At 36.1% G+C, this 142573-nt stretch overlaps 9 protein-coding genes across 12 annotated transcripts; 6 read left to right on the top strand and 3 right to left on the bottom strand.

Moving 5' to 3' along the window:
- Positions 1-41677: 41677 nt before the first annotated feature.
- LOC111518983 lies at positions 41678-76421 on the top strand. The gene is made up of 5 exons (XM_023177480.1): positions 41678-41730; positions 41788-41881; positions 48898-49215; positions 49304-49456; positions 76290-76421. The coding sequence occupies exons 1-5, from the start codon at positions 41678-41680 to the stop codon at positions 76419-76421; spliced, it is 750 nt and encodes a 249-aa protein (XP_023033248.1).
- On the top strand, positions 76199-84098 carry LOC6645487 (uncharacterized protein DDB_G0271670). Of its 3 annotated transcripts, none has more exons than XM_047011981.1 (4): positions 76199-76617; positions 82096-82172; positions 82242-82788; positions 82867-84098. In XM_047011981.1, the coding sequence occupies exons 2-4, from the start codon at positions 82096-82098 to the stop codon at positions 83719-83721; spliced, it is 1479 nt and encodes a 492-aa protein (XP_046867937.1). In that variant the 5' UTR covers positions 76199-76617; the 3' UTR covers positions 83722-84098. The 3 variants fall into 3 exon arrangements, with proteins under 3 accessions (XP_046867937.1, XP_023033145.1, XP_046867936.1); XM_023177377.2 differs by lacking the exon at positions 76199-76617 and adding an exon at positions 80656-80715; XM_047011980.1 differs by lacking the exon at positions 76199-76617 and adding an exon at positions 82000-82017.
- Positions 80722-81966, top strand: LOC6645635 (protein arginine N-methyltransferase 1). Its single transcript, XM_023177378.2, has one exon. It carries the CDS (start codon positions 80736-80738, stop codon positions 81954-81956), a length of 1221 nt encoding a protein of 406 aa, XP_023033146.1. The 5' UTR covers positions 80722-80735; the 3' UTR covers positions 81957-81966.
- A 2972-nt stretch (positions 84099-87070) lies between the features above and the next one.
- On the top strand, positions 87071-87879 carry LOC6645488 (cytochrome b5). The gene has a single exon (XM_002067875.4). The coding sequence runs from the start codon at positions 87233-87235 to the stop codon at positions 87605-87607; it is 375 nt and encodes a 124-aa protein (XP_002067911.1). The 5' UTR covers positions 87071-87232; the 3' UTR covers positions 87608-87879.
- A 39-nt stretch (positions 87880-87918) lies between these two features.
- Positions 87919-92591, bottom strand: LOC6645498 (ATPase family AAA domain-containing protein 5). 2 transcript variants are annotated; one of them, XM_047011888.1, is made up of 4 exons: positions 92439-92591; positions 91316-92049; positions 88612-91260; positions 87919-88548 (listed from the first exon to the last, which is right to left on the bottom strand). In XM_047011888.1, the coding sequence occupies exons 1-4, from the start codon at positions 92439-92441 to the stop codon at positions 88257-88259; spliced, it is 3678 nt and encodes a 1225-aa protein (XP_046867844.1). In that variant the 5' UTR covers positions 92442-92591; the 3' UTR covers positions 87919-88256. The 2 variants fall into 2 exon arrangements, with proteins under 2 accessions (XP_046867844.1, XP_002067912.1); XM_002067876.4 differs by having other exon boundaries at positions 91316-92591.
- Positions 92592-92965: 374 nt separating this feature from the next.
- Positions 92966-97058, top strand: LOC6645401 (DIS3-like exonuclease 2). The gene is made up of 4 exons (XM_023177481.2): positions 92966-94516; positions 94586-96029; positions 96103-96222; positions 96308-97058. Exons 1-4 carry the CDS (start codon positions 93019-93021, stop codon positions 97056-97058), a joined length of 3813 nt encoding a protein of 1270 aa, XP_023033249.1. The 5' UTR covers positions 92966-93018.
- Positions 97059-97601: 543 nt separating this feature from the next.
- Positions 97602-98107, bottom strand: LOC26529632. The gene is made up of 2 exons (XM_015177842.3): positions 98034-98107; positions 97602-97967 (listed from the first exon to the last, which is right to left on the bottom strand). Exons 1-2 carry the CDS (start codon positions 98065-98067, stop codon positions 97660-97662), a joined length of 342 nt encoding a protein of 113 aa, XP_015033328.1. The 5' UTR covers positions 98068-98107; the 3' UTR covers positions 97602-97659.
- Positions 98108-98206: 99 nt separating this feature from the next.
- Positions 98207-98887, bottom strand: LOC26529285. Its single transcript, XM_015177838.3, has 3 exons — positions 98817-98887; positions 98499-98759; positions 98207-98431 (listed from the first exon to the last, which is right to left on the bottom strand). The coding sequence occupies exons 1-3, from the start codon at positions 98839-98841 to the stop codon at positions 98388-98390; spliced, it is 330 nt and encodes a 109-aa protein (XP_015033324.1). The 5' UTR covers positions 98842-98887; the 3' UTR covers positions 98207-98387.
- A 2017-nt stretch (positions 98888-100904) lies between these two features.
- Positions 100905-102010, top strand: LOC6645288 (acyl-CoA Delta(11) desaturase). Its single transcript, XM_002067878.3, has one exon. The coding sequence runs from the start codon at positions 100908-100910 to the stop codon at positions 101979-101981; it is 1074 nt and encodes a 357-aa protein (XP_002067914.1). The 5' UTR covers positions 100905-100907; the 3' UTR covers positions 101982-102010.
- The last annotated feature ends 40563 nt before the right edge of the window (positions 102011-142573 follow it).

Here is a 142573-nt window from a genome sequence, read left to right on the forward strand (position 1 = left end):
CTAGAAGGCGACAATTGTTTTTAAAAATACTTATTGTAATGAACCATATTTTCGAAAATTGAAAATTGTTTATGCTTAATGCTCTGCCGTTGAAACACTTATCTTGTTTTCCCTATTTCAAAAAATACCCTGAAAATATGTTGAAAATTCAACTCAATAACCAATGACAGGCGAGAAGGAAAGACAACAAATTTCCTTCTTCGAATTCAAAATAGTCAGTTCCTATTCCTATTTATTTTCCAATGTGTTGTGTATAAATGTAAAATTCTAAAATCTAGAAGGCGACAATTGTTTTTCAAAATACTTATTGTAATGAACCATATTTTCGAAAATTTAAAATTGTTTATACTGTATGCTCAGCCGTTGAAACACTTCTTATCTTATTTTCCCTATTTCGAAAAATTCCATAATAATATGTTGAAAATTCAACTCAATAACCAATGACAGGCGAGAAGGAAAGACAACAAATTTCCCTCTTCGAATTCAAAATAAAATTCTAAAATCTAGAAGGCGACAATTGTTTTTAAAAATACTTATTGTAATGAACCATATTTTCGAAAATTGAAAATTGTTTATACTTTATGCTCAGCCGTTGAAACACTTCTTATCTTATTTTTCCTATTTCGAAAAATTCCATAATAATATGTTGAAAATTCAACTCAATAACCAATGACAGGCGAGAAGGAAAGACAACAAATTTCCCTCTTCGAATTCAAAATAGTCAGTTCCTATTCCTATTTATTTTCCAATGTGTTGTGTATAAATGTAAAATTCTAAAATCTAGAAGGCGACAATTGTTTTTAAAAATACTTATTGTAATGAACCATATTTTCGAAAATTGAAAATTGTTTATACTTTATGCTCAGCCGTTGAAACACTTATCTTATTTTCCCTATTTAAAAAAAATCCCTGAAAATATGTTGAAAATTCAACTCAATAACCAATGACAGGCGAGAAGGAAAGACAACAAATTTCCCTCTTCGAATTCAAAATAGTCAGTTCCTATTCCTATTTATTTTCCAATGTGTTGTGTATAAATGTAAAATTCTAAAATCTAGAAGGCGACAATTGTTTTTAAAAATACTTATTGTAATGAACAATATTTTCGAAATTGAAAATTGTTTCTACTTTATGCTCAGCCGTTGAAACACTTATCTTATTTTCCCTATTTCAAAAAATCCCTGAAAATATGTTGAAAATTCAACTCAGAAGGAGAGACAACAAATTTCCCTCTTCGAATTCAAAATAGTCAGTTCCTATTCCAATTTTTTTAATGTGTTGTGTATAAATGTAAAATTCTAAAATCTAGAAGGCGACAATTGTTTTTCAAAATACTTATTGTAATGAACCATATTTTCGAAAATTGATAATTGTTCATACTTTATGCTCAGCCGTTGAAACACTTATCTTATTTTCCCTATTTAAAAAAAATCCCTGAAAATATGTTGAAAATTCAACTCAATAACCAATGACAGGCGAGAAGGAAAGACAACAAATTTCCCTCTTCGAATTCAAAATAGTCAGTTCCTATTCCTATTTATTTTCCAATGTGTTGTGTATAAATGTAAAATTCTAAAATCTAGAAGGCGACAATTGTTTTTCAAAATACTTATTGTAATGAACCATATTTTCGAAAATTGAAAATTGTTTATACTTTATGCTCAGCCGTTGAAACACTTATCTTATTTGCCCTATTTCAAAAAATGCCATAGTAATATGTTGAAAATTCAACTCAATAATCATTGACAGGCGAGAAGGAAAGACAACAAATTTCTCTATTCGAATTCAAAATAGTCAGTTCCTATTCCTATTTATTTTCCAATGTGTTGTGTATAAATGTAAAATTCCAAAATCTAGAAGGCGACAATTGTTTTTAAAAATACTTATTGTAATGAACAATATTTTCGAAATTGAAAATTGTTTCTACTTTATGCTCAGCCGTTGAAACACTTATCTTATTTTCCCTATTTCAAAAAATCCCTGAAAATATGTTGAAAATTCAACTCAGAAGGAGAGACAACAAATTTCCCTCTTCGAATTCAAAATAGTCAGTTCCTATTCCAATTTTTTTTAATGTGTTGTGTATAAATGTAAAATTCTAAAATCTAGAAGGCGACAATTGTTTTTCAAAATACTTATTGTAATGAACCATATTTTCGAAAATTGATAATTGTTCATACTTTATGCTCAGCCGTTGAAACACTTATCTTATTTTCCCTATTTAAAAAAAATCCCTGAAAATATGTTGAAAATTCAACTCAATAACCAATGACAGGCGAGAAGGAAAGACAACAAATTTCCATCTTCGAATTCAAAATAGTCAGTTCCTATTCCTATTTATTTTCCAATGTGTTGTGTATAAATGTAAAATTCCAAAATCTAGAAGGCGACAATTGTTTTTAAAAATACTTATTGTAATGAACAATATTTTCGAAATTGAAAATTGTTTATACTTTATGCTCAGCCGTTGAAACACTTATCTTATTTTCCCTATTTCAAAAAATCCCTGAAAATATGTTGAAAATTCAACTCAATAACCAATGACAGGCGAGAAGGAAAGACAACAAATTTCCCTCTTCGAATTCAAAATAGTCAGTTCCTATTCCTATTTATTTTCCAATGTGTTGTGTATAAATGTAAAATTCTAAAATCTAGAAGGCGACAATTGTTTTTAAAAATACTTATTGTAATGAACCATATTTTCGAAAATTGAAAATTGTTTATACTTTATGCTCAGCCGTTGAAACACTTATCTTATTTGCCCTATTTCAAAAAATGCCATAGTAATATGTTGAAAATTCAACTCAATAATCATTGACAGGCGAGAAGGAAAGACAACAAATTTCCTTCTTCGAATTCAAAATAGTCAGTTCCTATTCCTATTTATTTTCCAATGTGTTGTGTATAAATGTAAAATTCTAAAATCTAGAAGGCGACAATTGTTTTTAAAAATACTTATTGTAATGAACCATATTTTCGAAAATTGAAAATTGTTTATGCTTAATGCTCAGCCGTTGAAACACTTATCTTGTTTTCCCTATTTCAAAAAATTCCCTGAAAATATGTTGAAAATTCAACTCAATAACCAATGACAGGCGAGAAGGAAAGACAACAAATTTCCTTCTTCGAATTCAAAATAGTCAGTTCCTATTCCTATTTATTTTCCAATGTGTTGTGTATAAATGTAAAATTCTAAAATCTAGAAGGCGACAATTGTTTTTCAAAATACTTATTGTAATGAACCATATTTTCGAAAATTTAAAATTGTTTATACTGTATGCTCAGCCGTTGAAACACTTATTTTATTTTTCCTATTTCAAAAAAATCCCTGAAAATATGTTGAAAATTCAACTCAATAACCAATGACAGGCGAGAAGGAAAGACAACAAATTTCCCTCTTCGAATTCAAAATAGTCAGTTCCTATTCCTATTTATTTTCCAATGTGTTGTGTATAAATGTAAAATTCTAAAATCTAGAAGGCGACAATTGTTTTTAAAAATACTTATTGTATTTCATTGACTCTCCATCTGTAGATTTTTTAATTGTCATTGTCATGGTATTTAAATCCCTCTACTATCCCAATCAACGCTTAACAGTTTTTTCTGTTTATTTTGTTTTTGTTATCGTGACTTAGATTAAAACCTAATTGCAGGGTTCCAAGAATGATATTGATTTTGTCGAAATATTTACAATCCAGTAGTTAATTATACTAAAATTGTGTATTATAGTCGTCAAAGTGTATGTAACAGGCAGAAAAAAGCTTTTCCGACCCCATAAAGTATATCGATCTAGCTATGACCCTACACTTAAACAAAATTTCGGAGATCAAGTATTTTCACGCATATATCACGAAATTAGAGGAAAAACAAAATTTCCCTCCCAATATTAAAACTTTGTTGTGTGAGATTTGCGTACTACCTATCGATAGCAATGTCAGTGTTGCATAATACTTAAAGATTTTTTGGTAAATATTTAATTACGTTACTCGGGCCCAAAACAGCGTTAAACTACATGAATTTAGTAGTAGAAATTTAGTAGAATTTCGCAATACAATATTTGGCTGCCAGAGCAGCCGAGTATTTCTCAATTTTATAATTTAGATTAAAACATTTGGTTGCCAGGGCGGACAAACAACGCGCCAGATAAAAAATAGCGTTTGCAAACACTCAAATCTACCTTTATCTTATTTTTTCACTTTTCAACACTGAAATCTGGAGTATCTTAAGTAAATATTTACCCTCTTTTTCAACACTGAACGTGTTGAACAGTAAGTTTTACTTATCGATAGCATTGTCAGTGTTGCATAATACTTAAAGGGTTTATTTTCATCAAGTAGCCATGGCGAAATTCGCTCAAAAATCAAATAAATACTGGGACAACTCATGGGTTTGCTCATTCAATTACTTCCCTCTGCTGGGGTAACAACTGAATCATTTTGTTTCCTTAATATAAGCTGATTTCAATTTTTAACTTCAACAAAAGAACTTCACCCACAAAATTAGTACCGTTATATTATATTTCGTCGTATTTTCCTTATTATTTAAAATCATTCCATTAAAAGCATTTAAACATTTCCCACCTAAGTCGGAAATATCCACCGGATTTTGGTTTTAAAAACTGGATTAGTTTTGAATATTCCCTATTTAAAAACATTAACGTATTTATATCCTCAACAACCCAAGAACTTACCCACAAAGTTATTGCCGTAAGAAACGTTTCTTATCATATTTTCCCTATTTCAAAAAAATCCCTGAAAATATGTTGAAAATTCAACTCAATAACCAATGACAGGCGAGAACAAATTTCCCTCTTCGAAATCAAAATAGTCAGTTCCTATTCCTATTTATTTTCCAATGTGTTGTGTATAAATGTAAAATTCTAAAATCTAGAAGGCGACAATTGTTTTTAAAAATACTTATTGTAATGAACCATATTTTCGAAAATTGAAAATTGTTCATACTGTATGCTCAGCCGTTGAAACACTTATCTTATTTTCCCTATTTCAAAAAAATCCCTGAAAATATGTTGAAAATTCAACTCAATAACCAATGACAGGCGAGAAGGAAAGACAACAAATTTCCCTCTTCGAATTCAAAATAGTCAGTTCCTATTCCTATTTATTTTCCAATGTGTTGTGTATAAATGTAAAATTCTAAAATCTAGAAGGCGACAATTGTTTTTAAAAATACTTATTGTAATGAACCATATTTTCGAAAATTGAAAATTGTTTATGCTTAATGCTCAGCCGTTGAAACACTTATCTTATTTTCCCTATTTCAAAAAAATCCCTGAAAATATGTTGAAAATTCAACTCAATAACCAATGACAGGCGAGAAGGAAAGACAACAAATTTCCTTCTTCGAATTCAAAATAGTCAGTTCCTATTCCTATTTATTTTCCAATGTGTTGTGTATAAATGTAAAATTCTTAAATCTAGAAGGCGACAATTGTTTTTAAAAATACTTATTGTAATGAACCATATTTTCGAAAATTGAAAATTGTTTATGCTTAATGCTCAGCCGTTGAAACACTTATCTTATTTTCCCTATTTCAAAAAAATCCCTGAAAATATGTTGAAAATTCAACTCAATAACCAATGACAGGCGAGAAGGAAAGACAACAAATTTCCTTCGAATTCAAAATAGTCAGTTCCTATTCCTATTTATTTTCCAATGTGTTGTGTATAAATGTAAAATTCTAAAATCTAGAAGGCGACAATTGTTTTTAAAAATACTTATTGTAATGAACCATATTTTCGAAAATTGAAAATTGTTTATGCTTAATGCTCAGCCGTTGAAACACTTATCTTATTTTCCCTATTTCAAAAAAATCCCTGAAAATATGTTGAAAATTCAACTCAATAACCAATGACAGGCGAGAAGGAAAGACAACAAATTTCCCTCTTCGAATTCAAAATAGTCAGTTCCTATTCCTATTTATTTTCCAATGTGTTGTGTATAAATGTAAAATTCTAAAATCTAGAAGGCGACAATTGTTTTTAAAAATACTTATTGTAATGAACCATATTTTCGAAAATTGAAAATTGTTTATGCTTAATGCTCAGCCGTTGAAACACTTATCTTATTTTCCCTATTTCAAAAAAATCCCTGAAAATATGTTGAAAATTCAACTCAATAACCAATGACAGGCGAGAAGGAAAGACAACAAATTTCCTTCTTCGAATTCAAAATAGTCAGTTCCTATTCCTATTTATTTTCCAATGTGTTGTGTATAAATGTAAAATTCTTAAATCTAGAAGGCGACAATTGTTTTTAAAAATACTTATTGTAATGAACCATATTTTCGAAAATTGAAAATTGTTTATACTGTATGCTCAGCCGTTGAAACACTTCTTATCTTATTTTCCCTATTTCGAAAAATTCCATAATAATATGTTGAAAATTCAACTCAATAACCAATGACAGGCGAGAAGGAAAGACAACAAATTTCCCTCTTCGAATTCAAAATAGTCAGTTCCTATTCCTATTTATTTTCCAATGTGTTGTGTATAAATGTAAAATTCTAAAATCTAGAAGGCGACAATTGTTTTTAAAAATACTTATTGTAATGAACCATATTTTCGAAAATTGAAAATTGTTTATACTGTATGCTCAGCCGTTGAAACACTTCTTATCTTATTTTCCCTATTTCGAAAAATTCCATAATAATATGTTGAAAATTCAACTCAATAACCAATGACAGGCGAGAAGGAAAGACAACAAATTTCCCTCTTCGAATTCAAAATAAAATTCTAAAATCTAAAAGGCGACAATTGTTTTTCAAAATACTTATTGTAATGAACCATATTTTCGAAAATTGAAAATTGTTTATACTTTATGCTCAGTTATTGAAGCACTTATCTTATTTTCCCTATTTCATAAAATCCCTGAAAATATGTTGAAAATTCAACTCAATAACCAATGACAGGCGAGAAGGAAAGACAACAAATTTCCTTCTTCGAATTCAAAATAGTCAGTTCCTATTCCTATTTATTTTCCAATGTGTTGTGTATAAATGTAAAATTCTAAAATCTAGAAGGCGACAATTGTTTTTCAAAATACTTATTGTAATGAACCATATTTTCGAAAATTGAAAATTGTTTATACCTTATGCTCAGCCGTTGAAACACTTCTTATCTTATTTTCCCTATTTCGAAAAATTCCATAATAATATGTTGAAAATTCAACTCAATAACCAATGACAGGCGAGAAGGAAAGACAACAAATTTCCCTCTTCGAATTCAAAATAGTCAGTTCCTATTCCTATTTATTTTCCAATGTGTTGTGTATAAATGTAAAATTCTAAAATCTAGAAGGCGACAATTGTTTTTAAAAATACTTATTGTAATGAACCATATTTTCGAAAATTGAAAATTGTTTATACTTTATGCTCAGCCGTTGAAACACTTATCTTATTTTCCCTATTTCAAAAAAATCCCTGAAAATATGTTGAAAATTCAACTCAATAACCAATGACAGGCGAGAAGGAAAGACAACAAATTTCCCTCTTCGAATTCAAAATAGTCAGTTCCTATTCCTATTTATTTTCCAATGTGTTGTGTATAAATGTAAAATTCTAAAATCTAGAAGGCGACAATTGTTTTTAAAAATACTTATTGTAATGAACCATATTTTCGAAAATTGAAAATTGTTTATACTTTATGCTCAGCCGTTGAAACACTTATCTTATTTTCCCTATTTCAAAAAAATCCCTGAAAATATGTTGAAAATTCAACTCAATAACCAATGACAGGCGAGAAGGAAAGACAACAAATTTCCTTCGAATTCAAAATAGTCAGTTCCTATTCCTATTTATTTTCCAATGTGTTGTGTATAAATGTAAAATTCTAAAATCTAGAAGGCGACAATTGTTTTCAAAATACTTATTGTAATGAACCATATTTTCGAAAATTGAAAATTGTTTATACTTTATGCTCAGCCGTTGAAACACTTCTTATCTTATTTTCCCTATTTCAAAAAAATCCCTGAAAATATGTTGAAAATTCAACTCAATAACCAATGACAGGCGAGAAGGAAAGACAACAAATTTCCCTCTTCGAATTCAAAATAGTCAGTTCCTATTCCTATTTATTTTCCAATGTGTTGTGTATAAATGTAAAATTCTAAAATCTAGAAGGCGACAATTGTTTTTCAAAATACTTATTGTAATGAACCATATTTTCGAAAATTGAAAATTGCTTATACTTTATGCTCAGCCGTTGAAACACTTATCTTATTTTCCCTATTTCAAAAAAATCCCTGAAAATATGTTGAAAATTCAACTCAATAACCAATGACAGGCGAGAAGGAAAGACAACAAATTTCCCTCTTCGAATTCAAAATAGTCAGTTCCTATTCCTATTTATTTTCCAATGTGTTGTGTATAAATGTAAAATTCTAAAATCTAGAAGGCGACAATTGTTTTTCAAAATACATATTGTAATGAACCATATTTTCGAAAATTGAAAATTGTTTATACTGTATGCTCAGCCGTTGAAACACTTCTTATCTTATTTTCCCTATTTCAAAAAAATCCCTGAAAATATGTTGAAAATTCAACTCAATAACCAATGACAGGCGAGAAAGAAAGACAACAAATTTCCCTCTTCGAATTCAAAATAGTCAGTTCCTATTCCTATTTATTTTCCAATGTATTGTGTATAAATGTAAAATTCAAAAATCTAGAAGGCGACAATTGTTTTTAAAAATACATATTGTAATGAACCATATTTTCGAAAATTGAAAATTGTTTATACTGTATGCTCAGCCGTTGAAACACTTCTTATCTTATTTTCCCTATTTCGAAAAATTCCATAATAATATGTTGAAAATTCAAGTCAATAACCAATGACAGGCGAGAAGGAAAGACAACAAATTTCCTTCTTCGAATTCAAAATAGTCAGTTCCTATTCCTATTTATTTTCCAATGTGTTGTGTATAAATGTAAAAAAAATTATGTATACACAATGCTAAAATGTTAATTCTTTATACAATTTGTAAACAATATGCTCGGCTTTGGCCACTTGACATCCTTCCGTTGTTACATATTTTCTTAAATGTTTTCCACAGCGTGTGGATCCATGTTTTGTTTGGTTTTAAGTAATACTTGATACATGACTCAACTTTGTTTTATTTTTGTTTCGTTTTGAATAATTCGTTTGTGCATCTGATTTTTTTTGGAAATTTCAAATGAACACGATATTTAATCTTAAACACATTGCTTGGATGATATCCGACTGAATGGATAAAATATATCCTTTAAATTCTGAAGGCGCCAATTTATCACTCATTTTTGCTTATGCAATATCCTAATTTGATGTAAAGTCGTTTGTCGTTCTGGAAGTTTAACCCATTTTTGACCACTGTTCAACTTTTCGAACAGCAAGTTTTGTATGTTTTCAAAGATTCTGTATTTTATTTGACTATATTTCAATCAAAGGGAAGTATATAGTTAGTTCCATAAAAATTACAATAAATGAACCTTCAAATCCATTTTTTGAACCAGTTTCATCCCAAACTAAAACAGGCAAAATGTTTTATTTTTTAAAAAAGTCATTTTGCAACTTAAAATTAGCCCGGCCCAAAATGGGTTAAATTGGATTGATTCAAATCCATTCTTCTTGAATACCTGCATGCCAATTTTTATCGTTAAAATATTTCTCTTAGAGGAGACCTTTTGGAATTAACTTCTAGCATCAGTTCAAAAAGTAACCAATTGTTAATAAATAAATTAAGGACGTACAAGTTTTTTTTTTTTTTTTTATACCCTTGCAAAAAGGGTATATTAATTTTGGTCAGAAGTGTGCAACGCATAGAAGGAAGCATTTCCGACCATATAAAGTATACATATTCTTGATCAGCATGACGAGACGAGTTCATATAGCCATGTCCGTCCGTCCGTCCGCCTGTCCGTCTGACCGTCTGGATCAACGCAAACTCCTCCTAGACCGTTGGAGCTACAGAGCTGAAATTTTGCATGTAGGCTTGTATATACTGCAGGCGTTGTATATCTCGGATTCAGCCGGATCGGACCACTATATCATATAGCTCCCATACAAATGCCAAAGTCACGAACAGTGACTTTTCTCAATAACTTCGTTATTTTTAGCTATTGTCGTGAATTTTAATATTAGAGAGTTTATTACGCTTGTTAACGACTTTGTCAAGTTTGATTAAGATCGGGTGACTCTATCATATAGCTCCCATAGGCACAATCGGTGGTGAACAGTGACTTTGATCAATATCTTCGTTATTTCCTAAGCCGTTCTTTCGCAAATATTAGACCTTTTACACAAAAAACTTGCAAGGGTACACACACTTTGACGCGGTCGAAGTTAGCCCCGGCCCTCTGGTTTTTTATTAACATTGATCAAAATCTAACAGACATCTGATGAATTATATCGAAATTGTTTAAAACATTGATGACAATACATCTAATATTAAGTCCTGGCGAGAATAACACTGTAGCGCCATTTATTATACCCTTGCAAAAAGGGTATATTAATTTTGGTCAGAAGTGTGCAACGCATAGAAGGAAGCATCTCCGACCATATAAAGTATATATATTCTTGATCAGCATGACGAGACGAGTTCATATAGCCATGTCCGTCCGTCCGTCCGTCCGTCCGTCCGTCCGTCTGTCCGTCTGACCGTCTGGATCAACGCAAACTCCTCCTAGACCGTTGGAGCTACAGAGCTGAAATTTTGCATGTAGGCTTGTATATAGTGCAGGCGTTGTATATCTCGGATTCAGCCGGATCGGTCCACTATATCATATAGCTCCCATACAAACCGCAAAGTCACGAACAGTGACTTTTCTCAATAACTTCGTTATTTTCTGAGCTATTGTCGTGAAATTCAATATTGGTGAGTTTGTTATACATATAAACGACTGTGCCAAATTTGATCGAGATCGGGTGACTATATCATATAGCTCCCATAGGAACTATCTTTCGAAAACAGTGACTTTTGTCAAAAACTTCGTTACTTTTAACGCGATTGCTTTCAATTAAACATTAGTTTAATATATCTGTTAATGAATGTGCGAATTTGATAAAGATCGGGTAACTATATCATATAGCTCCCATAGGAACGATCGGAGGAAAACAGTGACTTTGATCAATATCTTCGTTATTTCCTATGCTAAGATTGTAGGCCGTTCTTTCGCAAACATTAGCCTTTTTGGCTTATACGTTTTTCCACTTTGATGGCTATAGGTAAGGAAAGAGTTACCAAAAAAGTTGCAAGGGTATACAAACTTTGACGCGGTCGAAGTTAGCCCCGGCCCTCTGGTTTTTCTGTTAAACTACTTAAAGTGGGAAAATAATTCATATTTTCGAATATGGTTTGCTTGGCATATGAGTTGAACTGTATTTTATTCGTTTACCTAACAAATATCAGAAGCTATATTATGAGATTTTCTTGTATTCATATTATAAGCATTCAATATTGAGTTTGCATAGTTATATGCATTGGGTATTCACTCTCGATCTCTGCCTCTAAGCCCCCAAAGACAACTCACCATCATCAGAGCATTAAAATTAATGTGCCTTAGGCTCTCTATCTCTCTCCCTCTCCTTCTGTCTATCTGTAGATGTTGCAAAGTGGAAATACAACTGGCCAGCAGCAACAGTTGAAACAGCCACTAAAGTAAAAAAAAAAAAAAACAAAAAACAAGTCCAGACAAAAAGAATTTTATTGGCCTTCACTTAACGCTCATAAATTTGTCTGCCTTTCGCGAAATCTGCCGAGACGAGACGCAACAAAAAAAAAAAACGAGAAATAAAAAAAAACAGAGCCATAAGAAAGCAACTAAAAGAATATTGTTTATACGCCACGCTTCCGCAGTTGTTGACGAGGGGATTTGGAACTGGTTCGCATATATTATGCGCCTGTGTGTGTGTGTGTGTGTATGTGTGTGTGGGTGGGAGTTGTCTTTAAACGACCATGTAAAAGGCTTCTTCACCTGTAATACACAAAGTCCACCTTTTTCTTGTTTGTGTCCTCAGGACCTAAAAACCAAACTTCATGCATAAATCTGATTACAAAAACCCAAACGAAACGAAAACGAACCCCAGAGAGAACCAAACGCAAAGTTGGGTTCAGTTAATGAACCGAATCTCGAAAGTGGAAAACTGGATATTGCAACAGGATGGGACACACCGGCAAAACATCGACGTCCGCCACCGCCACCACAGACAGTCTAAAAATAGATATAAACTATATACACTACTAGCCACATATTGGTCAAAAAAAACAAAAAAAGAAGGAAAACAAAAAAAACAAAATAAATGTTTGTTGTTCTTGTTGTTGTTGTTGTTGTTGTATTACCCACATCTGTCTGCGGGGCACTGCACTACACTGCACTGTAATAGGCCCAGTTCCACTGACTGTCCACACAGTCGTCCCCCAAAAGTCGAAGGCCCAGTCCCCAGTTTGATAGCTCGCCCCCCTTCCGCCCTCCCTTCCAACGTCCAACCGCCAACCCCTACCCCTGGTTGGTCTCTCAACCATCTTTTAATAAATGCAAACGTGATCGCGTTTCGTGCGTCATTGCATGCCCAGACATCTCACAAATACACACACACACATTTGTCGAGGCGTTGCACCTTTGGCAAAAGGTGCATTGATCGGGATTGGGATCGTCGTCGTTGCCGTTGTCGTTGTCGTTGTCTGAGCAAGTTTCTCTGCCTCTTTTGGGGCCATTGGCTGCGCTAAAATGAAATTATTATTGTATTATGCACGCGTATCTGGAGACAGGGAGTACGTATGTACATATATACATACGCGCGTGCGTCTCTGGCCAAAAAAAAATACAAAAAACAACCAGCCGAAAATTTCACAAAAAACACAAAATCTTAAAGAAAAAAAAAAAAAAGAAAGAGGCAAACAAATGAAACGTTCAAAATGAAAAGTGCGTTCAATGAACGCAACAAACGAGGAGCAACGATCGCCAGCAATCCAAGAGACAGAGCGACACGATAACAGGCCCAAGACAGAAACAGAAAGAGAAAGAAGGAAGGGAAGGAAGGTAGAAAGACAGATGGGAAGTTGGGAGAGGTGAAAGATGCATTCTGCTACTGTCTACAATCTAAAGATATAGCATACATACATACGTATATGGAGACCTACTCAACTGTTCTTCTGGAGTTCGAGTTGCGATGTAGGTGGCTTTTCTCCTCTTCCGTTGAAGAAATACTGCAAACATAGATAATGAAAAGGATTATGGATTAACGAATAATTTTAATAAATACTTTCAGCTTCTTTGCTTTATTATTTTGGGCTAGATATTAAAAACACATAAATATAAAAATTTCCAAACCTATGAACGATATATTAAGGCTGAAACTGGTCTTCATTTCTATATCTATAACCGATTCCACCCTTAACCCCTTTATCGATTAAATCTACCTAAAATCAACACCGATCTGAAATTTCTCATTTGTACACTGTACGCATTATCTGACGTGGACAAACAATCCGTGGAGAATAGATTTAAAGATGAATATTTTCGTTGTATTTCATAAAATTAAGTTTAGTCTACGTTTCAAAAGTAGGTGCCAAATTTCATTAAGATCAGACTTCTACAACGTATTATTAATAGCATAGAGGATTTTAAATAAATTATTTTTTATATATTTCACGATATACTAATAATATCAAACATTTCTTAATTGAATACGCTACCAAATTTCATCCAGATCGATCTATCTAAAAATGCAGTTGCTTATTGCTCGGTCACAATGACTACAAGACTAAAAAAACAAAAACAAAGCGTAAGAAGAAAAAAAGAAGAAACGAGTTGGAAGGATCACGCAACAAAGTATTACTTACAATAACTTTGGTACAACTTTAAATTTCAGAACACGGTTCAAAACTAATTTTTCCTTTCTTCAAATAAAGGAAACTAGATATAACTATATAATGGATTAACAATTTAAAATTTTAGCATTTAAGCTTTTTTTTTAATCTGTGTAAGCAAAACCAGAGAAAGAGTTGTATTATCTTTATAAAAAACAGTATTAGGATAGTCTTCAATGTAAAACATCATATCTTCAAACTTCAATAAAATCGGATAATTATTATATTTACAAGTGTCTTGGATGTTGTGTATGTAAATACATCTATGCAAAATAAAAATAAATAAAAGAATAAGAGTTCGAAACATTTAGAAATATGCTAATCAATGGACTGATATTTTAGATATAATTTAAGAGAAAATAAAATAAAAATGTAAAGACAAGAATAAATAAAAATTTGACGGCAACACGTGCGTTTGAGCATAAAATCTTGAAGCTTGACAATTGCCATAAGAGGATGCAGTTCATCGGCCATTGAGGCTACTGATTATGCTATATGTATATGTATGTATATACATACATACTTGCGTTGTATATTGAGTTGTAGAGTGGGGGAAAGGAGGCGGCTTGGATGGAAATCTGTTGGGCATTCGCCTCTCTCTTATATAGTAATCAATGAATGAGGGCTTGATGGCGATTTGAATCATAGCTGGGTAATAATATCAACATTGTTGGAACGGCAAAACGAGAATGAGAACGTTGATAATAATAAACCAATAAAATTTATACAAATTGCAATTGTTGTGTTATACTGTGCGGGCGTGTGTGTGTGTGTGTAAGTGTGAGTGTGAGTGTGTGGCGACACACTCCAATTGGTTTGCTCATGCTCTTAGTACGTACATTTTTTCCGTTCTTTTTTTTTGCTGTGCCATTTTATTTGCCTTTTATTACGCACATATTTATTTAATGCAGGTCTGCGGCTGTGCCTATGTCTGAGACTGAAATGTTGCGTGTTTATTTGTTTTATTTGTTTGTTTGTTCTTTTTATTTATCATTCTTTTTGTCTGACTGACACTCTGTCTGAATGTCTGTCTGCCTGTCTGGCTGTCTGTCTGTCTGTCTGTCTGTTTTTGTAACAATGAGGAGTGTGTCATTATATATACATAAGTATAAACATACTCAACCTACCTATAGATGAGATGGTATAGTCCATTGTACATATGTATGTCTCTATGTCTGCCCCTATTTCTAGCTATATGTACAAACATACTTACATATATCATTTGTTAATTATTAAAAATCATTAACACGCCCCTTTTCGCCCCCGTAATTTGAAAAAACTCGATTATCTTCCGTATTTTTCTACCTTATGAAATTTGGCACACTTAAATTTAATACTAATATCCAGCAAACTACCAAATTTGATCAAAATCAGACAAAAAATAGTCGAGTTATGCATATAAACGCTTTTCCATAAGACCGGAGTTGTCCGTTGCCGGGTGAGGGCGCTAGGGTGCTCGAGTAAATATTTACTTAAGCTACTCGAGATTTCAGTGTTGAAAAGTGAAAAAACCGGCTAACACTAGATTTCAGTGTTGGCAAACGCTATTTTTTATTTGACGCGTTGTTTGACCGCCCTGGCAGACAAATATTTTACTCTGAATTATAAAATTGAGGATTGATTGACTGCTCTGGCAGCCGAATTTTGTATTCTGAACTATATTTGTTCTCTAAAATCAAGAAATAATGTAAATAACACTATTTTCGTTTGTTGAGAATAGTGCTAACTAAAGTTTCAAAAAGCCCGCGTATTCGAGTATCCGAAATTTGGCATCTGCCAACACTATCTCAAAATTTGACAACTTCATTTAGCCGGATATAGCTACTTTTAGCTATAATCCCGCTAAAAACATAATTTTTATTTTGTTAATTACACAAAAACTACGCGCGTTTTGGGCTTGAGCAGCTTAAGTAAATATTTACGAATAAAAGTAATAAACTCGACAATATTTAATTTCATGACAAGAAAATTCATACACACCTTGCAGTATATAGAAGCCCACATGCAGTCCATGAGGAGATCGCTATACCGCTAAAACTGATAGATTATTTTAGAGGACTTTTATTGAGGTGTCGAGAAAGTGTCATCACTAATGACACAGAAAAAAAAACATTTGGGAATCGCAATTTCTAAAGTATGTACATACATAGTTTAAGAAATTGTTACAAACTATGTCAAGGTGGGGATTACGTAAATGATTTTTAAATGTTTATATGTTATCTAAAGCACACGTTAAATATATTTAAAATTTAAAGAAACATTTTATTGCCTTCATATTTTCTTTTATGATATTGCCGATTTGGCCCAGTTGTTCAAAACAAGGAAACGTTGCCAAAATTCAAATTAGTGGAGATCAACAATTTTATGACTCAATTTTTTTATTTTGAACACATTTTGACTTTAACTCCTGAACGAAAAGGCAAATTGATCTCTATTTTTAAATGCATTAAAACAAAAGTGTTACATTGAATGAATTTCCAAGAAAAAGGATTAAATTCAAAGCTCTAGGGCTGGAAGGCAGCTGCCACTCCTTGCTCATATGTGGCTTCGCCCTTGGGTCAATATTCATAAATTTGCTTCTAACATTTGTGGAATTTTTGTGCAAGTCCTTTCTAGTTTAGCCCATAATACCTACATATATATAAATATAGATATTTATGGACTTATTGATCAGCCCTCGTACTTATATCTAGATATATGATTGTTTTTTTGTCGTTTTCAAATTTCCCAACATTTCAATTTCAATTCAATCAAGCAACCAAACAGGCAACATCATCATCCTCATCATTGCCAACATCATAATTTTTCCCTTTTGCAAAGGGGAGAACGCACAAAAAAAAATTGAAATCAAACAATTTTAGCATAAATGCGTATAAATGTCTAAGCTGTCGTCAAACACATTTCTTTTGTCATATTCTCTTTTTCTTTTTTGGTTATTTAGTAAATAGCTCACACACCCACATACATAGACACACGCACACTAGATAAATCTAGACCCAATCTCAAGTGGTTCAAATGTTATTTGCCTTAGATGGAGGCGTTTCCATAAAAATAAAGAAAGGAAAGAATCCTAGGCGAAACGCATTTAATGTGAATAACTTTCGACGCTGCTTGCTTCCGTTAGCTAAGTCCTACATCAACGTCATCAACGAGCACGTTGCGTATACTTTATTTATTTGCTTATTTTTGCCGGCGTATTACGTATACGCCTCATTCAGACGCACACACACATACACAATACATGGGTGTATGTTGGGGGTGGTGGTGCGGCGTGTGAAGAGAACCCAACAAGCTTTAATGTACATAACAAAATATGCGTGGGCTTTGTCCTTGAGCCGGCATTGCGTTGCTGCTTATTTAGTATACAGGATACACAGCAGCCTACTTGTGCCTTCTTCATGTTTATCAGCTGAAAGTACTCGGTCTCGAGGCTCAGGATTCGCCTTCATCTTCAGCTTCACGTAACCAAAAAGGCTACAACACGCCTACATTCATGCTTCCATACTCCTCGCATTCCTTGTAGTCCTGCCCCGCTGCCAGATCCTATGCCGCTTATGCGTAGTTAGTTGTCTGCTGTTGTCTGCTTTTGTGGCCTAAGCTTTTATTTCATTTTATTGTACTGCTTTCTGTTTTTCTTATGTTTGTTGCTGTTGTTGCTGCAGTTGTTGTTAATCCTCTCACACCCATTAAGTCTGGCAGGACCTGCCTAAATGCCGACACCACAACTTACACACACACACACACACACACACACGCACAGTCAAAGAGAGAGAGAGAGTCACAGACAGTGAGTGAGGAAAAATGACTCTCATATAATGTAATTTTGTGGAAATTCCATGGAAAATAAGTTCCATTTTGGTCACGCTACCTGTTTAAATATACCTATAGCAAAAAGTTTAACGATTTTTATAGACAAATTGTTTCCATAGTTTATATAAAAATCTTATTGTAATAAACTTATTTTAAACTCATTTTGTATCACAAATAAATAAGACGACAAATCTCGAAACTATTATACATACATACATATAGTACCTATGTAATGTATGTACATATATATAAAATTCCACAAATATTTTACCAATTCAGAAAATGATAGCATCTTTTCCTGAAACTTAATTGACAATCAAAATCAAAATCTTAGATTTTTCACTATTTTTATATTTGTTTCAGTCGAGATAATTCGATAGGTTTAAAGAATATTGCCTTACATTAGAGAACAGTAATCAATATGAAAGTGTTAAGACATCTTTTATATCCGAAAAATATATCTCAACATTTTCCAAAGATCAACTTAGAACAGAATGAATTACTGAATATTTTCGGAACCTTGGTTTTCTCATAATCTTTCGAAATTTTGTGATGAAACGCAATGCCTTGGCTTAATCCATTTCAATAGAATTAAGCTGTCTTTACTTGGTAAATTTTTGATGAGTCTTTAGCTGCCAGTCTGTCTGCTTTCATTCCACCTGTTTGTTTTAGTAAGGGTATTAACCAAATCGCGATGCTTAATCCTGTTTTGCGGTGAAAAATGTTTTGGTTGTTGGCATATTTAGTCTGCGTTTCTTGAAGGTTAAATATATGTAAGCACACCTTTATGTTACCTGGTATATATAGTGTACATATATACATATTTCCCAATGGGCATTATGATGCAGTCAACCTCTCTCTTTCTCTATCTCTTTGCTCGGCTCACCTTGGCTCATCCTATTCCCCGTTTCCCGCTCCCGTGCTGGTGCTCTGTCTACATTTAACGTTGCCTGTCTCGCCTGCCAGTTTGTCTGGCAGTTTTCTGACTTGTTTGCCAAATGGCGTACAAGATATTTATGCATATTAAAACAATTTGCTTATTATGCCTGAATAATTGAGTGAGCAACAATGTCGTCGACAAGAAAATGGTTTGCTCATTCCCATATTCATTTAATTTTTTCTTCTTTTTTTTTAATACGTTCCCCTAAACTAAAAGCCATACTTTCAAATGTCTCATCAGTTGTATACGAAACTGAATCAGAATTTGAGGCCGTTACACACGGCGGCTACGCGATATAAATGTCTATGTCAGAGCTGGCCAGACGAGACCAGAACAGAGCAGAGCAGAGCGGCTATATCGAAGCGTAGCAAACTTCAACAAAGCGTTAATTAATACTCGCAAATGTTTGCGCATCGTCTGGCAATGGAAAAAGTTAAGCGAGACGTCAACGGGGCCAAAGGCAAACACAGGGCCGTAAAAAAAAACTCTACTACAACAACAACAGCAGTAGTAACTGAAAGAAAGCAAAAAAAAAAGTAACAAAAAAGTAAAGTAAAAAACAAAAAATGAAGGGGGGAGAAGGAAAGTCTCGTCATAAGTCAAATAAAAAGCGCAGCCAGTGACTATGTCGATAAGAGAGGAGTCAATGCAATGAATAGGCGGCTCATACAATTTTTCCCTTGTGCACTAGATATACATATACATACATATGTATGTGCATACACGTACATACCTATATAGGTAGTTAGACAGGTAGGTAGGCAGGCGGGCAGGCAGGCTGGCAGTCAGTCAGATAGCTATGTATACAGGTAAATGCAGGTAGACATAGTTAATGTCAGACAGACAAGCCGTTTCAATGTTTAACGGGAAGCGGAAGCACAGTTATGACTCGTATAAATGTCTGCCAAACAAGGATAGGGAGGCATCTCTACAAGCGGGGATTCGTAGTGATAAGCATTAACCTGGGATCAGTGTTGGATATTTCTTAATAAATCTACCAATATATTCACTTCTGATTAAACCAGCCTTGTCTTCTGTAACTCAATTTATCAGTTAACAGGCAAAACCTACAAAATATGTGCAACGCATAGAAGGATGCATCACAAACCATATAAAGAATATATATTCTTGATCAGCACGACGAGACGAGTTCAAATAGCCATGTCCGTCCGTCGGTCCGTCTGGATCAGCGCAAACTCCTCCTAGAGCGTAAAAGCTACAGAGCTGAAATTTCGCATGTTGGCTTGTATATACTGTACAGTTTGTATATCTCGGATTCAACCGGATCGGATTACTATATCATATAGCTCCCATACAAACGGCAAAGTCACGAACAGTGACTTTTCTCAATAACTTCGTTTTTTTCTTAGCTATTGTCGTGAAATTTAATATTGGTGAGTTTATTGCGCCTATAAACGACCGTTCCAAATTTGATCGGGTGACTATATCATATAGCTGTCGTACTTTGCCGACTTTTGTCAATAACTTCGTTACTTTTAACGCGATTGCTTTCAATTAAACATTAGTTTAATATATCTGTTAATGAATGTGCCGAATTTGATAAAGATCGGGTAACAATATCATATAGCTCCCATAGGAACGATCGGTGGAAAACAGTGACTTTGATCAATATCTTCGTTATTTCCTATGCTAAGATTGTAGACCGTTCTTTCTCCAACATTAGCCTTTTGGGGAATTTGGGGAATTTATGTTTCACATTAAAAACTATAGCATTAGCAAATTTGATAGGGTTACTTCAAGAATATATATACCTTATGGGGTAGAAAACGTCCCCTTTTCTGCATAACAAACACCTGACCAACACCTACATATAACACCCTCTGCAAGGAAATAAAAAGCCGCAGGGCCGGGACTAGCTTTCACTGTGCTATTGTTATTCTTTTACTCTTTCTATTTAATCGTATGTTTGAAAGCTAGATAATATAGTTAATCGGTTTCAATCAAAACGGCTGGAATCATAAATTATTATGGTAAATATTTACTTAAGCTACTCCAGATTTCAGTGTTGAAAAGTGAAAAAACCGGATAAAGCTAGATTTCAGTGTTGGCAAACGCTATTTTTTATCTGGCGCGTTGTCATCTGGCACCACTATCTCAACTTCTTTTAGCCGGAAACAGCTACTTTTGGCTATAATCCCGCTAAAAACAAAATTTTGCTTTGTCAATTACATAAAATCTACATAATAAATCGCCAAGGCGCACCTGGAATTTTTCTCTTTCATTTGATACCAAATTTATGTAGTTTAAGCGCGTATTGGGCCCGAGTTGCTTAGGTAAATATTTACCTTTTACTTATCGATAGCAATGTCAGTGTTGCATAATACCTAACGTTTTTTTTTATCAAGTAGCCATGGCATAATATTGCTCTTTTGATCTGTTTCTTATTTTTATTGCCATTATTTTTGCATAAATATTTCAATCTTTTTTGAGGGCGCTTTTTGTTGCGGTCTTTGCTTTAGACGACTTTTTATATTCATTTGTATTCATAACTCTTTTTCAACACTAAACGTGTTGAACAGTAAGTTTTACTTATCGATAGCATTGTCAGTGTTGCATAATACTTAAAGGGTTTATTTTCATCTAGTAGCCATGGCGAAATTCGCTCAAAAATCAAATAAATACTGGGACAACTCATGCGTTTGCTCATTCAATTACTTCCCTCTGTTGGGGTAACAACTGAATCATTTTGTTTCCTTATTATAAGCTGATTTCAATTTTTAACTTCAACAAATGAACTTCACCCACAAAATTAGTACCGTTATATTATATTTCGTCGTATTTTCCTTATTATTTAAAATCATTCCATTAAAAGCATTTAAACATTTCCCACCTAAGTCGGAAATATCCACCGGATTTTGGTTTTAAAAACTGGATTAGTTTTGAATATTCCCTATTTAAAAACATTAACGTATTTTTATCCTCAACAACCCAAGAACTTACGCACAAAGTTATTCCCGTTGAAACGCTTCTTATCATATTTTCCCTATTTCAAAAAATTCCATGATAATATGTTGAACATTCAATTAAATAACCAATGACAGGCGAGAAGGAAAGACAACAAATTTCTCTCTTCGAATTCAAAATAGTCAGTTCCTATTCCTATTTATTTTTCAATGTGTTGTTTATAAATGTAAAATTCTAAAATCTAGAAGGCGACAATTGTTTTTAAAAATACTTATTGTAATGAACCACATTTTCGAAAATTGAAAATTGTTTATACTTTTTGCTCAGCCGTTGAAACACTTCTTATCTTATTTTCCCTATTTCAAAAAATTTCATGATAATATGTTGAAAATTCAACTCAATAACCAATGACAGGCGAGAAGGAAAGACAACAAATTTCCTTCTTCGAATTCAAAAAAGGTCAGTTCCTATTCCTATTTATTTTCCAATGTGTTGTTTACAAGTGTAAAATTCTTAAATCTAGAAGGCGACAATTGTTTTTCAAAATACTTATTGTAATGAACCATATTTTCGAAAATTGAAAATTGTTTTTACTTTATGCTCAGCCGTTGAAACACTTATCTTATTTTCCCTATTTCAAAAAATTCCATGATAATATGTTGAAAATTCAACTCAATAACCAATGACAGGCGAGAAGGAAAGACAACAAATTTCTCTCTTCGAATTCAAAATAGTTCCTATTCCTATTTATTTTTCAATGTGTTGTTTATAAATGTAAAATTCTAAAATCTAGAAGGCGACAATTGTTTTTAAAAATACTTATTGTAATGAACCACATTTTCGAAAATTGAAAATTGTTTATACTTTTTGCTCAGCCGTTGAAACACTTCTTATCTTATTTTCCCTATTTCAAAAAATTTCATGATAATATGTTGAAAATTCAACTCAATAACCAATGACAGGCGAGAAGGAAAGACAACAAATTTCCTTCTTCGAATTCAAAAAAGGTCAGTTCCTATTCCTATTTATTTTCCAATGTGTTGTTTACAAGTGTAAAATTCTTAAATCTAGAAGGCGACAATTGTTTTTAAAAATACTTATTGTAATGAACCATATTTTCGAAAATTGAAAATTGTTTATACTTTATGCTCAGCCGTTGAAACACTTCTTATCTTATTTTCCCTATTTCAAAAAAATCCCTGAAAATATGTTGAAAATTCAACTCAATAACCAATGACAGGCGAGAAGGAAAGACAACAAATTTCCCTCTTCGAATTCAAAATAGTCAGTTCCTATTCCTATTTATTTTCCAATGTGTTGTGTATAAATGTAAAATTCAAAAATCTAGAAGGCGACAATTGTTTTTAAAAATACTTATTGTAATGAACCATATTTTCGAAAATTGAAAATTGTTTATACTGTATGCTCAGCCGTTGAAACACTTATCTTATTTTCCCTATTTCAAAAAATTCCATGATAATATGTTGAAAATTCAACTCAATAACCAATGACAGGCGAGAAGGAAAGACAACAAATTTCTCTCTTCGAATTCAAAATAGTCAGTTCCTATTCCTATTTATTTTTCAATGTGTTGTTTATAAATGTAAAATTCTAAAATCTAGAAGGCGACAATTGTTTTTCAAAATACTTATTGTAATGAACCATATTTTCGAAAATTGAAAATTGTTTATACTTTTTGCTCAGCCGTTGAAACACTTCTTATCTTATTTTCCCTATTTCAAAAAATGCCATAATAATATGTTGAAAATTCAACTAAATAACCAATGACAGGCGAGAAGGAAAGACAACAAATTTCTCTCTTCGAATTCAAAATAGTCAGTTCCTATTCCTATTTATTTTTCAATGTGTTGTTTATAAATGTAAAATTCCAAAATCTAGAAGGCGACAATTGTTTTTAAAAATACTTATTGTAATGAACCATATTTTCGAAAATTGAAAATTGTTTTTACTTTATGCTCAGCCGTTGAAACACTTATCTTATTTTCCCTATTTCAAAAAATTCCATGATAATATGTTGAAAATTCAACTCAATAACCAATGACAGGCGAGAAGGAAAGACAACAAATTTCTCTCTTCGAATTCAAAATAGTCAGTTCCTATTCCTATTTATTTTTCAATGTGTTGTTTATAAATGTAAAATTCTAAAATCTAGAAGGCGACAATTGTTTTTAAAAATACTTATTGTAATGAACCACATTTTCGAAAATTGAAAATTGTTTATACTTTTTGCTCAGCCGTTGAAACACTTCTTATCTTATTTTCCCTATTTCAAAAAATTTCATGATAATATGTTGAAAATTCAACTCAATAACCAATGACAGGCGAGAAGGAAAGACAACAAATTTCCTTCTTTGAATTCAAAAAAGGTCAGTTCCTATTCCTATTTATTTTCCAATGTGTTGTTTACAAGTGTAAAATTCTTAAGTCTAGAAGGCGACAATTGTTTTTAAAAATACTTATTGTAATGAACCATATTTTCGAAAATTGAAAATTGTTTATACTTTATGCTCAGCCGTTGAAACACTTCTTATCTTATTTTCCCTATTTCAAAAAATGCCATAATAATATGTTGAAAATTCAACTCAATAACCAATGACAGGCGAGAAGGAAAGACAACAAATTTCCTTCTTCGAATTCAAAATAGTCAGTTCCTATTCCTATTTATTTTCCAATGTGTTGTGTATAAATGTAAAATTCTTAAGTCTAGAAGGCGACAATTGTTTTTAAAAATACTTATTGTAATGAACCATATTTTCGAAAATTGAAAATTGTTTATACTGTATGCTCAGCCGTTGAAACACTTCTTATCTTATTTTCCCTATTTCAAAAAATGCCATAATAATATGTTGAAAATTCAACTCAATAACCAATGACAGGCGAGAAGGAAAGACAACAAATTTCCTTCTTCGAATTCAAAATAGTCAGTTCCTATTCCTATTTATTTTCCAATGTGTTGTGTATAAATGTAAAATTCTAAAATCTAGAAGGCGATAATTGTTTTTAAAAATACTTATTGTAATGAACCATATTTTCGAAAATTGAAAATTGTTTATACTTTATGCTCAGCCGTTGAAACACTTCTTATCTTATTTTCCCTATTTCAAAAAATTCCGTGATAATATGTTGAAAATTCAACTCAATAACCAATGACAGGCGAGAAGGAAAGACAATAAATTTCCTTCGTCAAATTCAAAATAGTCATATTTTCGAAAATTGAAAATTGTTTATACTGTATGCTCAGTTGTTAAAACACTTCTTATCGTATTTCCCTTATAAAGCATTCCGTGATCGTGCAATTAATATGTTAGATGGAAATTCAGGTCAATGTCTAGTGATAGTTCATTACTGACATATTTGTGTATACATATAGCATACCATAAATTAACTTGATTTTTTCCTAAGACAATATATTAAAATTTATCATTGGCTTTTATCAGGCTTCATGTCAATTAAATTTAATAAAAATTAAAAACCGCAGTTTATAATATATTTCGGTTTCGGTTTCGGTTCCACATCGGCAACCGTCTTCAGGGCAAAATATTGAACACGAAACCGCCGTTTGACATGGAGTTAAGAACTAATGAGATCACATTAAAATTTATCCATAAACAGTTTTCAATTCAATTAAATTCAATGTGTGCTTTTTTCTAGTAATATAAATGTTTCATTTAAGCTACTTAAGTTTAAGTAGGGTTAACAGTGTTGTTCGGCATAGTCCATCCATTCCATCTGTGAAATTCAAATGTCTGTTCGACCAAAGGCTTGTAAAAATATTTGACATGTTATTATAAAGGAATAAGGAAAGAAAACTATAATATATAATGTTATCTTAGACTAGCTTATTTATAGGATCTAAATACTAAAGGAAGTTAACTTCAATTTAGCGGCTTAGTACAGAACTAACAACAATTGCAATGTGGAATGTTGGTGATAATATGCCCTTAAACAATCAGGTAGATTATTTAAGAGAAGCAGGGCATATTTTAAGGATTTTTCACTAGGTGGCCAGAAGAAAAACTTCTCCTCGAACCCTTACCCAACCGTTTCTCCACCGACATACATACATGCGCGATTCTGAAAACATTACAAGGCGGATTACTAAGTGGCCATTCGGCCACATTCGTATTACCTAAAAAATGTCCTGAGAGAGGTGATGCTCACGAATTTTAATTATAAATTTGTTATTTATTGATTGTTTAATAGTTTTAAGACCTGTCGATTGGTAGATCTAACAAGAGTTTTAGAAGCTTATTTTCCCACACCTGCAATTTACTGATGCGATATATTTGATAGATTATTTTTAAAGATTAATAATTTGTTGTGAATTGATAGTTTAGACTTTCGGTTTATTAGTTGGTATAGAAGACAAATTAATTTATTAATTTTGTTAATTGTAAGTCCAATGTGGATTTTAAATGTAAGCTTTTTATCAAACGTAATTCCAAAGTAGCGTTCAGAATCTACACATTGAATCGGAGAGTTGCAAATTTTTAAGGAGTCACTTGGGAGAGAACAGGGTTTTTTTTTTGGTTTTGATTGAATTGACCTTAATTTTCCATTTGTGCTAGTATGATTCCTATTGTGCATTAGCACAATAGATGGCTGTATCATCTGCGAACATGGATAGCTCACAGTTGGGAGGATTTGGTATGTCGCGAGTATAAACATTGTAAACGATATCAAATTAAAATGTGATATTTACGCGTTCTCTTATTAAGAATAGGAATATAAGTACAGGGTTATGTGACATCCTTTTTGATTTGAGCTCTTTTCGGAGAGATTATTAAAAATTTCTGGTTAACGTCTAATCAATAATTTAAACTCTAATTAAGTTTGTATTTCTGTTTGGTTCGCAATAAAGTGGTATAGTCGGACTTTTGGTTTTAACCAATAAAAAAAATTCTACGATTTACCGAAAAGTATTGGTTGGTTTTTTAATAAAAGCGTATTTTCTTTTACTTTCTCGTCGCTCATACCTTACATCGATTAGATTAGTTTTTAAAAATTTTCCATGACGTTATATAATATGTCTAACATTGTTCAAATCAGTGTGGAAATTGACAGGAAATACAATTAAAATTGCATTCTTTTATGTTTATATCAATATGTTATTGTAACTGAAAGGTAATGGCCTTCTTTAAAGGTATTTTGACTGTTTAATTAAACTGTTTTAGACAATTTTCTTATGTATACTGACACGTTCTAAGACGGACTGGGGATGAGGTAAAACATTTAGAGTTGATCTTATTTTGTTTCACATTTCAGTGTAGTTTTAAGGAGAAGGGGATAAAGTGGTGTGCAAGTGTGGTACAGTCCCATTTAAGCGATCTGCAACTAATTTTATTGGCCGCATCAATCAGCCTCTCTTCTGTCTGGTCTGGGCTGTGCTTGGCCCATGTTTCATTCTCCCTTTTTTTTTTGCGGATCAAAAAGTGCATGGGCAAACCCAAGGCAGACGCAGTCATTTTTAATGCCTCGACCCCAGCACACGCTTGCACAGAGGAGGCGAGGAAAGAGGGTGAAGAAGATGAAGATGGAGAGGTGAAGAGGTGGAAGGGTGAGGGTTATATGTAGCTCTGCAGACGACGGCGGCAATCATCAATTTCTCAGTGTCGCATTAGTTTTCATTAATTTGAGCAAGGCTGGCGGACTCAGACCCTCAGTAGATCCAGTAGAATTGGAGTCGGAGTCAGAGTCAGAACCAGAGCCAGACAATTGCAAGCGACAACAGCAACAACAACACCAACAAAAACGCCATCAGCAACAACAATTTGATGCGCTGGAGCATTATTGATGCATTTGTCGAGCAACGGCGACAGCCACCCGACAGCAACGTGTTCTGGACCAGAACCTGGACACAGAAAATGCTATATAGTATATATGTACATACATATATATATAATATTTTTTCCAGCGCTCTTCATTCTTTGGCGTTGTTGTTTTTTTTTTTTATTTGTCTTGTTTGCCTTTGGGTGCCCAATTGGAGGAACTCAGCCCTGCAGCTGCATTCGCCTGTCAGAGAGCAGACAAACTCATAAATAAACGGCGTAACTTTTAGGAAGAGCAGCAGCTGACATGATGATGGAACAGAAACCGAAGAGGGAGAACTATGAACAAAAAAAAAAAAAGAAATACTAAAAAGACGAAGACGCGACTGATTGCCCAACATCAAGCAAAAATTTCGTTTAGTTTTTGTTTGGTTCACAATATTTTTTTCATAAGAAGCAAATAACACTCGTTTTTTAAGCGATTAGAAATACTAATTTGTGAAATCCTTAAACAACACTGTTAAAACAAATATTAAGGAAAAACTAAATCGAATAATGTTTAGAGGCGTTAAAGAGTTAATATATGTAATGTCAATAACAAGTCCAGAAATTGTTTAGGAAATTAAAAAATATTTTACGCATAACAGTTCTCAAGAATTGAGTTTCCCTTTTTGTCTCTCTCACACTCCTGTGAATTGTTCATGTTTCTTTCTCTGTCTGTCGCTCTTCATTTTAACTTTGACATTTTCATTTTCCCTAAGTCCGCAATTTATCTCTCAAACACCCGAACAAAAGTCAGGCGCAAGTAAACGGCAAACAAAAAGTGTTTGTAATTCATTTTAACTTGGCCCAAGGGCACCTCCTACCGACCAGCCCGTAAAACTCATCCACCACCAGCACCAGCACCAGCACCAGCACCACCAACATCATCATCATCGTCTCCCTGCTCCGTGTCTGTCTAGTCAACAGACTTTCGGAAAATATTCCCAATAATAACCCTTTGGGTCCTATGTCTGTCTGTCTAACTGACTGACTCTCTCTCTCTCTCTCTCTGTCTTTCTATCTCCCTCTCTGCGTCTTTCCGTCCGCGTGTCTGTCTGGCCCAGACCGTAAAGATATTGTATGTGGGGAATGGGGTGCCAAAGTCAGTTCTCGCCCACCACAAACAAAAAAGAAACGGGGAAAAGGAATTGAATTTAATTCCATGTTCTTTTTTTTATATTTTTTTTTTTAGTTCTTTTTGGTTTTTGAAGCACAACCTTCTCTACTGATTCATCTTTTGACTCTACTTCTCTGGTTCATCAGCGTCATCTACTCCTTGAAATGCCGAATAACAATAGCAATAATAACAACAACAGCCAAAAAGAACAAACGCAATGAAAAAGGCATAAAGTGCGGCAAATATTTTGTAAAATTCATTTTACCAAAACTCTAAGGACGAAAATCGTCGGCTGGGCCTGTCAAAAAATATATATATGTATGTGTGTGTGCATATATGTATGTATATGTAGATGTGTATAAAACCAGAGGGCCGGGGCTAACTTCGACCGCGTCAAAGTTTGTATACCCTTGCAACTTTTTTGGTAACTCTTTCCTTACCTATAGCCATCAAAATGGAAAAACGTTTTTTCTAAAAAGGCTAAAGTTTGCGAAAGAACGGCCTACAATCTTAGCATAGGAAAGATATTGATCAAAGTCACTGTTTTCCACCGATCGTTCCTATGGGAGCTATATGATATAGCTACACGATCCTTATCAAATTTGGCACAGTCATTAACAGATATATTAAACTAACAAATGTTTAATTTGAAAGCAATCGCGTCAAAAGTAACGAAGTTATTGACAAAAGTCACTGTTTTCGAAAGATCGTTCCTATGGGAGCTATATGATATAGTCACCCGATCTTGATCAAATTCGGCACAGTCGTTTATATGTGTAATTAACTCACCAATATTAAATTTCATGACAATAGCTTAGAAAATATCGAAGTTATTAAGAAAAGTCACAGTTCGTGACTTTGCCATTTGTATGGGAGCTATATGATATAGTGATCCGATCCGGCTAAATCCGAGATATACAACGCCTGCAGTATATACAAGCCTACATGCAAAATTTCAGCTCTGTAGCTCCAACGGTCTAGGAGGAGTTTGCGTTGATCCAGACGGACGGACGGACGGACATGGCTATTTGAACTCGTCTCGTCATGCTGATCAAGAATATATATACTTTATATGGTCGGAGATGCTTCCTTCTATGCGTTGCACACTTCTGACCAAAATTAATATACCCTTTTTGCAAGGGTATAAAAAAAGGGGGAAGAAGTGTGCAGGAGAGTTGCTTGGCATGCCAAGGGTGGGTGGGGGATGAGTCCCGACTGGACTCGTTCGTTTTTCAAGGTTAAACGCACACACACACACAAACACACATCATATATATATATGTATGTATGTACATCCCAAATGCCAGACATCGAGCCAGACAGAGTGCGTCGGGGTCGCAGGGCAGGGCTGGAGGGGAGGAAGCTGTTGAGTGGGAGTGCATTTCAGCTTACGCTTCACTTAATTTTCGGGCTATAAATGTGCGACTTTGCTTCGCTCTGTGTTAGTATATGTATGTTGTCTCTCTCTCTCTCTCTCTCTCTCTCCCTGTGTCTCCTTGCAACTCTCTTGCTTTTGCTTTTGCTCTTGCCCTCTTGCCCTCTCTGTCCGTGTCTCTGTCTCTTTGCATTTGCTTGAGGGTGCAACATTTATCATACTCTTCATTTATTTGGTATACAACGACAAATTCATGCGCGGAATAAAATTTGTATGAATATAGAGTATCCTGCAAACGGTGTTTCGACTTATATATAAAAAACTGTTCTCGCCGTTGTTGTTGTTTCTTTTTCGACTGGCAATGAGGTTGAAATGAAGCGCTAAAGTTTCGCAACGCCTTCTGGCTTTTGTTTGCTAGTCGCTGCCGCTGCCTCTGCCGTTGCGACTGCGATTGCTACTGCTTTTGAGTCGTCTGTTTTGAGTGGCCTGCGGCATTGTCGCGTCTAGATTTTAATGTTTGCCTAAGCTGCCGCTAGAGTTCGCCTCTGTGCACTATACATATATATATATATATATATATATACATATGTGCGTGTGTAAGTGTATGTGTGTGGGTGGATTGACAGGTTCTTTTGCATTATTGACTGAATACATCCACCTACATACACGCATACATATAGATAACGGATAAAATACTGTTGTTCTTGAGTTCAAGCCCCGACGTAGTTGGCGTTTCCTTCCCGATTTAGCAATACTTAAAAATTATTTCTTTTAAGGAGAATGGATTTAAATAAAATTAAATTATTCGGAGTCGTTATGGAATCTGATTGTTGTCAGAATCAGATTGAAAACACCTTTTCAAATCAGAATCTGTTTTCAATTCTGACAATTAAGCAATTCTGATAATAATTTCATAACAATCCCGATTATTATTATTGTTATTATTAATATCAGTATAGGATATAGTTGCAAACTTCAACCATGGCCTTCGGCTTATTGTTAGACGAAAACTACATCCATAGCCTGAGATTCGAACCCGGATCCTCGTTGTTCAAATGCCTAATTGGCTGGGCCACTTAGACAACTCATCTAACCAGGACTGCAAAATTAATTTGTAGTGAAACCTTACATATGGAATAATATCAAAGCAATTACTTACATTCTATATGAGATATGTGCATCTTAAGTTATACCGAGCATTCTTTGAAATGGGCCCAGACAAAGTGTCTGGTCCTGGTTAAAGTGGCCAAAATATATTTATATACAGTTGGAGGAGTAGCACCACTTTAATTACAAACCCTATTTAATGAAAGAATTGACTTCTTCAGAAATTAAAGTGCTATTTTGTATATCGTGTGCTTTCAAAAGCCCGGTGCAAACTTTGATAACTTTTATTTATTTGTGTTCTTGGTACTGAATTTTGTCAATAACTTTGACATTTGTTATGCTTAGATTTTAGGCCGTCCTTTCGCAAACATTAGACTTTATAGATAAAACATTTTTTCATTTTGACGGCCGTAGGTAAGGAAAGAGTAACAAAAAACTTGCTAGGGTATACAAAGTTTAACGCAGTGGAAGTTAGCCCTCTGGTTTTGCTTCATTTAGTTGCAATTCCCAACTAGTTTTAGCGTTGAAGACATGGGATGGCTATTGCAATTTTGGAGTTCTTTAGCACAGTCTGTTAGAACTTGGTGGATCTAAAAATAGCTATACAGACAACCTGCTTACCTCTTTGTGTTACCTTTGAAATAATCTTCTTTTTGAAGATTGACCTCGAGCCGGTTTAAATACAATGTTTGAATTATTTAAAAATAACTTTTGTAAAATTCTGCCGACAGGAATGGTGACCACTTAAAACCGAATAAAGTGGGTCATATTGGAAAAGTCGCATATGTGTGGATATAACATTTTTTTAAATCACCATTTAGAGCAGTGTCGATCTAGCCAAATTTGGTCTGTTTGACAGTCTGTATCATCCTCTAAATCTCGAAGACTACTAAAGCCAATGTCACCAAATACCTTTTGGTAGAATGTATCCAGGCGAAGTTTATTTTAGGATCCTTTTGGCCTCTGTGGATTTTTTCCAACCTAATATTTATTATCAATATCGAACAAAAACATTTTTCTCCCATTGGAGTAATATAAATAAGGAAGTAAGTCGTGGGTGTTCGTAAATTGCTATATTGCCTATATTTGGTACTTGAAAAAAACTTACTATATACAAAAAGATGTATTTTTGGTCTTCTGATTTAGATATAGTGCTTTCACCTGTTTTTTTTTTTGGACATACATATGTACCTAACGAAAATTCACTTACTTTAATATAGAAAGATGTTTCTTATAAATGCTATCACTGTATTTTGATGCCAAAAGCACAACAACAATAATAACAACATGAAAACGACAATAATAGAAACACCGCTGCGTTGTCTAAGTTGTCGCCGGTGCAGACATTCTCATCGTTGGACAGTCAAAGTCGTAAACTTTATATTCTGTTGCCTACACAAAGGCGCACAGCAATGTTGGAGAAAGATAGACACACACACACGCTTTCAGCCACAAATAGACACAGACTGAGAGATAGAGAGAGAGAGAGAACTTGACGTTCCTTCTGTAAATTTCTGTCTCCATTTACTGTTGCACATGCGACACCAACTCCAGGTTCTAACACCATTTGTCTCCTACTTTTGTCCTCAATCCTTGAGTGGGTGAAACATTTCATGCGTTTTGTAGACTCAATTCGCCTGCAGTTCGACAGGAGTAGCAGCAGCAACAGCAGCAGCCGCCGCTGCCAGACATTTGGGGCATGAGTTGAATAAAAGATGGGGCAGAGGGTTTTTTTCTGTCTGGCTTCGACTGCCTTTCTTTTCTTTTATTTAGCCTTCTATCTATACCATATGCACATGTATGTACATATGTATGTATGTATGTATGTATGTATGTATGTGCATATGTCTTTGTTCGTTTTATGCCTTTGTGTTTATTGTATAATCAACAGCTTTGATTGTGTAACTGCTGAGAGTTAACTGCCGAGCACTCAATTGGGGCCCAATCCCCATCAATTCATGACAAATTTGTCCCACTCCTAGTAGCACCTCTCTCCCTCCACCATTTAATAGAGGACTGGAAAAGTTTTTACATTTACTATAATTAACTGACTACCAGACACGCCCATCCATACCCAAGCTTTGCCACAACAGGTTGCCAATTAAATATTAATATGAAAGTTATTTAATAATTCTGAACTCAATTTTTTTGTTTTTCTATTGAAAAGGAAATAAAACGGGTTAACTTCGGCAGTGCCGGCGTTTGTGTACCCTTTCAAGTTGTTGGTTCATCTTTTTCCTATCAAACCGAATTCTCTTGACAAGGTCTTTTCGTCAAAAATTTGTATATAGTTTGTATGGTCGAATATGCTATTTTCCAACGCTTTGCTCACTTCTGAGAATAACGTATATGCCGCTTTGGGAAAGGGTGTAATAAATAAATAAATTATACTTTTTTTTCTTTTTGGAAGCAACCCTTCAAAGGGTGGTTAATATCATGATTAATTTCTCGTATGACCTTCGACCTAAACATAAAAAAGGGCCACCAGACGGCCAGACACATTTTCCTCATCAAATTTTCAAAGCCAAAGTGACTAGACGGTTGCAAAACACACCAACCCCTTTCTCAATTAATCTCCCAACTCACCGCCAACCGCCCACCTGCCTCCCACTGCCCTGATCGGTATTAGACCACCAAATAAACTGGCAAACGAAAATGTTAAAAACGACTGACCACGGACTGTCTTTGCCTTCTTCTTTTGGTGTAGTCCGTGTGGTCAGATTGCTTAACTGAAAGTTCTTTTCAAACAAACTGTATAAATAAGCTGAAAAGTTTGCTTTCTCGTCTTTTCCTCTTTTGGCATAGCAAAAGTGTCTAGAAAGTTTCCTTTAGCTTTTTTACACATTCGCCCAAAGTTTACAACACTGAATTATGTGAATTAGCTCCAAAGAATTGAAAGAATTGTAATTTAAAAAAACAGAAAAAAAAAATGTATTTCTTAAACTGCATTAAAAAGTTGCTGACAGAAATGCATTGAAAAATTAACCTAAATAAGCAGGAGCGGACTAAAAAATGTGGAGACCCCTGGGGCACAAGTGCAAGAAATTGTTTGTGAAAAGTTTTTAGTCTAAACTTACAATTTTTGACTGATGTTTGTCACCAACAAGTTGCCAGATGTTTGTTTTGGGGCCCTCTGACTCTAAATCCGTTCCTTTATAAATATAAGCAGAGACTCCAATAACTGAACTGTTGTAAAATTTAATCATGAAATAGAGACTTCAGGTTAAGTAATTTCGAGAAAAGGGTGAGGAAGGCCATAAAAAGTCTCTCCATCTTAGATGGATTTAATACCATTTGAAAAATTGTTTCTTTTAATTTAGAAATCAATCCTACATCACTTGCGGAAAATCCGATTTGTTGTATGCAATTTGTATGGGAAGGTTGCGGTGAGCTAACCAAACTTTCGGATTGAACGCTATTGCATTCTGATAAAACAAAAAAATAATTAGATAATAGCATAATTTTTTCGTTAATGACTTAATTTTACATTGCCTTCACAGCATGGTTTTCAAGGAACCAGAAGAAACATTCCCATTTTAAAGTCGACTAGTAAAACTTCAAGAAAGAAGCCTTGAAAAAAATGTAAAGTATCAGATTAAACGCTTTGAGGGTATTTTGATGTTTAAATTAAACGACTATACCATATATTATCTAGGCATCTAAAGCTTAAGCCTCTAACAATAAGACTTAAGAGTGACTCAAGGCATGTTCAATATTTTATCAAATTATTAATAGTGATAATGATTTTTAACAATTGAGTAAGTAATGTTAGTTAAAAAGTTTGATTTTAATCGTTCTCTCAGAACCTATGTATATCCTGCAAGTTGTGTAGAACATCTTCCATCCAAAAGGACGGACCGTTATCAAATGTTTCTAAAGCATTTTCACTGCTCTTCGCTCAACATATTCATTGTTATAATAAAATCTTTTTTTATTACATTTACAATATTTTTAAAAGCAACCCTGCTTAATTGATTTAAATATATCAATGCGATTGCGACATTATCATTATCAATTGAAAACGTCAAATGTTTATCGAATGTCACAGTAATGAGAAGTCAGAAAATGCTATAATATAAGATTCAGGCTTAGGATTTGTCTAGGACTGACAACTTTACCAATTAAACTGGACTCTCACAAAAAATGTGAGAACAATACTAAAAGAGAGTTATACCTAGGACAGTTATAAAAGTCTCGAGTGGATTGCCTGAAAATTATATTTGGTATTTGTAAGACAATTTCGTAGTCTTTATTTTTCGTTGCCCTTTTACGAATTACGAGTAAATTGAATGAAATGTTGCACAAATCCCTGCAATGTGATGACATTAAAATTTATGTGCATTTGTAACGTCTATTGGAGAGGAAGAGACCACATCCATATATACATACATACATATACGTATGGGCAACAACAATAAGGAAAGTAACAAAACAGACGTGCAACATGTGGAGCAGCGGCATTGGCAACTGAATGGTCTGCTGGCCAGTCCAAATGCAATTTAAAAGTTATGGACAGGATGTTGCATCTGTCTTGACCAACAGAAGCCACAGAAGTAGAAGCAGCAGTAACAGCAGGAAAAGAATCTCTCAATATCCTGTCGCTATAAATCTTGCATTTTGTCTTACCTCTCTTTCATGTACGCGCTCTCTCTCTCTCCCCCCTCTCTCTTTCTCACTCACACTCTCTCCTTCTCTCTATCTATCTATCTCTTTTCTTGTCGCTTGTCTCCCCTTATCAACTGGTTGGCAATCGCAAAATGCTAATTATAAACAGAGAGATGCGCCCTCGAGACCCCAGCCAAGGACAGAGACCCAGGAGTCATTCTGGTAGCCAGCACCAACAGCATCAGCTACTGGGCATGCGCAACCAAGTTTATATAGCTTTGTATACCCTGCAATCGGCAATTGTTAGACGGGTATATCGATATTGACTGATATCCGAATAAAAACAACTTTTACTTTCGAGCTAAATTCTTAGATACATTGTCTTTAGGTTTCGTTTTGTTATTAACAAATTGGCATTATATATTAGACTAAAATTATTTTATATACATATGTATGTATATGTGTTTGTTGCAGGATATCTAAAAATCGAAGTTCTATATTCTTGACGTTTATTTATTTTTTTTTTTTAATCTAAAGGACGCCTTGTAGATTGAAAATAAGAGGCAAAGGGAAACCTGGTTGCAGCCCTCTTTTCGGTATTTAATTCATAATTTTTCCACGATGTCTGGTTGGGGACCAATTAGAATAACAACTACCTTTTGCAAAATTTATTAAACATAATGTAAAATGTATCTGTAGGATATATCCAATTGATAGGGCAACTTGGCATCTGAATACGTACATATGTACATACCTACATACATAACTTGCCTTGCCATGGCTTTGGCTTTGGCTTTGGCTACTTGGTTTGTTCATTGCTTGGCTTCCTTCATTCTCATTTCTTTTTGTTTTAGCCCTTTTTTTTGTTTGGTTTTTGTTTGTTGCCTTTCAATTCATTTGCCTTTTTCGATTTTGGCTTTTTTTCTTTCTTTGTTTTGTTATTCTTTTTTGCATGTCTGGCTCGGTCTGTTCTTATTTCCCCCACACAAAAAAAAAAAAACCCCAAAAAAAATAGGCGTCTGACGTCAAAATGCAGACCAGACCAGACCAGACACCGCCGTCGTCGCCGTCGTCGTCATCGTAAGAGGCAGCGACGGACAATAACAACAAAATGCGAGTTAAAGTCGTCGTTGCCTTTGCAATTTTGTGGCGCGTTCAATGCAAACACACACAGCAAACACCATCAAGAAAAAAAAAATGAATTGCTCTACAAAAAAATGGAAAAAAACCAACTTCATACTTTGGCAAACACAAATAAAAAACACCCATTTTTCAAAAACAATAGAGAAAAAGCGTTTGGAAAAATTAAAACGAATTTGAAATTCCCTAAAAAAAACAACAACGTTTAATTTTAATACATTTAAATTTTAAGTACTACCAAAGTCACTCCGTTTATTTGTCCGTTTATTTGTTTCAGTTTATTTCAATTCAGAAGGTTAATTTACATAAATTGTATTTTTTCAACCAATACCTTTTTGATAAATAGGTTTTACAAGTACTCTCCGAGTATATCATAGGTTTACTATAACTCAGAGACTCTTTTAAGTTGGTCGCAATAATAGATCTCTCGGTGTTTGTTTTACCATGCACCATATCCTCGAATGGTCTGTATAAGCACCTAGATCCTGGAGACCATAAAAGCTAGAGCCACAAAATTTGATTTGTATACTTTTGTAGTGTGCACGTAGATCAAGTTTATCTCAAAATGTTATCCACGCCCTCTTCCGCTCAAAAATTGAAAAACAAAACTCATTTTCTCTAATGTAAGACTATAACAACTAAGTCGATACATACACTGGCGGTCATGAAATCCGCACCACTTGCAACACTGCCAAATAAGTTGAAATTTATGGAAATCCCATGATGGGTTTTCAATTAAATAAAGGGGGTTTCCCTCGTTGAAGTATTGTCGATGTGCTGGCATCGAAATTTCGTCATTTGCGAATGATTAGCCGGAAAGACAGTTGTTTTTGAGAGTTAATATCGAAATGGTGTCAAAATATAAGCAATTGAGCAGTGAAAAGAAAGTCATTATCGACACTTTGATGAAGGAAGGGTTGACTTATAGGCAAATTGCTGATAGAATAGAATGCTCTCATTCGACCGTAGTCCGTTTTGTGAAAAAAAAAAAAAAATAATTCCGGTGTCCTAGATCGTAAAAAAGGATCTGGTCCTAAGCAAAAGTCTACCAATCGAGTGGATGGCCTAATAAAGAAGTTAAGCCTTTAATATCGGTTTAAAAGTGCAGATAGTATTAGGGCAGAGCTGGAGACACATTATGGAGAAAAGTTAAGTGTCGAAACAGTGCGTCGCAGATTGCGAGAAGTGGGTTTGCAGGGAAGCAAAAAGCTCACTGCAAAAATGAGGAAAATGCGTCTTGAATGGGCGAAACACCATAAAGATTGGACAGTAGAGCAATGGCGAATGTTTTCTGGTCGGACGAAAGCCGATTTAACCTGCAGTGCGCCGATAACTTGCCGTACGTACGCCGATTTTCTGGAAAACGGTACAAGGAAAATTGTATCGTGAAAACGTTCAAGTTTCCACATAGCCAGATGATCTGGAGATGTTTTTCCAAACTTAGAATTTGCAGATTAATATCCTTGTTTCAAACAATTTTTCTGCCCCGATTTATATTGACTGAAACTGAAAACATAACAAAAACTATAACATCAGCAAATTTCATAGGGCTACTCCAACCCCTTCATGTATTTTTCGTATATCGCTAAATGATATAGTGGGGTTACCGCGTTATGAGTAGCTCCAATACAAAGATTCATTCCAATAGCTTTCCTAATGGAGGCGTGAAGTTGATTTGCACCGACGGGCAAACGAACGGACGGACGTATACATATGTATGTATGTATACCTTATGGGGAAGGAATCATCTCCCTCTCTGCGTTACAAACATTTGACGAATTTTATCAAACCCTTTGCAAGGGTATAAAAACGTAAAACTAATATGTCCTTAACCCTAGGCAGCCATTGTTATCTTTTTGTTGTAACTTTAGATCAAATGTCGTCATTTGGACTAACAAGACCAATTTTAAAACGTTCCGAAAAATATCCTCCATTTATTTGACCATGGTTTCAGGTTTTATGGATACATTTTGGACGAATTTAAAAAATTGCTGATGAACTAGGATCAATATAACGAGCAATAATTATTTCCATAATCGGTTATGCATTGATACTCTAATAATTGGTTTCTTATTTGAAGCCAGGTGAAATAGTTTTATTTGAGCTACAAAATTCTTTATAAATCTGGTCCAATTAGACAAACTCAAAGTGATTGACTGATTCTCTTCTGTTTATTCTTGTTCTTGTTGGTGTTGTTGCCATTTGCTTTGGGAAGGTTTGTGTGCAACTTAAGACCTCTTTTTAATGAAGTGTATTAAAAAAAAAAAAATAAATAAATAAAACTTGTGCACAGCAGACAACAAGGAAAATGCAGACAGCAACAACAACAAAACAACAAAAACAACAGCAATGGCAAAATCCAAGCTACAACGATGACGATGACGACAAAACACCAGACGACGCAACAGCGACAGCGACAGCGACAGCGACAGCGACTCCGGCTGCGACTGCGACATATAGAGACCACAGCAGAACACAAACAACCACCGAGAAAAGCAGCAACAGCAGCAGCAGCAGTCGACGAGGAATACTTTTCAAGGTCACGCATAGAATTTCGGTATTTTGTTTCATTGCGTCTGCTGCTGCACACACAAATACACTCGCATCTATATAAATATATGTAAAAAGCCATACAGACAGACAAAGACGGAGGAGCAGCAATTGCGGCGCGTCGGCTATCCCTTTTGGGTTATATTGGTAGAGAGCTTTTGACTACCCTATATATACATACATACGTATATTTGAACAGTTAAAAAAAGTAGCTTAGACTTTTAGTTGACTGGAAAAATGGTTTAATGCTTTTTAAGGTATTTTCCAAAATTTAAGATTGCATTTGTGTATCCATGTGTGAGTGGGAAAGAGAGCATTTTGTAATTATTTAGTCAGAAAGAGAGAGAGCACATGTTATGGTATTTAAATATGTGTGAGACTTGAGTGTGAGTGGAACAGCTATAGCTCCTCGTCAAATCTTATGTACTTAAGCCGAACTATTGCCGAAGTCCTTGCACAATATTATTGTGATTATAGATAGGAGAGACAGAGAGCACGATAAAAAAGGCATAGTATTTACAATTGTGTGAGGCAAATGTGTGAGTGGAACAGCTATAGTCCCTGTATACCGAACACACAATCGTCAAATCTTATGATACGAAGTCCTCACACAACATTTTTGAGAGGATAAAAAAATGAATTTGTCTCTCGCATTAGAGGAAGAGAGAACAAAGTAGTCCTTACAGAACATTTTTGGCAGTAAACAATAAAAAGAACTTGTTTCCCATATGATTTTCGGTTTTCAGTTTTCTCAATCTATCTTTTAGTTTCATCTATGTGGTTGTTAACTCGACGTCAACGTTATCTCAATTTGTATAACAGAAAGTTACATTCTCAATCTCTATTATTTTCGCTCTCAAACAGCACTTCGGCAACCGCTCGGCTCCTGTCGTGCCCTTGAATGATGTCGATTGTGTAGCATACTTTTGAGTAAGTGGAAATCAAAATTAAATAAGGTATCAACTGGTCGAATTTGTAACCTTTACTTTTTGGTTTAAAAGCCGTTCATGCAATTTGGCTGCTTTATATGTTGTATATGTGATGCATCAGTGAGAGTACCAGAAAGAGAGAGCAGATTTCCCTTCTTTCTCTGCCCAAATGTCTCTCTCTGTCTCTCTCTCTCTCTCTCTCTTTCTCAATTTGTGTTTGTGTGTGTGTGTGTTAAAGCATTTGAATCCATTTGAGGCGTCTGGTGGCTTGGTGTCTGTGTCTGACATTGAGCCACTTTGCGACGCGTCGCTGTCGCCTGTCTGGAGACTAAAGACGCTGTAATGATGGCCTAAGAGCAGGGGGGGTGGGGAGGTAAAGTGGTCGAAAGAGCCGAAATACCAGTCAAAAAGAAAAGAAAAATAAAGAAAACAAAAAACGAGCACACAAAAATTGCCCTAATAGCGCATTTCTGTTGATTTTTTGGCACTTGTTGTAGCTTGTTGTCTCTGGTAGTTTGTGCTTCATGTCGCTCATGTTGCTACTGCCTGGGACTGCTGCTACTGCTCCTACGCCAACTGACTTTGAGGACTTTGTCGGCTCTGGTCTACACTTGGCTTGGGGTTCTTTATTTTTTCTTTTAATGAGATACTTGTGTGTGTGTGTGTGTGTGTGTGTATGTATCCTTATAGCCAGGTACAAGTGTCCTTTCTTAAGCTTACTTTCGAGTCGTTCGAATGAGTCGCTGAATAATGGTGAGTCCTTTCTATTTTTTATTCCTTTCTTTTTTTGGCCAGCTTGTTTAATAGGGATAATAAGCAAATAGGCTTATGTAAGAGTGAGATAGAGAAGGAGGTGGTGAGAGAGAAGGGAATACAAAGTGAAAAGGACACCCAAACATTGACAATGCTTTGTACCCATGCCACAAAGACCTAAAGACAAGGTGGCAAAGGTGGAAGTAATAGAGGTGGAGTTGCCTAGTAGAGAAAAAGAGAGAGAGAGAGAGAGAGAGCGACCAGTCAACACAGTCATGAGTTGTTCTCATCTCCGTCTCTGGGGGGCGCCCTCTGGACCTGGACTGACGGTGGCCTCGCCTCACTCGCCTCACTTATCGTAATTTTATGCACAGACCGCAGACGTCTGGTACTTTGTCTGTCCCTCTCAAGCGACGACCCCTGGCCAATTGTTGACTGCATTCTTATTTTGTTTTTTTTTTTTTGCTTTTTCCACTGTTTTTTTATTTTCTTGTATGCACTGAGCCCTACTGCTCTGAGATTGTCTCGTCAAAAATTGATAGGCTGCCTTGCAGATGTGCTCCGACAACGACGACGACGTCGCATTCAGAGTGGTTGGTTGGTTGGTGTGGCACAGTGGCTTAGATTAGGTCGAAAATGCAATGAAATATACAATATAGGCAAAGGTATGTTAAGAAATTGACAACCACGGTCAGCTGGGGCCTTACAAAGTTACCCACGTCTTACGTCTGGGCAATGTCCAGCTGCAGTCTACGACCGCTGGAGAGTGCCTGGTTCAACCTGGGCCTGTAATTATGACCATGTCAAATATGGGCGACGACGAGGGCCACTCCAATCCAGCACAGCAAGAGCAATGGAGATGAGGACGACGAAGACGATGACGATGACGACGACGTCGTCCGACCACCGTCGGACTATAAGGTCCAAAGAGTTGCAAGAGTGGATTTTCAGCTAAAAGTTTTTTTTTATTTTGTGTGTGTGCTTCTTATATATTTTTTTTTTTGCTCGTTGATGCTCCTCTTGAAGGATGCGTCTTCGTCTCAAGTTGATTGATGTGATGTGCTCTGGTCTGGTGTATAGTATGGAATGGAAAGGCATGGCATGGTATGGTACGGAATGGTATGGTATGGTCAGGTCTGGTCCATATGGTCCATTCTTTGATTAAATCACTTTTTAGCCACTGACAGTTAATCAAGGCGTAAACGTTCAAGGTGGTGTTCCCAGTGCGTGTCCTCTTTCGCATCCTTTTCTCACACTCTTCACCCTCTCTACCATTCCTTCATTCCTTGTTTCATCGCCTCTCGCTCCTTTTTCTCTCTCTCTCTCTCTATTTCTCTTACTCTTAATGTCTGCGGCGGTTGTCCGGGGCAACCAACGTCGTCGTTGCTGCTGCCGCCATGCAACTTCCGCCTGCTCCAATTGTTTGTGCATACAAAGAAGCGTCGCCGTTGCGCGTTTGAGTCCATGTAGCGTCGTTAAACGTACATACATACATACATACGTATGTACGATATAATCCAAACAAACATATTGTTTTGTCTGCCACGGTCTGCAGTTTTCATCCTCCTTTCCCAGCTTCTGTTACTCCCTCCACCCGCCAGTCCGCACCCCGTCCCTGTCTGTGTGTCGATTGTGTTGAGCTGCAACAAAGCGTCGTCGTCGTCTGAAGTGCAGCATAGGAACAGGGCGCGAGAGCTAGAGCAACAAAAAAAAAAAAACAGCGTGGTGCTCAGTATGGTTTTTTTTTTTGTGAACTGCACTCTGGTTCGTTTGCCAGACTGGGCATTTTTTTTTTTTTGATTTTGTTCTCAAAGATCCGAGGGTATATTGACATGGGTAATGCATTTTTTTGGGGGAAGTTCTAAACTCCCACATGCCTCTATACATGATTAAACTTTTCTCCCAAACCCTGCATCGCCTTAGTTTGTCTCAGTCTGTGGATCACGTCTTTGCTTGTTTTGGATCACCTTGAGTGTGACCAGGCGCATTTAGATATCGAGATTATTTTTCTTTTTGATCATTATTAAGAAATCTTTTTGCTGCATTATTATTTTCTACAATCTCTTTTTTCTCATTCTCTCTTTCTCTCTGTCCCTGTACATTAAACATAGCAACAAAAGTACTTTTTTGTCAGTCAGGCCATCCAAAACGAAACTCCAACGAGATTCATTTTGAAGTTGTCTGCATCGCTCAGTCTCAGACACCGGCGACAACAACATCGCTGTAGCTGTCTCGGTGTACGGCCTTTTAGTTTAAGTTGTAGTCGTTGTCGTCGTCGTCTGGCCAAAGACTGGGACTGCGACAGAGACAGAGACTGAGACTGAGACTGAGACTGAGGCAGAGACTCAGTCTGGGTCTGGCCTGGCCCGGTCTGGTCTGGTCTGGTTTGGTCTGGTCTTGTGGCTTAAGTAGGTTGGCCCGACTGACTAAAAAGCAACCCCATCCTGTGTGCATCGCCCACCCAAAAACAACCTCCCCTACGTCCCACCGCACAGCGCTTCTTGGCCACCATTTCAAACCTATCCTAACCCAACCACCCGCTTAGGCTGGCAAAGTCTACAGTTCTGCTTTTGTTATTCATATTATCCGGCAAATATTTGTCGTTGTCATACGAAAAATGTCTACAAAAAAGGGTTGCTGCTGCAACCCATTCCTCCTTTCCCTCCCCCCATTAGTGCACTTACTCACTGACATTCTCGTTCTCTCGCTCGCTCTTTCTCTGTCAGTCTGTATGTCTCTGTATGTGTCTGTGTGTGTCTTTCTCTCTGTGAACGTCGTCTCGTCTGTCATCAGTCCACACTAATGGCCGCAATTGTGGGCTGACTCGAAGTCATCGTCGTCGTCGTTGTCGTTGTCGTTGTCGTCTGTTGCCCCGACCCAAATTGTCTGGCAGCAACAATTGCATGGGTTTTCGTCGCTGTGCACTGATTTTTTACCTCACTTCCCTTTTCAGGCCATGCCTCCCTAGCTCTATCTACCTACATTTTCATTTTGCCTATCCCAGTCAAATGCAATACAGTGCAGTCTTTTCTTTGACTTCGTCTCAACTGATAATATCTTAATAGATTCTTTTGCTTCAGCTTCATTTGAATTTGAATTCAACGCGTAATGCAAAGTCAAAGTTAGAAACGAAGTGAAAGGATTTGCCATTCCGTCAACATCAGCGTCTCTTTCTCTCTCTCTTTTTCTTTTCCATTCCCTGTCATCTGTGAGTCTGTGAGACTTTAGTCTCTCCTGTCTCTGTTTCGTCACTCCATCAATGTGGTAAAGAAAAAAAAAATAAGGAGATGGAAAAAGGGGTTCAGGTTCAGTTTCGAGTTTGAATTTGAGTTTGGGTTTCGTTTCGAGATTCACCTTCAGTTTTACTTGACTTTTTGTTGGTGTCTCCTGTGCAATTTGTATAATGAGCATACCACAATGTTCTATTATGTTGTTTTTTTCCCCTCAAACCCACAGAAGTCTTTGACTTTCAGCACCTTATTGTATAATTTGTATGTCTCCGACTTGACTATGGCTTTCCGGCATTTCTGCACTGCAAGTTTTCACGACAAAAAAGCAAAAAAACAGGAAGTAAGAGTTTAATTGTCATTTAGTTTTATTTGGTTTTTTTTTAGCTGTTGCAACACCTTAAACAAATTCTTTTAAATTGAAACTTTAGTTAAGTTTTATTACATATTTTTTGATCGAATTGGTCTCTAATAAAATCGTTTTTGTAGTTCCCTTAAAGATTTGCCATTGACAAAAACATAAATTTATAGTTTGCATAGAATCACGTCAAAGATTTCCTATCCCTTTAGTTGTGTAGCTTTTGAAAAGTGGCTAAGGTAACTTGCACACCAAAACTAGTTGAGAATTACAGCTGAATAAAGCGAAAAGAGTTAGCAAACTTAAAAGAATAGAAGCTTTTGTAGTTGTAGAGGCTTTTTAAATAAACTAGAAACACTTTTGAAAAATAGCATCAAAAGCTTCAACTGACAAAATTAAAAACTCGTTGAAGTGAAATAAACTTAATAAATTGAAACTTACATTTCGCATTATATATTTCAGCACACGGTTCTCAAAATGTACCAAATTAGACAACATTTATACCTAGAATGCAGTTGTTTTTAAGCTATGTAACTAAGCAAAAAAAAAATATTAACTTTTAGTTATATATAGAAAACAAAAAAAATTAAAAAAAAAAAAAATACAGTGTTGAAAATATAAAAAAAAAAATAAAAAACACAAATAATTAAATATAATGTTTGAGATGAAAATGGTTTTTATTAACTTATTTTTTATCTGTTTGAAAATTTTGTATGGGGTTAGAAATCATAAATTGACAATAATTTAACCTTTTAATTTTAATTTTAAGATTTACTTAATACCTTTGTAATAAACGAAATAAAAAAGGTTAATCGATTTTTGGATTAGTTTAAGCTAATCAATTATTAATTGCATTGAACTCCATAAACGATTTGGTTTTCAATTTGAGAAGAGTATTAATTAATTAAATACTCGCTTATTCATTACATTAATCGAAAATCATTTTACAAAACTATTAAATCAAAATAATGGACAGAATAATCAATCATGACTTCACTCAGTAATACACAATTTATTTTTGATAATTTGTTTCTAGTTATATTAAAAGGAACTCGCTTAATGATTTCTTTGTAAAACTATTAAAAATAATTTGTTGAGCCGAGGCAGATCTAGCACTGTGAAATGGGGGTTTGCCCCTTACAGTATGTTAAATTCATTGTATTTAAGAAATTTTTAGCTTTTTTTAGTCTTGTAACGTGTTTAGAAAGAACATTCGCTTGCAGAATCCTTTCAAAAACAGAGTACATTTCAATAAATTTCTTTATATGTTTGAAAAAATGTTTTCTTGCGATGTTTATTGAATACTTTAGATTTCTCTTTTTCACTGATATTTCAAGAAAGTGAAGTTCTCTAACGACAAACGTACAAACGTACCGATTCTTCAGGTATTTCACCCATTGTCAGGGAATATTAAAATACAATATTACATAATTGAATTTACGTGGCTTTTATTTTGAAACTATGTATGTACATATATTGCAAATCAAAAATTGGATTCAAGCAAAGGTAATATCAGTTGTATAAACTACAACAACAACGATCTTGAATTTATTATTTTTGTATTGAACTCTTCTTGGACTACTCTATTTATGCAAATGGAAACTCGAAAACCTCAATAAGATAAGTATAAGTTTCAATGAGCACTTTCGTTATTTCAAAACTAGCTACATTTCGATGAACTTTTAGGTTTGTTGTAGAAGGTGGATACACTTATTTCCAACAGATGACCATTGACCTCTCAAGAGCCAACAAAACCAATAAAAAATACACTTACACATAAGAAATGTAATAGCAATTTTTCAATTCCGAAAGATATGTTTGATTTGTTTATTTCCGTAACGCTGAGAAGATGATGGTTGCAGTTTCAGAAAGTATTCTTAATCGACCGATCAACAGCTGAGTCCATAAATAGCACGAAAACAAACAGCTCACTTCATTTTACAGTAAAACTTGACTAAAAGAATTTTGATGTGCAGTTTCTTTTTTCTTGCCCCACTAACAGTCTCTCTGATTTTGGAGACCAAGAAAAAGAACAAAAATGAAAATGGTTTTTTGATTCAATCGAAAGGAGAATGCAAAATAACGCGGGGGAAAAAACAGCACTAAGCACATGTTGTCATAGAAAAAAAGCATTTGCGCGAAAATTATCATTCAAAAACATTCGTGTTTATTAGAAAAAGTTATTTTTTAAGGGAATTTAAGGAAAAGTTATCCAAAAAATGCTAAAAGAATGCAAAAGATTCCCCGAAATAGGTCGTATACTGGGCTGTTCCAACAAAATGATCAGTAACTCCATGAAATTTGTCCCAAAAGTGGAGTCTCGTGGGCGAAAATGTGTAATGTCGCCCTTTACTTGTCAAGCGTCTGGTAAGACTGGGCAAGAAAGAGCCATTTACGCCAGCAACAGAGCTTAAAAAAGATTTAAACATTTCTGCATCTGTTGAAACCATACGTACTAGGCTACGGGAGAATAATTTAAATGCTCGTAGTCCGAGAAAAGTGCCACTATTGACTACTGAGTTTGCCAAGCAACACTCCAAATGGCCAGTGGAGAAGTGGGGGAATATATTGTGGACAGACAAGAGCAAAATCGTGTTATATTGTGAGACAGCATCTCGTATTTTCGTTCGGAGACCACCATGTAAGGAGTACAGACCAATGTACACAAAAAAACGGTGACTCACGGGGGTTCCAATATGTGATATGGGCGTGCTTTTCGTACTTTGAATTTCAGAACATCCTATGGTGCTATTATTTTCACCGCAGCTGTACATAGTTAGTTAGTGTGTTCACTAGACTGTTTTCTCTTAGTTTAAAAACTATTAGGATAAAACTTGGACTTTAAGCTTGTAATTACTGTATATTCATATACCATAGATAGTTCTTGAGTTGTTTTTGAGTTGGACCGATCGAACAACTATAAATATTTGTCTGCCAATACATCCAATAGTAGTCCAAAAGGTAGTCCTGGTTCTTCTGCTTTTGGGATAATCAAAATAATTAAAAATATTAGCATGATTATTTTCTAAATAGCATGGCCTTACTAGGAACAAAGTAGTTGTATTAAATTTTAAAATTTGTCATTCTGCCTCAATATGCAATGGATCATCAAGCTCTAATAGATCAGTCAATTATAATCTTGTTGCGACATTATTTGTGTAAATACAAATATATTTTTTTTATTTTTTTTGTGTTATTCTAGCCGCAGTTGATAAAGCTAACATGATGGCTCACATGACTCACATTAAAATCACATTTTACCTGAAACTATTTATTTAATCATATTACACTTACGAAGATGACAAAAGAAAACAATAAACACAAAGTTGGCATTTAATTTTATTTTTTACTGTTTGTGTTTGTGTGTGTGTGTGTCTTTTCTTCTGCAGTTTTTTTTCCATTTTTGTTGACGTCATTGGCAAAATTTGTTAGCAGTTATAACGTATTTGAGCTGATTTAGTGCATTATTGACGTCAGTCAGCAATTCTCTTGAGCCAAAAACAAGTCTAGCCTTAATATGTGTTCTAAAAAAATAATGTAAACATTGTATATAGACCCTAGCCAGATAGTTCAAGTTCTAAACTAACAAGAAAATAATTAAATTTTGTTTAAGAAATGCAAAAGTAGTCGTACAGTCGTTGATCTGTTTAAATATCTGAGTGATTTGAATGGCTCTAAGTTTAAGCTTCATACAGACGAAATCAAAGAGATGGCCTGAATATCTTGCCAACTTCTAGGCCCATCGACTTTATATCCTATCGATACATACTTTTCAATTCGAAAACTTGCAGATAGATAAATCAAACAATTCAGTATTGGTCACCAATATAGCACATTTTATCGAACTTCATTTGTGATATTTTCGAATCCCAAGAAAAAAAAAATTAAGCAAAAATAACTTTCTCAATGCATTATTTTCTGAAACTCTTACTGATTATTATTTAGATTCATTTTCCATAGCATAAAATATACATATGTATGTATAAGTAGTTTGGACTGGAACTTTTTTATGGGTTTTTTCATAATTGTTGTCACAGTTGATAAAATTTATACAACTGATTATTATAAAAAATATATTGAAAATTAAAAATACATTAGCATTTGTTTTTTTTTTTTTGCTAGTTTTTCGATAAACAATTTCCTCAAATTTGACCGACCTACTTGGTTTATATAAGCCTATATATATATGTGTATATATTTACACAAGAATCAAATCAAACACTCGATACAGTCATGTATAGAAAGTTATATATTTTAGCGCTTGGTGGACTTTTAACTATCTGCTTACATAATCGTGGTGTAAGTTGGAAGAGTTGATGATGATATTGAAGTTGATTTTTTTAAATAAAAAAGATATGAACTACTTTTAGAATGCCGTCATTTTCAAAATGACAAATGCCGTGTGCGTAAGCTATAATGAATCCTGGATGATAATCCATAACTGCCGCTTGAAGGCCGTTCAACGTGATCGAACTACATTCAACTTTAATGGAACTATATTGAGAGAGGCTCGTGATATTGAATTGCATATGCAAGTATTCAAAAGAGCCAGCGGCTATAAGCCATGGCTATTTCATGTAGAAGTGGATGCCTGTCGCTATTTACGTCGGCCATATAATCCATTTGGTATATTGGTATTTAATCTCTATAAAGAATTTACCAATTTTAATCACTCGTGTCCGTATATTGTAAGTTTTGCTGCTGCTTTTGCTAAGTTAAGTTTAGTTAAAGTTAAGATTCTTTTTCGTAATCATTTTAACATTTTTCCTCTTCTAGGGTACACAAATTGTGAAAGGTTTTTATTTGAGACCCGAATTACTAAAGTTACCCTTACCATCGGGGGATTATCTATTATCAATTAGATGGCATTTTGATAAGAAATTGCAATTTGATACGAATGTCAGTTTTCAGTTTGTCGAGGATATTGCTGTGAGTCGTCGTTAATTTGTGTAAATCATCAAACGACTTCACTTAATTGTTGCGTTCGGAGCGGTTACTAAAACTAGTTGACAATTAGAAAAATAAATGTGGATAGAAAAAAAGAAAAGCACAATTTTGTGTAAGAACTGAATATTGAAATAAATTTATGTACAGTGTCCTTCATTTGGAGAAAGGCAAAAGTGCAAATATGCACTTTCAAAACCAAAAGTAAGAAACAACAAAAAACTCGCCATCTTTCAAGTGTCCATCATGGGTTTTAGTTAATAGACCTGTCACTTGTCCATTTTTGCATCAGCTTGGGCATATGTTAGACATTAATGTCTTGCCTTTCGACACCCACCAATGGACTCCTCCATTCCTGCCACATTTACGACTTGGCATGCTGTCAGCAACAAATACCACTACAACTACTAGATGGTGCTGCCGCTCCAGGAGACACCATTCCATCTCTCTTGGTTACTCATAAAAATGCCATTGTAATGGGCATCCAAAATGCCCTGCCCCCAAAAATTCACTGATTGACACTTTTTATGTTGCGGCTGCTGTTGTTGCTGTTGCTGTTGCTGCCGGCAAAGTTCAATGAGTTATGATTCAAAGGAGGACGACCTCCATTTCTGTATGGCTGGCTCCATGGCTTCATTGTTCCATTTTGTTTTACTTTTATTATTTTTTTTTTTTCAATAGCTTTTAATGAGCTGCATTCAACATTCGAAAATTCATTAGCCCATCGATGCCTTTTGTATTTATATATATACATATATATGTATGTGTTTTCTACCTGTTGCATGGCCGCATGATTGATTGTTGCCTTCTTTTCCCTCTCTGATGCTGCCTCTGCCTAATTCGCCATTCTATTGTTTGCCTTTATTCTAATGGAAGTTGAAGTCATTCATCATTATCAATGCAAGTGCGATGGATTTTGAATGAATAGAGAGACCAAATGAATGAAAGAGCGAGATAGAGAGAGGGTGAAAGAGATGGTCTGATTCAAAGATGATGATGTTGCTGCTGCTGCTGCTGCTGACGATGATAATGATGATGATGCCGTTGCTCGTCTCCTAGACTCATTGTCTGGCCAGGCCGATTTGATTGTGATTTCAGTGTGTGCAATGTGCCAACGCCATTTGCCTTTTTTTTTTTTTGTTTTTTTGGTGTCACGACGACAACGGCGACGACGACAGCAGCAGAAGCAGCAGCAACAGCAACAACACCACCAACATCTAAAAATATAAACTTGTATCGAGGCTCATGTAAGTAAGTGCAAGTTTGTCTGCGTCTCGTCTTTTGTTGTCTCGCCACAGTCTGCTTATCACACAGCCAGCCAGTCGACGATGCCAACAGCAACAGCAACAACAACAACAACAACAGCAGCAGCATCAACAACAGCAACAGCAACAAAAAGAGTCAAGTAAATATATAGTACATAGTAACATTTACAAATAATGACTAACAAATGTCAATAGGGTTTCTATATGTATCCATATCTATCATCAGATTGTATCTAAAAAACATATAAAGAAGCCAGTCCCATCATTTAACAACAAATGCAACTGATAATTAAGTTGAGTTCTGTGATAAGCAAAATTGACATAATTTCCAACAAATGCCATAAACTCAGTGAAGAGAGCATTTAAATATGGTAACAAAAACCAATCTAAAGTTGTTGTCCACAACAAAATTACCAATAAAAGTTAACTAAAAATTTTTAAAACGATCAATCTAAATATTGGTAAAATGAGATTGGTAAGAATGAGACACTGTATAATAAATATTACGTATACGCAATATGAATACTATTATTTTTTTGCCAGACTCAAAACTTGGCTCTGTCGCTTGAATTGACTCCCTAAAAAAAAATACGCCCAAAACCAAAGTACGACATTCTGTATACCCTATCTAGGCAGAGGCTATGTTTTTGGAAATACTTCATTTTTAGGAATACATTTGTATACATAGGAGGTAACCTCTCCCTTCATTTTACGAAGATTATCTAACCGACATTTGCCTTGAAATGATTTAATCTGGACATACCAGTTTGCAATCGATAAAATCTAAAATTTATTACAACATTTTGTAACTAATTTATTAAACACATAGTAGTAGGATGATAAACTAAATAACTCTTTGTTAGGTTGTTTTTTTTTGTTGAGTATTTTTTAATTAGTTGTAATTATAGTTAAATATTTGCTGTTCGCCTACAATGTGGCTGATTTTAGGTATTTTGCACTTTGATTAGATTCGTGACTTATAAATATGGTGGAGACACATTACGTATACGACACGTGCGCTTTTAATTACACAAACGTAGCCGCAGTGCCATGACTGTCGTTTCTTGACAATAAAATGCATTGCATATCTATGTATTTTTATTTATTTGCGGCAATTTATTTATAAATGCAAACCGACAGCTCACACAACCCACAGCCTTGGCACCACATACACACACACACACACACACACACACTAACACACTCAGACATACGGTGATCAATTGATCGAAAACCATCCGTTGGTCGGTCGAATAGATCGATCGATCTATCTGTGGGCCAGGTGCGATACAACAAGTGCCTTGGCTAACCTGCAGACACACCAAAATTTACAAAAACCAAAAAAAAACCCCACAAAAACATTAAAAGGAGAATATATAGGTAAATGTATATAGTATTCAATACACATCGCTTATTATGCATACGTCAGCGCGCTTGCTCTTATTATTAAATTATCAACATAAACAAAATAAAGAGCACAAAGAAAAAATAAGAATTCCGTATGTGTAACACCAGAGGGCATCGACTGTGAATTACCATATACATATGTACCTATGTATGTATACTCATATATATTTTTATGTATATATCTTGAAAAAAAAAAAGTTTAAATTTTTCAGTTTTTCCGACAATTGTTTCTAATTCTCTTTACTTAATGCATAGACTTAGGTCACTTATCCAAACTCTTGATTTATTATTCTCAACATTTGAGTTAAGTCATTCAATTAGATGACATTTTGATAAGAAATGTTTTAACGGATTATGCCTAGAATAAACAGAACAATTCAAATTTTCGTTTAAGTTTTTGACCTCTGTTCAATTCTATTCGCACATTGTAATCCATTAAATGGGCAGGCTCGAGAATATTTTTCTACAAAACAAAATGAAACAGGTTTTTACCATATATGTACATACTCCCATTAGTTGAAAATTATAACTAAATGAATCGAAAAAAAAGGAAAACCTATCTTATAACCCCAAAATTCATCATCAGTTTTATGTTTCTTTTCTTAATTGCAAATAAAAACTATTTTTGGCATATAATTTCCACAGATTCTATATATCAATTGAATATCAATATAAATTTTGTATGAAATTTTCAAATCTTTTTAACAAAAATAAAAAAGGGTTTGTAATGAAACCTTTTTGAAGTCCATAAGATGTTAATATGCCCAAGTTGACTATTAGAAAGAGAGAGAGAGAGAGCAGAGGGTACAATGAAGGAAGGAAAACAACATTGTGGGTCGTCTCGCCGTATGTGCACACAATATTTTTCTTTATTTATTTTCCTTCGTTTTTTTTTTTTAAATATAGTATAATTTTATTTTTTTTATTTATTTATTTATTTTTTTTTTTTGTTTCTTTGTATGCCAAAAGCAAACACAGACAGAGACGAGACCAAAAGTGCCAGTTTGGGTGAATTTTGTTGTATTTTTGTGGGTTGCTAGGGCCGTGATGAGAGGGAGGAACCGGGCCTGGCTTGGCCGTGCCGCTCAGGTGTCTGTCTGTCTAACTGTCCGCCTGTCTGATTATCGGACGTGGACGTGGTGGTGGTGGGTCGTATGGGGGTTATTATTGGGGGCCTACAGGTGCTTGGCTTAGTAACCGCACACACTACAGGTCCATACATACATATATAGATAAATATATAAGTATATATGAATGTATGTATAGAGGTACTATATAGGTAGGTCGCCAGACATTTGGCATACGTGAGTTAGCGCCAATGGAGACGATGGAGAGACAACAAACCTAGAAAGAGAGATAGAGATAGAGACAGGGACACAGCGGCAAAGACTGTGTGAGTGTGTGTGTGTGTGTGTGGGGGGGGAGGGTCGAAATTCACTCCCGCCTGCTACCACCGACCCAGACAATGTTAATTAGCACTAGTCAATGATAAGTTGTCTCAATTGTTGTACAATAAGCAACATCATTTTGTTGTTAAGTTTCTATTTTTAAGCTTTTTTCTGTCTTCTCTCTGTGTATGTGTGTGTGTGTGTGTTTTCTTTTTGCCCCCGGTTTTTGTTTTTGTCTTGATTAAAAAAAAAACACAACTGAAAAAAAAAGAATGTCACATGTGATTCATATCATTAAAAATAAAACAAAACACACAACAAAAACCCCAAAAGCTGCATAAATAAATTTAATTAACGTGTGGTTGCCAGTCGTACTGCCGCACGCCCATTCCCTCAAACCCCCTCAACCTGCCACCCCCACCTCCACCACACTTTTGTTTAATGTCTGTCTGACACTTTAATTTCTTGGACTTTAGACGGCGGCTCAAAACCGAAAGACAGACAGACGAGCCAACCAGCCAGCCAGCCAGACAGACAGCAGCAAACAAAACCGCAACTAAAAAATAAAAAAAAAATAAAAGAAAAAACAGCTGTGCCGTAATTTATATACCCTACATATGCATATATTCCTAATAGACCTGTTCACAATTTTCTCACAAATTGATACCAATGCAAATTCTGCAAAGTGCATTTTGAGCAGTTCGCTATAAGGTTATCAACTCTTTTATTGACTTATTAATTTTTGGAATTGTCTTTTCTTTTCTTTTTTTTTTTTGTATATACCACAATATATAGATATTCAATTTGTTTAAGATTTAAGCACAGAAAATTAGAATATATTTCGATTTTGGGAGTCTAAAGTCTCTTATGGTCTGGCCTATTGGGTAGATGTATCTAATATTTTCTAATTACTTTAACTATTCGAAAATAATTTTTGTTAAGGGCATTCAAGAACTCTTATAAGCTTGACAATGAAATTCATAAGCTACTATTTATATATAAATATTTATTAGCTAAAGTTAAAGTGAAAAAATACACAACAATAACAACAACAAAATGCATAAATATTCATTAGAAATTAGAATTGCACGGCGTGCCATTTTTTTTTGTTTAATTTTAAGTTTTAAATTTGTCTACGTGTTGATTACATATACCAACATATTAATCTTTTTGTTTCTTTTTTTATTTTGAAACTGCATTAAAATATGATAACATTTAAATGTGCATCCCCATCTTTAACTAATCCTTCTCGCTCTCTCTCCCCCTCTCTCTCTCTCTCTCTCTCACTCTCTCTGTGTCTCATGTGATCTACTCTCTCTCATCATTTATATGCATAAGTTAGTCAAAGACTATAAAATATGAAGCCGCCATCATAGACAGTTAGTCGATTTTCGTACAAGTCAAGGTCGATTTCAATTTCGAAATACATAAGCATAGTATAAAACCATTTGCCATTTATAAAATATAAGGAAACCAAAATACGTATACTTAATAAACGGATGCTGCAATTTCTTTCTAACAAAGGTAAATCGATTTGTTTTATCTTCACAAAAAAAGGCGCTTCATTATTAGGAATATACCTATGTATATAAACCCTCTCTAAATGGATGTAGTATGTAGAATGTTTACTATCGATCTATTATCGAAGCTTACATTGGAGGTAACGAAGTGATTTCTGTCACATGTGTCTGTTAAAAGGTCTATAGTTTTTCATAGTCATTGTTGCTGCGCATGCTCTCTCTCTCTATCGCTCTATATCTTTCTCGCTTTTTCTCTCTCTCTCTCGCTCTCTTCATTACCATTACCTCTCTATCTGTCTCTCACTCAATCTCTCAGCCGCTTTACGTTTGCCGATATGAGTCTCTCGCAAAACGCAAGAAAATTTCAAACTCTGCAGACGTGTGTGTGAGAGTATGTGTGTGTGTCTGTGTGTGCGTGGATATGCTCATTGTATTTGTCTGTCTGCCGCGGTAACTTTTATATTTGTGTGCGTGCGTGTATCTAAACATGTGTACGTGTGCACATACGTTCATAAGTGTAAGTGTCACTATTATTGTCTGCGTGTTGTGAAACCAGAACTTTACACCAAACAAACAAACAAAATGAGAATACTTTTTAAGCAAAAACAATAAAAATACACTCCTAAATATATAAACAAATAAACCTTTGTTTGTAGTGTGCCTTAAACAAAATCCAATGACAACAAAATATACAAGCAACACGAAAAAACGTAACGAAAAAAAATGTTAAAAAACAAATAAACACTAAAATAAAAAAAAAACGTCGAAAGAGAGCGAGAGAGAGAAAAGAAATATCCAAACGAAACGAAACATTGCGTATACGGTCGTTACGTCATGGCTACCCCGAAAGAGATACCCAGAGAGCCAAAGAGCAAGTGAGGCGGCCGCTTAATGACACACACACGTGCACACACTGCACATAGGGGCGGCGAGCCGTTTTTTGAGCACTTAATTCAAAAATGTATGTTTAACAATAATTTTCAGTCTCATTGCATTGCGTGAGGTAATAAATATATTTTGCAATTATTTTTGGAGAAAGTGGGCGTGGCATCTCGCCTCCACGGTCATAAAACTGTATTTTGCCCTAAAAAGTATGCTAACTATCTCATCCAACATAATACTTTTCATACAACGGTTGTGATTTTAATATTTTCTTAAAATTTAGGGTCAAGATTCATAGAAAAATCTAGAAAATGTTCTTAAAGATGAATAATATCATCATTAGCATAAGTAATATAGACACTTTAAGCAAGCAACTGCTTCTGTCGGTCGTGGAATTAGAGAAATGCTTTTTTAGGCTTAAAGCGAAAATCAAGGGATCTGACCATCCACTTTTATACGGAAAGTGTTTTTAAAATATGCGATTCTGTTGTTCTTCTTGGCGTGACGATTCGCCTTATATGTATAGCAACTTGGAACTGTGTAATACTCCTTACCACTTTCGGTAGCTAACCCTATTTTCTGATTCGTTCTCCTCTTTGTGTATGCATAAATGATACATTAATGTCGCGCAAACGATTTTTGTGTTGTTATTGGAGCTATTCCCTATTATTTAAAAGATCTGCCATCTAAAAAACTGAACTTGAAAACATTCGAATTGGTACTAAATGTTTTGGTGCAAAAAAAAAAAAAAATAACCTATTCTATCCTATATATATCCTAATTCGTTGTTTCCTGCTATATTAAAATCTCGTCCATATGCAGGAATTTGAGGTTATGCGCTAAAAAGTTAAATTGCAAAAAAAGTGGTTATTTGTGGATATTGAGACTTTTATATTTTACAAAGAATTTATTATTCTATCCAATAGTAAAAGTTTTAGACTGGGCACTGGTAGACATTTTTTATAAAACTCTTCCTAAAGTTGAGATTTCGTAACAAGTTTTGTCTTTGAGAGTCGTTAAGAATTAGCCACATTTTATGAAACACATCTAAATTTATAACAAAACAAATCTACTAACACATAGTACAAATGCATCTTCAGTTTTATCCATAACTTCTTTCTTTTAAAAGTTATATACACTCAAAGTCAAGCAACAATTTGCACCAAATGAAAACAGTTTTGTTTTGTTCCCAACACTTGTTTTCGACAGCGTCATGCTCACCAGTGTTGAACAATTTTGAAAAACCTAGTATGCAGAAATATGATTTGATATTTTATCTATAAATTGGCATTGAAATATTTGGGTTTCAAAAACTTTTAAAAATTGCCTTAAGTGCTCAAAAAACGGCTCAGCGCCCCTTAGTGCACAGTGAGAGAACAGGAGCAAGAGCGAGAGCGAGTGACCACGAGAGAGAGAGAGAAAGGCAGCAGCGTCGCTGCCATATCTCTCTATCTGTATCTGTATCTGCTCTGGGCAAGAATTTACGGCGAGAGGGCAAAAATTTACGGCGAGAAAGGCGAAAAGTTACGGCGAGAAAGGCGAAAAGTTACGGCGAGAGGCAAAGCGAATTTAGTTTTTGCATCATTGTCATCCGGTTCGGTTGTGTTTGTGTGTAACTTTGCATGCGCTTGAGTTCGTTTCGTTTCGTACGTGTGGCGCGACAACTACAACCATACACAACAACACCAGCAATACCAATAACTAAAATAATTTACAACAAACAAAATAATAATAATTCAACAAAAAACCAATGTTTTTTTTTTACATATTTTTTTACGTTGTTTTTGCCTGTCTCTGTCAAACAATTTGCCAATCAACAACAACAACAACAACAGCAAAAAATTAAAACAAATCATACAAATGTAATAAAATTATTGATAAAACAAGTCTGTTATGTGTATATAAAACAAAATACAAGCAAACAAACAACAAATAACAAACAAAAATATTCAAAGTTCAAAGTAAAACAATAGCAAACGAAATCATATTAATAACAGCCGCAGCAGAAGCAGCAGATACACCAATATATATAGTTACAGATACAAAACACACACACAGTTGCATATGTAGATCTACATACATCTACATCTAAACACACACCAACACACACACACACACAAACATACAAGCAAATACACATATAGCCAGCGTTCCTGTACTCAAAGCATTCCTAATCGCCGCAACAACAACAACAACAAATTAATAAAACAAAAACAAGCGACAACACACAAAAAAAAAATCGTATAAATCAAAGCTTGTAAATTAAATTACACACACAACAGCAACAACAACAAAAATATATCTAAATATAAATTTAAATTAAATTAAAGCTTTCAATGCTTAGATAAATTATCTACCAAAAAAAAAAAGAAATAAATAAGTAAATAAATAAGAGAAAGATAGAGAGAAAAGTGCGTGTAAAATTTAGGAACAAAAAAATTATAGCATAATTCCTAAATTAATTCTAATCCAATAATTATAACAAAAACCTATATATACATATATATATATATAATACTAAAAGTAAAATATAAAAAAAATAGATGCAAATTACATTTTAATAAATTAAACACGACACACAATAGCAACAACAACACAAGGTGAGATATTAACTTTGCCCCATCTGTGATAACTGTTTAGTTATAGGTGCATACATACATATGTATGTAGGCATATAAACATATATTTGCATACATATATGTATCTATTCCATCTGTTTCTCATAGTTTGATCTATAAATCGTGCACAAAAAAAAACAACAAAATTAGAAAAAAATGCGACCGGCGGCCACTTCCTGTCAACACCCAACAAACAGAACGAAATCCAGTTAAATGTCCACTGTTCACATAAATGCAATAAATTTTCAAATCATTCTGGTATTTTGCTACATCCCATAATAACTGTATATGCTATATACATACATATATACCTATATAATATATATGTGTATATATAGATACATACTTTGGCTAAAAAAAGCCACACAAAACATTTGTTTTAAAGCATTCCAATTCTCTTCATTTTTTTTTTATGAATGCTTTTAGAAACCCTTTAATATTTTTTGTGGCTGTCATAAAAAATTTTGTAATAAATTAGCTAGAAAAGCAAAAAACCACGACAATTTCTATATATTCATACCTATGTTCTTTATACATATACATAAGTATATAGGTATGCACATACATATATACATATGTATGTATAAAAATATATACATTTTTATTTATTTATTTATTTGGGGCGTGTCCCGCCTAGGGGACAACAACAATAAACTATAAAAAAATATTATTTCGTATTTCTTTCTGGGAAGGGGAAGTAATTTGGTTTAAAAATTAAATATATATTTATATGTACTTTACATAAAATTTTATCTCTAACTTACAATTAAATCAATTATAAAATCAACAAATTAAAGATAGGTTATAGAAAATTCAATCAACTGGTTAACTATATTTATTCTAGGTAAACAAACAGTTCTAAAATCTATATTAAGAACTAACATATATATATACATATATTTATTATAGAATATCTGTAGTTTAAAAATTTTGTGGCTAAATTCAATAGGTAAATTATTTCTCATCTAAATATAAGAAAATCTCTCTTTTGGATAAGAAAATCCGAATTGAGCTTAGGATTAAATGAATTTTAGATATTAGTTTTTTGGTTTAAAGTTTGAAAATCGATTTATTGGATTTCTCTAAGAATTTGAATAAACATATCTTTGTTTTCGGGTTGAGTTTTCTTTTTTGCTTTGTTTTTTGAACCAACGGGAAGACAAACAACAACAACAACAAAAATGACAGAAAAAAGGCCATTATTAGTAGAATTTAGCAAAGAACAAGTCAAAGTCGCGTGTAGCTCTCTTCATCTGCCACCCCTCGCTGCCCGCCCTTGTCACCTCGAACTCTTTCAATGTTTCACACTCTTTTTATGCTGTATGTCTCTAGTTTCCCCTCTATACCTATCGTACTTTTTTTGCCCTCTAACACACACACATACACACATTACTCTCTCTCTCTCTCTCTCTCTCGCCATCTCTATTTTTTTCGTCGGTGTGTGTGTGTGTGTGTGTGTGCCTCTCTAGTAGTAGGCAAATCACTTCCGTTCAATGAACCCATGCGTAAGCCAGCTTCAAAACCCAACAGAAGAGCTCTGCCTGCCTCTTTTTGCCTCTTGGCTATATACTACACACACACACACAAACACACACATGTCTTAGCTATGCTTCTTCTTTAGCTTTTTTTCTCCTTCGTTTTGCTTCTTTTTCTTTCGCTTTCTGCCTTTCACATAGATACTACTACACACACTCTTATACAAAAATAGGAGTATATGCGTTACCATCGCCATCATCATCATCATCATCATCATCCGCAACATCTACCTGGCCTAACACCCCCAATCACCTCTCTCCCTCTGTGGCTCTCTAAATCTGACGTTTTCTAGCTTTGTCTAACCTTTTGTAATTATCTGAAAAAAGGGCATTCCCATTAAGTATCGAAATCATTTCATGTGGCTTTTTTTTTCTGGAATTTGCGGAAAAATTTCTACAAAAACAAAGTGGCAACGGGCTTGGTCTAGATGGCTTTCATAAATTAATCGAAAGCTAATTAAAACAGCTGACGACTATGAAGGTAATGCCACCAAAAAAAAAAAAAAATAAACAACTACAAAACCAAGGTCTCTCTCCTATCAATCTATCTCTGTCTTACTCTCGCTTACTCTAGTGGTTTTGCGGTCTCTCTTATCAGGCGTCTGGGTCTAGTTGCTTCTGTATATATGTACATTTATTATATATATGTACATATACATATATATATATATATATATATATATATATGTCTGCATCTACTAAAAAACGTCTTATCATTATTTAAGCACCTGTATTCTCTATATACATATGTACATATACAAAAGAGATCGGTAACAATATTAGAAACCGCGACACCCACATGACCATGACGACAGACAGACAGACAGACAGGCAGTCAGACACTCGGCTAACACACACACACACTCACACGAATAGATCATCATAATGATGATGATGAGAGATTAGTTCGACACCTTACAAGGTCGTTGTATTAGCTAAAGCTTGAATGCATTTCCAATTGCAAAATCCCAACGTTTTAGGCGATAAGAAAAACTAAATAAATATATATAAATATATATATTTATTTGACGTGATTTCAGTCCAATGATCAATCACGTGCTCGTGGTCAATGACTGATGAAGCTAAGTAACTTACTCAAGTGATTCGAACAAAAGCCACCCAAAAAACAAAGTGACACAAAAAGAAAAGTGCTGCCTATTAAATTTTTCGTCTATAGGTAACACTAAGTTAAGTCCAAAAGGAGCATTCTTGAGATCCATTTTGATTTATTTTGGAATTTTGCACAGGTGAAGAATCTGTGTCTACTCAAACAGTGTTGGGTAACGTTTTAAGGGTTACCTATTAACCGTTTTTTTGTTTTGTTAGCGCGAATGAATGTATATCTTTTTGAGTAGTTGAAAACGCAAAAAAAACTCTTTTTGGCTACTAACATGATCAAATTTTCTGTATATAGTATATAGTAGATACCCTACATGTTCTTACCCCCCCTTTAGCCATTTGGCAAACCCCTCCTGCAATGACCAACGTACAACCCAACTCGTTATCATGCTTACACAAATACACACGCAGACACATACACTTATACAGAACGTACACCCTCACATTAGTATACAACAATCGGAATCGGGCCTGATGTCTGGGTCGAAGTCTGAATTTCGTTTCATCGTTTCATTTTTGCTGTCGTTCTCTTGCTGTTTTTTTTTTGCCATTTTTCCATTGTTTTTATTTATATATGTATAGATTTTGTTGCTCTCTTTTTTTGTGTTCTTTTGTTTTTTGTTTTGTGATCTGCGTCTTTGCCTTGTCTGCTATCGCGTCTGCTAGGCTTAGGCCCTCGTTCTGATGATGATATCCGGTAGGTAAGGGGGAGCTCTCTCTCTAAAACGATGCTAATTTGTCATAAAATTTCGTTTTTGAAATTTCTTTTTTTTTTTTAAATCCCTTTATTGGTTATTTCATGCTTATGTGTGTATATTTTTTTTGCTTCTTATCATCAAAGTCGAAATATTTGCTTTGGTCATTCAAGAAACAAAAGCAACAAAAAACAAACGAACGAACCTCATGTATGGATGTATGTATAATAATAAAAAAAAAAAAAAATGAGTCCGAGTCCAAACCGGACAGACAATAAACGCTAATCGACTGACATGCGGCCTTTGTGTGATTTTGATTTCGAGACACTTGCCGATGACGTCTCAAGAGAGGCAGGAGGTAGGATCGTGGATGGGATGAAGAGAGGGGGGGTGAAATAGCTTGGACCTCGATTAGTCATTGTAAAAATGCAACCGAACATGGAAAGGGAGCAGCAGCAGCTAAAAATTTGAATTTAAAAACAAAAACTAACAAATGGATATATGTATGTACATACATACATATGTATGGAATTCTCATTGACTGGAAATCTTTGACTATGATTATGTAATGACAAACAAAAAAGAAACCAGCCAAAACTTTATACCTAAATACAAGCAGGGAACAAAAGCGTCGTCTGCGTCTTTACCTCTTTCTTTACCTCCCCCACTCCTTTGCTCTCTCTCTCTCTCTCTGGTATGTAAATCAAAATCGTCCGACTGTCTGGCCTCCCTTGTCTGTTGGTGTGTGTGTGTCTATGTAGGCGTCACAATGATTAGCAAATCTACAGAAACTCTCAAGAGACTAAAAAAGTAGAGAAGAGAGGGAGTGGACACCGAGAGAGAGAGAGAGAGCGAAGCTGTCGATGCCGGGCATAGCAAAATAAAACAAGACAACAAAAACTTTTAGTTGAATGTCTGGCAAACTAATTCAAGAAAAAAATTAAAAAGAAATCAAACAACTGGAAATTAAAGTGGCAACAAATTATAAAAATCACAAAAAAACAACTGAAAACTGAGAGAGTAAAAAAAAACCCACTACTTGAGTAAAAAGCAATTTTACAAACTATTTCAAATTCCTTAGACCATATTTTGGAAATTTTTTTTGAAAGCACGTCTATATGGATTTTTTAAGTCAGATTTAAAATGCAATAATTAAGCATTTTTTAAAAACACAAACTTCAGTGCTGCTAACGATCCTTTTTGAAGGATATTGTTGTTCCAAAAAACTCTAAAACCAAATATCATAAATGCCAACAAAAGGCAAAACAAAACATTTATTTTTGAATTTAAAGGCAGCGAAAGATATCGAGCTTAAAATAAACTTCATCTAGACTTAATAATAATAACACTTCAATATAGAGATATCAATGGATATTCCATACTTATCAACATTTAAATAAGTACAAATAAAAAATGTTTGGCCAAAGCGAACAGATCAAAGGGGTTCCCGGGGATGGCAACAGTGCGTATGAAATATATTTACAGGTAACTTATTTTTATGAGCAATCAAGAAAACTTAAGTATATGAAATTAGCCTACCAAATGGGAACGGAACTAAAATAAAAGGGTAAAAAAGGAAGAACGCAAGAAAAACAGAAAAAACCCAACAAGCCAAATAACAGAGAGGAAAAGAAAAGTGAACAAAAAAACTGATAAGACTGAAATATATATTTATATTTAATATAGAAAAAAGGGGACCTAGAAACGGAAGCAATGGCGCTATCACCAGATAGACCAAAGAACAGATCAAACACAGTTATACATATATATATATATATATGTATATATACTATATATATACATAGCTATACACTTGTCGTTCTACCTGTCCCTTTCTTCCCTTCTTTCTTCCTTTTGCTTTGTTATTTTTTGTTGTTGTAGTTTTGTCTCTTGTTCTATCTGTCTGAAAATTCTATATATTCTCCAGTCATGGTGCGATTCTGTTTTATTCTGAGAATTTTGTCTCGACAGTCAGCAGACCCTTTTTTATGTGTGTATGTGTGTGTATTTTTTTCCGCATTGCCACGCCCCTATATATACATACCTACATGCAAAGCTGTGGCCTGTGGCCTACATTTGTGCCTTTCTCCCTTCCCTGTGTCTCTAAGGAAGGACCGTAGAGGGAGGGGGGTTGGCTGGTTCACTCTGTTGTTATGTGGGGCCTTCATCAATGATTTATTTGCGTTTCGCGTGTATGTGAGGCAAAGTCATGCGATGTCTATGGCTGTGAATGTGTGTGTGTGTGTGTGTTTGTGTCTGTCTAAGTTTATGTGTCTGTATCCTTTTTTTGGAGGAATTTCCTGCTTTTATGGCTTGGCTTTTCGGCATTCATTCGTTCTCTTCGTATTATTGTTGTTGTTTGAATGTAGGTCAATAGGATTTTGGTTCTCTCTCTCTCTCTCTCTCTCTCTCTCTATCTTGGGTATTGCGTAATATTTTTCGATTCTGGAATGTTTCTACCTACATACATACATATGTACATATTTATATATGTGTTGCGTGTTTTTTATATCTCTTATATATCTACATGTTCAAGTTTTAAGAAAGATAATCAAATTTTATGGCCTAAGGTGATTATTATTTGATTATTATTCTTGGGTCAATCATGGAAATACTTTCGGAAATATGACGTTTTTTGTGAGGCAATGTTTTCCTCTTGTGAGGCGAACTTTAAACTTCAAACGCGTTTTTGGCAAGGATACAGCCCAAATTTTGAACCAATTTTAATGAAAGAACAAGCAATCGATTCAGCATAGATAGTCATAATTCTGGTCCCGACCTCAATCATAATTATCGGATTTTTTTAACTTTTTGTTTATTAAAATTTATTTTTGGCCGCCATTTTGTTAAAAAAAAATTCAAAAATTATGACTAAGGTCGGGACCAAAATTACATCTTTGCTAAACCTAATGCCGGGTTAAATTTAAATTTCAAGTTATTGCAGCCGCCAGCAGGATACCTTCTTGATTTTGGGTTAACTTTGAAGACCGATAACCGATTGAAATTATTAAAAAGGGTCCAAAAAACACCCTTCCAACCAGGAATACCCCCTTAATAGAGTTGGAATTGTTAAAATGTTTGTTGGAGATGTTTTTGCCGTTTAATATACATATGTGAATTAAAGTACATTTGTATGTAGGTGGTTATAAGCAAGATTCTAAGCTTCTGAGAAATATTTATTTTAGTTAAACTCATCATTAAACTTGACTGGGTCTCCTTGTAACTGAAAACTTCCCTGTCTAGTCAGGTATTGTTATAAGAGTTGGTTGTAATCGATTTTGTGAATAAATAAAATACGAGATGTCGGTCGGTTCTTTTGATGTACATATGTAGGCTCCAACCCCATCAGTTTTGTCTCACTCTCACTCTCTCTCTCTCTGTCTGTCTCTTTGTTGCCGGTTGTATTTCAAGACGATGCCCAAACTGGGACGGACATATGTCGCAGTGGCTGTCGCTGTCACTGACGTCGTGTCGGTTACATGAAAGATAATTATCTACATATACATACATTACGATGAGAGCGACAGAGAGAGAGAGAGAGAGAGAGAGAGAGAGAGCGAGAGAGAGAGCGAGAGAGAGAGAGAAATCCAGTATAGAGCGAGGGCAGAAAAAGATATTTATTTATTTAGCAAAACTTTAAATTTTAATTGTCTAATTGTGTGTGTGTTGGACTGCAATTTATGTGAAATCGGCTCAAAGAGAGCGGGGTTAACACATTTATTTAGCCGACAGTTAATCTCTGTGGCCAAAAGCAAACAATAATAAATTTTGTTTGCAATTTGCAACAGTGTCTAAAAATATATATAAGCAATTTTGTATAAAAAAAATAACATCAACCATCAGAGCAAACCAAACCAAACCAGACAGACAGTGAGACAATGTATAAAAGTCAGAAGACAAGAAAAGACAAAACGCCGAAAACTTCAAGCCAGACGCCGACTATGCAATTCTTTTTCTTTTTTTTTTGCTGAGCATTGCACAAATCTAAAAGACAACAACAATAACATATTGTTGACTATTGTTGCTTTTTTCTTTTTAAATATTATTTTTATTTTATTTCTTTTGTTTTCAGTTGGTCTGTTTCTGTTTCGGGTTTATTTATTTTTTTTTTAGCTTGACGCGATAATTTGTCTATCTATTTTTAACTAGCTTTGTCTCGTTCTCCCTTAGCAGGTCCCTCGCCCCCCCACAATGCCACCATTCCATAGCGCTCCCTCTCTCTCTCACTCTCTGTGTTTGTGCGACATTTCTTTTCTATACACACATACATATGTAGGCCTGTTTACGCCCCCCTTAACACAGTCCATCTGCACACCCCTTGGCTGTTGCCCCCCCTTTTTTTTCGGTCGGCCAAAACCATTCAATTTTTTTTTTCTTTTTTGATACCCTTTAACTCATTTTGGACAAAAGTAAAAGGTATATTAAGCACAATAACTTATGTAGTTTAGTTTCAATTCAAGCTGTGAAAATTTACAATATTTACCATATTCTATAGTCACGTTGATGGCTTTGCGTCATTTTCCCAACTGAATTCCAGTTTCTTTAACTCAAATGTCGTCAGGTTTTGCTCGACATTTTCTGAAAAAATACACCATCTGTGGCGGAAGTTACTAATTACGATTAAACAACAACCATAAAGGGTTCTTCAAAAGAAAAGAAAAACTTGTGGTAGGTCTTCACCCATAGCAGAATTAGGGTATATCAAAAGTCGACAATTATGTTTAGCTGATTGCTACATTTTATTTCTTGTGTTCATTCTCTATGGCATGTATGTGGGATATAAACATACATATATACAATTTTATATAATATGTATGTATGTATGTATGCAGTGGTGGATCCTCCGAAGAGGGGAAATTAAGGGAAATTCCTTAAAAAAAAAAAACCGAGATTTTATTTCTGAATAACTTTTCCCTTCAAAATGCCCGATTTTCCCCACCAAAATGAAGAAGTGCTAGATCCGTTACTGATTATATATGTATGCATGTCTATGTACATATATATGTATGTATGTTTGTTTAACAACAATTTATTTTCTAGGCCTACCATGAGACATTTTCGACTTTTGCAGACAGATCCAATGTTCAGGAATTTGATTTTGATTTTTTATGAGTTTCTATTTTGTTCGAAATATTCGAATTGACCGCCAAAAAAAAAAAAAAAAACAAAAAACAACTACAAAAAGAAATAATAAAAAAATTGTTGCCCATCAAGCACGTGGCGTATTACAACCTCTGGTCCACCTCTCTGCCCCCAGACCCCCCCACCCAAAACAACTTAACGCGTTCACTCTTAGGCTTACCCTTGCGTTTCGTCTGCCTCATCTCTCTCTCTCTCTCTCTCTCGCTCCTTCTCTCCCGTTCTAACTAAACATATTATTATCAGCAGACATTTTTAATCGACAGTTTTTGCTATTGTTTTTTTTTTTTATTCCTACATAGTACATTAATTTCAAATCCATTTGCAGTTTCCGCCGTCACACGTGTGTCTGGCGGGTTCAAATCTACGTATATACATATGCATGTATGTATGTAGTATACACAGATATCAGACAATAGTTATGGCTCCCTAGGCCCAGGGGCTCCAGACAAACAGTGGCGGAGTATGACAGAAAGCTATACGATATCAAAAAAAAAAAAAAAAAAAATTGAGAGCTTTTAGTTATGATTTACGTCGGTGTCGCTGATGATGGCGGCTCTTTTGAGGGAATTCCCTAGAAGTATTATGAATGATATGATATTTCGCTGGCTATACACAAATATGTGTATGTGTGTATGTGTGTATGTGTAAGCAATGAACAATGTCTGGCATTTGTTTTTTTTTTTTTTTGTTTTTTTTTCCAAGGGTAATGTAATAATCGGAAATTCTCTGGCGTCGGGTAAATTTATCATATAATATATACATATCAATTGAATTTTAGTTTTCTTGTCTGCTGTTATTTGATCAATTTATAGTTTCAGCTTGCTTTTGATTCTTAGAAGATCCAAATAGTGTCTTTATTGTTTTTTTCTTTATTTTTCTGAACTAATAGATAGTTTATTCTGTCTGCCTAGTGAATCCCAAAAGGAAGAAACTTTTAACGTGCTCTCTTTCTCTCTGTCTCTCTCTCTCTTTTGCTCCTCTTTGCGTTTTTCAGACTTGTTGGCTGGAGCTCTTATTACTTGCACTCTTTCTCTCTCTCTCTCTCTCTCTCTCTGTCACTCTCCCTGCAAGTGTAAGCGCATATAAGAAACCGTTATTGCTAGAAAACAGCCAGTTGCTACGTGGGCGCTTTTGTAATCGGTTGTTCGTCAACTTCAGTAAGATTTAGATCTCGAGTTTAACTTTTACCTTACATAACTGTAACTGACTCACTGTGTCTGTCTCACACACACACACACTCTACCTTTCTCTCTCTATGTCTACTAAATCTTACTAGAAACCCAGCAATTTAACTTCCTCTGTAATTACAAAAAAAAAATAATAATAATAAAAACAAAAGGCTCCAGACTTATTATTATACAAGCACAACTACATATATGTATCTACCTATATACATACATATATCCATATGTCTGTATGTATGTATGTATGTATATATGTATATGTAGTAATGTAGTCGATGTTTGTCCCTGTGATTTGTATAGGTAATTAAGGTGTGAGTTTTCAATCAAAAAGTCGATAGACAAGAGTCTTTATTAGCATTCCACACATTTCATCAGAGAGCTCATTTAGTTTTTAACAAAAATGATAGATCTATGTATACATTAGGGTGAGCCGAACAACAAACAATTTAAATTTGAATTCTCAAGTTGGCTTTGTATTTTGGGCTTGCGTTTATCGGTCAAGGGAAAAATCTCATTATATCTACAAATTGAACCTATTTTTTATGGATAATATTTGAAAATTTCTTTTATCCAATTTCAATATTCCAAACTTTTGTCATTATCATCATAATGTTGTTACAATCAATATCCAAATTATTAACTTAGCTGTCACACTAGGCGTATACGTTTGTTTGTTTGTTGTAATTTCACTGATGATGGTGATGATGATGATAATGAAATCGTTGTTCATTTTGATCCAATATTATTAAGTTTTCTCTAATCATTTTGTTTGAAGTAAAGAATCCAATCAAATTGGTTTGGTTTTTTGCAGTTTCAGTTTTCTGTTTCGGTTTCGGTTCTGTTTCTTTTTCGTTGTCGTCTTTTATACATGAAAATAAATTAGCTACACGCGCTGCTATCGATTTGCACGCTTCACCTTTGTGATAGGTGTTTGCCGTCCGTCGTCATTGTTGTTGTTGTTTTTGTTGCTTAATTTTAGCTACGATTATTTGATATTCGTTTTTTGTTTTCTTTTTTTTTGCCTTTAGATAAATGTACAAAGAAAGTTATATATGAATGAAGAATATTTTGATGAAATATTTATGAAAGAAAGAAAGAAATCAAAAAATCCAGGCGTCGAGTTCATATACATACATGAAAATCTTATCTTAGACATGTTTCTTTTTTTTTCTTATTTTGATAACTGTCTGGGGCAGTCATCTGGCTGGGGGGCGAAAGTGCAAAACGCAATTTGGATGCTTAAGTCACACATTTAGTGATAGCGCGGAATTCCGATTGCCCAAAGTTCTAATAAATAAATAACTGTCAAATGAAAATGAACTCAAAAGCTTAAATTAAATTTATAGAACTGCAAATAGTGTTCCATTCTACTGTAATTTCATATTTGTAACGTTCCATTCCATATTATCATTTCAAAGTCTTAGGATATTTTATAGTAACAGGTAATTGGTACAAAGTGGGGGTGGGATAAGTAAATTGTGGAAGGGGTTTATATGTTTAGCTGTTTTTGACACAGTTCTAAATAACAAGAGTGAATGAGAAAAAGAGAGAGGGAGACGGAGAGAGAGAGAGTGGAGGATAAGAAGTAGATCTAAAGAGGTTTGCCCCTATTGTACTTTTTTCCCCTTTTTGCCTTATTCATGAACTAGTTTTCATTTATGTACCTCTCCATAGACCCCGCCTAACACGCCCACTACTGACCCACATTTATGTACTTACACACAGACAAAAACAAAATAACCAGGTCAAATAAAAACAAAATAACAAAAAAAAAAAACCATCAACTTCAACCATGTGAATCTCACTGAGAGGCAATTTTTGCGTAATATTTCGAAGCCTCTATCAATATTTGCATGGCAGAAAAGCAAACAAAGCGCAAAACACAGAACCAAATGAACAGGAGAACAAGTAGCATGAGGATGAAGAAGAAGAAGAAGAAGATGAAGAAGAGCAGCAACTGCTGCTGCCGCCGTGGGTAGGCGTTAGCAGAGCCAATAGAAGAGAACCAGAAGCCAACGCAAAAAATGAAAACAAAATAAAACAGGCACTGCGGGGGAAAGAAGAAACAGAAGCAAACAAACAAAGCACAAAATAACAACAACAAAAAACACGAAAAAATCAACAAATATATGACACAATGTTGCAACAGACTACTAGGGTTATAGAGTCTAGAGGCAGAGACAGAGGCAAGATACTATTGGCTGAGGTAGTGTCCACCATACACTTACTTATCGTTATAGAGGGTTAAACCCGAGACTGGCTTAAGTTATTGAATAGCCAGAGAGCAGAGAACAGAGAACAGGTGATGATGGCGGCCTGACACCCACTCGAGTCTAGACATCTTTTCTTGCCGACTAAAATTTGAACAAAGACGCAAGAAACTATCTTAAAAATCATTTCAACCAAAGTCCTGTTTGAAGCTGATTTAACTTTAACTATGTCAGCAACCTGCTTTATTTTACTCCTTTCTCAGGAATATTCTATACCTAGGGGCACATTACTAGAGCATGAGGAGGTGTAGAATACTTTTCAAATGCGGTTGATTTTCTGTTTACGCTGCGTATACGTAATCAAAATCAAAAAATTGCGCATACGTACCGTTTACACAAGATGGCATGTGATTTTTTTTCCCCCATTAATTAATGAGTTTGCAAAAAAAAAAAATGAAAAGAAAAAACTCATACACACAAATACACACGTAAATAAAAAATCAAAGCCCAGACCCGCGCATACCCCGCATCGTAATTGCACTAAAGGTCAAACGGCATAGGCAAGCACGAGCAGAGCCAGAGACGGAGACGGAGACAGAGCCAAAGCCAAAGCCAAAGCAAACTCATCATCATCATCAGCAGCAGCAGCCCGCCGCTGCCCGGGACTGGGCGAGGTCGTCGTCGTCTCTGTCTCCGCAGCCGCCGCCGCTGTCGTCTCTGTCTGCGGTTTTTTTTTTTTGTTTTTGCTTTGCATTTTTCATTCATTTGCATTCTGAGGCTCTCTGTCTCACTCCATCATCTCTCACTCTCTTGTCTACGTCTACTTTCTGTTGCTAAGAACACAAAAATCTGCAATAGAAGGGCAAGAAGGGTTGAACGTAAAAGCGGGAAGCGGACAGTGGTATAGGTTTTAGAGGTTTAGACCAAGTAAAAAATGTTGCCGTGATTTCTCTTGCTCTCTTGATGATGATGATGATGATGTTGATTTTTCTGCTTTACATTTCATCTGACGTCAGCTGTTTTGTGTGCAATGTTTATCAGCTGTCTACAATGTCTAAATACAATTAATTTGCTAAATCTTAGGCAAACTTTAACTGAAATTTCATCATAATCATGATCGTACATACATATGTACATACGTATGAACATCTCTAATAAATCTCACACCTACACTGCCCAGCATCTGGCATTTTAGTGGTTATTCGTGGTTCAAGTTCAATGTCATCTCAATGTATTATCATCATTCAGTCATAATGCTAAGATGATAATGCCTTTTTTCTCATCTATAATACACATATACATATACATATATAATACTGTACATATATGTAGTTAAAGAATATAGTCAGTTTCGCGACATTTAACCTTGACATCCAATTAAGGTGTCAATGCCTTCTACTTTTCAAAAAAAAAAAATATATATATGTATATAAATACAAAAAATAAAAAGGAGAAGAAAAAAAACTTTTGTTTGGACCCCGAAAAAAAAATAAATAAATGCACTTGACGCCCTGTTGCGCTGTTGTCATCATTAGCATTGCCATCATAATCATTAAATTAATAAATACAATACTCTGTATAGTAGGTAAAAGAAATTGTGTCCAAACTCGACTCAACTCAACTCAACTGAACTGAACTCAACTCAACTCAATTTAATCAATTGCAATTGTGTATAGCAAGAGGAATAGTAAAAACAAATTGACTGATTATTTTTAAGATTTGGATTTTAGCTTTACATACATATGTATATATATATATATATATATAAAAAAAAAAAAAAAAAAAAAAAAAAAACATATGGTCTAAATCTTTTCTGACAGTGACAAAATTTGGATTTAGATTTCGATTTAGTTGGGATTTCTAAATGAATAAATGTGTTGCCAAGCCAATCTGAGGTATCTCCCTTTCTTTCTCTCTCTATCAGTCTTCATGTGTGTTTCGATAAATTTGCATTTGGCATCAATATTTATTATCTTGGTTTCTTTTACGCTTTGGCACGTGTTAAACAGTAAGTGAAATATACAACTTATATACATACATATAAGTCTATATAGTTGCCAACTAGCCCTTTCTCTTTCTTGTTTGAGTCATCACGATCAGGTGATTGAGTGCATATTGTATTACACACACACACACACACACACACACACACACACACACACACACTCATCTGTCTATAGATATAGAAACTAACTGAATCATTTTACTTTACAAATACGTACAGAAAAAAAACCTTTTCACTCTGGGCTTAAATCTGTAAAAAAGTCAAGCAATAAGATAGTAACTTTTTATGTTAAAACCATATTACACATAGGACATGTTATCTGTTAATTTTCTATATTGAAATTATATTACTCATACGTCATGTTATCCTTAGCATAAATCACATTTGTATACAAATTATCATTGATCTATACTTTGAACTTATATTGAATGGAGGAGATTTTGAAAAATCGAACACATTGTAATTTCTGAAATTAAAAAATACAAACATACATTTATATGTACATACATACATACATATGTATATACAGATAGATTTTTATATGGCCAACTTAAATTGGCGCAATTACCGTCTATCTATTCCCCTATATTATCTCAACAATATTTTAGACATTGAACCCATAACTAATATGTTCATATATGTATATGACACAGTGACTAGTGACGATCTCTAAAATAAGAGCGACGTCTTACTGCTAAAACCTTGCTGGTAGATGGTAATAAGCTTCAGTCCCCAGCTGGTGAATAATTCAATATAACAGAAATTCCTTTGGAAATTTTCCATATTACTGGAGCTTTTCATCATGCTGCTACCCTACCCAACCCTACCCTCTTCTCATCCATCGTGCGCTCATTACTAATTGCAGTGAAACTGGAAAGCAAAATACATACATATGTACATATGTACATATACGAACAAAAAAAAAAAAAATTGTTATCTAAAACAAAGTCAAAAAGGCAATGAACAATAAACGTTAAGCCGGTTGAGTCACCTGAGGCGGCACAGAAAAAAACGGCGAGTGACAGCGGCTGGGAATGCGCAAAAGTCTAAAGTGCCTCCACTTGTTGTTTTTGTTGTAAAAGTTGGAGCCAGACAGTAAATACAACAAATACGAGTCAGAGTCAGACATTGTTGACATTTTTTTTCTTTTTTTTTATTGTATGAACATTTTAATTTTACTTGATTAACGTTTTTTTTCCTCACTTCTGTCTGGCATTCGAAACCTGTACATCGTATAATTTGTTCATGTCTGTCTGCTATTGTTGTTGCTGTTTTGTTACTGTTGTTTTTCCCAGCATTTCTCTTTTTATTGTTGCTTTTGTTGTTGTTTCGTTTTAATCATAAATTACATTCAAAAGCATTTTGCTCGATGAGACGGCATCAAGATACCCTTCAGCAATTGGTAAATGTAATTCGTAATGTAAAAGTGTTTTAACTTGATATACTACGATTAACCTACGATACATCATCGATAAGCTATCGATAGTGCGAAATGAAAACGATGGCTATGCGCAGTCAAAAATTTTTAAGCAAAACTTTAATAGAACCGAATTGGAAAGATTTACGTTGTATTTTAATCTCAATATTGGGGTTTCAATCACAAGATTTAAAAAACAGTTAAAAAAGAGCATTTTAAAACTTAACGATTGTGAATAAGAACAGCCGTTGATGAGACCGATTATCGATATTATGGTTAATTACGATACGTCAGTGCTAAAGCTCTTGTTACCAACTTTCATAAGCCAATAAACAAGTGGAACCGCAGCCAACGCTGCCTTGCTTTAGTAACGTTAAACATACCCTCCTACTTCATGTCTACTGGGTATTTAAGTTTCATTTTCATTCAGTGATCAACCAAAAACGAGAGAGAAAAAGAGAGAGAAATACGTAGATGTTCATACATACATATGTATACATAAATGTACATTCATATATACATACAAACATTTGTGTTAATGTCTAAAAAGAGAAATAGTCAGAAAGCTAGAAAGAGAGATCATGGCTGGCGATGGGTGAGAAGGCGGGTGGGTGAGAGGTGCAGGATGGTTCAATTACAACGCTGCGTCATATTTGCCTTGATGAAATTGCGCGCCCATTTTAATATGTAACTGTATATCAGGTGAGAGAGCAAGTCATGAAATTTACTGCTCTCTTTTACGTATGTATGTACATACATATGTACATTTTTAGATATGTATGCATGTACGGGTGTACGCAGTCTGGCTGTCTAGAATAGTTGTAAAAAATCTTGTTGCGCAAGTCTTCGCTTCTGTCTATGCATGTACAGTGGATATCCCCTAATATCGTAGACATTAGCGCAATAAATAAATGCATCATTGAACTTTGTCCTCAAAATATAACAATAAATTTTTTATTTTATCCTATAATTTAGCTAAAACACAACAAAGTCTGATGAGACTCTAATAATTGGAGTTTTATTCCTAGAGATAAGTACACTCGGGCACATTCGTGCATACATGCATGTGTATGTATGTGCATATGTACGTAATATATACATACATACATATGTATATTTCTGTAATCATTATAAAGGCTACTTAATACTGCATTTAATAATTTTTCTATATTTTTTTTATGCGATTCTCACTGTTTAGATATGTACAATCATACATACTTACATACATACATATATGTACATATGTACATATACAGCTGTAGCTGTAAATATATTTTGTATGTATGTTTGTATACTTGTGTTGTTTTTACAGGGTCTGCGACCGCCACCGCCGCCGCCGATGCCGAGACAGGCAACGGCCTCTGTTTGTCTGCCATTCTATCAGACATTGTCTGGTGGAAATTTCATTGCGATATATCTGTAAAATACCCAGTAGATATTTTTGTATAAATGTATGTTCATACATATGTACATTCACTTACATACATACATATACATACATACATATGTACATATCTACGTCTATATGTGTATGTGCCTTACTTATAATTTTGGAACATTAACTCATACTTTAATGTGAATTGTGGGTGGTAATACAAGCTCGTCTCAAATGTAACTTACGTTACCCTATAACTGACCAGGGTATTCGTTTGTTCGGTTCGAAGCCACAACTTTGCGTTTGTTGTTTTCCTTTCATATGTATAGAGAGAGCTTCTTTTGCTTATTTGTTTATCGGTTTCTCGCCCACATTCACATAATAGCAGCTAGCCAGCCAAGCAGGCAGGCAGGCAGGCAGTCAGTCAGTCAGTTAGCAGCGCTGAATTTTCTGCGCATGTGTGCTTGTATCACTTAAGTCGTCTGCTATCTAGTCTAGACGCATACGTATGTATGTGCCATGTCCGTTGCTTACCGAACGTCTCTTGACTTTACCCCACTCTTTGTACCCTTTACCATTGCCACCGCCTGACAAAAAACACAGGCCCATGTCAATCTTTCCCTCTCACTCTTTCGTTTTAGCTGTCCCTCTCTCACTCTCTCTTTCTCTATCTATCTCGGTCTCTCGTTTGGGGTCTATCGTCTATAGGGCGCACACCTTGTACGTACATAGATATACAAAACTACATACACGTCTAACACACGTCTGTCTTTTGTTTCATTTCGTTTCGTTTTCATTGTTGTTTGGTGCTACTGTTGCTGCAGTCAGTCTTTTATTTATAATTGAAAACAAAAAACAATACAATTTCGTAACGAAATAAATATTATTAGTACGTTTTTTTAGGCCATTATTAAAAATTGATTTTAACGACTTTCCTTTTTTTTTGTTTATTTTTTTTTTGCCAGGTTCCACTTTGCTAATTGCCATTGGTTTATCGGTGTGTTTGGCCTGTGGCACTATTTTTGTTACCATCATTGCGCTACGTCGTTCCTCAAGCACCACCAATACCAGCTCAATTGCTACCAGCAGTGCCAGTACGACTCAACAATCGGCACGGAGGATACGTCACAAGCGACGTTCATCGCAAAGACGGCTGCCAATTGGAATTGGTGGACTGGTAACGGGTAATAACGACGACAACGACGACGACAATAACGACGAGGCTATTATATCTACAGCTGCTCTGGCCCTGCCATTAACAACAACATCAACAATATTGTCAGAGGATCAAACCGTAGCAGTAGCACCAGCAGCAGCACCAACAACATCAGCAACAGGAACAACAACAACACTTTTGCCAACCGAGCCGGAACATTCTGTACCCGTAAGTACCCGCACACACACACACACACACACACACAAACGCATATGTCTGTATATGCATAATACGGTACTCTCCACCCACTAAGCCCACAACTTTTGTCTAGAATTACACTTGAACAAAAGGAGCAAATTTATGAAATAAATTAGCTACTAATCGCAAAGTTAAAAAGAATTTTTCTATAAGTCAGGAAACGAAAGTATGTACATGTACATATGTACACATGTATACATAACTATACATAACTACAAAATGTGCATAATCACCTAATGTGTATAGGCCAGATAAAATTAGCGAGAAATTTGGTGCAATATTTTTCGCAGTGTATTTACAATAACGAAGGCAAACCAGAAGAGAGACACGTGTCGAAAGTTTTTGTTTCTTTCTTTTATTTTTGTTCTTTTTCTTTTTTTTTTTCTTTTGCCATTCCTTTTAAACAGCATTTCTATCATTCATTCCCTTTTGGGCTCGACTCCTGCCTCCTTCTGCCCCACCATCGTCTATCCTCTGCCATCCTTATTCATTTGTCCGTCCACTTTACTTGCAAAAGTTTGAGTTTTTCGCATAAAGGTCCTTGAAGCAACAGCTCGCAATACAGACACAGTCATCCTTAAATTGCTTACGCCTCCATATTGGGTGTGTATGTGTGTCTTATGTAACATGCTTCTCCTCATACTCCTGCTTCTGCGTCTATATGTATGTATGTATGTACATATGTACATATATATCTGACGACTGGCTGGCTCTTGCTGTGTTATGCAATGTCTGTGTTTTACTGAATGCACAGCACGTCTGAGTCGGCATCTCATTTTGGCATTCAATTTTTATCACTTGCCCAAAACATTTCTTCTTCTTCATCATCATCATCATCATCGTCGTCATTCTGTTTCTTCAACTGACTGCCAATTTTTTGATGATGTCTTTATTATAATGGGCCCAGACAAATTCAATTTCTCCATCATCTTTTGTCTCTATATTTGACTTTAAATGATTTCCAAATCCAAACAAATCAGAAAACAAAAAAAAAACATGGTAATAAGCGTTTTATTTATTTATCTTTGAATTTTTGCGTATTGAATTTGCAGTAGTCGCCGTCGCCGTTTCTGGCCTTGAGATTGGATTTTACCTTCACTTCTATAAACATAAATATGTATGTATGTATGTATACATAAATACGTTCTGTGTGGTTTGTTGCAATGGCTGGGCTCCTCCATAGTACACCCACATATGGAATTTTCGTGGATTCTTTGGCTTTGGCCCAAAAAGCTCATTAGAGGCAAAACCGCAACCGCTGCGACGCGGCCAAAGTTGTTAAGGCGGCTTTTAGATTGTGGCTTTAAGATTTTATATAGCTTCCAGGTACATGCATACATACATACATATACAAAGAGAGAGTGGGGGAGTGAGACAGAAGAAGAGAGAGCTGGAGACGTAGGCGGTGACTGTCGGTAAAATGTGAAGACTTTGACAAATTGTTGCTTGCTCTAGGCTGGCGACTGACTATGCGATGACATCTCCAGCTCATTTTTCATCTCAACAAATCAGCATTATGAATGAACTCAGGCATATACATATGTACATACATAAACCAGCCCTGGTTTTGCAATAAAAGCGAAAATGCTCAAAGCGGCAGGGTATTTAGGGACAACATATTATTTTACTTAAATTGAAATATTTTATGTCAATTTTATCAAGGTAATATCTTCCACAATGCTTTATTTATTTAATAATAGTTTTTATTTTCATATGTATGTATGTACATATGTACATACATACATACATATGTATGTTTTCCGATAAATTTGGGCTTTTGTCTCACCAAACTAGCACTAAATATTAATTTCGTCACTAGCAATTTTTACTGTATCAAAAATGTTTTTTTTCGTGCTTCGTGCTTATTTGGAGTAAGTAAGCTTGCTTTTGCGAGCCCCTCTGTCTCCTGTCTCTTTTCCGAAGACCTAGTCAGCGGCATCCATTTAGAACAAAGATGGAGACATTGTGTGGGTTGGCAGCCAACGCAATTCCGCAATAGGACGGGAGCGAGCGGGGTATATAGAAGGGAAAACACAATTGCCACTAATAACCCAAGGCGTTCTTTAATAGCAGCAGGCAGCAGCAAAAGTAGAAGTAGCAGCAGCAGCAGCGGCGGTGTGTGTTTAATCGAATTTTATTTGCCGCCGTTAGCCAATGAATAATTCAAATTGATTATTAAAATGAGAATGTGTGTGTAAGTGCGTGTGTGTGTAGGAGGCGTTAACATTAGCCTACCTAAGCGTGTGAGAGTAGCTTCAATAATAACCGTTATCTACGCCAGACACACGCACCAGACATGCAGAGACCTGCATAAATTTATTTCAATTACACAAAAACCAAAAGTGTGAAAAGGTGCAAAAGATGATGCGCCTATGTGGCACTTGGTGAGTCTTACGGGGTGGAGTGGGTGTATATGGAGTGCTTGGAAACATAACACATAAACAGCTGCTGGCTAAAATAGTTGCCACAACAACAAAAAAAAGAGTCAAGGATTCAAGGCAAGGCCGAAAGATAAACAGAATGTAGTAAATTATGTCACCCAAAAACAAAAAAAATAACAAAGTGAAAGAAAAAGAGGCAAAATCAACAAACAACGACAGCAGATGGGAAAGCATTTCTCTTACGTCAGAGTCTCTGAAAACTCAAAATGAGGTTATTGCCAATCTACCCCCCATTCCATCGCCCTTCTCGCCCCACCGTTTCATCACTCATGTGCAATATGCGCTCCAGTAAACATTTTAACCTAATTTGATATGTTGTACTCGGATTACCGAAAACAACAGAAGAACGAAAAAAAAAAAAAATTTAAAAACAAGTAAACAAAACAGAAAGCTTCCCTCTACTTCAAGGATACCCAAAATACATATGTACATATTTACGTATGTATGTACATACATATGTACATATGTATGTATGCACTATGTTGTGTATGTGTGCACTCTTTGGATATCCTAGTATGCCTTTCAACCAATGCTGGGTATAATTAAGCAAAAGAGAAATGGCCCTCAAAGCAGGCACTCAAATCAAAAGGCATGCCTTGGCATGTAATTTTCTTGCAATTGCAATTTACAAAATTGCATTTTGCATATTTTTATAATTTACAAAGTCGCCGTCGTTGTCTCGCAGCTGCCGCTGTTGCTGCTGCTGCTGCTGCTGCGGTAGCAGCAGTCGTCGAATGCCGACAAAAATACTTTTTGTTGTTGTTATACCCTTAAAAAACGGGTATACTCATTTTGCTTAACAATGTTTTACCATATAAATGTGCACACATACCTACATATGTATATAAGTATACAATATGTATCAATTCTTGATCACTGTGTTCATTATGTACATCTCAGATAGGACTACTATATCATTGAACTAAACTGTAGCTGGGAATCGAAGAAGAATAAGAATTTGCAAGGGTATACCAAATTCGACAACCCCCAAGATAGCACGTTCCGCTAGTTTTTGTTTTTTTTTTTTTGCTTTTGTTTTTTGTTTCAGTTTTTGTGTGTGGCCAGAGCAGAGATTTGTCATTTTTGTCATGCTTGCTTGAACACATCAATCGCCAGGTGAGGTGAGGTGCGTCGTCTAAGAGGAGGAAGATAAAAACGGAATGTGGAACATCATCATGTTTGCAATTTATATTGAGTAAAGCGAGAGGAATGTTACAAACTTGATGAAACAGCCAAATAACAAATGTACATACATACATACATACATACATATGTATGTACATACTTACATACATACATACATAGCTGAAGCTACCCAAAATGGCCGCCACAAAAAAGAACAAAGCAAAATCAAAACACATTTGTAAAGTAACAACCGTTAAGTAAGCTCAGTGATGAGTACCTTTAGAGATGAGTTTAAAAACAAAACATTAATAGTGTAAAGTGAAATACATACATACATATGTATGTACATACATACATATTCGTGCAAGTACATATTTCAATCGGCGATTTATCGATGCGTATTATCGACAGCGTCCCGATATTTGTGCACCACTAGTTCGTTGAAGCTGACTGCCGCTTACGGTTTTAAGCTCAGCAATTTCGGTGGCGTTTTAAAAATCTAGTAAGAGAAGCCAAAGTAAAATGTATTACAGGTTTAAACAATATAAAAACCGTAAGCAAAATGGTGAAATCCAGGAGGCCACGAATACTGCAACAAAAATTGCGGTGGACTTCGCCCTTCAAACGCCTCCAGCGCGTAAAGTTCCCAAGGAATTGGAGCTAGTGGATCGCATGACTTCTGCTGATTTTCGCAACGATCATGCCGCTCATTTGGAAAATATGCGAAAAGTGCAAAATGATCGTTACAATATATATTTCTTCGAGAAGGCCATGGAAATAAATCAACATCTATTTAAGGATCGCGTTATATTGGTCCTCCGCTGTGGTCCGGGCACGTTAGCCCTTATGGCAGCCCGTATCGGTGCCAAACGGGTATATGCAGTTGATCATTCGAATGCAACACGCTATGCTGAACTGGTGGTGAAGGAGAATCACTATGAAAATAAAATAAAGGTCCTCAATGGTTACATATCACAGGTGCAATTGCCTGAAAAAGTTGATGGCATTGTGAGCAGTTGGATGGGACAATGTTTGCTCTATGAATCGAGTGTGCTTGAGGTGGTTGAAGCTCGAGACCGGTGGTTAAAGCCCAATGGATTTATTCTACCCGATTTAGCATCTTTATATATGCTGGGATCTCAGGAGCAGAAGCTTAAGGAGAGCCTTTGCAATTGGTGGTTATCCGTCAGTGGCTTTAATATGAATGCACTGCGACAATATTCCTTGGCCGAACCACGGTTTCTGCGCATGCAAGGCGAGAAAATTCTTACAATGGCTCATCGGGTCATGAGCATGGACTTGCTAAAAATTAACAAAGACGAAATAGCGATTGATCGGCAAATCAAATTGAAGGTTAAGAAGGAAGGCTTTTTAGAGTGTTTTCTTTTCTACTTTGATGCTGAATTTAGTCGTTCGCATTCGCCAATAAAACTAAGTTATAATCCATATCTAAAATTGCCCTTTAAATCCATTTGGCATCAGACTGTACTCTTCATCGAAAGACCACTTGCAATTCGTCTTGACAAGAAGTACGTTGGACATCTTGTTTTTAGGCCATTAAAGAGACTGAACTTCAAACAAATGGAGCTCCATATAAGCTTCTTTGAGTCGGCAGATAATCATGCAGAAGATATATATAATGAACGCTTAGTATGTAAACGTTGGCTAATGACTGACTGCTTCCAAACGTACGCCCAAGTGGCCAGTTGTCAGGATTATCGAGCGTTGAAGTGCCAAAATTAGTGTATATTTATAATGTCTATGTGTTGATTGTTTTTGGGGGATTGACTCGCTTCCTAGCAGGGTAATAATACCTAGCCAGTAATTGATCTAGAGTGATTAAATATAACATCTAATTATTTTTGTTTATTATGTCTTGCAGATGCTATCGGTACAGACGGCCGGCTGCGCGGGAATGGAGCGGCTCGGCGTTCCGACCCGCACCTCATCCGATGAAAGGTATTCACATGAACATATATGAAACTGATGTGGTTACATATATACTAATTTTTAAATTGCATTTTACAGGGATCAATTTAGATGTAGAGTGCGTGTCGAGCTCTTGCAACAGCAACAGCAGCAGCAACAGCATCATCACAGCAACAAGCAACAACATTCCTCCCACCAGCAACAAACACGCATGACAACTCCAGCATCATCATCATCACCATCATCATTATCCGCATCCACATCAGCAACATTATCTGCAGGTTTACAACAGCACAGCTTGAGCGGATCGGCAGGCAATCATAGCAACAGCAGCAGCAACAACAATAATAATAACAACAACAATAGTATTAGTAGTAATGTGGCCAGAGGTGGCATTGAGGCCACCACCCTCAAATATGGCAACACTGGCAGCGGGAGCTTTAAGGGCAATGATCTTAGCTGCAATTCCACCGCCTCATCCATGTCTTCATGTGGCTCCTCATTGCAAAGTCACAGCAATGATCATCATCAACATTACCAATATCAGCTGCAACAACAGCAAACGCCACGTTGTCCACATCATGTACCACTGCCGGACAGCGAGTACGGACAGGATAGGCATCTGCAAATCAGAAGTAACTATCAGGTTAGTACATAGACAAAACAAAAAAAAAGCAAAACAAATCCTGATGGTATTTTAACAACCCCTTTATCCACTATATAGCAATCGGAAATCACGCGTTCATATACAAAGCCACCGCCCAATAAGACAGTACGAGATGTACCAGAACAACAAATCTCGTGTGCCGGCAGTAGCAGCAGTTCGAGCAGTTATCGTCTCACCACACTCCAGGCGGCATCGACTGGTGGCACCTACTCCTCATCATCGTCGTCGTCGTCGTTATCAGCATCATCGGCTGTCATATCTGCCGCTGCTGCCGCCGCTGCATCCAGTTCAACAAAATCCAAACCGAATGCCATAACCAAGTTCTTCTCACGCATCAGTTCACCCAAATCGCCAACTTCAATGGTCGTGGCAGCCGCTTCAGCTTGTACGACAAGTAGTGCAACAGGAGCAGCACCATCAGCAACATCCGCCTATAGTCAACAGCCATCGTTAGCCTCCTCCGCCTCAATGTCGTCATCGGCCTCATCGTTGGCCTCCTCATCGTGCTGTGTGTCCACCTCATCGTCAGCCTCATCGCTGGCGGCTGTACCATTGCCCACATTACCCATCTCTAATGCAGCCAGCCTTAAGAGTACAGCCTGCAGTTATGGAACTAATCCTGCATCCGGAATCCATACATCAAGTCCATCCAGCAGTCATCATCATATTTATGCCGGTTTGGGACCCAGCACACAATTGTTAACCACCTTGACAACATCTGCGGGGGCAAGTGGTTGTGGTGCATCTACTCCAGAGAGAATACCAACACCACCATTATCCGTGTCTGTGCCTATTGGTGCTGGATTGCAACAGTTACTCAAGAGCAGCAGCACTACATCAGCGGCAATCTGTGAAACGTCTTCCTCTTCTTCCACAACAACAACAATAAGCCACTGTGGGGTAAACTCATAACTGAGCTCATGTTAAGTTTACTATTAATTAATCCCCTTTTGCGGTTTGCATTGGTTGCGTGTGCCAGGGGCCGAATTTCAAATCAAGTTTAACCGCGAAAAATGAAATGCACGGCTTAACCGTTTCTCATGCTTATAACGGTTAAACATTTAAATTGATGGGGTGCCGGCCCCGCACATCTACCGATGCATCTCCGTTTATAATATATATTTTTTTAATATTAGCTTATGTTAAACATTTAAACAGATTTATTTTTGTGGTAGGTCTGTGGGCCAAAACGTTACGCCAACTGTTTTGGTACGAAAAGACTGTTTATTAGTCAGAATTTAATTTGTAAATGTTGATTAAACAATCTAATTTTTTTTTTGCTGCGAAAACTAGTTTTTTTTTCTTCTGTAATAAATGACAGACTATTATTATTATTATTATTATTATTATTTTGTATCATCATTTCCATTTGTCACTTGTAAAAAAGAAACAACAAATAAGAAGCAACAAAACATAAATTTAAACAATAACAAGAATGAGACACACACACAGCATAAGAGAATATGTAATTTTATGATTATTTGAATAACTCTAGTTTATACAACAAAAAATACGAAACGAAAACAACTCTTAACTATACTCTATCCAAAAGAAGAAAACAAAAAGATAAAAAAAAACAAAAAAACAACCCCAACCCGCCCCTCCCTAATTCTATATATATATATATATAGATATATATATATATGTATATGCATACTGTATAAAAATACATACATATATATGTATAAAAAATGTATGGCCCAAATTTTTAGTTCAATTGAAATTTGTATTTTGTATATTTGCTAACGGAATTCTAATGTTTAAACATGTGAACGAAAATGAAAGAAAATGAAGAAAACGACAAAATATGAAATCTATGTAAACCAAATTGTAGAGAAATTTATTTGTGTTCTTCTCTTTTTTATTTTGCAAGTAGATGAGAAAGAAAATAAGTGAAATGAATATAACCAATTTCTAAACACATAAATTCTAATGTATGTATGTAGATAGCTATCTACATGTGAAGGCAAAACGTGAAAATAAAATAGTGGTTTGCCTGCCTAACGTCTAATGCCTGCCACTATTTTATGCTATCGATAACCAGTCTGAGTAAAAAGTGCTAAGGTCTGAGCCGGAAGTGCTAAGGTCTGAGTCTGTAATAACGGAAAACCGAAATTTGAATACATATGTAAATCAATTTTTTTGTTTTTTTTTTTTAACTTAGCAAATGTTGGCCAAGTCATTAGAAAGTTAATCGCACATATAAAACAATATATGTATATGCATATGTATATATAAATATAAATATATTTATCTTTTTTTTGTCAATAATTTCATAGAATTTCCAAGCTAATTAAGTACTTTAAACAAATTAATCAATCAAAAGAAGAACAAGAGAATAGAAAAAACAAAAACAAAACAGATGAAAACGGAAAATGGTTTCAACAACTTACGATCCATGAAATGAAAATTTAGCTGAAAATAAATGGTATAACTCTCTACTAAACAATCCTATCAAATCTCTAAACTCAATGTCTATGGTAAAGAAAAGAAACAACTACAACATACATAAAACAAAACTCGAAAAAAAATTTAAGTATATAAATAAAAACAAAAAACAAAAGTAACATACATATACATAGCACCAAACAAAATTTGGCGAACCAAAAAAGAAAGATGAAAATTGTGGTAATAAATTATTAAATAAATTCATTAAATGCGAAAGTCCAGCAAAAAAAAAAAACAAATAAATAAAAAACAAAACAAAATGTAGGCAACAACTGAACTGCTCTATAATTTTACGTACAGGCCTAATTTAAAACTACCTCCAAAACTGTTTTTTAAATTCTAAAAAATAAAATGAAATAAAATAATAATTAAATGAAATGAAAACGATGATCAACGTCTACGAATTATGTTTAGCAACTAAACTAAAAATAACAAAACACATATACAAAAATAACATTTATATATATATATATATATATATATATATATGTATATATATATATACGTAAATATTATTATGAATTTAAAACAAAAGAAAGAAAACAAATTAATTTCAATTAAATTTTTAAATTCAACCAATACACAAAATGTCTACAATCATTACATTTTATATTTATATAATTATTAAATTAAGAGATACAAATGGGAAAATTAAGCAAAAAATTAAGTAAAAAAAATTGAAACGCACACGAGCTGCGTTTTCAAAATGCGAAGCCGTCGACTGATATTTATAATGTAAATACACACACACACACACACACACACACACACACACATAACAAAATCATTGTGTTTAAAATTTAATAATATGAATAATTATAACATTAAATTAAAATATAACACTTTGACTAATGTGTCTCCCCTTTCCAGTTAAAGAAAAAAAAAAACAGTCAAAAATTAAGCAAAAGTTGCACTAAAAATTAGCGAAATTTTTAAGCAAAACGTCTAAAATACAATATATATATATATATCAGACATACATAATATATATATATATATATATATGTATATATATCTAAATACAAATAAATACCAATTATTGTTGTTGTCTCATATAAAAGAAAAAAAATCACAAAAAACAAAACAAAAAAACGAAAGCAAATTAAAAATATATTTCCAAAATATATATAGAAATATAACTTTGAAAGCCAATAAACTTAAATTATTTATTTCTTGCAATTGAAATGATAGAAATTAATTTCACGTAAGTATGTACATATATACTCTATGAATATGTTAGAGTATTAATAGAAAAGTATTACCAAAATAATCATCAGATACGGAACCGGGGATATACTGATATCTTATGACTGATACATGATTCATAAAACAAAACGAAAAAAAAACAAAATAATGACTCGTTGGAAATTTTCTAAAGATAATACCTTAAACAAAAACCCATTAGGTATAGACCTTGGCTAAGCAGCGAAAGTCATTCAATAAGTTTAGATGGCAACTAAAAAAAAAAAAAACAATAACAAAAACACCAAAAAGCAAAGCGTTCAATCAATTTTTTGGTCTTAGATGAATTGCAAGAAATTATAAGAAATCCTATGCATATACAAATGTTTGTGTACATGTTCTTTCTATTTGGACATTTGAACATCGTGAAATTCTCACGTATTTCTTATCGTTAATTGAGCGAGGGGGAAGGCGGACAGCCAGACAGAGTGTAAAACGTTTTATTTAGTCCACAAGGTGCTGCTAATATAATAATGGTATACTAGCATTCGATTATAATCGTAATGATAAACGTTTTTTCTTGTCGTTTTGCTGTTTTCTGTTCATATTTTTTCGCATTATCAATTATGCATCGAAAATGGTATTATATGAGTTCCCGGCTACGGCAAAAGCACGCGTCCAGTCTACAGCTGAAAGGGCAGGTGAATAGTAGCTAATACGGAACACGGAAAAGGCTATAAATCAAAGTGTGTGTGTTTTGTGTGCGGGATATACTCCATTTTTTATTGCCACCATGTCACAATTATACGACTTGTCTGAGATTTCGCAACAGAATGGCAAAGGAGGGAAACCCTGTTGGTTAATTATCAAAGGCAATGTCTACGACGTGACCAAATTTCTTGATGATCATCCCGGTGGCGGTGAATTGCTATTGGAATACGGTGGCAAAGATGCAACCAAGGCATTCAACAAAGCTGGCCATTCGTCCGATGCCGAAAAGGATCTCAAACAATATAAAATTGGTGAAGTTAACCCAACAGGATCAGCGGCGGCACCAATACAAACGCAGCCCAAATCAAATGCAAATGCCAGCAGTCCAACATCCACGGATCTGCCAGCTGCATCACCCATGGAGGCTAAAAAGAGTTCCGGCTTTTGTTGCTGTTAATACATACAAAAAGCAACAAACAAGTCAAATACTTCTTTTAAATTTAATTATTTTCGTGTCTTAATTTTTTTTTTTTCGTTTTGTTGTGTCATTACAATTCATCAATTGATTTATTTAATATTTAATTCAGGTCGTTTAGTTTAATTAGCATTAACTTTGCATCGATTTAATTTAACTAACAAAATTTCCACTCATTGTACAATTAAGAGAAATCTATATATATAATTAATGTATGTGTTCCATTTACTAGTTCTAAGAAGATCCAACTATGTTACAAACTGTCAACCATAGAAATAATAAAAAAAAAGAAATGCAATACAATCTTTAATATTATTTCATTTCAATCGTTGCCGACTGAATTTTCTCTTAATTTCACCAAATTGTAAACTGTATATTATGCCATCTCGCTCATTTTCATTTAATATTCCCCCTCCCATATCGAGACAGACACGGACGCACACACGGATATTTAATTAAACGGAATAGACAAGAAAACATCTAGATTCTAGAGGCTACTAATACAGATCTAGATTATATATATATATATATATATATATATATGTACATATATGTTTATTTTTTTTATGTGTTGGATTTCCCCCTCAACCTATTTACCCTATGGATAAGCAGGGTATTAGGAAAAACCATGCTAAGAATTGTTGGTTGACTGTGTTTCTATGGACGTTGTTGTGTTTTGATTGGAAGAGTTTGATGGTGTTGGTTGTAGTACTTGGCAAACTGCTTCACAAGACTCCATGGAAAAGCTAGTTACGTTAACCAAATGATTGCGTAAATAATGATAGAAGCGACTGGAACGACGTTCCTGGGTAGAACGTTCCCTTTCGCTACGACATATGGAACGCAAAGTAGGCTCGTAATCCAAGGATCGTGCAGTGGCAGTGCGGAGTTGATAATTTCCCAATTGGTCGCAAAGTGTAGTTCTATAAATGAATTATTTGTTTATTTTTACAATTGGTAGATCAAAAGACTTAAGTTCCATTTACCTCTGGGTTGGTTTATCGAATAAGTTATACGGACAATCATCCTTAATGGCCAGACCCGTAAGCAGAGCCTGCTCTACCAGTAAATGTGAGATATCCTCGCTTAGATGAGATTGCAATCGATCAGTGTGATCCGTATGAGCGTTGATTTGTGAGGCTATTGAAATGTTCTCATAGAATAAGGCCAATGTGTCCAATGGTGTAATTAGCTGCTTTTTCTGATTGGCACTATTTATTAGCCATGCCTTTTTGGGTGATCTAGATTTGCGCTTAACACGATTCGTCTCTCCCGCCGCCGCCGATGCACCTGCTGCTGCTGAAGACGATGACGGTGGTTCGAGTGCTGAGCTGCTTTTTAGCAAATCACCAAGATTTAAACGCAACAAATGAAAATCTAATGGAAAGGGTATACGATTCGGAATATTCTGTGTACAAGTATAAAACTCAAAGAGCCTTTGATGTATATAGGATCCATCAATAGTACTCAATTTGGGAGATTTGATTGGTGACTTTGTTTTTCCATTGTGTGCTTTGATTAGAGCCTTTGAATCTTTTCGATCGCCACCGCTTTGAATATAGAATTGTAGTTCCATTAAAGTTTTGCGTAAATTTTGCGCATTATACAAATAGAGAGAGACCAATTCATCCAATTCAATGGGGCAATTCTCCATTAGAGAGAGTACGGCAAGGAAACGTGAGATATTCAAAGCATTTGGGGCATGAAAATGTATGCAATTCTGTTGCATCAGACGCTGAAGATGTGGACAATTCGGATTGGTGGCCACAACAATGACCGGACGTTTGGAACTATTTGCCAGTGTATAGATGGCATCGGTAAATCCAGCATCGTGTTGTTCAAATACAATATCAGCATCTTCTATCAAAATCAATGATTTTCTCACATCGGCAGCAGTAGCAGAGGAGGTGGAGGAGGAGGCGGAGGCGGCGTTGGAGGCAGATGATTGATCATTTGAGATTGATGATTTTTGCATTTTTTGCAATAAATTTCCACTATTACCCTTGCCACGTGCCGATTTATTATCTTTGCGTATCTGATGCGATTGTGTGGCCTCTTGCAGTTCCTGCATCAGTTTCTTACCCGTACGCCGCATTCCGGCATTTATCTCAAGGACATTGAAATTTAAATCGTTGGCCAAGGCAAATACGGCATTTGTTTTGCCACTGGATGAGGGTCCAACCAAAACCATGGTGTTGCTATTACTATTACTGGTCATGGAGCAGCTACTGGAATCCATTGTATCGTAATTGAAATCATCTTGAGAGTTTTTACGTCCGCCATTATTGCCGCCAGCCGTACACCAGCTGGATAGAAATTCTTTTAGCTCTTGCACGGGTGTCAGATTGACCAGAACTTGCTCGAAGAGCAATGGTTTATACTTCTCGGTGAATAAAAGTTCACCATTTGGTGCACCCATTGGTGGTTTCGCTTCATCCATATTGTCCAGTTGTTGTTGATGCAATTGTTTTTGCTGTTGTTGTTGTTCCAGAGATCTTCGTGAACGTCGCGTTACGACAAAGGATTCACCCACTTGCTGAGTATCTTGTGCCGAATCCATAGCACTAAAATGACGATATTTCTCACGCATTTGATTATAACACTTAAAGGTGGGAAAACGATCAAATTCATTTTTCCATATCTTAACAAAAGATCGTTTATTGTCCAACGACGGGAGAGTTGCATAGGATGGACGCTGCTTTTGATTTGTTGCGGGCTGTTGAGGCGGAGCATCACATAATCTGGCATGCGATTGAATTGAATTACCATCATATGGATCATCATGGTCTTGTTTTGCTTGTCTCCATGACCATGGTTTGGGTAGATTTATGACTAAAGTTTTATAATCTAAACACCCGACATGAGCTATTCTCGGGAATAGCTCATAATTTTCATCATATTGCTGTTCCAATTGCTTGAGACGACTCTGCTCTTGCCGTATGCGCTCGGGCACACCAGAATGTAAGAAATCCTGACGTGCCTTTAACACTGATGGATCTGGACTTGGTTTTGGCAATTGTTTGACAAACAATGGTGCCAATTTTTTTGGTGTAGTGGGCGGATTACTAGTGTCCAAATCAATAATCTCAATGGAGTTGTCCTCTTTGGCAACAGGATTGGATTTAATTGGACTTGTTTCCAGATCATAATCATAGCGTGCCTTATTAGCACACGAGCGTCTTGGTCGACCTGATGGTGTCGAGATGTTTGGCATTGGAATTGTTGGCTCCGGAAATGGTACTATTGATGACTCTGGTTCGTGTTCCAATTTGTTGTTGTTTGTTCTACGCGGACGACGTTTGGGCGTCTCCTGGGGTGGAGTATCCAATGATGCTGCCGCTTGGTTAAGCGACACATTTTTAGGAGTCTCAACTTTGGCAAAATAACCCAAGAGGCTATCACGTTTTTTAGTTGGCGATGATAACTTTGCTAAGAATTCCGCTGTATGAGGATCAGTAGAAGGAATTGGTGACTGCTGCTCCGGCTCCTGCTCCTTTTGCATCTCTGTATCCACAGAGCTGAGACGACGTCGTCGGGGACGACCGCGACCACGTTTTGCGATAGGTAGCGTGGGCGCTGATGCTGTTGCATGAACTATTGCAGTAGGCGATTCCTGAGTAAGCATTTTTTTGAATCTGCCAAAAAGAAAATTCCCATTATAAGGAATACAAAACGCATTCAAGTATTTACCTTTTTGCTCTCTTTTCCAATTGTTGACCAATAAATTCTCCACGCTGTTCATCGGCCAGACGACGTTTGGCTCCGCCCTTGCGATCGTTCCATTCCTGAAGCAATTGCTTACGTTTACCTATAGTGGGTGAGGCAGCAGCTTCACTACATTCACTATCATTTAATGGTAACTCCTTGGCAGCTCCCTCATTGACTCCAAGTGAACGATTGCGTGCCTTCATCATAAGCTCAAAGACATTAGTGGGTTTCGATGGGATGGGTGGATTAGCAGTGGGAGTAGATCCGGCAGATGCAGATTCATTTGGTTTCTTTAATAGACTCTTGCTGTGGCTGCTGCTCAAGCCATTCTCCTGGGTGGCCTTCTCCCTTAGAGGTTGAGGCTTCCCTGATTTGGTTTTCTCATCCATCGATGGTGATGCGGATGCCCCGGCTGCTGCTGCCGCCGCTGCTTCTGCTGCCGCTCGACGTTTCTCTTCACGTTTACGTTTATGCTTCTCACGATGCTTCTGCTTAACGGTATTCAAAACTTCTTCCATATTTTGCAGAATCAACTTGGATTTGGCACTGGCTGGGGCTCTTAGCACAAATGGTGATGTTGGCTCCAATTCCAGTTGGACATTTTTTGTTGGTGTTCTTGGTGATGCCGACGATGATGATGGTGAAGACAACTCACTTGCAAAACAATTGACATCAGCATCAGTCATTTTCTTTACAGGAATTTGCGCTGCTCTGGGCTATTTATTTGTGTTTAAGTGTATGTAATAATGTATGTGTGTGCGTGTATGTGTGGGTATGTATGTAAGCAGCGTAAAATACAAAAAGCCAAACTCATAAATTTGCAACAAACATTTTGTGTATAGGTGTCGGCGTTAGTAGGTTTGGGCAGGAAGTTGGGATGGAATATGGTAAATAAAAAGCAATACAGCGAGTTAGTGGATTTTTGATATGTTCTTTTGTTATTATTTAATTTTGTTGTTGGTGTTGTGTACCTTAAATTACTTTCATTCACACGCACACGCACACACACTGGCAGCAGCATAAGCTCTCTTTCACACACGCACACACACACTCTATTTATTACGGTATATTTAAGCCTTTAATTTAATTGATTTCAGTTAGTCACCATTTAGAATATCTCATTTCAGCAACTCAATGAATTTTAAACATTTTCAATCGCTTTCTTTTTGGTATCTTTTATTTTGTTTTGTCAAACGAAAGGAAGGGGAAAAATGTGCTGTGGGAAAAAAAGGCGCGAATGGTAAATGACAACAGTGTGACCGTACAAGCAAGAAATACCTATTAAATAGTGGTCAACGCTAAAATTATTCCCCCAGAATATCTAGTATTTTTTGTACAATATACAATACTAAATTAAAATAATCAAAATAAACTACAAACAAAATATAACTAAAGTCGTTTAACAAACAAGAAGGGATTGAAATATTTAACTAAAATATAAATATATATGTTTTATATGGCATGCAAATACGACTCAAGTGATTAGCAGCTCAAGTATTAGGTAGCCACAGTTTAGTTTATTTTTATTTTATCAACATACACCACACTAATTGTCAGCTGTCAAATGTAAAGAGGGGAATTGTTGCCAGAATTTCACAATTTTTTTTTGTACATTGAAGCGGAATAGAAAATATAAATATAGAAAAAAAGTTTTTTATTTTTAATTTTTTGTTTGTTTTTGGAGAATGTCGGAAAGTTCAAGCGCGGACGTGGAGGGAGAGAGCGGCAGAGAAAGCAGCAGCTCCGATGGAAACGCAACAAGCACATTAAATCAAAATTCGCTGCAAGATGAACGTGTTGGAGGACCTGGCCCTGGACCTGGCCCCGGGACTTTCACCAAATCTGAATCAAATGCCAATGGCAATCATATTGCAACAATTGAGATGCTACGCCAGAGGTCTCAAATTTTAGCCCTGCGCTTACAACAGACGCAAGGTAATATGACAAAGCCCAGAAATCAAGTCGAAGGGATTGCAGCGGCAGCCCAATTTATGAGAATGTATATACCCTTACTGCAACCGCCACCGAATCCTGTTGCAGTTTCTGTGGCTAGTGTTGCTCCAGCACAACAACCGCCAACAGCTGTTGCCATGCCTGCTACGTCTGCTCCAGGGCATCCTGGTGGTGGTGGCTGTGTGATTGGGGATCGCATAGTTTGTTTGCAGCCTTCACATCATCCAATGCCCAGACCCATACCTTTGCCATATAATTATCCTGTACATAGCTATGCCATGCCTGTGATTCAATCACTGTCATCGGTTGCGCCGCCGCCATTTCCTCCAGTAACAGCAGCCAATGAAATGTTCGAGCCACAACAACAAGCAGCACAGCATTCTTCTCAGGCTCTACAGGTGGCTCCAATTCCAACGCCGAAGAAGAAAAAATCGAAACGCACTCTCAATCATGAGGTAGAAGCTCTCAAAGAACTTGTCCAGAAACTGACCGCTGTCAATCCTGAATTGCATGCCTATGCCCAATATCTTATACGCCAAAGCAAGATTCTTAGCCAATTGGAATGGATGACGCCTGGTGAACGGGCACGTTTGGATAGCCTTCACCGTATGGATGGTGGTAGCGATATGCGACGCTTATCTGAAATTTCAAGCAATAGTAGCAACAGTATCCAGCAGCATCAACAACATCAACAGTTGCAAGCTTATCATCATCAACAACAGCAGCAGCATCAGCAACAACAACATCAACAACTGCTCCAGCTGGAAAGCGCTCGCAAGCGTAACCGTAGGAGAAGAGGTAAACCCCGTAAGAATGCTCCACGCTCACTTAAGACCGAACTCGATGCCATGCGCTCATATATCAACAAAATTGTCCAATATTATTTGGGCACAGATCATGCGCTGGCCACCGAATTGCAATTCACTGGAGATTTCACTGATCTAGAGGCACATGCCCAACGTTTGGTCGCTGCCGGCTATGGCCGAATTGTGGAGGAGGAGATACGTATTAATCGTAAGAATAATCGTCAGGCCTTTATCACATTATCTGCGGATCGTGAGGCTCTTGAGCGAGACGCCATTGTCCTGATGCCAGTGGCCAGACGTTATGCCTTCGAGGGGGATACGGTCAGGGCATTTGTTCTTAATATTTGCGCCACAGTTAGTAAACCAGGTGAAACATCTGTAGGGAGCAGTGGTGCATCTGGCGGCAATCCTTCTCTATCACTTGGTAAGTGAAAGATTCAATTAGATTTCCTTTTGTATTTTTGCTCATTTCTACTCTTACCGCCTGCTGTAGCTGATGATGAAGAGCTATCTGATGAAACTGAATCACAGGAATCGGATGTCGATGTAGATGGTGATAATGTGGTGATCATATCATCAGATAATTGCCCCAAGGCTTTTGTTATAGCGATTACTAAGCAAACGGAATTGCGTCAAATAGTTGGAACCATTTCATTTACAAATCCCATACAACTTGGTGACGATGACAAATTATTTTATAAATTTCGTCCCTATGATATGCGTGTACCCATGGTGTATATAGCCCAGGAGGCGTGCGCCGCTCACATAGCAAATTGTGCTACGAGTAGCAAACAACCCGAAGATATTTGTGGCCTACTCTTTTTGGCTCATATCTTGGAAACCGATCGCAATGGCCATTGTATTGCGGATCTTATACAACCAGTGGGACGTGTTGGTAATCTTGAGGATGAGCTTAAAGCAATACTCTTTCACAATGGCTTGCGTGACATTAAGCCGTATAAGCAACATTTTGAAGATCTCTTCAGCGAAGAGGCACCGCCAGTGACTCCAAACGATTTACATAATCGCTGCGACTTGCGCACGAAATGTATTTTCACTATTGATCCATTGACGGCACGTGACTTAGATGATGCAATGTCAATTGAGAAGCTCGATGATAATGTATTTGAGGTTGGTGTTCACATTTCGGACGTATCACACTATCTGCTCGAGGACGGCGAGCTGGATAATATTGTTAAGGAGCGTTCGACATCAATTTATTTGGTTAATCAAGTCATACATATGCTGCCACGGGCCCTATGCCTACGATGCTCACTGCTACCGGGCATTGATAAGTTTGCGTTTTCCGTATTTTGGAAAATGAATGCAAACGGACAGCTTCTGTGCCCAGAGCCAGTTTTCACGCGCTCAGTTATCAATTCGTGTACACAGTTTGCCTATGAGCATGCCCAGAAGATCATTGACAATCCGCATGAAAATTTCGCTGACGATGATTTTCCCAGCATTCTCAATGGCTTCCATGTGGAGGATGTAATGGAGCGTGTTCTATGGCTGCATAATATTGCCCAAAATATGCGTAAAGCACGCTTCGAGCAGGGTGCCCTTACAATAAATAATGCCAAGTTGCGTTTCACACTCGATCCGCTGAATGGTGAGCCCATATCATTTGAGGTAGAGAAGCAACGTGAGGCTAATCGCATGATTGAGGAATTTATGTTGTTGGCCAATCAATCGGTTGCCCGTCATATACATACAAAATATCCTGAAATTTGTGTACTACGTAATCATCCGCCACCTTTGGTTAAATCATTGAAATCGCTTCGTGAGAAATTTGTTGCCTTGGGCTTTGATTTGGATTATAGTTCATCGAAGACGCTCCAAGAGAGTATGGTACGATTATGCCAGGAGGCACCGGATCCCATTGCCATGAATGCTTGCCTCAGTCAATTGCTAATGAAGCCCATGGCCAGGGCAAGGCATGTTAACCTTTCATCAAAGACTATAGATTTTGGGATTAATCGTTACTTTTTGTTTTGCTTTTGCTTTTAGTTACTTTTGCAGTGAAGGTAAGACCGAACCATCGGATCTTTGGCATTATGCTCTGTCCATACCGATTTACACTCACTTCACTAGTCCCATACGTCGCTATCCAGATGTTATGGTGCATCGGTAGGTTGACATATCTTATATATATATATATATATATATCAATTCCAGTTTACCACTTATATGACTTTCCTTCTCATTCGTTTAGTTTATTGGCTGCATCACTAAATTATTGCCCAACGCCTGGCCGTACGCCAGAGGAATTGCACTCCTTGACCAAACTTGCCAATGAACGAAAATATAATGCTAAACTGGCTGGCGATGATTCAGGAAATTTGTACTTCAAGCGTTATGTACGCAATAGACAAGGCATATATATGTATGCCGTTGTCATTGAGATTTTTCAGCATATAATGAATGTTGTGACTCTCGAATCGGGCCATGTCATAAGCATTAATTATAAAATGCAAAAGGTTTTAGTGGAGACGCAACATGCCCCGAATTTCATATTGGTAGCGGATCGCAATCACAAACAATCGGCACAAAAATTACAATTGCTTTCGGTGGTACCAATACGTCTAATTGTTTGGGATAACAAGCTAACTGGATTTTTGCTAACCGCCGATCAGCAGCGACAGCGTAACTTTAAGAATGGCAATGCCGGTGCAGCGACTGTTGCGGTTAGCAGTGGTGGTGGTGGTGGTGGTGCTATTGGTGGTGCTAATACTGCGACTGTTGCTCCTACTGGTGACTTGAATGAATTGAATGGTTTAATTGGCGGCACATCACGTAGAAATAGGCAAAAGCCGCATCGTTCTAATAATGCCAATACCAGTGCCAGTAATGCGTATACAACAATTCGATATAGACCACAACAACAACAACAGCAGCAACAACAACAACAACGCCAACAACAGACACAATTGCAACAACAACAGCGCAAAATATCCTTTAACTAAAAACATAAAACATCATATAAATATGAAAATATTTGTATGTATATATAGATATGTATATATGTATATATGTGTATATATATATATATATATATATATATATATATATATATATATATATGTACATATATTTATTGATTTTTTTCACTTTCTGTGATGCATAATGAAACCGAAACCTAATGAACTCATTAGTATACATATATATTTATATATAACACAAATTAAATCAAGACAAATCATCTTAATGTTCATAGATGTAAATTATGAATATACATATACATAGTAGATATATGTTAAACGAAAACATACATAACAAGCATAAAAAAACTCTAAATCATAGAAGATTGTAAATGTAACTCCTCCCCCCCCCCTAGACAGGAGTACAATAAAATTGAAAAACTGAACTTGAATACACAGAAACAGAAAAACACATACAGAAACACACATACATACATACATATATATATATATATATATACATAAAATATTTATAATTCCAATAGTATTCAAAATTTTTACATGTTGAATTTAAGAGAAAAAATTGAATTTAAGCATATTTTCATGTTTATTATGTATGTATAATAGTCCTTTTATTTGTTCCTTTTTATGGCCCATTTGTCAGCCATTTGTCGTTGCTTTGATTCCAAATCAATGGAGTATCATCATCCTGTGCTTGTGGCAATGGTTCACCTGGATTGATACGTGTCCAGGTCTTTGAATTGGGATTATAGACAAAACTCTTTGAATTGAACGGAGTTGGGGGTGCCGTTTGGCTAATTAAAGGCGGACGTGTTATTGGTACAATATTTGGCTTAATTTTTCCATCATCTAAATTACTACTAATGTATTCCACTTGTGACTTGGGATTTGTATAATCCAAAGGCTTGGCCATGGCCAGTAGAGCCAATAGAGCTAGAAAAATGAAAGATCTTTTGTTTTTTTTTTGTTGATGAATAAAAAAAACCCACAACAACTCACGAAAAATTAAAATCAAGGCGGTAAATCGCGTCATATTCAAACAAAATCTAACCAATCGGTCAAACAGCAAGATTACTACTGAATTGAGGCCTTTCACATATTTTACATATGTATGTACATTTGTGTGTCTAATGGGGAGAGATAAGTAATATATAGAGAGTAAAGATTTTTTTTTTGTTTTTTCTTTATGTGTGTTTGTCTTAATTTTCTTGTTTATTCAGATTTATATTCTCAGGTTGACGTCATCAATGTGAGAGCAGCAATTAAAATCCCCAAGATTAGCTTTAGCTTAGTTCATTTTCAAGCTCTCAATGCGAGGCCATCCATACATCCATTCATCCATCTATCCATTAATTAACCAAGCGAGGGACAAGCACCAGAATTCAGACGTTGGATATCTGAAATTAAGATGATGATGAATGAGGAGGAGATGGGAAAAAACCATCAATGGAATTCCCAACTTACTATTGCCGCATTGTACGGCACAATTGAATTTGGCTCCATTGTAATAGCTAACATTATCAGTGCCACATATGGGATTATATTCACTAGTTGCTGGACAGGATTGCAGACAGGCAAAATAACGTGGCGACAAAGCACTAGCCGTTGCTGTGGATGGAGGTGTTGCTGTTGTGGGGGCCACAGAACTTGAGTCGAAACCAAATGGAAATTGATTATCCCAAATTAATTGTGGATAGCTGTGGGCCAAGCCAATCAAAAGGAATCCTAGAAACAGAATCAGGACTTGAGTGTGTGGTTGTGGAAAAGGTTTTCAAGACTTACCAATTAAAGCGCCCAAAAATCTCATTATGGACAAATCTTATCTGACTGATGGGTCACCTAATTTACGTCTGAAATTAATAAATTGATGCGGACGCTTTTTATAAGCAGCGCGATTTCAAAACTGATTTTCGATGGATCGCTCTCTCTCTCTCTCTCCCTTTCTGTCTCTTTCTCGGTGTTTTTCTCTCCCCATCTACGTATCGCTCTCGCGCTCCACATGAAGCAAGTTTGTTGGAGGGGGAAAAAACCCAGAGGATGCAAAATAAATTCTCTGTCTTGACGTTGTTAATAATAATAAATATGTACAGAACAACAAGTATATTATCGATTTTATGTAAAAGGATGAACAAAGAAACAAAACTCATACCAATCGGGACAAGTATTTCGCCCACCTCTTCTTCTATAGCCATATATGTATAAATTTATGCGTTGTGCATTTAGATGCATTTACCCGATTGATTAGCATATGTATTGACCGAAAGCATACTAGAATTGAACTATTATTAAGTTAAATGTGAATACGAATAAATGTAATTATCAGAGACTGTTCTCATTTTCAATTTCGAACAAATTTTGACCCTGGTTTTTGTTTCTGTATAAACTTTTAAACTTTATTCGGTGTCAAATCGTTTGTAATACAGTCAAGAAGATGTTTACGATCTCATAAATTATATATATTCTCGATCAACGCGATATTGTTATGGCCCTTTGTTTTACAATTTGTATTTTCGGATTACTATAGCTACATCAAAAAATCTATCGAAATATAGAAAAATTCTCAAGTAGGCTTTTCGAAAACTTCTCATCATAAAGTAGAATCTTATTTAATATAATAATTGCAGTATTTCGTGTAAAGTTTTTTTCTATTCCATTTTTCCTTTCAGTCTAAACTCTAAAATGTATATAGCTAGCTTAAAGAAAAATAAAGTTATCAAGGAAATAAAGCATGTATTAAAGTAAAATGAAAATGCTAGGCCTAAATTAATAACCAATATACAAAAAACATGGTAAAAATTGCATTTGATATGTTTTTTTTTTATAAAGCTACATATTTTGTTTATATTGTTAAATATATTCAATATAAATGATGGCGTTATTCAATTGCGTATCTTGAGGATGGGAAATTGAGGGAAAATTGGCTCCCTAAAGTATGCAGTAGGCAGAGAAAAAAATAATCACTTTTACACCTGTGTAATAGATTCGTGAATCTTTGTTTTAAAGTAAAAATTGTTAGCTTAAAATCTCCCATAAAATCACGTGCCAATTTTGGGCTTCACACTGGAGACTTAAGAATAATATAAATACTCAAAGTATTAAGTGGACTCAGAGTAATTTAAGTCTTTAAATGAATTAGCCGTCAAATTAAATTCATACCTTTATAAATGTATACTTCAAATATTGTTAATACCTACAATTAGATTCAGTCGTACATTCATTTAGATCGATACTTGATTTCTTTAGTCCCATAGTCGAATAAAATTGTAAAAAAAAACACATTGATCCATTGACTAAAGGAAGGAATAATGAATAGAGAATTGTATAAAATGAATGAATATACTTACAAAGTTGCTAAATATTCATAAAATTTAATAACCATTCAAAAAGTAAGTACCTATTCGGCTATGACTGATCTGAATATTGAATATACATATTGATTGGAATTGGAATATATAACAATTGATTGAACCATTCGTTGATCCATTCTTGATCTAAATATACGTTATTCATCTGGCGGATTAAGTTAGAAAATAATAGAAAGAGAATGGTTTGAACATTACTCGAAATTTAGAAAGTATTGCGTTAATTTTTCAATACGAAAATTACCTGATGGTAGGTCAGTCTTTAAATGTAAACGAGTATGAAATAATTGAAAATTATAATATACGGAGGGGGAACAAACGAAAATTCCGTGATGCAATCGATTAGCAAAACGAATGAAACATGCAGATTTAAATGACAATTAGACACCTTGCTCTATAAATGTATATACATTCATACATGGGTGTGTATGTATGTGTTTGGCAATATAAATAGCTCGATTGCATTGCTATGACATTCAGTTCATTTTTTGATTCATAAAGAATTTGGAAAATGCCACCATATAGTCAAACAAAATCCATTAAGAAATGGGAAACCACTGGAGTGCTATTTGAAAAGGATGCCGAGACCATTGATGGAGGATTAAACAAGGATATTACGAAGTTGAAGACAGCTGGCAAACGAAAATACGAATACATATGGCTAAATATATTTCTATTGAGCTATATTTATGCCCTATCGGGCTATGGTTTGTGGCTATTCTTCACTGCCGCCAAGTGGCAAACAATGATCTTTACCGTTCTTGGTGTGATAGCTAACTATGTGGCCTCATTGGCGGGTCCACATAGACTCTACTCGCATCGCTCCTTCAAGGCAAATATGCCACTTCAGTTCATTATCCTACTGCTGCACTCAACGGCCTTTCAGGACTCCGCCTTCGATTGGGCGCGTGATCATCGTGTGCATCACAAGTATACGGAAACGGATGCTGATCCATATAATTCACAACGTGGTTGGTTTTTCTCTCATGTCGGCTGGTTGTGCACCAAAAAGCATCCCGAAGTTCTGGCCAAGGGTAAAGAGATCGATGTATCTGATTTAACAAGCAATCCCTTGCTAATGTTTCAAAAGAAACACATTTCGATTATAATGCCAACGTTTGCCTTTGTATTGCCAACTCTCATGCCGATGTATTTCTGGAATGAAGGCCTTAACGTATCGTTTCATGTGGCCACCATTCTGCGACTTTTCTTGGAACTGAACTTCACATTTCTAATCAATAGCTCAGCTCATATATATGGCAATCGTCCGTATGATAAGACTATCAATCCCACCAATGAACCAATACTAATATGGTTACATTTGGGTGAGGGATATCATAATTACCATCATACATTTCCCTGGGACTACAAGAATGCCGAGCAAGGCAAATACGCTTACGATTTTACAACATATTTCATCAAATTCTTTTCGCACATCGGCTGGGCCACCGATCTGAAGACTGTGTCCAAGGATATGGTAAGGAAACGTGTAAAACGTACGGGTGATGGCACTCATCCAATCTGGGGCTGGGGTGATAAAGATCAGACCAATGAGGATCGAAAAGAGGCAATAATTATTAATTAAATATAACAAAAAATTAATGTTAACTAAACTCATCTTTGAATTTTAAAATGAAAACCAATTAAAAGTTTTCTAAACATATGTATGTATGGTTTAGGTTTTTATATCTTTGGCTTTGAAAATATATTCCAAATTTTTACCTATCCATCGGCTGCAAGGTTTGAAGGAGGTCATACATATATGTATATATAATTCTTTAGTGCCCAGTTTGAAATTTCTTTCCCTGCTACTCAATTCATCAATTCACAAACAAAACATTTTTTTTCTTTTTACTACAAGTTTTTCTTCTTCTTCCATCATTACCTAAGCGAAGTACGACACGCATACACATACAGTTCATGTAGCGTTGTGTCTGTGTGTGTATGCATGTGCTCTGTTGATTTGATGATGACGTAGTAGGCAGCAAGCAGCGCTGCCGGCAGCACTTGAGCCGATTTATATTGACTGTAACTTGTGTTCTATTTATCCGATCAGATTCAAATTTTGAGATCTGAGGTTTTATATATATCATAGTAGTAAATTTCATGGGCATACTCCAATTTTTATGAAAACGTTTTTTTTTAGCGCAATATGATATAGTGGTCCGATCCTGATGATTTTTTATATTTTATCTTACTCGGGTTATAAGTAGCTCAAATTTCATGTTTCATCCCAATAGCTCTTAAGATGGCTGAGTAAAACGCATACGCACCGACGGACGGACGGACATGGCTATATGAACTCGTCTCGTCGTGTTGATCAAGAATATATACACTTTATAGGGTCGGAGATGCCCTTTTGGCAAGGGTATAAGAATGATTTTTTCAAAGACTACTTATAATTAGATATAAGTTTAGTATGTCGATAGCTATTAATGAAAGCAGTTAGTGTGTTTAATTTGATTGCGCAGTCCTCGGTAGATGAGTTGTCTAAGTGGACCACCAGTCATTTAGGCAACTGAACAACGAGGATCCGGGTTCTAAGCCGAAGGCCTTAGTTGCCAGTGCTTGTAAAATAAGTTTACAACTATAGCCTATATTTACAATAATAATAATAATAATTTGATTGCGATAGGAAATTACAATTAGTTAGAATCACTGAGGCGGAAGTGGGCGTGTCAAAAATTTGAAACGAGCAAAACTACATAACAAATTTGATCTCTCTGTGATAGTTTTTATACCATACACCCATAGGGTGAAATGGTATATTAAAGTCGCCAAAATGTATGTAACAGCCAGAAGGAAGCTTCTCCGACCCCATAAAGTATATATGTATATTCTTAATCAGGATCAACAACCGAGTCGATCTAGCCATGTCCGTCTGTCCGTCCGTCCGTCCGTCCGTATGAACACGCAGACTATAAAAGCTAGAGCCACCAAATTTGGTATGTATACTTGTGTGGTATGTAAATGTATAGAGTTAATTGGAATTTTGGCCACGCCTCTTACGCCTCCATAATTGACATAAAAGTGTTTTTCTTAAAAAGTATAACAGCTAGAGACATTAAATTTGGTTTATATACTCGTTTAATTAGCGCGCAGAAAATATTTGTTCCAACTTTTTGCCATGCCCCCTCCCCCCGCGGAATTTACATAAAACAGATTTTCTTAAAAATTTTGAAAGTTACCGACATTAAATTTGGTATGTAAGCTAGCTTAATAGCCGCGCAGATATTGACTATTTAAAAAATTTGCCACGCCCATTTCCGCCCCCCCAAATTAGACAACAAACTGATTTTCTCGAAAAATAACAAAGCTAAAGTCACCAAATTTAGTATGTATATTGGCTTAGTATGCCATATATATAGAATATATATATTTTAATATGTTGCCACGTATATTTTATAGTTTCAATTCGAGCACAACCAAAAATTTCTCTACTCTCGAATTGATTATAAAATTTATTTTATTTTTTTGAAATATTTTTTTTTAGTGAAATTGTTAAGATCCTTTGAGCTACATTAAAAAGAATGGCTAATGTTCCACTTCGCGGATTTATGCCCATCCTGATGCGCACTGTCGTCGCAATGATCGGACGTGCCCTTAGCCAGCGGGAAAGTCAGACCAAGATGAAGGACGAAGTAAGTAAAGGATTAATTGCTGCCCGACAGTTGGCCAAGTTGGATAATTCCAAAGCCAATATAGAAACAACATATTATTTTCTTCATATTTCAGATGCACGCTCCGCGTCAAGTTTTTTTTTCGAACTTTCAAGATTAATATCGTAAATTGATATTAAAACAGACGTTTCCATTGCCAATCAAAATTGCATAGATGTGAAGAAAAAATTTTCTATATTAACATATCGCGGAATTGGCTGTAATAATTGTATGAATTTTACATGAAAGAAGACTTTTCAATAATCCTCATTCAAAACTGGACTGAAAATATTTCAAAGAGTCTTGCTAGGCCCAAGCCTAGCAACGCTCCCAGTAAGTTTACGGATGGCCAAAAGCGTCTTTCTTTTCGGAGACGGAGTTTCCGAAAATCGAAATTCATGGGGACAGACTTCAGAGTCAGCGGGAACCAGATGCAATGGTATTTATAAACTTTTTTTTGATTGCTCTCAGCATAAAAAAAATATTCGAATTATTATTAACGTAGGCTCTGGCAATGCTCCCAGTAAATATAAATGACCAAAAGCTAAGTCGTGATTAATGTTGCCTCAGAGATTGAAGGCAAGATCACGTGGCCCTTCTATAAAACGTTTGGGTAAGGGTTATTTAGAATTAACAAGACATTGTTTTGTAATGTTAAGTTAGTTGATTGTTGGCAACCGTAACTTAAATTTAAAATCGAAGTCTTCGTTTGCTCTTTAACTTTTATTACCGGGTAATTCGTTTAAAATGGTATATAAGAGAAGTAAAATATAAAGCCAAAAATTGTCGGAGCTGCTGTTGCCCTCATCTCGAGAGCCAAAAAGCAACTGTACATAATAACAATAAAGCGTCACATAATTCCATACCATGTGTACTATTAGATATGGTCAACGCTTCGATTGATAACCATCTATAAATAAAAACAATCGATACTGTAAGGGTTGCCAAAGGTTCTTTATAGAAAGTAGGGCTGTAAGCCTTTTTAAAAAAGTAAAATAATAAATTAAAGTCAGGTAATAGATTCTTAGAAAGAACTTTCAAGTCTAAAAAAAAACCAGAGGGCCGGGTCTAACTTCGACCGAGTCAAAGTTAATAAACCCTTGCAACTTTTTTGGTAACTCTTTCCTTACCTATAGCCAATCAAAGTCATCAAAGTGGAAAAACGTTTTATCTAAAAAGGCGAAACAACGGCCTTCAATCTTAGCATAGAAAATAAACTTATTGATCAAAGTCACTGTTTTCGACCGATCGTTCCTATTGGAGCTATGGGATATAGTCACCCGATCTTGATCAAATTTCGCTCAGTCGTTTATAGGTGTAATAAACTCACCAATATTAAATTTCATAGCTCGGAAAAAACCGAAGTTATTGAGAAAAGTCACTGTTCGTGAGCCTACATACAAAGTGCTCTGTAGCTCCAACGGTCTATGAAGAGTTTGCGTTGATCCAGACGGATAGACAGACGGACATGGCTCCTCGTCGTACTGATCATAAGAAGCTTCCTTCTATGCGTTGCACACTTCTGACCAAAATTAAAGTACCCTTTTTCCAAGGGTATAACAATAAATAATTGACAGAAAACCCCTTAAAACAGCCCATTTCTTTTCCTTATACAAATGTTTTTTATGACTTTTATTCGGTTGAATCAAGCTAAATTGCGTTCGGAAGAGTATATTTATAGGCGTGATGCAATAAGCACAGGAGGTTCAGAAACGTTGGTCGATTGACTATTTTATCCAAAATGGACGGAAATTATTCAATTGCTGCTTCCCGGACAAACATCAAGTGGTCGACACGACATCACCGCACGTGTTTTCAAGCAAAAAATTCGGTCACTTATGAATTACGGTTAGTTGAAAGAATTCGACCAGATCGAATACATCATATGTGCTGAGATTCCTGCTCCTGAAACCGATTCAGACTTACATGATGTTGTAATCACGATTAATATATGATTAATCGACCGTGTGGCACTGTCAACCCCAGGGCCGCAGAGAGAACATCAGGGCCCGGAGGTAACCATGTTCGGGCCCTCTACTTCCCTTCAAATAAATCCGCTATTTTCGACTGCGATGTTAGCGGGACCTTCTGAAAACTGCGGGCCCGTCCGACGTCAACGTCGGAAGCAAAGCAATGCAGTACTGATGCTTGGTCGTATTTAAACAATTCATCCGAAGAATGATGAATGTTTCTATTTGCGGTTGTTACTGATAAATGTTCGTGGGCCAACATCATTTGAATCACTACGAACTGTTAATGGAATAGTGTGCCCCACATTTCGTGCAGCATGTGAAGAGCTTAATTTTGGACACGACAATCGCTAAAGCAATTAATTCTGCATCTCTAAGTCAGATACGCACATTAGTTTTGCTATTATTTTGACATGCTTCCTATCGAACCCACGTGACCACAAATACAAAGATAACGTCAGAAGACATTTTTCATCAAATCCGTGTCAGCTCAAGAAATCCTGATTTTAGGCTTTGCTCTTGATCGCAGAATTGTGTTACCTTACGTCCGGCAGTTTGTTAGTTTGGTTAGGATTGTCAGCGCCGGATTGCGGAATGAATGACGACTGTGTAACAAGAGAAGAAGCCACTTATTATCCAACTGAATTTTTAAACTCCTTGGATGCGCCGGGTTTAGCACAGCACAATTTATAACCGAAGGTTGGCTCGGTAGTCATAATGCTTAGAATTTTAAGCCAACCAAAACTGTGCAATGGAACGCGTTTGGTGATAAGAAATCTGATGACCAATGTGATTCACGCGGCAATACTTAAAGGAAAATTTAAAGATGAGGAAGTTCTTATTCCAAGGATTCCGATGATCCCAACGGATATGCCCTTTGAGTTTAAACGAATTCAGTTTCCGATTCGTCTTGCCTTCGCTTCGACGATCGACAAATCACAGGGTCAATCCTTGACTATTTGTGGCCTCAATCTAGAAAATTCATGTTTTTCTCATGGTCAATTGTATCCGCTTTATTTGTTATTGCGCCTGACCAAAAAACAAAGAATTTCGTTACCACAAGGTAATTGAATGAAAATTGTGTGCTCTGTTTGACTTTTCAAATAAAAAACAAAAAAATTTAAAATTTTTCTTCATCGTTTAATCCCCAAACGAAATGTTATAAAGAACGAAGCCTTAACGAAGGTTTAACGAAGTTTGCCAGGTTTACTAGGAGCATATAAATAGGGAATCACTTTCATCCAGCTGTTTTAGAGTAAGATAGTGCGCCGGCCTATAAGATCTCAAAACGGGCGATTACCTCGTGGCGTCTTTCGCTTCCGTTGGCTCTTGCCTTGCTCTCAGTAAATATAAGATAAGAAGAAGCCGATTTGAAATCCACAGAAACTTATTCATAAAATTATAGTGTTTGCAGTTGCATTTTCGTTTTTAACAATGCTACCAACCAGACGTACAAGCTTAGGCCGCAGAACTCGAAATACGGCAAGTCAAAGAAATACAAGAGCAAATCAAACTGATGAGCATGCGAAGCGCGAAATGAACTTCAACGGAATCGATATGAAGATAGATTAGCGTAACCAAATTATAAAGCCGAAGCCAAAGTGGAAGGATGCACCAAGATGTGCTAAAAGGAAGGCTCGTTCAAAATTCCAAGGTTTTCAAGCGGCCAAAGTTAAACCTAAGATCGAAAGGAAGACGACGGTTTTTTCCCCTAATTCGAAAGTAATGGTGCTAAAGCCTTTTGGACACGTTTCCCGTAAGTTACTCCCACTCACAAGATGTCCGACTGCCAAACCGAGGAGTATCAAGAAAAAGCGTCGTGTGGCCGATAATGTAAAAAAAGAAGCATGCAAAAGCCTAAAGTCTGTTGGTAAAGAAGTTAGAAATTTAAAAAAGAAAAGAGAATGGCTTAAGGCCGCTGCTAAGGTCGATTAACTGGATGAACGAAGTGAACTTGAACGGAATCGATATGAAGATAGATTAGCGTAACCAAATTATAAAGCCGAAGCCAAAGTGGAAGGATGCACCAAGATGTGCTAAATGGAAGGCTCGTTCAAAATTCCAAGGTTTTCAAGCGGCCAAAGTTAAACCTAAGATCGAAACGAAGACGACGGTCTTTTCCCATAATCCGAAAGTAATGGTGCTAGAGCCTTTTGGACACGTTTCCCGTAAGTTACTCCCACTCACAAGATGTCCGACTGCCAAACCGAGGAGTATCAAGAAAAAGCGTCGTGTGGCCGATAATGTAAAAAAAGAAGCATGCAAAAGCCTAAAGTCTGTTGGTAAAGAAGTTAGAAATTTAAAAAAGAAAAGAGAATGACTGAAGGCCGCTGCTATGGTCGATGAACTGGAAAATTTAAAGAAAATCGTTAGTAAACATCCCCGAGAGCTGGCCATACGAAGAGGACGCACCAAAATAAATATCGCTAGAAATGAGGCGGACAAAGCAAAGGAAAGAAAATAAGGCTAACTTATTTATTGAATATTTTGCATTGGAATGACAACGATTCCATAAATTTCTTAAAATTTCGATAATGACTTTTTTGGACCCATATTTGTATTAAACAGGTTCCTTATTGCCAGTGCCTGATCAAGACTATACATTTTTGCAAATATATTTTATGGGCAATTCAGCAAGAGAAGTCGATCAGCGTTGCGCACACAACATTTTTCCATCAACAAACATTTTTCTCCGCTGTGGTACAATTGAATTTAAATATATTAAAGATGAATAAGAAGCAAATGATCTGCCAAGAAACTATTGAATCATTTTATATAAAGTTTAATTAAAAGAAAAAGTGCCCTTGCCATCAGAATTACGGCAAAGGGCTTCGCCTCAAGTAGGCTAATCCCCACTTTTGATTAACGTCAAAAAGGTTGAAAATTCACGAAAATTACCAAATTTTTTTGAATCTATGCAACCGTTGCTTGAAGTTCTCATTCGACCCACTGGAGCTACACGTTACCTGCTCAAACTATTTTATAGTTTCAATTCGAGCACAACCAAAAATTTCTCTACTCTCGAATTGATTACAAAATTTATTTTATTTTTTAGAGACATTTTTTTGTTAGTGAAATTATTAAGATCCTTTGGATTACATTGAAAACAAAAACAACCAAATTTTCTATCTACACAATGGCTTCTGCTCCACTTCGGGGATTTATGCCGATCTTGATGCGCACCGTGGTCCCAATGATCGGACGTGCCCTGCGCCAGCGGGGAAGTTCGACCGAGATGAAGGATGAAGCACGTCAAGGATTGATTGCTGCCCGACAGTTGGCAAAGTTGGATAATTCCAAAGCCAAGGTGATAAATCATATTGCTCGATATAGAAGCAATATATTATTTACTTCATATTTCAGATGCACATTCCACGTCAATTCTATACTAACTTTCAACATTAATATCGTAAATTGATATTAAAACAGACGTTTCCATTGCCAATCAAAATTGCATGTGAAGAAAAAATTTTCTATATTAACATATCGCGGAATTGGCTGTAATAATTGTATGAATTTCACAATAATCCTCATTCAAAACTGGACTGAAAATATTTCAAAGCGTCTTGCTAGGCCCAAGCCTAGCAACGCGCCCGGTAAGTTTACGGATGGCCAAAAGCGTCGTTTTTCCCGGAGACGGAGTTTCTGAAAATCGAAATTCACGGGGACAGACTTCAGAGTAAGCGGGAACCAGATGCAATGGTATTTATAAACTTTTTTTTGATTGCTCTCAGCATAAAAAAAATATTAGAATTAATATTAACGTAGGCTATGGCAATGCTCCCAGTAAATATAAGTGACCAAAAGCTAGCGCGTGATTAATGTTGCCTCAGAGGTTGAAGGCAAGATCACGTGGCCCTTCTATAAAACGTTTGGGTAAGGGTTATTTAGAATTAACAAGACATTGTTTTGTAATGTAAAGTTAGTTGATTGTTGGCAACCGTAACTTTAATTTAAAATCGAAGTCTTCGTTTGCTCTTTAACTTTTATTACCGGGTAATTCGTTTAAAATGGTATATAAGAGAAGTAAAATATAAAGCCAAAAATTGTCGGAGCTGAGGGCAACATCTCGAGAGCCAAAAAGCAACTGTTAAAGCGTCACATAATTCCATACCATGTAGAGCTGGCAAACTATCGATGGCACTATCGAGGTATCGAATATTTACATTTCTGCGCCACCATCGATATTTTTTATCCACTATCGATAGTGAACAAATATAACGCGATGGGTTTTTTCAAATCACTTACATACATACATACATATGTATAGATGGCGGCATCTGCAATGTGGAATATGAAAATACAATGGCCAAGCAACCACGCATTGGCAAATCTAAAGTTTGGCAATTCTTTAAAAGAATTATTGATGGTAACTTGGCAAAGTGTCGTTCATGTGGTAAGCTTTATAGGACAAGTGGAAATACCTCCAATTTGTTTGACCACCTTGATCATATACACCCAACACTGTAAATAAATGAATTGCCAACAACGGTTAACAAAATCGATAGATACGTAGGCGCGTTTTATGATTCTTAAGCTTGATGTGGCGCTTATGGAGTATACTTCAACAGATATGCGACCATTATCCTTTGATGAAGATGAAGAATTCATTAATTTTATAAAGCTCCTAGACCCACGATATAAGTTACCATCAACGAATGCTTTAAAAAATATGATGATACAAATGCAATTATTATGCATTTGTATTACTAGTTACTTGACTGTAACTTGCACAATATAGTACGGTATTTTTGCCAAAGTACATAACTTTTTTTTAGCGTTTAATATATGTAGTTGTTGAATCTACTCATAAATTAGAGCCTAACAACAAGTTTGAGATATTTTTCTTAGTCTAGTACTTAAGCTAAATCCTGGGGACACTGCTGGCGGCCCTAATCAGTTATTATTAGGTTGGTCATTATAAAATTAAACATTTTTATTTTTGAATTGAAAATAATAGATCGAAATATTTCGATAGTATCGATATATCGAATTTTTTCATTCAAAACATCGAAAATATCGAATGGGCCCACCATCGATAGTTTGCCAGCTCTAATACCATGTGTACTATTAGATATGGTCAACGCTTCGATTGATAACAATCGATAAATAAAAACAATCGATACTGTAGGGGTTGTCAAAGGTTCTTTATAGAAAGTAGGGCTGTAATCTAATCTATTACCTGACTTTAATTTATTATTTTACTTTTTTAAAAAGGCTTACAGCCCTACTTTCTATAAAGAACCTTTGGCAACCCTTACAGTATCGATTGTTTTTATTTATCGATTGTTATCAATCGAAGCGTTGACCATATCTAATAGTACACATGGTATGGAATTATGTGACGCTTTATTGTTATTATGTACAGTTGCTTTTTGGCTCTCGAGATGAGGGCAACAGCAGCTCCGACAATTTTTGGCTTTATATTTTACTTCTCTTATATACCATTTTAAACGAATTACCCGGTAATAAAAGTTAAAGAGCAAACGAAGACTTCGATTTTAAATTTAAGTTACGGTTGCCAACAATCAACTAACTTTACATTACAAAACAATGTCTTGTTAATTCTAAATAACCCTTACCCAAACGTTTTATAGAAGGGCCACGTGATCTTGCCTTCAATCTCTGAGGCAACATTAATCACGCGCTAGCTTTTGGTCACTTATATTTACTGGGAGCATTGCCATAGCCTACGTTAATATTAATTCTAATATTTTTTTTATGCTGAGAGCAATCAAAAAAAAGTTTATAAATACCATTGCATCTGGTTCCCGCTTACTCTGAAGTCTGTCCCCGTGAATTTCGATTTTCAGAAACTCCGTCTCCGGGAAAAACGACGCTTTTGGCCATCCGTAAACTTACTGGGAGCGTTGCTAGGCTTGGGCCTAGCAAGACGCTTTGAAATATTTTCAGTCCAGTTTTGAATGAGGATTATTGTGAAATTCATACAATTATTACAGCCAATTCCGCGATATGTTAATATAGAAAATTTTTTCTTCACATCTATGCAATTTTGATTGGCAATGGAAACGTCTGTTTTAATATCAATTTACGATATTAATGTTGAAAGTTAGTATAGAATTGACGTGGAATGTGCATCTGAAATATGAAGTAAATAATATATTGCTTCTATATCGAGCAATATGATTTATCACCTTGGCTTTGGAATTATCCAACTTTGCCAACTGTCGGGCAGCAATCAATCCTTGACGTGCTTCATCCTTCATCTCGGTCGAACTTCCCCGCTGGCGCAGGGCACGTCCGATCATTGGGACCACGGTGCGCATCAAGATCGGCATAAATCCCCGAAGTGGAGCAGAAGCCATTGTGTAGATAGAAAATTTGGTTGTTTTTGTTTTCAATGTAATCCAAAGGATCTTAATAATTTCACTAACAAAAAAATGTCTCTAAAAAATAAAATAAATTTTGTAATCAATTCGAGAGTAGAGAAATTTTTGGTTGTGCTCGAATTGAAACTATAAAATAGTTTGAGCAGGTAACGTGTAGCTCCAGTGGGTCGAATGAGAACTTCAAGCAACGGTTGCATAGATTCAAAAAAATTTGGTAATTTTCGTGAATTTTCAACCTTTTTGACGTTAATCAAAACTGGGGATTAGCCTACTTGAGGCGAAGCCCTTTGCCGTAATTCTGATGGCAAGGGCACTTTTTCTTTTAATTAAACTTTATTCAAAATGATTCAATAGTTTCTTGGCAGATCATTTGCTTCTTATTCATCTTTAATATATTTAAATTCAATTGTACCACAGCGGAGAAAAATGTTTGTTGATGGAAAAATGTTGTGTGCGCAACGCTGATCGACTTCTCTTGCTGAATTGCCCATAAAATATATTTGCAAAAATGTATAGTCTTGATCAGGCACTGGCAATAAGGAACCTGTTTAATACAAATATGGGTCCAAAAAAGTCATTATCGAAATTTTAAGAAATTTATGGAATCGTTGTCATTCCAATGCAAAATATTCAATAAATAAGTTAGCCTTATTTTCTTTCCTTTGCTTTGTCCGCCTCATTTCTAGCGATATTTATTTTGGTGCGTCCTCTTCGTATGGCCAGCTCTCGGGGATGTTTACTAACGATTTTCTTTAAATTTTCCAGTTCATCGACCATAGCAGCGGCCTTCAGTCATTCTCTTTTCTTTTTTAAATTTCTAACTTCTTTACCAACAGACTTTAGGCTTTTGCATGCTTCTTTTTTTACATTATCGGCCACACGACGCTTTTTCTTGATACTCCTCGGTTTGGCAGTCGGACATCTTGTGAGTGGGAGTAACTTACGGGAAACGTGTCCAAAAGGCTCTAGCACCATTACTTTCGGATTATGGGAAAAGACCGTCGTCTTCGTTTCGATCTTAGGTTTAACTTTGGCCGCTTGAAAACCTTGGAATTTTGAACGAGCCTTCCATTTAGCACATCTTGGTGCATCCTTCCACTTTGGCTTCGGCTTTATAATTCGGTTACGCTAATCTATCTTCATATCGATTCCGTTCAAGTTCATTTCGCGCCTCGCGTTGCTCATCAGTTTGATTTGCTCTTATATATCTTTGACTTGCCGTATTTCGAGTTCTGCGGCCTAAGCTTGTACGTCTGGTTGGTAGCATTGTTAAAAACGAAAATCCAACTGCAAACACTATAATTTTATGAATAAGTTTCTGTGGATTTCAAATTGGCTTCTTCTTATCTTATATTTACTGAGAGCAAGGCAAGAGCCAACGGAAGCGAAAGACGCCACGAGGTAATCGCCCGTTTTGAGATCTTATAGGCCGGCGCACTATCTTGCTCTAAAACAGCTGGATGAAAGTGATTCCCTATTTATATGCTCCTAGTAAACCTGGCAAACTTCGTTAAACCTTCGTTAAGGCTTCGTTCTTTATAACATTTCGTTTGGGGATTAAACGATGAAGAAAAATTTTAAATTTTTTTGTTTTTTATTTGAAAAGTCAAACAGAGCACACAATTTTCATTCAATTACCTTGTGGTAACGACATTCTTTGTTTTTTGGTCAGGCGCAATAACAAATAAAGCGGATACAATTGACCATGAGAAAAACATGAATTTTCTAGATTGAGGCCACAAATAGTCAAGGATTGACCCTGTGATTTGTCGATCGTCGAAGCGAAGGCAAGACGAATCGGAAACTGAATTCGTTTAAACTCAAAGGGCATATCCGTTGGGATCATCGGAATCCTTGGAATAAGAACTTCCTCATCTTTAAATTTTCCTTTAAGTATTGCCGCGTGAATCACATTGGTCATCAGATTTCTTATCACCAAACGCGTTCCATTGCACAGTTTTGGTTGGCTTAAAATTCTAAGCATTATGACTACCGAGCCAACCTTCGGTTATAAATTGTGCTGTGGTAAGCCCGGCGCATCCAAGGAGTTTAAAAATTCAGTTGGATAATAAGTGGCTTCTTCTTCTCTTGTTACACAGTCGTCATTCATTCCGCAATCCGGCGCTGACAATCCTAACCAAACTAACAAACTGCCGGACGTAAGGTAACACAATTCTGCGATCAAGAGCAAAGCCTAAAATCAGGATTTCTTGAGCTGACACGGATTTGGTGAAAAATGTCTTCTGACGTTATCTTTGTATTTGTGGTCACGTGGGTTCGATAGGAAGCATGTCGAAATAACAGCAAAACTAATGTGCGTATCTGACTTAGAGATGCAGAATTAATTGCTTTAGCGATTGTCGTGTCCAAAATTAAGCTCTTCACATGCTGCACGAAATGTGGGGCACACTATTCCATTAACAGTTCGTAGTGATTCAAATGATGTTGGCCCACGAACATTTATCAGTAACAACCGCAAATAGAAACATTCATCATTCTTCGGATGAATTGTTTAAATACGACCAAGCATCAGTACTGCATTGCTTTGCTTCCGACGTTGACGTCGGACGGGCCCGCAGTTTTCAGAAGGTCCCGCTAACATCGCAGTCGAAAATAGCGGATTTATTTGAAGGGAAGTAGAGGGCCCGAACATGGTTACCTCCGGGCCCTGATGTTCTCTCTGCGGCCCTGGGTTGACAGTGCCACACGGTCGATTAATCATATATTAATCGTGATTACAACATCATGTAAGTCTGAATCGGTTTCAGGAGCAGGAATCTCAGCACATATGATGTATTCGATCTGGTCGAATTCTTTCAACTAACCGTAATTCATAAGTGACCGAATTTTTTGCTTGAAAACACGTGCGGTGATGTCGTGTCGACCACTTGATGTTTGTCCGGGAAGCAGCAATTGAATAATTTCCGTCCATTTTGGATAAAATAGTCAATCGACCAACGTTTCTGAACCTCCTGTGCTTATTGCATCACGCCTATAAATATACTCTTCCGAACGCAATTTAGCTTGATTCAACCGAATAAAAGTCATAAATTGACTGTTAAAAAACATTTGTATAAGAAAAAGAAATGGGCTGTTTTAAGGGGTTTTCTGTCAATTATTTATTGTTATACCCTTGGAAAAAGGGTACTTTAATTTTGGTCAGAAGTGTGCAACGCATAGAAGGAAGCTTCTTATGATCAGTACGACGAGGAGCCATGTCCGTCTGTCTATCCGTCTGGATCAACGCAAACTCTTCATAGACCGTTGGAGCTACAGAGCACTTTGTATGTAGGCTCACGAACAGTGACTTTTCTCAATAACTTCGGTTTTTTCCGAGCTATGAAATTTAATATTGGTGAGTTTATTACACCTATAAACGACTGAGCGAAATTTGATCAAGATCGGGTGACTATATCCCATAGCTCCAATAGGAACGATCGGTCGAAAACAGTGACTTTGATCAATAAGTTTATTTTCTATGCTAAGATTGAAGGCCGTTGTTTCGCCTTTTTAGATAAAACGTTTTTCCACTTTGATGACTTTGATTGGCTATAGGTAAGGAAAGAGTTACCAAAAAAGTTGCAAGGGTTTATTAACTTTGACTCGGTCGAAGTTAGACCCGGCCCTCTGGTTTTTTTTAGACTTGAAAGTTCTTTCTAAGAATCTATTACCTGACTTTAATTTATTATTTTACTTTTTTAAAAAGGCTTACAGCCCTACTTTCTATAAAGAACCTTTGGCAACCCTTACAGTATCGATTGTTTTTATTTATCGATTGTTATCAATCGAAGCGTTGACCATATCTAATAGTACACATGGTATGGAATTATGTGACGCTTTATTGTTATTATGTACAGTTGCTTTTTGGCTCTCGAGATGAGGGCAACAGCAGCTCCGACAATTTTTGGCTTTATATTTTACTTCTCCTATATACCATTTTAAACGAAATACCCGGTAATAAAAGTTAAAGAGCAAACGAAGACTTCGATTTTAAATTAAAGTTACGGTTGCCAACAATCAACTAACTTTACATTACAAAACAATGTCTTGTTAATTCTAAATAACCCTTACCCAAACGTTTTATAGAAGGGCCACGTGATCTTGCCTTCAACCTCTGAGGCAACATTAATCACGCGCTAGCTTTTGGTCACTTATATTTACTGGGAGCATTGCCATAGCCTACGTTAATATTAATTCTAATATTTTTTTTATGCTGAGAGCAATCAAAAAAAAGTTTATAAATACCATTGCATCTGGTTCCCGCTTACTCTGAAGTCTGTCCCCGTGAATTTCGATTTTCAGAAACTCCGTCTCCGGGAAAAACGACGCTTTTGGCCATCCGTAAACTTACTGGGAGCGTTGCTAGGCTTGGGCCTAGCAAGACGCTTTGAAATATTTTCAGTCCAGTTTTGAATGAGGATTATTGTGAAATTCATACAATTATTACAGCCAATTCCGCGATATGTTAATATAGAAAATTTTTTCTTCACATCTATGCAATTTTGATTGGCAATGGAAACGTCTGTTTTAATATCAATTTACGATATTAATGTTGAAAGTTAGTATAGAATTGACGTGGAATGTGCATCTGAAATATGAAGTAAATAATATATTGCTTCTATATCGAGCAATATGATTTATCACCTTGGCTTTGGAATTATCCAACTTTGCCAACTGTCGGGCAGCAATCAATCCTTGACGTGCTTCATCCTTCATCTCGGTCGAACTTCCCCGCTGGCGCAGGGCACGTCCGATCATTGGGACCACGGTGCGCATCAAGATCGGCATAAATCCCCGAAGTGGAGCAGAAGCCATTGTGTAGATAGAAAATTTGGTTGTTTTTGTTTTCAATGTAATCCAAAGGATCTTAATAATTTCACTAACAAAAAAATGTCTCTAAAAAATAAAATAAATTTTGTAATCAATTCGAGAGTAGAGAAATATTTGGTTGTGCTCGAATTGAAACTATAAAATAGTTTGAGCAGGTAACGTGTAGCTCCAGTGGGTCGAATGAGAACTTCAAGCAACGGTTGCATAGATTCAAAAAAATTTGGTAATTTTCGTGAATTTTCAACCTTTTTGACGTTAATCAAAACTGGGGATTAGCCTACTTGAGGCGAAGCCCTTTGCCGTAATTCTGATGGCAAGGGCACTTTTTCTTTTAATTAAACTTTATATAAAATGATTCAATAGTTTCTTGGCAGATCATTTGCTTCTTATTCATCTTTAATATATTTAAATTCAATTGTACCACAGCGGAGAAAAATGTTTGTTGATGGAAAAATGTTGTGTGCGCAACGCTGATCGACTTCTCTTGCTGAATTGCCCATAAAATATATTTGCAAAAATGTATAGTCTTGATCAGGCACTGGCAATAAGGAACCTGTTTAATACAAATATGGGTCCAAAAAAGTCATTATCGAAATTTTAAGAAATTTATGGAATCGTTGTCATTCCAATGCAAAATATTCAATAAATAAGTTAGCCTTATTTTCTTTCCTTTGCTTTGTCCGCCTCATTTCTAGCGATATTTATTTTGGTGCGTCCTCTTCGTATGGCCAGCTCTCGGGGATGTTTACTAACGATTTTCTTTAAATTTTCCAGTTCATCGACCATAGCAGCGGCCTTCAGTCATTCTCTTTTCTTTTTTAAATTTCTAACTTCTTTACCAACAGACTTTAGGCTTTTGCATGCTTCTTTTTTTACATTATCGGCCACACGACGCTTTTTCTTGATACTCCTCGGTTTGGCAGTCGGACATCTTGTGAGTGGGAGTAACTTACGGGAAACGTGTCCAAAAGGCTCTAGCACCATTACTTTCGGATTATGGGAAAAGACCGTCGTCTTCGTTTCGATCTTAGGTTTAACTTTGGCCGCTTGAAAACCTTGGAATTTTGAACGAGCCTTCCATTTAGCACATCTTGGTGCATCCTTCCACTTTGGCTTCGGCTTTATAATTCGGTTACGCTAATCTATCTTCATATCGATTCCGTTCAAGTTCATTTCGCGCCTCGCGTTGCTCATCAGTTTGATTTGCTCTTATATATCTTTGACTTGCCGTATTTCGAGTTCTGCGGCCTAAGCTTGTACGTCTGGTTGGTAGCATTGTTAAAAACGAAAATCCAACTGCAAACACTATAATTTTATGAATAAGTTTCTGTGGATTTCAAATTGGCTTCTTCTTATCTTATATTTACTGAGAGCAAGGCAAGAGCCAACGGAAGCGAAAGACGCCACGAGGTAATCGCCCGTTTTGAGATCTTATAGGCCGGCGCACTATCTTGCTCTAAAACAGCTGGATGAAAGTGATTCCCTATTTATATGCTCCTAGTAAACCTGGCAAACTTCGTTAAACCTTCGTTAAGGCTTCGTTCTTTATAACATTTCGTTTGGGGATTAAACGATGAAGAAAAATTTTAAATTTTTTTGTTTTTTATTTGAAAAGTCAAACAGAGCACACAATTTTCATTCAATTACCTTGTGGTGACGACATTCTTTGTTTTTTGGTCAGGCGCAATAACAAATAAAGCGGATACAATTGACCATGAGAAAAACATGAATTTTCTAGATTGAGGCCACAAATAGTCAAGGATTGACCCTGTGATTTGTCGATCGTCGAAGCGAAGGCAAGACGAATCGGAAACTGAATTCGTTTAAACTCAAAGGGCATATCCGTTGGGATCATCGGAATCCTTGGAATAAGAACTTCCTCATCTTTAAATTTTCCTTTAAGTATTGCCGCGTGAATCACATTGGTCATCAGATTTCTTATCACCAAACGCGTTCCATTGCACAGTTTTGGTTGGCTTAAAATTCTAAGCATTATGACTACCGAGCCAACCTTCGGTTATAAATTGTGCTGTGGTAAGCCCGGCGCATCCAAGGAGTTTAAAAATTCAGTTGGATAATAAGTGGCTTCTTCTTCTCTTGTTACACAGTCGTCATTCATTCCGCAATCCGGCGCTGACAATCCTAACCAAACTAACAAACTGCCGGACGTAAGGTAACACAATTCTGCGATCAAGAGCAAAGCCTAAAATCAGGATTTCTTGAGCTGACACGGATTTGGTGAAAAATGTCTTCTGACGTTATCTTTGTATTTGTGGTCACGTGGGTTCGATAGGAAGCATGTCGAAATAACAGCAAAACTAATGTGCGTATCTGACTTAGAGATGCAGAATTAATTGCTTTAGCGATTGTCGTGTCCAAAATTAAGCTCTTCACATGCTGCACGAAATGTGGGGCACACTATTCCATTAACAGTTCGTAGTGATTCAAATGATGTTGGCCCACGAACATTTATCAGTAACAACCGCAAATAGAAACATTCATCATTCTTCGGATGAATTGTTTAAATACGACCAAGCATCAGTACTGCATTGCTTTGCTTCCGACGTTGACGTCGGACGGGCCCGCAGTTTTCAGAAGGTCCCGCTAACATCGCAGTCGAAAATAGCGGATTTATTTGAAGGGAAGTAGAGGGCCCGAACATGGTTACCTCCGGGCCCTGATGTTCTCTCTGCGGCCCTGGGGTTGACAGTGCCACACGGTCGATTAATCATATATTAATCGTGATTACAACATCATGTAAGTCTGAATCGGTTTCAGGAGCAGGAATCTCAGCACATATGATGTATTCGATCTGGTCGAATTCTTTCAACTAACCGTAATTCATAAGTGACCGAATTTTTTGCTTGAAAACACGTGCGGTGATGTCGTGTCGACCACTTGATGTTTGTCCGGGAAGCAGCAATTGAATAATTTCCGTCCATTTTGGATAAAATAGTCAATCGACCAACGTTTCTGAACCTCCTGTGCTTATTGCATCACGCCTATAAATATACTCTTCCGAACGCAATTTAGCTTGATTCAACCGAATAAAAGTCATAAATTGACTGTTAAAAAACATTTGTATAAGGAAAAGAAATGGGCTGTTTTAAGGGGTTTTCTGTCAATTATTTATTGTTATACTCTTGGAAAAAGGGTACTTTAATTTTGGTCAGAAGTGTGCAACGCATAGAAGGAAGCTTCTTATGATCAGTACGACGAGGAGCCATGTCCGTCTGTCTATCCGTCTGGATCAACGCAAACTCTTCATAGACCGTTGGAGCTACAGAGCACTTTGTATGTAGGCTCACGAACAGTGACTTTTCTCAATAACTTCGGTTTTTTCCGAGCTATGAAATTTAATATTGGTGAGTTTATTACACCTATAAACGACTGAGCGAAATTTGATCAAGATCGGGTGACTATATCCCATAGCTCCAATAGGAACGATCGGTCGAAAACAGTGACTTTGATCAATAAGTTTATTTTCTATGCTAAGATTGAAGGCCGTTGTTTCGCCTTTTTAGATAAAACGTTTTTCCACTTTGATGACTTTGATTGGCTATAGGTAAGGAAAGAGTTACCAAAAAAGTTGCAAGGGTTTATTAACTTTGACTCGGTCGAAGTTAGACCCGGCCCTCTGGTTTTTTTTAGACTTGAAAGTTCTTTCTAAGAATCTATTACCTGACTTTAATTTATTATTTTACTTTTTTAAAAAGGCTTACAGCCCTACTTTCTATAAAGAACCTTTGGCAACCCTTACAGTATCGATTGTTTTTATTTATCGATTGTTATCAATCGAAGCGTTGACCATATCTAATAGTACACATGGTATGGAATTATGTGACGCTTTATTGTTATTATGTACAGTTGCTTTTTGGCTCTCGAGATGAGGGCAACAGCAGCTCCGACAATTTTTGGCTTTATATTTTACTTCTCTTATATACCATTTTAAACGAATTACCCGGTAATAAAAGTTAAAGAGCAAACGAAGACTTCGATTTTAAATTTAAGTTACGGTTGCCAACAATCAACTAACTTTACATTACAAAACAATGTCTTGTTAATTCTAAATAACCCTTACCCAAACGTTTTATAGAAGGGCCACGTGATCTTGCCTTCAATCTCTGAGGCAACATTAATCACGCGCTAGCTTTTGGTCACTTATATTTACTGAGAGCATTGCCATAGCCTACGTTAATATTAATTCTAATATTTTTTTTATGCTGAGAGCAATCAAAAAAAGTTTATAAATACCATTGCATCTGGTTCCCGCTTACTCTGAAGTCTGTCCCCGTGAATTTCAATTTTCAGAAACTCCGTCTCCGGGAAAAACGACGCTTTTGGCCATCCGTAAACTTACTGGGAGCGTTGCTAGGCTTGGGCCTAGCAAGACGCTTTGAAATATTTTCAGTCCAGTTTTGAATGAGGATTATTGTGAAATTCATACAATTATTACAGCCAATTCCGCGATATGTTAATATAGAAAATTTTTTCTTCACATCTATGCAATTTTGATTGGCAATGGAAACGTCTGTTTTAATATCAATTTACGATATTAATGTTGAAAGTTAGTATAGAATTGACGTGGAATGTGCATCTGAAATATGAAGTAAATAATATATTGCTTCTATATCGAGCAATATGATTTATCACCTTGGCTTTGGAATTATCCAACTTTGCCAACTGTCGGGCAGCAATCAATCCTTGACGTGCTTCATCCTTCATCTCGGTCGAACTTCCCCGCTGGCGCAGGGCACGTCCGATCATTGGGACCACGGTGCGCATCAAGATCGGCATAAATCCCCGAAGTGGAGCAGAAGCCATTGTGTAGATAGAAAATTTGGTTGTTTTTGTTTTCAATGTAATCCAAAGGATCTTAATAATTTCACTAACAAAAAAATGTCTCTAAAAAATAAAATAAATTTTGTAATCAATTCGAGAGTAGAGAAATATTTGGTTGTGCTCGAATTGAAACTATAAAATAGTTTGAGCAGGTAACGTGTAGCTCCAGTGGGTCGAATGAGAACTTCAAGCAACGGTTGCATAGATTCAAAAAAATTTGGTAATTTTCGTGAATTTTCAACCTTTTTGACGTTAATCAAAACTGGGGATTAGCCTACTTGAGGCGAAGCCCTTTGCCGTAATTCTGATGGCAAGGGCACTTTTTCTTTTAATTAAACTTTATATAAAATGATTCAATAGTTTCTTGGCAGATCATTTGCTTCTTATTCATCTTTAATATATTTAAATTCAATTGTACCACAGCGGAGAAAAATGTTTGTTGATGGAAAAATGTTGTGTGCGCAACGCTGATCGACTTCTCTTGCTGAATTGCCCATAAAATATATTTGCAAAAATGTATAGTCTTGATCAGGCACTGGCAATAAGGAACCTGTTTAATACAAATATGGGTCCAAAAAAGTCATTATCGAAATTTTAAGAAATTTATGGAATCGTTGTCATTCCAATGCAAAATATTCAATAAATAAGTTAGCCTTATTTTCTTTCCTTTGCTTTGTCCGCCTCATTTCTAGCGATATTTATTTTGGTGCGTCCTCTTCGTATGGCCAGCTCTCGGGGATGTTTACTAACGATTTTCTTTAAATTTTCCAGTTCATCGACCATAGCAGCGGCCTTCAGTCATTCTCTTTTCTTTTTTAAATTTCTAACTTCTTTACCAACAGACTTTAGGCTTTTGCATGCTTCTTTTTTTACATTATCGGCCACACGACGCTTTTTCTTGATACTCCTCGGTTTGGCAGTCGGACATCTTGTGAGTGGGAGTAACTTACGGGAAACGTGTCCAAAAGGCTCTAGCACCATTACTTTCGGATTATGGGAAAAGACCGTCGTCTTCGTTTCGATCTTAGGTTTAACTTTGGCCGCTTGAAAACCTTGGAATTTTGAACGAGCCTTCCATTTAGCACATCTTGGTGCATCCTTCCACTTTGGCTTCGGCTTTATAATTCGGTTACGCTAATCTATCTTCATATCGATTCCGTTCAAGTTCATTTCGCGCCTCGCGTTGCTCATCAGTTTGATTTGCTCTTATATATCTTTGACTTGCCGTATTTCGAGTTCTGCGGCCTAAGCTTGTACGTCTGGTTGGTAGCATTGTTAAAAACGAAAATCCAACTGCAAACACTATAATTTTATGAATAAGTTTCTGTGGATTTCAAATTGGCTTCTTCTTATCTTATATTTACTGAGAGCAAGGCAAGAGCCAACGGAAGCGAAAGACGCCACGAGGTAATCGCCCGTTTTGAGATCTTATAGGCCGGCGCACTATCTTGCTCTAAAACAGCTGGATGAAAGTGATTCCCTATTTATATGCTCCTAGTAAACCTGGCAAACTTCGTTAAACCTTCGTTAAGGCTTCGTTCTTTATAACATTTCGTTTGGGGATTAAACGATGAAGAAAAATTTTAAATTTTTTTGTTTTTTATTTGAAAAGTCAAACAGAGCACACAATTTTCATTCAATTACCTTGTGGTGACGACATTCTTTGTTTTTTGGTCAGGCGCAATAACAAATAAAGCGGATACAATTGACCATGAGAAAAACATGAATTTTCTAGATTGAGGCCACAAATAGTCAAGGATTGACCCTGTGATTTGTCGATCGTCGAAGCGAAGGCAAGACGAATCGGAAACTGAATTCGTTTAAACTCAAAGGGCATATCCGTTGGGATCATCGGAATCCTTGGAATAAGAACTTCCTCATCTTTAAATTTTCCTTTAAGTATTGCCGCGTGAATCACATTGGTCATCAGATTTCTTATCACCAAACGCGTTCCATTGCACAGTTTTGGTTGGCTTAAAATTCTAAGCATTATGACTACCGAGCCAACCTTCGGTTATAAATTGTGCTGTGGTAAGCCCGGCGCATCCAAGGAGTTTAAAAATTCAGTTGGATAATAAGTGGCTTCTTCTTCTCTTGTTACACAGTCGTCATTCATTCCGCAATCCGGCGCTGACAATCCTAACCAAACTAACAAACTGCCGGACGTAAGGTAACACAATTCTGCGATCAAGAGCAAAGCCTAAAATCAGGATTTCTTGAGCTGACACGGATTTGGTGAAAAATGTCTTCTGACGTTATCTTTGTATTTGTGGTCACGTGGGTTCGATAGGAAGCATGTCGAAATAACAGCAAAACTAATGTGCGTATCTGACTTAGAGATGCAGAATTAATTGCTTTAGCGATTGTCGTGTCCAAAATTAAGCTCTTCACATGCTGCACGAAATGTGGGGCACACTATTCCATTAACAGTTCGTAGTGATTCAAATGATGTTGGCCCACGAACATTTATCAGTAACAACCGCAAATAGAAACATTCATCATTCTTCGGATGAATTGTTTAAATACGACCAAGCATCAGTACTGCATTGCTTTGCTTCCGACGTTGACGTCGGACGGGCCCGCAGTTTTCAGAAGGTCCCGCTAACATCGCAGTCGAAAATAGCGGATTTATTTGAAGGGAAGTAGAGGGCCCGAACATGGTTACCTCCGGGCCCTGATGTTCTCTCTGCGGCCCTGGGGTTGACAGTGCCACACGGTCGATTAATCATATATTAATCGTGATTACAACATCATGTAAGTCTGAATCGGTTTCAGGAGCAGGAATCTCAGCACATATGATGTATTCGATCTGGTCGAATTCTTTCAACTAACCGTAATTCATAAGTGACCGAATTTTTTGCTTGAAAACACGTGCGGTGATGTCGTGTCGACCACTTGATGTTTGTCCGGGAAGCAGCAATTGAATAATTTCCGTCCATTTTGGATAAAATAGTCAATCGACCAACGTTTCTGAACCTCCTGTGCTTATTGCATCACGCCTATAAATATACTCTTCCGAACGCAATTTAGCTTGATTCAACCGAATAAAAGTCATAAATTGACTGTTAAAAAACATTTGTATAAGAAAAAGAAATGGGCTGTTTTAAGGGGTTTTCTGTCAATTATTTATTGTTATACCCTTGGAAAAAGGGTACTTTAATTTTGGTCAGAAGTGTGCAACGCATAGAAGGAAGCTTCTTATGATCAGTACGACGAGGAGCCATGTCCGTCTGTCTATCCGTCTGGATCAACGCAAACTCTTCATAGACCGTTGGAGCTACAGAGCACTTTGTATGTAGGCTCACGAACAGTGACTTTTCTCAATAACTTCGGTTTTTTCCGAGCTATGAAATTTAATATTGGTGAGTTTATTACACCTATAAACGACTGAGCGAAATTTGATCAAGATCGGGTGACTATATCCCATAGCTCCAATAGGAACGATCGGTCGAAAACAGTGACTTTGATCAATAAGTTTATTTTCTATGCTAAGATTGAAGGCCGTTGTTTCGCCTTTTTAGATAAAACGTTTTTCCACTTTGATGACTTTGATTGGCTATAGGTAAGGAAAGAGTTACCAAAAAAGTTGCAAGGGTTTATTAACTTTGACTCGGTCGAAGTTAGACCCGGCCCTCTGGTTTTTTTTAGACTTGAAAGTTCTTTCTAAGAATCTATTACCTGACTTTAATTTATTATTTTACTTTTTTAAAAAGGCTTACAGCCCTACTTTCTATAAAGAACCTTTGGCAACCCTTACAGTATCGATTGTTTTTATTTATCGATTGTTATCAATCGAAGCGTTGACCATATCTAATAGTACACATGGTATGGAATTATGTGACGCTTTATTGTTATTATGTACAGTTGCTTTTTGGCTCTCGAGATGAGGGCAACAGCAGCTCCGACAATTTTTGGCTTTATATTTTACTTCTCCTATATACCATTTTAAACGAAATACCCGGTAATAAAAGTTAAAGAGCAAACGAAGACTTCGATTTTAAATTAAAGTTACGGTTGCCAACAATCAACTAACTTTACATTACAAAACAATGTCTTGTTAATTCTAAATAACCCTTACCCAAACGTTTTATAGAAGGGCCACGTGATCTTGCCTTCAACCTCTGAGGCAACATTAATCACGCGCTAGCTTTTGGTCACTTATATTTACTGGGAGCATTGCCATAGCCTACGTTAATATTAATTCTAATATTTTTTTTATGCTGAGAGCAATCAAAAAAAAGTTTATAAATACCATTGCATCTGGTTCCCGCTTACTCTGAAGTCTGTCCCCGTGAATTTCGATTTTCAGAAACTCCGTCTCCGGGAAAAACGACGCTTTTGGCCATCCGTAAACTTACTGGGAGCGTTGCTAGGCTTGGGCCTAGCAAGACGCTTTGAAATATTTTCAGTCCAGTTTTGAATGAGGATTATTGTGAAATTCATACAATTATTACAGCCAATTCCGCGATATGTTAATATAGAAAATTTTTTCTTCACATCTATGCAATTTTGATTGGCAATGGAAACGTCTGTTTTAATATCAATTTACGATATTAATGTTGAAAGTTAGTATAGAATTGACGTGGAATGTGCATCTGAAATATGAAGTAAATAATATATTGCTTCTATATCGAGCAATATGATTTATCACCTTGGCTTTGGAATTATCCAACTTTGCCAACTGTCGGGCAGCAATCAATCCTTGACGTGCTTCATCCTTCATCTCGGTCGAACTTCCCCGCTGGCGCAGGGCACGTCCGATCATTGGGACCACGGTGCGCATCAAGATCGGCATAAATCCCCGAAGTGGAGCAGAAGCCATTGTGTAGATAGAAAATTTGGTTGTTTTTGTTTTCAATGTAATCCAAAGGATCTTAATAATTTCACTAACAAAAAAATGTCTCTAAAAAATAAAATAAATTTTGTAATCAATTCGAGAGTAGAGAAATTTTTGGTTGTGCTCGAATCGAAACTATAAAATAGTTTGAGCAGGTAACGTGTAGCTCCAGTGGGTCGAATGAGAACTTCAAGCAACGGTTGCATAGATTCAAAAAAATTTGGTAATTTTCGTGAATTTTCAACCTTTTTGACGTTAATCAAAACTGGGGATTAGCCTACTTGAGGCGAAGCCCTTTGCCGTAATTCTGATGGCAAGGGCACTTTTTCTTTTAATTAAACTTTATATAAAATGATTCAATAGTTTCTTGGCAGATCATTTGCTTCTTATTCATCTTTAATATATTTAAATTCAATTGTACCACAGCGGAGAAAAATGTTTGTTGATGGAAAAATGTTGTGTGCGCAACGCTGATCGACTTCTCTTGCTGAATTGCCCATAAAATATATTTGCAAAAATGTATAGTCTTGATCAGGCACTGGCAATAAGGAACCTGTTTAATACAAATATGGGTCCAAAAAAGTCATTATCGAAATTTTAAGAAATTTATGGAATCGTTGTCATTCCAATGCAAAAAATTCAATAAATAAGTTAGCCTTATTTTCTTTCCTTTGCTTTGTCCGCCTCATTTCTAGCGATATTTATTTTGGTGCGTCCTCTTCGTATGGCCAGCTCTCGGGGATGTTTACTAACGATTTTCTTTAAATTTTCCAGTTCATCGACCATAGCAGCGGCCTTCAGTCATTCTCTTTTCTTTTTTAAATTTCTAACTTCTTTACCAACAGACTTTAGGCTTTTGCATGCTTCTTTTTTTACATTATCGGCCACACGACGCTTTTTCTTGATACTCCTCGGTTTGGCAGTCGGACATCTTGTGAGTGGGAGTAACTTACGGGAAACGTGTCCAAAAGGCTCTAGCACCATTACTTTCGGATTATGGGAAAAGACCGTCGTCTTCGTTTCGATCTTAGGTTTAACTTTGGCCGCTTGAAAACCTTGGAATTTTGAACGAGCCTTCCATTTAGCACATCTTGGTGCATCCTTCCACTTTGGCTTCGGCTTTATAATTCGGTTACGCTAATCTATCTTCATATCGATTCCGTTCAAGTTCATTTCGCGCCTCGCGTTGCTCATCAGTTTGATTTGCTCTTATATATCTTTGACTTGCCGTATTTCGAGTTCTGCGGCCTAAGCTTGTACGTCTGGTTGGTAGCATTGTTAAAAACGAAAATCCAACTGCAAACACTATAATTTTATGAATAAGTTTCTGTGGATTTCAAATCGGCTTCTTCTTATCTTATATTTACTGAGAGCAAGGCAAGAGCCAACGGAAGCGAAAGACGCCACGAGGTAATCGCCCGTTTTGAGATCTTATAGGCCGGCGTACTATCTTACTCTAAAACAGCTGGATGAAAGTGATTCCCTATTTATATGCTCCTAGTAAACCTGGCAAACTTCGTTAAACCTTCGTTAAGGCTTCGTTCTTTATAACATTTCGTTTGGGGATTAAACGATGAAGAAAAATTTTAAATTTTTTTGTTTTTTATTTGAAAAGTCAAACAGAGCACACAATTTTCATTCAATTACCTTGTGGTAACGACATTCTTTGTTTTTTGGTCAGGCGCAATAACAAATAAAGCGGATACAATTGACCATGAGAAAAACATGAATTTTCTAGATTGAGGCCACAAATAGTCAAGGATTGACCCTGTGATTTGTCGATCGTCGAAGCGAAGGCAAGACGAATCGGAAACTGAATTCGTTTAAACTCAAAGGGCATATCCGTTGGGATCATCGGAATCCTTGGAATAAGAACTTCCTCATCTTTAAATTTTCCTTTAAGTATTGCCGCGTGAATCACATTGGTCATCAGATTTCTTATCACCAAACGCGTTCCATTGCACAGTTTTGGTTGGCTTAAAATTCTAAGCATTATGACTACCGAGCCAACCTTCGGTTATAAATTGTGCTGTGGTAAGCCCGGCGCATCCAAGGAGTTTAAAAATTCAGTTGGATAATAAGTGGCTTCTTCTTCTCTTGTTACACAGTCGTCATTCATTCCGCAATCCGGCGCTGACAATCCTAACCAAACTAACAAACTGCCGGACGTAAGGTAACACAATTCTGCGATCAAGAGCAAAGCCTAAAATCAGGATTTCTTGAGCTGACACGGATTTGATGAAAAATGTCTTCTGACGTTATCTTTGTATTTGTGGTCACGTGGGTTCGATAGGAAGCATGTCGAAATAATAGCAAAACTAATGTGCGTATCTGACTTAGAGATGCAGAATTAATTGCTTTAGCGATTGTCGTGTCCAAAATTAAGCTCTTCACATGCTGCACGAAATGTGGGGCACACTATTCCATTAACAGTTCGTAGTGATTCAAATGATGTTGGCCCACGAACATTTATCAGTAACAACCGCAAATAGAAACATTCATCATTCTTCGGATGAATTGTTTAAATACGACCAAGCATCAGTACTGCATTGCTTTGCTTTCGACGTTGACGTAGGACGGGCCCGCAGTTTTCAGAAGGTCCCGCTAACATCGCAGTCGAAAATAGCGGATTTATTTGAAGGGAAGTAGAGGGCCCGAACATGGTTACCTCCGGGCCCTGATGTTCTCTCTGCGGCCCTGGGGTTGACAGTGCCACACGGTCGATTAATCATATATTAATCGTGATTACAACATCATGTAAGTCTGAATCGGTTTCAGGAGCAGGAATCTCAGCACATATGATGTATTCGATCTGGTCGAATTCTTTCAACTAACCGTAATTCATAAGTGACCGAATTTTTTGCTTGAAAACACGTGCGGTGATGTCGTGTCGACCACTTGATGTTTGTCCGGGAAGCAGCAATTGAATAATTTCCGTCCATTTTGGATAAAATAGTCAATCGACCAACGTTTCTGAACCTCCTGTGCTTATTGCATCACGCCTATAAATATACTCTTCCGAACGCAATTTAGCTTGATTCAACCGAATAAAAGTCATAAATTGGCTGTTAAAAAACATTTGTATAAGGAAAAGAAATGGGCTGTTTTAAGGGGTTTTCTGTCAATTATTTATTGTTATACCCTTGGAAAAAGGGTACTTTAATTTTGGTCAGAAGTGTGCAACGCATAGAAGGAAGCTTCTTATGATCAGTACGACGAGGAGCCATGTCCGTCTGTCTATTCGTCTGGATCAACGCAAACTCTTCATAGACCGTTGGAGCTACAGAGCACTTTGTATGTAGGCTCACGAACAGTGACTTTTCTCAATAACTTCGGTTTTTTCCGAGCTATGAAATTTAATATTGGTGAGTTTATTACACCTATAAACGACTGAGCGAAATTTGATCAAGATCGGGTGACTATATCCCATAGCTCCAATAGGAACGATCGGTCGAAAACAGTGACTTTGATCAATAAGTTTATTTTCTATGCTAAGATTGAAGGACGTTGTTTCGCCTTTTTAGATAAAACGTTTTTCCACTTTGATGACTTTGATTGGCTATAGGTAAGGAAAGAGTTACCAAAAAAGTTGCAAGGGTTTATTAACTTTGACTCGGTCGAAGTTAGACCCGGCCCTCTGGTTTTTTTTAGACTTGAAAGTTCTTTCTAAGAATCTATTACCTGACTTTAATTTATTATTTTACTTTTTTAAAAAGGCTTACAGCCCTACTTTCTATAAAGAACCTTTGGCAACCCTTACAGTATCGATTGTTTTTATTTATAGATGGTTATCAATCGAAGCGTTGACCATATCTAATAGTACACATGGTATGGAATTATGTGACGCTTTATTGTTATTATGTACAGTTGCTTTTTGGCTCTCGAGATGAGGGCAACAGCAGCTCCGACAATTTTTGGCTTTATATTTTACTTCTCTTATATACCATTTTAAACGAATTACCCGGTAATAAAAGTTAAAGAGCAAACGAAGACTTCGATTTTAAATTTAAGTTACGGTTGCCAACAATCAACTAACTTTACATTACAAAACAATGTCTTGTTAATTCTAAATAACCCTTACCCAAACGTTTTATAGAAGGGCCACGTGATCTTGCCTTCAATCTCTGAGGCAACATTAATCACGCGCTAGCTTTTGGTCACTTATATTTACTGGGAGCATTGCCATAGCCTACGTTAACATTAATTCTAATATTTTTTTTATGCTGAGAGCAATCAAAAAAAGTTTATAAATACCATTGCATCTGGTTCCCGCTTACTCTGAAGTCTGTCCCCGTGAATTTCGATTTTCAGAAACTCCGTCTCCGGGAAAAACGACGCTTTTGGCCATCCGTAAACTTACTGGGAGCGTTGCTAGGCTTGGGCCTAGCAAGACTCTTTGAAATATTTTCAGTCCAGTTTTGAATGAGGATTATTGTGAAATTCATACAATTATTACAGCCAATTCCGCGATATGTTAATATAGAAAATTTTTTCTTCACATCTATGCAATTTTGATTGGCAATGGAAACGTCTGTTTTAATATCAATTTACGATATTAATGTTGAAAGTTAGTATAGAATTGACGTGGAATGTGCATCTGAAATATGAAGTAAATAATATGTTGCTTCTATATCGAGCAATATGATTTATCACCTTGGCTTTGGAATTATCCAACTTTGCCAACTGTCGGGCAGCAATCAATCCTTGACGTGCTTCATCCTTCATCTCGGTCGAACTTCCCCGCTGGCGCAGGGCACGTCCGATCATTGGGACCACGGTGCGCATCAAGATCGGCATAAATCCCCGAAGTGGAGCAGAAGCCATTGTGTAGATAGAAAATTTGGTTGTTTTTGTTTTCAATGTAATCCAAAGGATCTTAATAATTTCACTAACAAAAAATGTCTCTAAAAAATAAAATAAATTTTGTAATCAATTCGAGAGTAGAGAAATTTTTGGTTGTGCTCGAATTGAAACTATAAAATAGTTTGAGCAGGTAACGTGTAGCTCCAGTGGGTCGAATGAGAACTTCAAGCAACGGTTGCATAGATTCAAAAAAATTTGGTAATTTTCGTGAATTTTCAACCTTTTTGACGTTAATCAAAACTGGGGATTAGCCTACTTGAGGCGAAGCCCTTTGCCGTAATTCTGATGGCAAGGGCACTTTTTCTTTTAATTAAACTTTATATAAAATGATTCAATAGTTTCTTGGCAGATCATTTGCTTCTTATTCATCTTTAATATATTTAAATTCAATTGTACCACAGCGGAGAAAAATGTTTGTTGATGGAAAAATGTTGTGTGCGCAACGCTGATCGACTTCTCTTGCTGAATTGCCCATAAAATATATTTGCAAAAATGTATAGTCTTGATCAGGCACTGGCAATAAGGAACCTGTTTAATACAAATATGGGTCCAAAAAAGTCATTATCGAAATTTTAAGAAATTTATGGAATCGTTGTCATTCCAATGCAAAATATTCAATAAATAAGTTAGCCTTATTTTCTTTCCTTTGCTTTGTCCGCCTCATTTCTAGCGATATTTATTTTGGTGCGTCCTCTTCGTATGGCCAGCTCTCGGGGATGTTTACTAACGATTTTCTTTAAATTTTCCAGTTCATCGACCATAGCAGCGGCCTTCAGTCATTCTCTTTTCTTTTTTAAATTTCTAACTTCTTTACCAACAGACTTTAGGCTTTTGCATGCTTCTTTTTTTACATTATCGGCCACACGACGCTTTTTCTTGATACTCCTCGGTTTGGCAGTCGGACATCTTGTGAGTGGGAGTAACTTACGGGAAACGTGTCCAAAAGGCTCTAGCACCATTACTTTCGGATTATGGGAAAAGACCGTCGTCTTCGTTTCGATCTTAGGTTTAACTTTGGCCGCTTGAAAACCTTGGAATTTTGAACGAGCCTTCCATTTAGCACATCTTGGTGCATCCTTCCACTTTGGCTTCGGCTTTATAATTTGGTTACGCTAATCTATCTTCATATCGATTCCGTTCAAGTTCACTTCGTTCATCCAGTTAATCGACCTTAGCAGCGGCCTTAAGCCATTCTCTTTTCTTTTTTAAATTGCTAACTTCTTTACCAACAGACTTTAGGCTTTTGCATGCTTCTTTTTTTACATTATCGGCCACACGACGCTTTTTCTTGATACTCCTCGGTTTGGCAGTCGGACATCTTGTGAGTGGGAGTAACTTACGGGAAACGTGTCCAAAAGGCTTTAGCACCATTACTTTCGAATTAGGGGAAAAAACCGTCGTCTTCCTTTCGATCTTAGGTTTAACTTTGGCCGCTTGAAAACCTTGGAATTTTGAACGAGCCTTCCTTTTAGCACATCTTGGTGCATCCTTCCACTTTGGCTTCGGCTTTATAATTCGGTTACGCTAATCTATCTTCATATCGATTCCGTTCAAGTTCATTTCGCGCCTCGCGTTGCTCATCAGTTTGATTTGCTCTTATATATCTTTGACTTGCCGTATTTCGAGTTCTGCGGCCTAAGCTTGTACGTCTGGTTGGTAGCATTGTTAAAAACGAAAATACAACTGCAAACACTATAATTTTATGAATAAGTTTCTGTGGATTTCAAATCGGCTTCTTCTTATCTTATATTTACTGAGAGCAAGGCAAGAGCCAACGGAAGCGAAAGACGCCACGAGGTAATCGCCCGTTTTGAGATCTTATAGGCCGGCGCACTATCTTACTCTAAAACAGCTGGATGAAAGTGATTCCCTATTTATATGCTCCTAGTAAACCTGGCAAACTTCGTTAAACCTTCGTTAAGGCTTCGTTCTTTATAACATTTCGTTTGGGGATTAAACGATGAAGAAAAATTTTAAATTTTTTTGTTTTTTATTTGAAAAGTCAAACAGAGCACACAATTTTCATTCAATTACCTTGTGGTAACGACATTCTTTGTTTTTTGGTCAGGCGCAATAACAAATAAAGCGGATACAATTGACCATGAGAAAAACATGAATTTTCTAGATTGAGGCCACAAATAGTCAAGGATTGACCCTGTGATTTGTCGATCGTCGAAGCGAAGGCAAGACGAATCGGAAACTGAATTCGTTTAAACTCAAAGGGCATATCCGTTGGGATCATCGGAATCCTTGGAATAAGAACTTCCTCATCTTTAAATTTTCCTTTAAGTATTGCCGCGTGAATCACATTGGTCATCAGATTTCTTATCACCAAACGCGTTCCATTGCACAGTTTTGGTTGGCTTAAAATTCTAAGCATTATGACTACCGAGCCAACCTTCGGTTATAAATTGTGCTGTGGTAAGCCCGGCGCATCCAAGGAGTTTAAAAATTCAGTTGGATAATAAGTGGCTTCTTCTTCTCTTGTTACACAGTCGTCATTCATTCCGCAATCCGGCGCTGACAATCCTAACCAAACTAACAAACTGCCGGACGTAAGGTAACACAATTCTGCGATCAAGAGCAAAGCCTAAAATCAGGATTTCTTGAGCTGACACGGATTTGATGAAAAATGTCTTCTGACGTTATCTTTGTATTTGTGGTCACGTGGGTTCGATAGGAAGCATGTCGAAATAATAGCAAAACTAATGTGCGTATCTGACTTAGAGATGCAGAATTAATTGCTTTAGCGATTGTCGTGTCCAAAATTAAGCTCTTCACATGCTGCACGAAATGTGGGGCACACTATTCCATTAACAGTTCGTAGTGATTCAAATGATGTTGGCCCACGAACATTTATCAGTAACAACCGCAAATAGAAACATTCATCATTCTTCGGATGAATTGTTTAAATACGACCAAGCATCAGTACTGCATTGCTTTGCTTTCGACGTTGACGTCGGACGGGCCCGCAGTTTTCAGAAGGTCCCGCTAACATCGCAGTCGAAAATAGCGGATTTATTTGAAGGGAAGTAGAGGGCCCGAACATGGTTACCTCCGGGCCCTGATGTTCTCTCTGCGGCCCTGGGGTTGACAGTGCCACACGGTCGATTAATCATATATTAATCGTGATTACAACATCATGTAAGTCTGAATCGGTTTCAGGAGCAGGAATCTCAGCACATATGATGTATTCGATCTGGTCGAATTCTTTCAACTAACCGTAATTCATAAGTGACCGAATTTTTTGCTTGAAAACACGTGCGGTGATGTCGTGTCGACCACTTGATGTTTGTCCGGGAAGCAGCAATTGAATAATTTCCGTCCATTTTGGATAAAATAGTCAATCGACCAACGTTTCTGAACCTCCTGTGCTTATTGCATCACGCCTATAAATATACTCTTCCGAACGCAATTTAGCTTGATTCAACCGAATAAAAGTCATAAAAAACATTTGTATAAGGAAAAGAAATGGGCTGTTTTAAGGGGTTTTCTGTCAATTATTTATTGTTATACCCTTGGAAAAAGGGTACTTTAATTTTGGTCAGAAGTGTGCAACGCATAGAAGGAAGCTTCTTATGATCAGTACGACGAGGAGCCATGTCCGTCTGTCTATCCGTCTGGATCAACGCAAACTCTTCATAGACCGTTGGAGCTACAGAGCACTTTGTATGTAGGCTCACGAACAGTGACTTTTCTCAATAACTTCGGTTTTTTCCGAGCTATGAAATTTAATATTGGTGAGTTTATTACACCTATAAACGACTGAGCGAAATTTGATCAAGATCGGGTGACTATATCCCATAGCTCCAATAGGAACGATCGGTCGAAAACAGTGACTTTGATCAATAAGTTTATTTTCTATGCTAAGATTGAAGGCCGTTGTTTCGCCTTTTTAGATAAAACGTTTTTCCACTTTGATGACTTTGATTGGCTATAGGTAAGGAAAGAGTTACCAAAAAAGTTGCAAGGGTTTATTAACTTTGACTCGGTCGAAGTTAGACCCGGCCCTCTGGTTTTTTTTAGACTTGAAAGTTCTTTCTAAGAATCTATTACTATTAATTTATTATTTTACTTTTTTAAAAAGGCTTACAGCCCTACTTTCTATAAAGAACCTTTGGCAACCCTTACAGTATCGATTGTTTTTATTTATCGATTGTTATCAATCGAAGCGTTGACCATATCTAATAGTACACATGGTATGGAATTATGTGACGCTTTATTGTTATTATGTACAGTTGCTTTTTGGCTCTCGAGATGAGGGCAACAGCAGCTCCGACAATTTTTGGCTTTATATTTTACTTCTCTTATATACCATTTTAAACGAATTACCCGGTAATAAAAGTTAAAGAGCAAACGAAGACTTCGATTTTAAATTTAAGTTACGGTTGCCAACAATCAACTAACTTTACATTACAAAACAATGTCTTGTTAATTCTAAATAACCCTTACCCAAACGTTTTATAGAAGGGCTTCTTGATCTTGCCTTCAATCTCTGAGGCAACATTAATCACGCGCTAGCTTTTGGTCACTTATATTTACTGGGAGCATTGCCATAGCCTACGTTAACATTAATTCTAATATTTTTTTTATGCTGAGAGCAATCAAAAAAAGTTTATAAATACCATTGCATCTGGTTCCCGCTTACTCTGAAGTCTGTCCCCGTGAATTTCGATTTTCAGAAACTCCGTCTCCGGGAAAAACGACGCTTTTGGCCATCCGTAAACTTACTGGGAGCGTTGCTAGGCTTGGGCCTAGCAAGACGCTTTGAAATATTTTCAGTCCAGTTTTGAATGAGGATTATTGTGAAATTCATACAATTATTACAGCCAATTCCGCGATATGTTAATATAGAAAATTTTTTCTTCACATCTATGCAATTTTGATTGGCAATGGAAACGTCTGTTTTAATATCAATTTACGATATTAATGTTGAAAGTTAGTATAGAATTGACGTGGAATGTGCATCTGAAATATGAAGTAAATAATATATTGCTTCTATATCGAGCAATATGATTTATCACCTTGGCTTTGGAATTATCCAACTTTGCCAACTGTCGGGCAGCAATCAATCCTTGACGTGCTTCATCCTTCATCTCGGTCGAACTTCCCCGCTGGCGCAGGGCACGTCCGATCATTGGGACCACGGTGCGCATCAAGATCGGCATAAATCCCCGAAGTGGAGCAGAAGCCATTGTGTAGATAGAAAATTTGGTTGTTTTTGTTTTCAATGTAATCCAAAGGATCTTAATAATTTCACTAACAAAAAAATGTCTCTAAAAAATAAAATAAATTTTGTAATCAATTCGAGAGTAGAGAAATTTTTGGTTGTGCTCGAATTGAAACTATAAAATAGTTTGAGCAGGTAACGTGTAGCTCCAGTGGGTCGAATGAGAACTTCAAGCAACGGTTGCATAGATTCAAAAAAATTTGGTAATTTTCGTGAATTTTCAACCTTTTTGACGTTAATCAAAACTGGGGATTAGCCTACTTGAGGCGAAGCCCTTTGCCGTAATTCTGATGGCAAGGGAACTTTTTCTTTTAATTAAACTTTATATAAAATGATTCAATAGTTTCTTGGCAGATCATTTGCTTCTTATTCATCTTTAATATATTTAAATTCAATTGTACCACAGCGGAGAAAAATGTTTGTTGATGGAAAAATGTTGTGTACGCAACGCTGATCGACTTCTCTTGCTGAATTGCCCATAAAATATATTTGCAAAAATGTATAGTCTTGATCAGGCACTGGCAATAAGGAACCTGTTTAATACAAATATGGGTCCAAAAAAGTCATTATCGAAATTTTAAGAAATTTATGGAATCGTTGTCATTCCAATGCAAAAAATTCAATAAATAAGTTAGCCTTATTTTCTTTCCTTTGCTTTGTCCGCCTCATTTCTAGCGATATTTATTTTGGTGCGTCCTCTTCGTATGGCCAGCTCTCGGGGATGTTTACTAACGATTTTCTTTAAATTTTCCAGTTCATCGACCATAGCAGCGGCCTTCAGTCATTCTCTTTTCTTTTTTAAATTTCTAACTTCTTTACCAACAGACTTTAGGCTTTTGCATGCTTCTTTTTTTACATTATCGGCCACACGACGCTTTTTCTTGATACTCCTCGGTTTGGCAGTCGGACATCTTGTGAGTGGGAGTAACTTACGGGAAACGTGTCCAAAAGGCTCTAGCACCATTACTTTCGGATTAGGGGAAAAGACCGTCGTCTTCGTTTCGATCTTAGATTTGGCCGCTTTAAAACCTTGGAATTTTGAACGAGCCTTCCTTTTAGCACATCTTGGTGCATCCTTCCACTTTGGCTTCGGCTTTATAATTCGGTTACGCTAATCTATCTTCATATCGATTCCGTTCAAGTTCATTTCGCGCCTCGCGTTGCTCATCAGTTTGATTTGCTCTTATATATCTTTGACTTGCCGTATTTCGAGTTCTGCGGCCTAAGCTTGTACGTCTGGTTGGTAGCATTGTTAAAAACGAAAATACAACTGCAAACACTATAATTTTATGAATAAGTTTCTGTGGATTTCAAATCGGCTTCTTCTTATCTTATATTTACTGAGAGCAAGGCAAGAGCCAACGGAAGCGAAAGACGCCACGAGGTAATCGCCCGTTTTGAGATCTTATAGGCCGGCGCACTATCTTACTCTAAAACAGCTGGATGAAAGTGATTCCCTATTTATATGCTCCTAGTAAACCTGGCAAACTTCGTTAAACCTTCGTTAAGGCTTCGTTCTTTATAACATTTCGTTTGGGGATTAAACGATGAAGAAAAATTTTAAATTTTTTTGTTTTTTATTTGAAAAGTCAAACAGAGCACACAATTTTCATTCAATTACCTTGTGGTAACGACATTCTTTGTTTTTTGGTCAGGCGCAATAACAAATAAAGCGGATACAATTGACCATGAGAAAAACATGAATTTTCTAGATTGAGGCCACAAATAGTCAAGGATTGACCCTGTGATTTGTCGATCGTCGAAGCGAAGGCAAGACGAATCGGAAACTGAATTCGTTTAAACTCAAAGAGCATATCTGTTGGGATCATCGGAATCCTTGGAATAAGAACTTCCTCATCTTTAAATTTTCCTTTAAGTATTGCCGCGTGAATCACATTGGTCATCAGATTTCTTATCACCAAACGCGTTCCATTGCACAGTTTTGGTTGGCTTAAAATTCTAAGCATTATGACTACCGAGCCAACCTTCGGTTATAAATTGTGCTGTGGTAAGCCCGGCGCATCCAAGGAGTTTAAAAATTCAGTTGGATAATAAGTGGCTTCTTCTTCTCTTGTTACACAGTCGTCATTCATTCCGCAATCCGGCGCTGACAATCCTAACCAAACTAACAAACTGCCGGACGTAAGGTAACACAATTCTGCGATCAAGAGCAAAGCCTAAAATCAGGATTTCTTGAGCTGACACGGATTTGATGAAAAATGTCTTCTGACGTTATCTTTGTATTTGTGGTCACGTGGGTTCGATAGGAAGCATGTCGAAATAATAGCAAAACTAATGTGCGTATCTGACTTAGAGATGCAGAATTAATTGCTTTAGCGATTGTCGTGTCCAAAATTAAGCTCTTCACATGCTGCACGAAATGTGGGGCACACTATTCCATTAACAGTTCGTAGTGATTCAAATGATGTTGGCCCACGAACATTTATCAGTAACAACCGCAAATAGAAACATTCATCATTCTTCGGATGAATTGTTTAAATACGACCAAGCATCAGTACTGCATTGCTTTGCTTCCGACGTTGACGTCGGACGGGCCCGCAGTTTTCAGAAGGTCCCGCTAACATCGCAGTCGAAAATAGCGGATTTATTTGAAGGGAAGTAGAGGGCCCGAACATGGTTACCTCCGGGCCCTGATGTTCTCTCTGCGGCCCTGGGGTTGACAGTGCCACACGGTCGATTAATCATATATTAATCGTGATTACAACATCATGTAAGTCTGAATCGGTTTCAGGAGCAGGAATCTCAGCACATATGATGTATTCGATCTGGTCGAATTCTTTCAACTAACCGTAATTCATAAGTGACCGAATTTTTTGCTTGAAAACACGTGCGGTGATGTCGTGTCGACCACTTGATGTTTGTCCGGGAAGCAGCAATTGAATAATTTCCGTCCATTTTGGATAAAATAGTCAATCCACCAACGTTTCTGAACCTCCTGTGCTTATTGCATCACGCCTATAAATATACTCTTCCGAACGCAATTTAGCTTGATTCAACCGAATAAAAGTCAAAAATTGACTGTTAGAAAACATTTGTATAAGGAAACAAATAGGCTGTTTTAAGGGGTTTTTTCTTTCTGTTTCTTATCAGAAAAACTTAAAAAGTTTATTTAAATGAAACCATGTCAAAAACACCAAAAAATAATGTGACCATTATTAATTGGTATGGCAACTTTACTTAAAAAAAAAAATGAGAAGAAGCGAAAATATGGAAAGGAACTGCAAGAATAACGGTGCATAGAAGGTAACGATAACAGAAAACAAAAACATGTGACTTTTACTTGTCGTTTTAATCCAATTTAACCCTACTTCCTTACAGTATCATTTTTGACCCTTTTTTTTTGTTTTTTTTAAATATTTTTTGTATTAATGGCTTTATTAAAATAAATTTTTTTTTAGTTCGAGATATTGTGTTTTTTGATTTGGAGGTAAGCCAATTTTTTATATCCATTTATTTTTAACGTAAAAAAATGAACAGTTACACGTTCCTTGTTAGGGTCAAATATGACCCCACAAGAAAATTCAATGAAATGCGTTACAAAATTTACATGTCTTAACATGAATCTTCACGAAAGAAGCTTTGATCTTTATTGATATAATAACGGGACTTCTAAGAATTTTTTTTTGTGTGCGAAAGCAGACAATCAATCATTTCGGGCAGTAGACTCATAGAGTTCACATGTAAAAATGTCGCAAAAAAATAAGTCTAACGTGAAGAGTTTATGTTTGAGTGAACTTGGACCTTACAATTCTGACACAGAAGAGGATTTTGAAGAAGATGATATTTTATATGAGCCAACATCAGAGGAGATTGCCGCTGCTGAAATTGACGAAATAGTTTCTGATGGGGAGTCCATTGATGACTTCAATTTAGAGTTAGAGGAGTCACTAATCCATCACGAATGTAAGGATAAGCCAGTCTTCGTTTCCAAAGATGGTAAAGTATATTACCACACAGAACCGACCTCCAAGCAACCGAGTAATAAAAACCGGTCAATTGAACAAGGTATGTAAACACACATAAATAAGTTCAATACATCAGAGGATAATTGTGCATATATTCACATGTAACAGGTCCTACACTATTTTCTACATCTCGTGTATCAAATGAGCTATCGGCATTTGACCTCTTTCTTTTTCCGATGCAAGAAATTATTTTGAAATATACCAACCTCTATGGCGTACGAAAATATAAAGAAAAATGGGTTTCAGTGGATGCTGTAAAACTAAGGGGCTATGTCGGACTGCTCATATACAGCGGAGTTTTTCGGTCAAATGGAGAAACTCTACGTGAACTTTGGGATGACGTTACTGGAAGACCAATCTTCAGAGCCACAATGAGTCAGGCTGACTTTGAATTGATGACTGGCTGCTTACGTTTTGATGACAGATCGGCAATAAAAAGCCGATCATGATACTTGACTATAATAAAACAAAAGGAGGTGTTGACACATGCGACCAAATGATGGGTACATTTTCTTGCAAACGTGCCGTATGGCATTGGCCAATGGCCCTATTTTCATACATGGTAGATATCTCCGGTATAAACGCATTTATGATATACACCAATATACAATCTGGATCCGCAAATGAAATGTGTCGAAGGGAATATTTAAAAAAAGTGGCATATGACCTTGTAAAACCGCTAGTTCTTCGCCGAAATAAAATGCCCCACGCAGAAAATGCCATTGCTTTAATCAAGGATATTCAAAGTGAACAGCCATCAACAAGCCGCAAACGCTTCGCAAAGGAGCCCACTATGTCCCACCAAAAAAAACGTGCTCGATGTGCATTATGTCCCTACAACGCAGATGGAAATAAATATGCAAACTTCTGCTGTTCATGCCAGAAGGCTTATTGTCCCAACCATCACAAACGCTACAATTTGTGTACTGATTGCATAGACAATAATTAAAAATTAATAAAAACACAAATTAAAACTGATTAAATACCAATTTTTGTTAATTAAATTAAAAAGTATCATTTATGACCCTAACAAGGAACTAAGGGGGGTTTTCAAACAAGGAAGTAGGGTTAACCCAATTTCGTCTAAGGTTCGGGGCCAGCCGGTGTGTGAGCAAATTCGGAGTTTGATTATTGAAAAAGTTAAATTGGGAAACAGCTATGGCGAAATATCGAAGAATCTTAATCTTTGCTAAATCAACGGTGCAGAATATTGTGCAAAAATACAAAAAGAATGGCAACATTAACAATAATACACCCAACAGAGGTCGTGTCTCAAAGATTACTCCACGCGACATAAGAACTTTGGAGACTCTCAAGGCAAAATAGGCAAGGTACTGCTAGAGATATGTCCTCAAAGTGGTCTGAAATGATTGGAAAATCCGTAAAACGCGAATGGACTCGTATACAAATGAAAAGAAGGGGATATGACTTCTACAAGGTATGATTTATGTACATCAGTTCCATGTTGAATAGCGCATGTAATATTCGTATTTTGAAACTTTTAGGCTAAAAAGAAACCTTTGCTAACATCGTTGCAAAAGAAAAAGCGGTGGCTATGGGCTAAACACAGAAGGTACTGGGTGCAGAGGCAGTGGAACTATTTTTAGCGA

This window comes from Drosophila willistoni (assembly GCF_018902025.1).
Source record: "Drosophila willistoni isolate 14030-0811.24 chromosome XR unlocalized genomic scaffold, UCI_dwil_1.1 Seg143, whole genome shotgun sequence".
Lineage (NCBI taxonomy): Eukaryota > Metazoa > Arthropoda > Insecta > Diptera > Drosophilidae > Drosophila > Drosophila willistoni.

What these genes read in the sequence shown, in the direction of transcription:
- LOC111518983 (XM_023177480.1), top strand. Translation starts at nt 41,678, where the DNA reads ATGTCCAGCTGCAGTCTACGACCGCTGGAGAGTGCCTGGTTCAACCTG. An exon ending in GCCTGGTTCAACCTGGGCCT is followed by an intron (nt 41,731 to 41,787) that starts GTAATTATGACC and finishes AATCCAGCACAG; the next exon opens with CAAGAGCAATGGAGATGAGG. An exon ending in ATCACTCGTGTCCGTATATT is followed by an intron (nt 49,216 to 49,303) that starts GTAAGTTTTGCT and finishes TTCCTCTTCTAG; the next exon opens with GGTACACAAATTGTGAAAGG.
- LOC6645635 (XM_023177378.2), top strand. Translation starts at nt 80,736, where the DNA reads ATGTATTACAGGTTTAAACAATATAAAAACCGTAAGCAAAATGGTGAA.
- LOC6645487 (XM_047011981.1), top strand. Translation starts at nt 82,096, where the DNA reads ATGCTATCGGTACAGACGGCCGGCTGCGCGGGAATGGAGCGGCTCGGC. An exon ending in CGCACCTCATCCGATGAAAG is followed by an intron (nt 82,173 to 82,241) that starts GTATTCACATGA and finishes TGCATTTTACAG; the next exon opens with GGATCAATTTAGATGTAGAG. An exon ending in AAATCAGAAGTAACTATCAG is followed by an intron (nt 82,789 to 82,866) that starts GTTAGTACATAG and finishes TCCACTATATAG; the next exon opens with CAATCGGAAATCACGCGTTC.
- LOC6645488 (XM_002067875.4), top strand. Translation starts at nt 87,233, where the DNA reads ATGTCACAATTATACGACTTGTCTGAGATTTCGCAACAGAATGGCAAA.
- LOC6645498 (XM_047011888.1), bottom strand. An exon ending in TTGGAAAAGAGAGCAAAAAG is followed by an intron (nt 91,261 to 91,315) that starts GTAAATACTTGA and finishes TCTTTTTGGCAG; the next exon opens with ATTCAAAAAAATGCTTACTC. An exon ending in TTCGATAAACCAACCCAGAG is followed by an intron (nt 88,549 to 88,611) that starts GTAAATGGAACT and finishes ATTCATTTATAG; the next exon opens with AACTACACTTTGCGACCAAT.
- LOC6645401 (XM_023177481.2), top strand. Translation starts at nt 93,019, where the DNA reads ATGTCGGAAAGTTCAAGCGCGGACGTGGAGGGAGAGAGCGGCAGAGAA. An exon ending in CAATCCTTCTCTATCACTTG is followed by an intron (nt 94,517 to 94,585) that starts GTAAGTGAAAGA and finishes CGCCTGCTGTAG; the next exon opens with CTGATGATGAAGAGCTATCT. An exon ending in CCAGATGTTATGGTGCATCG is followed by an intron (nt 96,223 to 96,307) that starts GTAGGTTGACAT and finishes TCATTCGTTTAG; the next exon opens with TTTATTGGCTGCATCACTAA.
- LOC26529632 (XM_015177842.3), bottom strand. Translation starts at nt 98,067, where the DNA reads ATGACGCGATTTACCGCCTTGATTTTAATTTTTC. An exon ending in CGCCTTGATTTTAATTTTTC is followed by an intron (nt 97,968 to 98,033) that starts GTGAGTTGTTGT and finishes TCATTTTTCTAG; the next exon opens with CTCTATTGGCTCTACTGGCC.
- LOC26529285 (XM_015177838.3), bottom strand. Translation starts at nt 98,841, where the DNA reads ATGAGATTTTTGGGCGCTTTAATTG. An exon ending in ATTTTTGGGCGCTTTAATTG is followed by an intron (nt 98,760 to 98,816) that starts GTAAGTCTTGAA and finishes TTCTGTTTCTAG; the next exon opens with GATTCCTTTTGATTGGCTTG. An exon ending in TGCCGTACAATGCGGCAATA is followed by an intron (nt 98,432 to 98,498) that starts GTAAGTTGGGAA and finishes TCTTAATTTCAG; the next exon opens with ATATCCAACGTCTGAATTCT.
- LOC6645288 (XM_002067878.3), top strand. Translation starts at nt 100,908, where the DNA reads ATGCCACCATATAGTCAAACAAAATCCATTAAGAAATGGGAAACCACT.